The sequence below is a fragment of the Mchenga conophoros genome, linkage group LG14, assembly GCF_057382185.1.
Source record: "Mchenga conophoros isolate Kocher_MC1m ecotype Shallow Benthic linkage group LG14, M_conophoros_male_GT1.1, whole genome shotgun sequence".
In the NCBI taxonomy this organism is placed as follows: Eukaryota; Metazoa; Chordata; class Actinopteri; order Cichliformes; family Cichlidae; genus Mchenga; species Mchenga conophoros.
Genome location: NC_140539.1, coordinates 20523909 through 20640107, shown reverse-complemented (window position 1 = coordinate 20640107; position 116199 = coordinate 20523909). Strand labels below are relative to the sequence as shown.

General features: G+C 41.3%; 1 protein-coding gene across 1 annotated transcript; it reads left to right on the top strand.

Annotated features, from left to right (window-relative positions):
- The first annotated feature begins 43630 nt into the window (after window positions 1-43630).
- Window positions 43631-115956, top strand: LOC146559641 (cGMP-inhibited 3',5'-cyclic phosphodiesterase 3A-like). Its single transcript, XM_085243285.1, has 15 exons — window positions 43631-44642; window positions 90219-90464; window positions 95435-95580; window positions 95654-95769; window positions 95887-96130; window positions 96371-96447; window positions 97134-97330; window positions 99419-99556; window positions 99805-99916; window positions 100796-100903; window positions 101516-101715; window positions 102683-102886; window positions 103584-103745; window positions 107277-107526; window positions 108255-115956. Exons 1-15 carry the CDS (start codon window positions 43737-43739, stop codon window positions 108566-108568), a joined length of 3420 nt encoding a protein of 1139 aa, XP_085099411.1. The 5' UTR covers window positions 43631-43736; the 3' UTR covers window positions 108569-115956.
- Window positions 115957-116199: the final 243 nt, after the last annotated feature.

Here is a 116199-nt window from a genome sequence, read left to right as displayed (position 1 = left end):
CTCCGCAGCAGGTACAGCCTGCTCTGCCCTTTCCTGTAGAGGGCATCTGAGTTATGAGTCCAGTCCAGTCTGTTGTTCAGATGAACACCAAGGTACCTGTAGCTGTCCACAGCCTCAATGTCCATACCCTGGATGTTCAGTGGTTGCAGTGGAGAATGCTTGTGCCTGCGGAAGTCTACCACCAGCTCCTTGGTTTTACTGGCGTTGATCTGGAGGTAGTTCAGCTGGCACCAGTCCACAAAGTCTTGAGTCAGTCCTCTGTACTCCTTGTCGTCCCCATCAGTGATGAGGCCGACTATTGCAGAGTCATCAGAGAACTTCTGCAGGAAGCACTGGGTGGAATTGTGGGAGAAGTCTGCAGTGTAGATGTCTGTAAGAATGAGTGTTTTCCCAGGAGTGCTGACTGAATAAGAAAAGAACTGGGCCAATATGAAGATGTAGCCCAGAGGCTGCATTTTGCACCCTGGATGAAGTCTCCTGGCTGAGATTCTGCTGACATTTACGTACACTGTGTAAGAGGAGACACAATCAGCATAAAGAACTAAATGCAAAAGTTAGAATATCTTGCTGCAACAGCTTAATGAATCAAGAATGGATTTTTACCTAAAAAAACAAAGCACGATCAAACCAAATTCTAGTCTTTAACTTTTTTTAAGGGTAGTTTTAATATGAGAATTGTTCCAATTTGAATATGAAACTAAGGCCGACAAACAAAGTCCATATACAGTGCTGTGAAAGTATTTCCACATTTCTGATCTCATTTCTTTTCCTTTTTTTTCCTTTTTTGCAAATTTGTCACTCTGTTTCAGGTGATCAAACAAATTTGTAATATTAGACAAAGAAAACCTGATTAATCATTTCTAAAATGATTTTATGTATTATTGGTAAAATAGCCATCCAACCCTACCTGACAGCAGTTGTGTCACCCTTGAAGAGTCTTTCACATCCCTGTGGAATAATTTTGGCCGACTCTTCTTTGCAGAATTGTTTTAATTCAACCACATTGGGGGTTTTCCAAGATGAACGGTCTGTTTAAGGTCATGGAAAAGCATTTCAATTGGATTTAAGTCCAAACTTTGAATAGGTCACTCCAAAACCTTCATTCAAACTGATGGCTGGACATTGTGTTTCAGGATTTTCTGGTAGAGATCAGTGTGGAATACACCAGGCACAGACACACGCACACACAGGTAGGTACAGCCAACTTCCACATTTATTCAAGTGTTGTTGTTTTGACAGCTGACTCAGTCACACAGTCTGACAGCTCACGAGCCCAGCTGATCTCTCCCCTGGCCGCTCCTCCTCGTCTCACTATAAACACAGCGGAGGGAGACCATCATCAGTCCATAAACAACATCAGCTGTTCTTACCGGCCTCGCAGCGCCGCCCTGATGAGCCTTCCGCTCCACTCCTCCCCTGCAGCTGCGCCCGGGGCCACGCCTCCGCCACACACCCCCACCGCCCGTTCGAGGCCGGGGAGCCGTCCGGCCGAGCCAACTCCCCCCCCCCCCGCGAGCGAGAGAGGAAATCGGCCACTGCCATCTGCGCCCCCGGCCTATGGATCACCTTGAACTTAAAGGGCTGCAACGCCAGATACCACCGGGTGATCCGGGCGTTGGCATCCTTCATGCGGTGGAGCCACTGCAGCGGGGCGTGTTCCGAACAGAGGATGAATGAGCGTCCCAGGAGGTAATAGCGCAGGGAGCCGACCGCCCACCGGATGGCCAGGCACTCCTTCTCCACGGTGCTGTACCGGCGCTCGCGCTCTGCTAGCTTCCGGCTGATGTATAGGACAGGGCGGTCGGCCCCCCTTACCTGCTGGGACAAAACGGCTCCCAGCCCTCTGTCCGAGGCGTCAGTCTGCAGAACAAAAGGGAGGCAAAAATTAGGAGTGTGAAGCAGCGGCTCCCCACAGAGAGCCTTTTTCACCTGCACAAACGCCGCCTGGCACGGCCCCGTCCACTGGACCAGATCCGGGGCACCCTTTCGAGTGAGATCGGTCAGGGGGCTGGTTAGCTGCGCAAACCCCGGCACAAAGCGACGATAGTAACCCGCCAACCCCAAGAACCGTCTCACCTCCTTTTTCGTCCTGGGGCGCGGGCAGGATGCGATAGCCGCCGTCTTCTCCACCTGTGGATGCACCTGCCCGCCCCCCAGGTGGTACCCCAGATACTGCACCTCCCTCCGTCCAACCGCGCACTTCTTTGGATTGGCCGTGAGCCCCGCCCCCCTCAGGGACTCCAGGACCGCGGCCACCCGCAGCACATGCTCCGCCCAGGTGTCGCTGTGGATGATCACGTCATCCAGGTAGGCGGCAGCATACGCTGCGTGCGGACGCAGTACCCGGTCCATGAGACGCTGGAAAGTGGCCGGGGCCCCGAACAGGCCAAACGGAAGTGTCACGAACTGGTACAAACCGTACGGAGTGGAGAAGGCCGTTTTCTCCCTGGCCTCGGCAGACAAGGGAATCTGCCAATAGCCCTTGGTTAAGTCCAGTGTCGTGAAAAAGCGGGCCGTGCCTAACCGGTCCAGGAGCTCGTCGACCCGAGGCATGGGGTAGGCATCAAAGCGTGACACTTCGTTCACCCTGCGATAGTCGACACAGAACCGTATAGACCCATCCTTCTTCGCCACCAGAACGATGGGGCTACACCAGGCGCTGTGCGACTCTTCTATTACTCCCATCCTCAGCATTTCCGCCAATTCCCTCTGCACGATTTTTCGCTTGTGCTCCGGGAGCCTGTAGGGCCGTGAACGCACCGTCACGCCAGGCTGCGTCACGAAATGGTGCTCGATGAGGGACGTCCGGCCGGGCAGGGGGGAGAACACGTCCGCAAAACGCTGTTGCAACGCGACAACATCCGCTCTCTGGGCCTGTGTGAGATGGTCATCACAAGGGAGGGAGGCGGGAATGATAGAATTTGGCACCTCAGGCCCCAACTCATCTCTCTCCTTCACCAAGCTCACCAGAGAAGCGGTTTCAACCTCTCGCCACAGTTTGAGGAGATTGAGGTGATAAATCTGCGTGGCTCCTCCCCTGTCCGACCGAGCGACCTCATAGTCCACGTCCCCGACTCGCCGTGTGACCACAAAGGGTCCTTGCCACTTGGCGAGCAACTTCGAGCTGGAAGTAGGGAGTAACACAAGCACTTTATCTCCCGGTGAAAATTGCCTGAGCCTAGCCCCTCTGTCATACAGGCATTGCTGACGCTGCTGAGCCTGGAGCAAATTCTCCCGTGACAACCTCCCCAAAGTGTGGAGTTTTGCTCTCAGGTCCAACACGTACTGAATCTCATTTTTGGCGGGGCTCGGACCGTCCTCCCAGCTTTCTTTAATCAGGTCGAGCACCCCACGTGGCCTCCTGCCGAACAGCAGTTCAAAGGGAGAAAATCCCGTGGAGGCCTGGGGCACCTCCCGCACTGCGAATAACAGAGGGTCTAGCCAGTGATCCCAATTGCGTTCATCCTCGTTAATGAACTTCCGAATCATGGACTTTAAAGTCTTATTCAGCCGCTCCACCAGCCCGTCAGTCTGAGGGTGGTAGACGCTGGTCCGAATAGATTTAATGCCCAGTAATTCGTACAGTTCCCGCAGTGTACGAGACATAAACGACGTGCCCTGGTCAGTCAGTATCTCTTTCGGGATTCCGACTCGGGAGATGACCTGAAACAGTGCCTGCGCCACACTCTTTGCAGAGATGGTGCGCAGCGGAACTGCTTCCGGGTACCGCGTTGCGTAATCCACCAGGACTAACACAAAGCGGTAGCCGCGTGCACTCCGGTGAAACGGCCCGATGAGGTCCATGCCGATGCGCTCAAACGGGACCTCAATGAGGGGGAGAGGGCGCAGCGGCGCCTTCGGTATGGCCGGCTGGTTAACAAGTTGGCAGTCCGGGCAGGATGTGCACCAGCGGCGCACATCCGCTCGGATGCCCGGCCAATAAAATCGGGCCGTTATTCGCTCCAGAGTTTTCTCATAGCCCATATGCCCTGCCATGGGGTTATAGTGGGCCGCCTGGAAAAGCGTTTCCCGGCGGCCCTGCGGCACCAACAACTGGGTGTGTGTTTCCTCTGTCTGAGTGTCACGACTCACTCGATATAATCGGTCGTTTAATAAGACGAAACGCGGGTAGGTCTGCGCGGCCTCAGGGCGCACCACGTGACCATCAATAGCCATCACTTGGTCAAAGGCTGAGCGTAGGGTGCCGTCACGAGACTGCTCCAGTGGGAAATCACCCATGGGGGACACTTCCGGGGCCGGCGGGACGTCCCGTGAGGGACCCGCCGGCTCCTCCCCCCCGGAGTCAGTGTCGGACGACCCCGCGTCACCGCTGAACGCCGCGCACACGCTACACCCCGCTTCCGGTCGTGATCGCACCCCCGCGTACTGTCCCAGTAGCTGATGAAACCCCGGCCAATTGGTACCCAGAATCAGGGGGTGCGACAGGCGCGGGCTAACCGCCGCCGTTACTCTATGCGTTTTGCCCTTATACTTTAATAACAGCGGCACTATGGGATACCTGTGAACGTCACCATGCACACACCTCACCTCCACCCATTCTGCCTCCAGCAATGCCCCGGGGCGAACCAAGCTTTGGTGTACGAGGGTCTGCGTGCAGCCCGTGTCCACCAACGCCTGGCGTATACCCCCTCGAGTCCTTACCGGAATACTGTATGTCCCTCCTGGACCGGGGGAGGGTGCTGGGGCGCCAGCAACACGAAACACCTGCCCCACTTCCATAAGCGGACAATCCCTCCTCAGGTGCCCCGGCTGCCCGCACTTCCAACACTCCGGCCCCGGCGTCTGTGCTGCTCTCCGTGGCTCGGGGGCGGCTCCACTTGGCTCGGCTGCCCTGGACGGCACCAACGCCGCGAAAGGGTTAGTGGGGCTCAGCGCCGGCAGCCGCTCTGCCTGCCCTGGTGCCGGCACACGGCGCCTCGGGGCCGGCACCGGGGCCTGTTTGTTCGGCCTCCGTCCGGCGTCCCCGGGTTCCCCTGCTCCAGCGGCAAGGTGGTCCTCCGCCAGCGTCACCGCTACCTCCAAGCTTGCGGGCCGGTGGCACCGGACCCATCTCGCCGTCTCCGCTGGCAATCCCTCCGTGAACTGCTCCAGCACCACCTTGTCCACCAGCTTCGTCTCCCCCTCCGATGTTCCCGGTTGCAGCCAGCGTACCGCCGCGTCGCGCAGCTGCCGGGCCCAGGCGAATGGTCGGTCCGTTGTAGCCAGCCGACAGGCCCGGAACCGCCGGCGGTGGTCTTCGGCGGTAAGCCCTAGCCTGTCCACCACCGCCCGGCTCACGTCCGAGAAGCTGCTCCTCGACGCCGGAGGCAGACTCAGGGCCGCTGTTTGTGCCTCCCCGGACAGCAGGGGGAGCAGCCGCGGAGCCCACTCCTCCCGCGGCCATTGGCAAGCCTCCGCCGTGGCACGGAAGGTCTCCAAAAAAACCTGTGGGTCGTCCCCGTCCCCCATCCGGGGCACCGCCACCGACAGTGGCGAGGGCTTCGGCGTGGCAGCGGCCCCGACCAGCCGCTCCAGAACTTGCGTCTGCCGGTCCGTCTGCTCCCGCAGCGCGGCCAGGTGGGCACGCTGGTCGGCCGCCTGATCCCGGCTCATCGTCGCCATCTCCGCCAGCATCTGCGCCAAGAATTGCAGAGGCTGGGCGGGTGGCGCGGCCTGTGGGTCGGACATTTCCCCACCGGCACTTTCCTGGGTTTCGGCACCACTTGTGGAATACACCAGGCACAGACACACGCACACACAGGTAGGTACAGCCAACTTCCACATTTATTCAAGTGTTGTTGTTTTGACAGCTGACTCAGTCACACAGTCTGACAGCTCACGAGCCCAGCTGATCTCTCCCCTGGCCGCTCCTCCTCGTCTCACTATAAACACAGCGGAGGGAGACCATCATCAGTCCATAAACAACATCAGCTGTTCTTACCGGCCTCGCAGCGCCGCCCTGATGAGCCTTCCGCTCCACTCCTCCCCTGCAGCTGCGCCCGGGGCCACGCCTCCGCCACAATCAGAATTCATGATTTCATCAAATACAGCAAGTCTTCCAGGTCCCGAAGCAGCAAAGCTGTCCCAGACCATCACACTACACCACCATGTTTGACTGTTGGTTTGATGTTTTCTTTTATGAAATGCTGCTCTAGCATCACTGCAGATGTAATGGGGCTCAAACCTTCCAAAAAGTTCCGATTTTGTCTTGTCAGTCCACAGACCTGATCTTGGGGATCATCAAGCAGTTCTTTGGTAAATGTGAGATGAGCCTTTGCGTTCTTTTGGTCAGCAGGGGTTTTCTCCTTGAACTCTCCCATGGATGCCATTTTCCCCCAATCCGTCTTACTGTTGAATCATGAACTCTGACCTTAACGTAGACAAGCGTGGCCTGCAGTTCTTTATATGTTGTTCTGGATGATGCATGCATGGATTAATTTTGTTAGGCAGGCCACTCCTGGGAAGGTTCACCGCTGTTCTCTGTTTTCTCCATTTGTAGATAATAGCTCTCCCTGTGGTTCACTGAGGCCTTAGAAACTGTTTTAACCCTCTCTAGACTGATAGTTGTCAATTATTACTGACATGATGTGTTGATTTTTGAGATCTTTTAACCTACTAAACTTTGTCAAACAGGTTCTTTTTCAGTGATTTTATTGATTTAACAGCTCTGACAGTAATAAATTACTTTTTCAGGGGGGCAGGTAGTTTGGATAGCTTCTGTTCCTGTAATAAAGGACATCATCCTTTAAAAACTGCATTGTGTGCTTGCTCATCTATCTTTGTCCAGTGTTAAAATTAGTTTTATCATCTGAAACAATTAAATGTGCAAAATATGCAAAACAGAAAACAGACTTTGTGACTTTTTGAAGAAGGCAAACTTTTGTTGGAAGCTTCTTTAAAAATACTGAAAGGGAAAAAAGGTTTAAATCACTGAATCCATGGTTTTTATCTAGAAGCCTGAAAGTAATAGAAGCCAAGTTTCAATTAAAGGTTAATGTAAGTTCGAGTTTTGCGTCTCTCATCTTTTATACACATTGCAGTTTCCGTCTCTTAGAAAGGGTGACTCATGTACAGTTTCATTCTCAGAAATTTGACAGATGTCATCACCAGATTTCCAGTTTTGAGATCTGGATTTATTTCTTTAAATTGTGGAAATGTATAAGATCTTATCTTCTATGCTTTACATCCCGCTCAGTCACAGTGGTGATCATCATGCTTTAGCTCACCGCAGTGTTGCCAATATAGCAAGACTAACTGACTTGCTGTTGTTGCTCTTCCACCACAAACACAGGTCTCTGTCTGCGCTCACCACAGTGCAGCAGCACCCAGATGATTGTGTGCACGGTATGAGAGAAAAAAATAAAGTCAGTGTTGTGCTTCTACTTTCTTTCTAAGGGATCCTTCTCTATATAGAAGTCTTTGTGCCTGGCTAGCTGTAATTTGCGAGCTCAAACAACTGTCACATCTGCACATACAGAGGAGACTGCTCTGCTGGTCTCACACCGTCCTCACCCCCTCCTCTCCAGCCTCAACCTGTCATGTGCCACTATGGAAAAGCCAACAACCTTTGACATCAAAACAAACAGTGACTCTGTCATAGTTCCACACGCACATCCATAATGCAGGGAAACGTTTGGCTGAGCCACAGTTTTGTTGATGTTCTCCTGTTTTCTTCTCCAACACACCTCGACGTTTAGGAAAGCAGAAACCTCACAGTCACCTCTCACCCAGCTGCTGTAATGGCAACCATATGCAGAGCTCATGTTTACGCTGGCTTTAACTTCTTCAAACACTGACATGTACTTATGTGGTGATGCAGTAGATGTCCTCGTCCTGAACCCGGACTGTGACGTAAGCCTTTCCCTGACTGAATTATATCCATGATCTAACAAACATATCCTCTTCCTCTGGTGAATATTTTGAAGGGTTGCAGTCTCCGGAGAATGTTGGACACACAGAAACAAATGTCTCCATTTGCTTTGATAACATCATTAAATTTGATATAAAATGTAGAGAACACACATTATTCTCCACATCTACCACAGAGTAAGAGAGATAAAAAATGAGGTAACTGCGAATGTTTTCTAAAGTCACTGCCTGTGACTTTCAGCCACAGTGTAGTTTTACTAACCTCTTGCACATGTCAGTGCATGACCACTTCCTCTCAGACGGCCTTCCTGTCCCACTTAAATTTCCGTTGATATTAAAACGTAAATTTTAAACATGACATGTATAAATCTTGTCATTTTGCAATGACAAGATTTAAGTGTATGGACAAAAGCAACTCACTAAGCTTTACCTGCACACCCTTGCCAAAAAAAAAAAGAATAAACTGTAAGTCTGAGCTTATACATGCCAATACAGGTTAGTATGAATTTCTTCATAACAGCCTTCTGTTTCATTGCTTACAGCTGCCATTTGCCTTTTGGTTTTTGTCATCAGTCATTTGGTGTTGTTTCAAATTCAGCTTGATCCACAATACTGGCAGCAGAACCGAATACCCCGTGAACTGCAATATGCCGACTCCCACAGCCCTGTTCTAATTTTAAAGCCCATCAAGAGGAAAGCTAATCTGAGACTAATTCTCTAAACATACCCATTCTCTCAAATTAAAGGAAAGATGAGGAATAGATTGGAAAAACAAAGTGTTGATGCACCAGTAGTCAAAGAGGGAGGAGTAAGAATTGGGGGTAAAATAAAACAAAAAGAGGAAAAAAAGGACCTGGAGAGTCTCATAGAAGAAGATGCTACAACTTAATATGATTGTAAAATATGCAGAATTATGTAGATCTGCCCTGAATGCTTTCATAGTTTGCTTTTTGACCCTCTTCTCAATAGGGATGCCTAATGGAAAATAGATTAGACGGAGATTAGCAAGTCTTGGCTGTCACCACAACAGTCCTTACTCCTATTCCTGTGCTCTAGTTTTGTCTAAGAAATTGAGACAGGTCTACTGTTACGCATACTGTATAATGTATTAATAGGATAGTATGCCAGTGTTTTCCAGCAATAAACCTACATGCACACTTTTAAAAAGCAAATCTGAAGTGTTACTTTAAATAAGGCTCTGAATACCTAATGGTGGGTGATACGTCAATACACAAATATCTGCCGTATCACTTATATCACCAAATAGATTTCTGCATTTGTTTATGTCTTTGAGTCTTTTCATTAGTTGGAGGCTCACTTTGAAAATGTTAATAACAAGCATTTCTAAGAATGTTATTACACGTTTTCATTGATATTTTATATTATTGAGAAGATTTGAAGTTTTGAATCCAGATTCCACGCGACATGGTCAGAAACAGTCAAAAAATCATTAAGAATATGAAATCCTGTTTCAGCATCACATCAAACTGTATTATGAGTTATCTTCTGTTAAAAAAAAAAGTCTTTCCATTTTGAGGAAATCAAATCATCACAAGGAAAAGCATCAGCAGGAGCTCGCAGCTGGAAACAACATGATCTCGTGAAATGTCAAACGTCTCTTAATGTGGGGTGCTTGGCAGGTTTTTACTAATAAACACTCTTTAGCTTCACTTCCCAGACGTGCGAGGAGTTTGGACAAATAGATCAAGAGCTGACCTGCACATGCACAATATCATTTCATACCTCTCGGTCATTAAAGGAAGTTACGATTAACAGGGGAAAATGTTTTTCATCACATGATTCTAAATTGCAAACATGTGGTCTGACAGCACTCAGTCTGAAGTGTTTACTGATGTTTTTCAAGGATATATTGGCAATTTTATGGGCTGAAAATAGGTCAATACTACTGGAGCCACTGGTGACAGTCAAACATTTGCAAACTATCTGCACTATTAAGAAGTATGTAAAAAAACAAAACAATGTTAACACCTTTCAGTCAGATGCGATGATTCCCATCTCCCTCCTCTGACTTTGAATGATTGTCTGTGAAACATGCCCTCGTTTTCATCCATCAGTCCAGCCATTCTCTTCCACTTATCCTTATCAGGTTTGTGGAGGCACTGGAGCCTATCCCAGCTGTCATAGGGCAAGAAGAGAGGTATAGAAATTTAGGCCATTTGCTGTTGTTTGCTCAGCTTCTACTTTGTATGCTTTAAAAAAAAAAAAAAGTGGTTATTTTTGATCGTTGTAGGAGCACCACCAAGCTGCTTTCTTTCCCTCCAGATCCTCTTTTGAATTGGGCGCAGTCAATTAACTCATTCACTGCCATTGACGTCTATAGCCGTCAATTGCAGTGAATGAGTCAATGGGTTTAACTCATTCACTGCCAATGGCTGGCAGTGAATGAGTTAATTTAATTAATGAATTAATTTTTGCATAAACCCACATCACAACTTTCTCTGAAGTCCCCAGCTCCGAAGAGCCCTCTAAAAGTGTGTTGTGTCACATTTAGCATTTAAAAACTGCAGTGAGTGGAGAAAAAGGGTGCTGCTCCAGAAACCACCTTATGATTGCTTTACTTGCTAGCAGACTGCTGCAGCTGCATGTAGCTTGCAGCTTGTTTGCAGAGACTTGCTAACAAACCAGCTGGTTAGCAAGTGGTTAACCAGTCTTTAAACATGAAACAATGCTTCACAACCAAAAAAAACCCAAAATGGAGAACCTTTACCTACAAAGTAAAAGATAGCACTTTTTGCACTTTCACTTTCACAATTGCAAGGAGATTTTTGTTGCAGCATGCTATACCTCCTTAGTTTCACGTAGTGACAGCCAGCATCCCCCGAAAAACACTTGCATGGCAGCCAGGCAGGCAGACTGGAGTTTACAGTATATTGCCTTGAGGTGATTGTTGTTGTGAATTGGGGCTATAAAAATAAAACTGAATTGAATATAATTGTATAATGAGGGAAGGCAGTTTTACAGATCTATCTATCACTAGAGCAGCAAAGGCTAATTTCCTTTTCAGCTGTAGTGTAAAGGCCAGACACTATAGTGCTCCTCTGAAGGACCAGTGTTCAGGATTTAGTTTGAATGCATTGTAATTGTACTGTGTGTGCGGTGGCCCTGAGAGGCCAAATGGACTGCAACTTAAGAAAACACCAGCAATAAGAAAAATGCTGCAAAAGCACACAAAACAGAATGGAAATAGGAAAAACAACAACGGAAATAGGAAAAAACGACAAGGGAAATAGGAAAAAACAAAACACAAAGAGGGAAAACGAGTACAGAAATAGGAAAAAGAAAACAGAGATAGGAAAAAACAGATTTCCGAAAGCACAAGGGAAGTGTTTCTGGGAAGACAATAACCCGACGGACTAGTTGCCGGAACCCAAAACATGATAGGTGTGTTTTATCATGATTCATATAATAGTGATGATGGATTTTTAGGCTAATGGTTAGTCTAACGACTTACCTCTCATCTTTTCTTTCCTCACAAATCCTCCACTTCTTTTAAGTATCACCCAGCGCAATTCTTAGCATATTTGGTTCCTGCAACTGGTCCGTCGGGTTATTGTCTCCCCAGAAACATTTCCCCTGTGCATTTGGAAATCAGTTTTTTCCTATTTCCGTTGTCGTTTTTCCTATTTCCGTTGTGTTTTGTGTGCTTTTGCAGCATTTTTCTTATTTCTGGTGTTTTTTCTTAAGTTGCAGTCCGTTTGGCCTCTCAGGGTTATGTAGAGAATAACACTACATTTTATTTGAAGTGGGAATTTTCAACCGGGACACCCAGATTTCCAGTTGGAGAAGTCTGACCCAGCCCAACTTCATCACATACTGCAATCCAAGATGGCAACAATGCACGTAAACATTAGCACCACTGTACACATTGTAATCTGTGCTGTGACTGTTGTGTATTTATGATCTGCACAATAAGCCCGGCACTAAGCACTGACCAGGCTATTTCCATGAGCATGCATGTTTTTTTGTTTTTTTTTCATTCCATCCATTCTCTTACGCTTATCTAGTTCAGGGTCAAAGAGGGACTGGAGCTAATCCTAGAAACCATAGGGCTAGGATAAGCTTTTTGTTTGTTTGTTTTTTAAGGAAAGAAACCCCCCAAAACAGAAATCAGAACAAGAATTTCTTTGTGTTGCAAGTGATGGATGAATGAACGTTGTTCTGGTAAGAACCAAAACAACGTCTGTTTTATTTTAACTCCAGAGTGGTATGACACCCAACTCTGTCATCTCACTTCTGAGCTAACTGGAACGCAGCATGCATGTTTAATTGGTTAGCTTTGGTACGTCATTGGCCACCCACCTAACCTCTACTTGGCAGAGATGTATAATAAAACTCAAACATTGACTCAGATCATTCATTCGTTCTTTTGTTTATTTAGTTTGCAAATAAGGATACAGCATCATTTTGTCTATGAGTTCCTCATGAGCTGTAACTCTCCCAGTGAGTCTTATCAGTTAATTACGAATCTTTCAGCCATTGTGCAAATAATTCAAATGCTACCAGAATTACGCAGAGGAATAGAGGAATCATCTGCACTTTAAAACTGAAAGTTCCTGCAGTTTAAGCAACACTATTTCTTGTTGGACATGTGTAGAAAGAAATCAGGTGTCTGTTCTTGACCTTTTACTGATAGTTGTGTTACAGCTCTGACGATATCTGTGTTTGTTCTCGCTGTCATTGTTTATAATCCAGAGGGATCTCCTTAATGACACAAGCTTCAGTAATCAAGGCCATGTGAAATTGGGAATTCATTTTTTTCTTTTTATTTGCAAGTTGGTGAGTCATGAGAGCACATTATGAAATGTGCAGGTTGACATGCTGATGTCATAGCCAAATCTTAAAAAAACAAGCTGTTGACTGATTTCTATTTATTATTTATTACAATAGAGAATGTAAAGGTCAAAATGAAGGCTAATGGCCATCCTTGTGGCTAATAGAACAATATGTAAGGACAACAATGCTCATTCAATCTACAAAGAACTGAATAGTTGAAAGCTTGTCCCAGTTGTTCATGCTATCATTATATCATCCAGTTACACTTGAGCTGCTGCAGTAATTCAGGCTATTTTGTTTATCCTTAGCATGGCCTGACACTCTCTTTGAACCATGCAGACTAAATCCACACTGATAAGACTTTGTTTGCTAAAATTCACAGTTCTGCATTTTAGCATCCAGTAACTGTTGAAAAGTTTGCTGCCCCACAATTTTCAGTTTGAAAGCAATAAAAACAGACTGTTTGGAAAGATGACAGAGACCCTCTTTTGCTCCTTGATTGGGTCTTATCAGTCACGAGAAGTATTCCCCTGATTTGTTATAGCATGATCCATCATGTTTGACTACCAGTTGTTAAGTCAACATGGATAACAAATTACATTCATTGCTGACCTTTTCTTTTTGTGCAAGCAGGTGTTATATTCTGCCTTTAATCATGTTACAGCTGCATACATGTGCAGAAGCCATGCCAAGTGTGCAGTGAGTCACGTTATCTGCACATCATGTCATGCATAGAGAGAAATGATGTGCAGCATGTGTTCTTCCATATGTGATGTTTTTATGCGTATTTATGGCAGCATAATGGTGCACTGGACTCAGATTCACTGGGGTTAGGTTAATTGGCAGTTCCCAATTGGCTATAGGTGTGAATGTGAGCGTGACTAATTGTCTGTCTCTCTGTGTTAGCCCTATGACAGGCTGATGACCTGTCCATGGTGTACCCTGCATTTCACCCTATTAATACGGGGTGAAACAAGGCTCCACGGCCCCTCTGTGACCCTGAAATGTATAAAATAGAAGAGGTTCGGACAGATGGACGGATAAACAAAATGTGACCGCTGCCTGATGGATAAAAGGTTCTTGTGTGTTTCATTTTAATAGAAGCCTATCCAGGAAGTCTATGCTCCAGTTTTGTTTAGTTAAATTCTGGGACGTCTTGGATGTTACTGAGCACTAATTAGCAGTTTTCTGTATTTGTATGCCCTCATCCACTTGTGGCTAAAAAAAGTGCATCAAAACAAGATTTGAAACTAAATTGGTGGCCAAAACTAAACGGTTACAGTAAGAAGAAATCCCTTCATAGGAAATTCAAAAGGCGCTGGCATGATACATACTTCCAGTTAAAATACATGAGCCTTAAAGTAGTCCTATCTGTCAGGAATAACAAAGGACAATGCATCTCCATGCACACGAACAAATGAATCACATTTTGTGACTATTTCACAACTCCCCATGAGACTGGGCCGTGTTATTTCTGCTAGAGGCAGACTCAGAAGGTCATGCTGCTTTCCAAGGGTCAGCCTGTCAACTCTGCTAATGGCCGGGGTGCTTCAGTTACTGTACGGGTGCATATTATTACCCACCTTCTTCTTCCCTATTTCTTTGCCATTCACAGAAAGAGCTTCATCCTAAGAAATACCGCCCTGTTTTTGTTGAATTTATTGCTAAATGCAAGCATAACATTTTCATTCAAGTGCAAGAAAGTTTTCTTTATCTAAGTTTCCTTGAAGTGTACTGCTCATTTCCGTGGCCTCACACACACACACACACACACACACACACACACACACACACACACACACACACACACACACACACACACACACACACACACACTTACTTAGAGCCTTCACATAGCTGATTGTGTGATGAGCTCTTGCTCCACCTCTTGCGGGGTGAAGTCAGTGCACATAACTGTTAATTACAGTCACTGAACTGTTATATTTATACACAAACCCAAGAAAGATAATGGCGAGATTTTCTTCCAGGTTCTTACTTCATTCTTTTCCATAAAAGAATTTCTTAGGATTTAAACTGCAAAGTCCAACATTTACTTTGGTTAAATATTTAAGATTTACAATGACTGGCAAAACTTTATTACGATTGAGACTCTAGTATTACAGCCTTCTGAAATCATACATCACATGACATAATGTTGAAGGTTATAAATCACAAAGAGGATTACTTCATTCTGCCTGTTCCTTGACGGTCAAGGCTGCACATAAACTATATGTCCCAGTACACTGAACCTCCCAGCTTTCTGCATACTGTATTTTACAAGTTGGTTTATTGACATTGTTATTTGTCCTGCCTGAGTGAGAGAAATATATATTTAGGAAGATTAATGTCATGAAAGAAGTTGGAGATGATTTTGCCGGTTTACAACAACAGTTACCTCAAGGTGTTTTACATTGCAAGGTAAGGACCCCATAATGTTAGAGAGCAAGCAGCTCCTAATGGTGGGAACGAAGAGCTCCTATTTAACAAGAATATTCCTACTGGCAGGCTCAGGGAGGGGCAGCCATCTGCTGAGACTGGTTTGGGGGAAAGAGGCTGTAGCAGCATAAATAAGAGGTGATCACTCCAGACTGAGAGGTAGTTGCACAGGAGAGGGGCCAGATAGCTGAAGGTTCTGCACCACTCTTATTCTGCTTTTTAGAAACTCTAAGAAAAACAAGTAAGCCTGCAGTCTGAGAGTGAAGTGCTCTAATAAAATAACAGGACACCACAAGGCTTTTATGATCTGACGGGGCCTGATCTGACTTTGTATGTGAAAAGAAGAATTTAAATTCAATTCTGGATTCAACAGGGAGCCAGCAAAGAGAAGCCAATATAGGAAAAATATATGATCTTTCTAGCTGGTGTTAGTTTTATTATTGGTGTGTTAGATCACACGGAGGCTTTTCAGGCAGCTTTTAGAACAGCCTGATAACAATGAAATACAGTAGTCCAGCAAATGCATGAAGACAGAGACAGTTTGTTTCTAACTTTAGCAGGATTGTGCACACAAAGGAAAGCATTCATAGATATTTGCTTAATGTGTGTGTTGAAGGATGCGTATTGGCTAGAAATTCCTCAAAAATTCCTCAAAGTAGTGCTGGAGGCCAAGGTAATGCTTTTATGATTTTGTTATTGCCAAGTACAATACTCTCTGTTCTGTTTGAATTTAGAAACAAATTTGGGATCTATACAATGTATAAAATAAATATGAATACAGTAAAAGTTCATTTTTATTTCTTCAGCCTTCAACCTTAACTGCAGATCAACAACAACGTGGTAGTCACCAATTCCTGAAACCTGGGAACTTGATTTACCGTCTTTTTATGATTTGTTGACAGCTACTAGTGCAAACACGGTGCTAAGATAAGAGCATGTTGACAGACTCTGAAGGTGAATAAAGTGCAGCATAAAAGCGTGTGCGGCTTTTCTGCAACATGAGACTGGATTTTACTTACTGCAACATTAACCCATTAGTCAGAACATCGAGCCGCGAATAAGAGTGGAAGACTCAGATGCCTTTCACTTCACTGTTGCAGTCGTTCAAACATTTTCATAAGCTATAAAAAAAAGTGTTATTTTTGTTCCTGATTGTTCTCTGTCACTTCAAATTCACACTTAGAGAGTACAGTCTCACGTTATTTAGAGACTTCCAGTCAGTTAAACAGCGATGAGAGTTTGTGATGTTCTCTTGAAATAGCACCAGTGACATCAACAGTGAATGGCAGGAAGGAAGTTCAACATGAAAGGATGAATGCATTCAGAAAATGGCCTTTACCACCGCAGACAACAATAGTCAAATGAGCCCGCCCCACCTCAGCAATGACGTGATAAAAAGAAATAACAATAGACCATGGCCACTTTGCAGCCAACATTCAACCAAAATAAAAAACCTCCAAGACTGACCGGATCCACATTCACGTGAGAGAGATGCGATTTGAAGTATAAATGAAAATAATAACTAAATGTATTTTGCTGGATGGTCTGAGATTCACTACTGACAGATCTAACTAGAGCATTCCTTCTTTAACTGAGATAACCTGAACCAATAAAGGATGCTGCCCTTTAAGAGAGGAAATAGACTAACTGGCTACTTCATTAGGTACACATGCTAGTTAGCCAATCACAAGGCAGCCTACTGAAGTTCAAGCTGAACATCATAATGGGGAGGAAAGATGATTTCAGAAATTGTTGATCTACCGTTTTAGCTCAAATGTGAATGACCTGAAAAAGAGACGATATCCAGTGAGCAGCAGTTCACTGGATCATTACAACCAAGGCATGCAGAAGGCCATCACACCATGAAGCAGATGGGCTGTACTAGCAGCAGAAGGCTACACCAACTATCACAAGTAACTGAGGCTAAAATTTGACCAGGCTCACCTAAATTGGACAATTGAGGACTGGCAACCTTTCCATGGTGTATCCTGTCTCTCGCCCTGCTTAGACAAGCAAAGGAGACCTTAAATTTTCTTCTGCTTAGATAAGCAGAAAAAATGGATGGATGGAGTTCACTGTCCTCCACAGTTAGCAGATCTCAGTCCAACAGAGCATCTTTGCAAACTGGTAGAATTGGAATTTTACATGTGCAGCCGATAAACTGTGTGATGCTATCATGTCAATATGGATCAAAATCGCTGAGGAATGTTTGGGGTCCAGTGTAGTACTAGTAAGGTCTACTAAATAAAGTGCCTGGCTTTCTCCATACATTTTTTTTGCTTGTATATTTTCCAAAAATAAAGCTACCCTCCCCCCCCCCCACAATTACTTTATAACCACGATTTTATTTTTCTGCTTCATAAAAAACAACTGCCAAGAAGCTGCATTTCATTTTAATTCATTTCGTTGTCATTTGATTTTAATAGGTTTTTTATACACAAGGAATAGTGAGGAATAATGAATATACGGGACAAAGGATGTTAAAAATGGAGCTGCGAGGCAGAAAGAAAAGAGGAAGAGCACAGAAGGTTCATGGATGTAGCGGAGAAGGACATGCAAGATAGTTGGTGTGATAGAGGAGAGGAAGCTGGAGATAGGGTGAGATCGAGGCTAAAAACCGAGGAAGTATAAAAATACTTACATATGCATATCATACACACACGGTTGGATTACCAGAGAATTATATTTGACATTTAGAAACATATTCACCATGCACTGAAGTTCTCTGGACCACACAATAAGGCTATCATGCCTAGATAGTGTATTTGTGCATGACTGCATATGGTCTGTTTAAAACTCATGTTGTTGCCTCTCTAGAGTGAAATAAAGCATGTCATATCACAAATTTGTATTCCCATTCTGGCTACACTGATTTGTGTGAAGCAAGACAGAACATACATTGTTTACTAAGGCAGGATGCCAGCGAGGGCAGTAACCCTCATTACTGTTGAACTTTTTTGCATTTTTGTGCTTGAGTGGCCACATCCACTATGACAAAATTATTTTAAAGATTTATTACAGAGATTATAATATACTGATATCAGAAACTGCACTTAAAGTCCATGGAAGTACTCTCTGACAGGTGACAGTCTGAAGAGTATTTTGCCTGCTTTGTACTTTGTCTGCTTCTTACATTTGTGTATTGCAACTTTAATTAAAAGTTAATTTCCCATGCCCTGGCAGAGTCCTGTCAGGGCTGGAAGTCTGACCGAGGCGGGAGGAATTACTGAGGCCCTGCCATCGACTTCCACGCCTCCATAAAAGGTATACCTGCACAAGTAATAGAATATTTTTATAAGTAGCTTTTGTTCATGGCTGTGAGTAAAAGTAAGGCTTCAATGTCCTGGAACAATAACATGTTTTTTTGTTGTTGTTATTGTTTTTTTAGCAATTAATATGAAAAGTGTAATTTCTGAAGAGAATAAAAATGTCAGACACTTCTAAGACATGCTGTCACTTAAAAAAAGAGAAAATATAAGGAAAGGACCACCTGATCACCAGATGATAAATTTACTAAAACTATTGATAAAACGAACAGAGAGATACTTGATGACATCCACGAAGCATGAAAGGTTTTTTAACGACTATAATAATAAATATAATATAATTATTTTCTTCATTAAATACAAAACGTTGGTTTTAAATTCTTTAGTGAAAAGCAAATTTACATTTCAGTTCTCCAAAATACCCAGTCTCAAAACATACGAAATGCTAAAAGTTGTGTTTTATTGTGTTAACTGAGTATTGTGAAAAATCAAAATCAAAGTGTTTTAGAAGTCATTAAAATGTGTTCAGAATTTCCAAAATGGATGATGAGTCCTCGCATAAGTCATTACACACTGATGTTCCCTACATGAGCATCCTTAAATTAATTTCATTATTAGTGAAATCTGTCAGTATTGGTCTTGGTATCGGCACTGGTGGTACTGGTGCTGTATTTACTTAATACCGGACCAAAGTTTTCAGTTTTGCACAGCACTAACCACAGCTATATAATGAAGCCTTGGTGTTCTGTTGGCTGTCACCTCCCAGGTGGAATTGGTCAACTGGTGCTTTCGTTTGTGATAGTGGATTGCCACGTTCACCCATAGTTTGCATGGAAACACTGATTTGTCAGCATCTGCCTGCCAACTAAAGTAGTAATGAAACTGTGAACAAATGAGAAGCATGACATTTGCCTTCAAAGTAAAAGCTGAAACTAACTGTTAGAACCATCGTGTTTCAAAAGCTGTAACTTTTAATTCAAAGCGAAATCTCGTTTCAATGACGGCATGCTGATAATAGAAGGGAAAAAGACTAATTGTTCAAACTCTTGATGCTGCAACAGACTCTTCAGAACTTCCTGATTGGGGTAAAACTTTTAAATTTGGAGTCCAGGGGATCAAAGTCAAACAGAGGTGTGAACGTATGACCTGTTACACTCAGTGTTACAGAACATGTGACACTTTATTGAAAGTGCTTTGTGCACAAAAACTGGCTGGGTGTTGCTTTCCGACTACTCGAGCTTTCGCTCCTGTACACTCTGTCCCTCTTAATATAGCTCTGTCTACTTCCACTCTTCCAAATCCCAGGGCGCTACTGAAATAGAGGAGACATGATGGAAATAATGAGGGTCAGCTCTGGCCTCCAGCCTCTCCTAGCTCCCTGAAACAACTGCTCCACCCATCCCCTGCAGCTGACCCACCAACCACACCCCACCACAGGACGAAACCTCAAGTGTGGACGTCTCAAATCTCCTGCATTTTAGTCGAAGACCATTCTTTAATTTATGGATCTATATTTATTAGCGTAGAAATCTCGGTAGAAGAAAGGAAAATGTTGTATAACTGATCTGCAGTGCATGAAATGAAGTTCTCTACAAGTCGGGACGTTTCAGTGTTTCTTCCTGACATGTTTTCTGCTGAAGGAGTGAAACTAAAACTGTGAAGCATTTGGCAATCGAGGGAAATAAAAGTTTACTTTGCCTGTTTTTCTGTAGTCCTTGCATAAGAAAGCAGTACTGTACAGAACTCTTACAGCTGATGGATAAACTTCTGGCTGAGTTTTGCCACAGAGGAGCCCCCTGGCAGGGAATGAAGAAGGAGGAAGAGGAGGAGAAAAAAAGCAAGAGGAAATTGAATTAGAGACGGGAGACTAAACAGAGTGCTCTGAAAAAAGACACTTCTTGCACTACAGTTTTTTGTCTCTCAGTGTATTGTAGATTTAAATAGATATCATGTTTTGTATAGCTGGCTTTCAAGTCAAAGATCAGCTGTGGGAAATGTCTGAACACAAAAAAGAAAGAAGAAAGGCCTAAAACCTATAAGCTATAAACTGTCATATGCACCCATAGCAGCGGTGAGTCATGCTGTACATAATGTAGTTAAAAATATGTGTTACAAAGAATATGCAGTATCTGGTTGCTAAAATTAGCCAACACAAAAAGAAATTTTACTGGGTAGTTTTTGTGCTTAGGAATATATCTTTTTTTTGTAGCATGATACAAGACTTAGGCATTACATAGGTGTGTCTTGAGGAACTTCTGTTCTTGAACTGTCATTTTTTAAATACCTCTGCTGTCTTAAAGGAAGTCATTAAAGGACTTTTACATCAGACCGATGCACTTTGCAGCATCAAAGGGAGAGAGTGAGCGCTGGCTGACAGGATCTCTATTTCCCAAAATAGAAAGTGAAGTCAGCTGTAGTGTGTGTGACAGAGAGAAAGTGAAGAAAAGAAACACAGAGCTAATGAGAAATGTGGGGGTTCACAGACTCTGGAAACCTCATACACAGTCACACACTCACACTTGCTAAAATGGAAACACATATTCATGTTTCGGTGTTCCAGTTACAAACATGCAATGCAAGAAACAGGTGTTCATTAATATACTGAAGCTTACAGTGTACGGAAATCACAGCAAATTCACATATTGATGAATACAAACGTTCATACACACTGTCACATAAATACACTAACTGCCCTTTTAGCACAGATGATAAAAACAAACTCGGAAAGAATACTTAGGTCCTATTTGAACCTACTCAACTGAAAATAGCATTTTGTTTTTCAGATAAGATGTCTTAGAAATTTCTCATTGATTCTGTATCATGTTACATAAAAGCCTGCATAAATATCATACAGTTTTTGCTCTGCCCCTTTACCCATTTAAAAGGCAGCCATAAATCATAATCAAGAACAAAATGCCATGCGGACTGAACACGAGCTTCGTACTATAGAGACTCGAGCAGGTCTGGCTCCCCTCAAATAAATAACACAATTCCACAGACACACTTTACTGTTTATTTTCATTCATTTAAAAAGGCTCAGCCAAGACAAATCCAAGTGTTGAATCAGATCGATTGCAAAAGCAAACCTATCTGTCTGTGCCGATGTGGCTAAATCAACCCTGTTGTTAGTGCTACACATCTCGTGATAATGCTGGAGGGGGGAGGGTGTGTGTGTGTGTATGTGACTGGAAAGGAGCCACAGTTTACTAAAAGCTCTATGTGCCATGGGCAATAGCCCAAACATCCTCTCTCCTGCAGCATCTCCAAACAGCATGATAAGGGCCAGTAATTTAGAAGAGAGATAGGTGTAGTATGAGCAATAGATTGTAAAAACTAATGGAAATTCTGAACTGGCATCCATTAATTTTTTTATTTTTTTTTTGCATGTCAGGGAGGAGGGTCTGGACCCCTCCCCTCCTGTCTGTTATCCAGGCAATAACAAGTGCAAGAATATGAAAAGCAAACAAGTTTAGGGATGTTTTCATTCTTTTCCCGTTTTGAATATCTCATCTCCAACAATGACGACTCTGTTGCTCTTGTTCTTTTTTAATATTTTAGTCCGCAGCTTACTTTAGAAACTCATTTCCATTGCAAATATATTCAACAAAACCAGGATGCTGGAAGAGTAAAATTTGGTTAACAGCATCTGCAGTGTAATAAGAGCATCCAGGGACTATATTGCAGCTTTCATGCAAAGAATGCTTGAATGATTTTTCAAAGTGCTCTTTCACATCAAAATGTGGTTTAAAGCTGCTATCTTCAGGCAGAAATTGAAACCTCTGAAACATATATCCCAATTAAGCTTTTTATAAGCTTTTAAAAGCAACAACTTTGCTTGATTTATGAAAAAAGTACAATTCAAATATTCCATAGCAGAACTACATAAGAGCAGAAATCTAACACCAAGATTGTGGCTCTAACAAGGTCCAAACACAGAACTATCAAACAGTGTGGAATTCAGATAGCCAAAACAGCAAAAGCCCTCACACTTTGTAGCTGACACAACCATTTATGGTAGACAAATGCATCCCCAGCTCAGATCTCCCAGCAGCGTAGTGCATCAATCACACTGGTGGAGGGTGATTTAAAGAGCAGAACCCTCAAATGTAGTGCAATAGAGTAGAATAGAAGAGCAAACCCTCAGGAAAGAAAGCAGCATTAATTTCAGAAAAAGAGAAAAAGAAACAAGCAAACTGAGCTGTTAGTGCATGAACAGCACAAGGACGGTCGCAGCGACTTTTGGCTGATATGAAATGACAGGCTTTTTACTGAGGTAAGAGAGGGCAAAGGTAAAGCAATGGGGAGCACTTTGCCCTGCCATGAGGCTTTTAAGAGCTTCGATGAGGGTTGGCGTAACTTCATTAGTGTCACAGGGCGGCAGTGAGAGCAGGTGGACTGCACTGAAGGACTCGAGGGAGGAGAAACAATCCCATCTGCAACTAAACAAGCAATTACAATTACAGTTACAAATAGTCTGTGCCACCTGCCTCGGCTATGACAAATAGAAGGCGGATGAAGATTACTGTGCAATTACGATGTCTATCTAAGCCATCTGTCTAGGTGCTCGTGGTATAAATGTGTTCTTCCTGGTTGCTTTTAGTTTGTGCGTGTACGTGTGTATTTGAGTGAGATTTTGCGGAGGTGGAGATCACACTGCTGTCTGCCGAACAACAGGGAACGAGTGAGGGCAATGGGGGCACTCATTGATCTGGACACTGAACATACAAACACACACACAGAGTTAACTGTGTGGAATGGAAAGATTGCCTATTTGTTGCTACGGCAACAGTTTGATTAAGTTCTTACACCCAGAAGGGAGTGCTCAAAAACAGAAATTTCCATTAGTATGCATGTGACAGAAAACACACGCTCTCTGTAGAGAACATGGCAATTTAGATAAGTGGGGGTAAAGTATACTTAGTTAAAAGGGTTTAAAAAAAACAACCACTAATGATGAGCAATAAAGATTTTTTATAGACTTAATATATCCAACAAACCTGGATAGATCTGAATTAAACTGTTTACAGAAGTAAATGAAACTACCTATGAAAAAAAAATCCATAAACCAGTTTTAAATCTGTTATCTGAGAGACTGTGGATGTTCTGGGGGCATTTTATACACCTGCGTATAGAGCCTCTTTTTGTACTTACAACTATCTCAGTTTTTTCGCATTTTGAAAGGTTTTATTTCAAAGCTTTTTAGTAATGAGCCACCATAAAAATGTGTTACAACCCTGTTTTGTTGGGACCCAAACAGGGACAATCCACTTAAACAACAACAACCTCTTGTTATTGCTGTCTGACACTCTGTGAAAGAAGCTTAATACTACACTGGATGTAGTGTTCAGATATGGAGAACCTATATGTTATATATGATCTTAATAACCAAAGGGCTGCAATAATTCTACAATAGAAACTGTCAGTAATTGATGCATACTTTTTTTGGATGACCTGTGAATCTTTTGTCCTCTAGCATCAGCTAGTGGATGGTAGAAGCTATTGTCACAGTGTCAATACTATACATCTACAGGAATATAGCAAAGCATTTGATATTTGCTCTGCTTGCCATTAGGGGGAGGCCTTATTCTTTTCATTTCCAGCTGTGGGTAGCCTTGGGGCAGCTCATTACTTTTACTGTGGCTGAGACAGCGAGAGTCTGAAAGCAAACTGAAACTAGTGCTTTTCCTCCACATTAAGGATATTTAATACACTCGTTTCTTTTTGCCCTCTATATTTATGTGCACATGACACATTGATGTCTTTCTTTCTTAATTTATTTTTACTTATCTACTCTCTCTATAATGATTCAGTTATTTGGCCATGATCCCTTTTTTAAAAAGAAAAATAACTGTTGTTCTTATACAGTTGTACATTCTCAAAAAATCCACCTAGTAGGGTAATCCTGGCACCGAAATATTTTGCAGTGATTCCAACAGTGCCATCATGTGGCTAGTTTAGTAACTCACAGTGTGATGAATGCAGTCCACACCAGTGATTCACACATTTTCCCCTGACCTTTTGATTTTAACCAGCATCAAGGACGCACTAACAGCCTGAGTATCTGGGAAACAGTACCAAGATTTAACTCTGAGTTGATGATTATAACTATGTAAAATATGTGTATGTCTAGGTTCTTCTGTGTACCTTTTTCACTGTGAATAACAAGAGTCAGCCAGAGGGAAGACATCATGAAGCACTAAGTGCATATTTTCAGAAATGTTGTAACGTGAAGGTAACGTCTATTTATGTGTATGTTAGCACACACTAAAAATATCCACAGTGTCTTCCCTGCTGGCAATCAGTCAGAGTATATTAGGAGATTATTTGATCCCTAAGAAAAAAAGCAAAAATACAAACTATTGCCCCTCAATAATGGTGACATGCCCAGAGTTTATTCTGCCTCATGCCTTAGGACAACTGGAATAGCTTCACCGCTATGACCACGAATTGCACAAGTGGTTGCAAAGTGGATGGATAGTGCTCCCTTAATTCTTATGCAGACTACAGTTTGCAGGCTATTGGTCCCTCATTCGCGTTTTTGTCTCATATCATGCATAGTGCAACAAAACAATGCAACTGCAAGATGTGCTTTGGCATTCAAAATATAGATGCTACCTGACACACGGACTGAGTGACATGGTCAGTGTGGTTTTCGCCTATATATTTATATGCCAACACAGTATTGCATAAAAGACTTTTGCCAGACTTTTTTTTAAGTGGTGTTGAGCAATATTTCTCAGGCTTTCTGACAATCTTTCTCTGGACATTAGTTTTCACTCATTTTGAGTCGACTCCTAAATATTCTTATATTCAAAAGAATATTTGTGCATTAAGCCACTTAGCACTGACCTGAATAATTTAACCTTTCAGTTGATTTTCAGTCCATTTACTGTTCACCAAACTGTCATTAGAAATTGTCTCAGTGGGAGAGAAGCTGTTCTTAAGGAACTCAGTAGGGAGAAAATGCTGAGACACAAGAAAATAACTGAAAATCAGTGGCAACAGGTTTTATGGAGGGGCAAATCTACATTTTTCTAATGTTTTTTGGTTCAGACTGTCACAACAGTGAGTGTCTTTAGCCATGTGTAAAATGTAGTAGGGGCTCTGTCATGGATTGGGACTGCATTTCAGCCAGTGGTGTTGGGCATCTTGTTAAAATTGTTGGACTTATAAACACAGAAATATCCAAATCAAATTTTGATTCACCATACAATACCACGTGTAAAACATCTGATTGACAGTGTGGTGCAGTCAAAGCATAAAACAGAACTCATTATTAGCAGTGCGGTATCACCGTGGTGGACAACAGAACAAACACCAGCCAAAGAATTACGTGGATATTACATGGTTATTACTTTGGTAATTGCATAGTAATAACTTAGAAATTACCACATTATTACCCTTTTGTTTCCCCTCGTTACCCTACTATTACCCCTTTATTACCGAGCTGTAATATTAAGTGCTTCCATTGCTTTTTATTCTCTAGTAATTACCATAAACTATGCTTTAAATTTTTTTGCCATTGTAGATCTATCCTTTCTCTTTCACGTACTGAAAATGCTGACTTTATTCTGTCCACCAGAGTCTGGTGGAGCTTTAATCCACTGCATTTGTAGATTCCATCATCATTGGATCAAATGTAATATGTTTCTGTATGATGATTTTTTTTTTTTTTTAAATGGAAGGATGGTGCTTTGAAGAAAGGTGCTGTTTTTTGAAGGTCTATTTGTTCCCTCAAACTGAAAGTTGAGTTATTATAATCATTCAAATCTAAGGACAACAGAAGGATTGAAATATCCACTGAACCTTTTAGTCAGGATCAGGTAGATGCAAACCCTGACACCCACAACCACACCTACACATGCATATACACCACACACAGTGACACAAACAAACAAATGAGTTCAGGTTTACTGAGGTCTGTTTATGTGTCTGGCAGCCACATGCATCACTGGCTGGTTTTGACTAAACCAATCAGCAAATGGCTCACTTGGCATTTCCTTTTACCGCAGCGAGTGACCAAAAAGACTGTAAAGAATAAAGAAAACGATGAAAGGTGCACGCGCGAGTGGGGGAGACATCAGACCACTTACTACAGTGACGTGGATTTCCTAATTGTACGTCAACCAGAAGAGCTGTGTCACGCTGAACGGACCAATAGGAGGCACAGAAATGGGGCCATTTATGGCATCAACGCTGGCATGAGATGAGAGCTGCCTGCATGAGGGAGCTTTCCATTGAGTAGACAGACGGAAGGAGCATACAGCAATTCTCCAGTCACTGTTAATACAAAAACACAACCCACATGCACTACACCTTTCCACCTACAGCAGGTGGATGTGCTTGCTGTATTAGCTTGAAATAAATCCACACAATTCAATTCTTGCAGAATAAATGATATGAATGTAACGTGTCTCCTTCTGTAAATGTGCTGTTGCTAAATTAAAGGTTTAAAACAACCTTTAATAGAAAAATTCATATGCATTTGTCACAGTTCTGGGTCACCCAGCATTTTCTGTTTCTTATGTTTTGGTGTTTTTCTGTATTATGATTTATATCTGATTCTTTAGCTATCCTGTGTTGATGAGTATTATAAATCGATGTTTCAATTGGGTTCTAGTCATGAGTTTAGTTTGATGTTAATTCTTCTTTAAGTCTCTGTCGTCTCTGGGTTCCATGTGTTATATTCTTTCAGTCTGCCTCTCAGTGTCAAGTCTGAGTCTTTGTGATTTGTTTCGTGTTTTCTGTTTTATTTTGATAGTCCCAGTCTGATGTCAGTGTGTTCTGTTTTACTTCTCCCCTGTCTCGTTAGTCTAATTTCTCCCAGCTGTGTCTCCCTCCTGTTTCCCGTTCCCTCATTACTCCCCAGTGTATATAAGCCCTGTGTTTCCCTTTGCTCTCTGTCGCGTCGTTAACATCTGCTCACCCTCAGATTTCGCTGTGTGTTCCGTTACCTGTTTTGCCTGCCTGATAGTTTATTTCCCCCCCAGTATAGTTAATCTTCTGTTCAGTCTGCAACCTGCAATAAAGCTGTTTATTTTGAGTTCAACTTTGCCTCAGTGAGTCCTGCATTTTGGGTCCTTCCTCCCTGCCTGCCTGCACACAGCCATGACAGAACAACCACAACCTGGACCCAACGGATTCATCCCGGGAGTGTGATCTCTCCCGCATCCACAGCCTGGTCAAGCGGATTTCCCACACTAAGGACGCTAAAGTGATGGCAATGGGATTAACGCTATTGAAGCGGTCCTGGAGGGGTATCCTCATCTGCGCCCGCTAAGAGGATTTATGGGCTTGATGGACCAGCTGCACAAAGCCCAGGAGGTGCTACAAGCTCGGGAGCTCGCAGCTTTCGCCCGTAGTCTATCCCAAAGCCCCCGCCGCCGCCGCAGCGGCACACCGGCGACCGCCATTGGAGAGAGGAGTCTCAACACAGCTGCCGTGGAATTCCTCCTCGTGCCATTCTGAGCCTAACTTACCGGCCTTCTTCTTGGCAGCAATGTGGTCAGAGGATGAAGAGCAAGCCTTCATCGCTCCAACATCACCAGTTTCCTCCATCACCTCCATTCCCTCATCGGAGAGGAAACGCCGTCGTTCACGCCGCTGGCACCCCTTAACTCAGCCAGATTCTGGGACTTCTGAGCAGCCGGCTGGGGTGAGTGACAAAAACACCAACTCTGTTCCATCTGAGGGGGGCTGTTTCACCAGGAGACACAAATAACTCTGTTCATGCTCCTTTAGAGCCTAGAACTAAAACAAATAATCTGAAGCTTAACTCATCGACTGAACATTCAAAAACTGTGCATATTGCTGCTAACCTTGCATTTTCAGAAACTATTGAGCTAGTGCAGCCTGCTTTTCCCTCCGCTGGCAGCTCAGCTGAGCCGCCTCTTCCTCCTTTTCCGCTGAGAGCCCAGGCGAGCTCAGCCAGCCTGCAAAAGACTTGTTTTCCTGTTCACTCAGAGCAGAAGAATCTAAGACTGTTTCCTCTGAGCTCTTCCAGCTAGTTAAACCGTGGTTCAGGGACTCAGGAGGACCTCCATCCCTCATTTCACTTAGTAATAGCTCAGTCTCCGGTGTCCCCCGCTACCCGTAGCTCAATCATCTGCTCCACCACCAGTTTCATTCTCACCTCAACCGGCACTTCAGCCTTTAGCAGCCCAGTCTCCTGCTGAGCCGCCCTCTTCACTCACTCATGCTAAACAAAGAGATGCACTCATTAAGACTGTCTTGTTCCCTCAAAAGCTGGTTTCTCTAGAGACTGTAACTCTCCCAAGGCCTTCCCAGAGGCTGAGCTTCAACCCTCAGCTGACTCTGGACCCCTGGAGACCAAGAAGCTAGCACAACCCGTGTTACCTGAGAACTCTGAGCCCTCTCAGCAATCATTCTCCGCTGAGAGCCCGGGAGAGTTAACCCAGTCACCTCCGCCCTCTGTTGGGAGTTTCTGTGAACTATTTCAGTCAGCAGAGGACTGCACCTTGCTGTCAGTGCCTGAGCCAAACCCATGTGCTGCTCAGCTCCAGTCAGCATCAACCTTGCCAGAGGTCCCCGCACCTGCTGGTTCTGTTTTGTCTGCCAGAGGCCTCCGTGCCTGCTGGCCCTGCTGGAGGGTCCAAGGGGCCTGTTCAGCAGCCTGCTTCCGCTGGAGGGTCCGAGCAGCCTCGGCATCTGCCCCGCCTGGTGCAGCCTCGGCATCTGCCCCGCCTGGTGCTGCAGGTCCACGTTTGCCGCCTCAACATCGTCGGCCGTCTGCCAGGCAGCTTGTTCGGCATCATCGCCACCGTGCGCAACCTCCTGACTGCCACCACTGCCTTCCGCGTGGCCGGCCTCTAGACCTTTTTCACCTGTGCCGCCGCCGCTGCTTTTCACACAGTTGGCCTCCTGAACTGTTTTGGCTGCATGCATTGTCGGCCTCTGGGTAGGCCCTCTGAACTGTTTGCTGGTTCTGTTTTTCTTGTGCTCTAGTATTTTTGGTTTTGTGTATTTTGGTTTGTTTTTGGACTTTGTTTTTGTTGTTTTTGTTTCCCGTTCCCTGATTACTCCCCAGTGTATATAAGCCCTGTGTTTCCCTTTGCTCTCTGTCGTGTCGTTAACGTCTGCTCACCCTCAGATTTCGCTGTGTGTTCCGTTACCTGTTTTGCCTGCCTGTTAGTTTATTTTTCCCCCAGTATAGTTAATCTTCTGTTCAGTCTGCAACCTGCAATAAAGCTGTTTATTTTTAGTTCAACTTTGCCTCAGTGAGTCCTGCATTTTGGGTCCTTCCTCCTTGCCTGCATGCACACAGCCATGACAGTATTAAAATATGGCACTATTTTGGACATTTGAGAAGCATAATGATGATATTTATGTGCACACTCCTGACTAACCTTCACGTGAAATCACACAAAACACACACATCACCATATGGAGGGAAGTGAGGACCATGAAGGAATCCAGTTAGGCCTCTCATGTTTCTCACCTCAACAAAGAGCCCACTCTCACACACAAAGCACACACAAGGGTGGTGATGAAGTGGCCACTCCTCCTTACTCATGAAAAACAGTGAAGACCACAGTACAGTATCTGAATTTTCTTCTTCTCAGTATGTACCTATGTGGTGTAGGCAACTAAAATGATATCAGACATTCAAAACCTACTATAATTTGAGAGCTTGGAAATAAAATTTCAACCTTTAACTTTTAATAACCTCTAAAACCTGAGTTTGACAATCCAAAACTGCAACCAGGAACAAGCCGTGTGCGCTGATTAACATCATTCATGGCCGCTATACAGAGTGTGTAATTAGCACTGTTTTCAGTGTGTCAACAGTAACAACACTGTTAATGGTACAATTTATTGATCCCATGCAGGTAGAAATAAGGAGCCATGCTCCCATGTTCATTTAAAAGTGAATTGCGAATGAGCGTTGGTTAATCTAAAACCTTATAAGGACCTTGAAATCCCATCATTTTCTGTGTGCTGATCCTCGAGGCACCGACAGTGACGCTGTAGAGCACAGACACAATACATGCATGCAAAATGCAAACCCACTCACAGACTCAACAGCACTGATTGGTTTCCACAGTCAGGGGCCGGGTTTTAAGAGAAATGTTTTGTGACTGTGCACGACCTTTCAGCATGGCATGAATCACCAATGCTGGATACCCTAAGATGGGACGTGAAGTGTTGCTACGTCTCCACAAACTTAATCAGTGAAATAGCTGAAAGCCACTTGGCAGAGATGTTTTAAGTGGCTGGCTATATGTGGTTATGATTTCTGGTTGTTGATGGATTTCCAGGAAATTTAGCAGCTATTGCAAAGAGTGTGGTCACGAAACGGCCTCATAGTAAGGGGTAATGATTCTGCTATAAGCTCAGAGTAACTCAGGGAACAGCAGCAAGCTCCACAAACTTATAGAAATACCTTTGGGGGCTGTGGGAAATTTATAACCACACAGACTGATGCGAACCAGCCGTTCTTCTCAAGACAGGACACGTGGAGTGCCAGCTTATCCAAACTGTTCTCACATTGTTGACATAATGTGCAGATGTTTGGACTCTTCTTTTCTCATATATTGCTATGAAGAAACAGACCACATCATGTTAGTAATAAAATTTCCCTAATATATAAAGTTTTGGGAACACGCTGTTAAAAATGATGTATAACAGACAGGCCAGCTTCAATCATGTATAATAATACTGGTGTATTTAACATGGGAACTTGTTTTGAAAAAGTTCAGATGAGGACCATAAATTATGCTGTTCCTCTGTAGAGGGTGACTCCCCGGGATTTTACTGTGCATTAATCTGCATTTCCATCGACCCCTTTTCTTGCTTTCTCACCCTCCCCCAGCTCGCTGTTGCTGTGAGTCCATGACTCCTATGGGAAGGTGTTGAGACGATAAGAAACAGACAGTCTGGAAAGCAGGAAGAGGCAGAAAGGGGGCAGGGTGAAGTGATGAGGCCTTTACAGCTGCGTGTAACGGTTCCTTTGCTCGCTATTCATTATTCCCAGATGCATGTAAGACAAATCCCGGTTTTAGTGGAAGCACACATGTGTGCGCAGGCATTCGGACACATGATGCACAGATTAGGATAAACTGCTAAATATATCATGAGTGACTTCAGCATTTTGCGAAAGAGTCAGATCGCCAGGTGGTGCTTTTTTTGTTACATAACACTGACGTGCTGTTCTTTTCATAGACTACTTTACTAAGAAAAATGGCAGAGTGGGACACATTAGAGAGAAACAGGAAGAAGCACACGGGGGAGTGAAATGTTTGACTTTGTAATGTCTTTATTTATGAAAGCTGAAAAGCATACAGTTATGCTTGACCTGAAAGCTGCTCAGCACAGCTCCAGTCCTTTGCCATTTAGTCAGTACCACTGCGATGGTTGCTGTGAGGCAGCAGGGAGTGTTACTCATTTACCGGAGTGTTTTTTTTGTTTTGTTTTTTTTCCTCTAGTCCTGAGGATTTAAAGAAACAAGTGTATGAACACAAACCCAACAAACTAATCTTTTGCTTTCCATGGTGTGCAGATATTCGCCCTTTGTGTGTGAATGTCTCTGTTTATCAGTGTGTGTTACTATGCTCCATATATTTTGTATTATATACAGTCACAAGAAGGAAAATTCACAATTAAGAAATTAGCACTGAAACATGAAAAAGTAAATAAAAACAGCTGCTGTTCTCATTGCTTACATTCCCCTTCTCTTTTACTGTTTGTGCAAGTTGCAATAATTGTCATTTGGCTTTTGGGTGGAATGGAACTTGCCCATAACATCTGTAAGACAAAAATAGGAAGCACTGCCGGGCTTTAACTACACCGAGCCAAAGAATTTCAGTCTAAGTGCACTGGCTGCCGATGGATATGTATGAGGTGATCTGAGATGGTTTGAAGAGGAGAGCGACAGAAATATTAATGCCAGAGCAAATTTGTTTGGCAAGATGTTTGGCTCTTAACTTCTGAACATGTTGTGTATCCTTAATTGGAATCCTTTGAGCCAAACATAATATGTTTGCATTATCTGGTACGGTGCCGTACGGCGAATAGGGAATAATCAAAATCCCAAAAAGAAAACTGTTTTACTCTTCAGAATACTGTGCAGGTGCATCCATTGCATAAAGACGGGGATTCTTGTAATTTTAACAAATGTTGACCTACATCCATGTCATTGCATTAAATAAGCTGCTTCCTGTGTGTTTTGATGTGATTATCATGACTGATCCAAATCATATCTGACTGATAAACTCAAAACTGTTCTTACCTGAGGATTCAAATCAGTTCATAAGATGAGCGGCAAAAGTGTCACTGAATTATTAGTGTTTATGTTGATAAAAAGTAAATAAATGGGGGGAAAAAACAGTAAATCTATACTTTAATGTCTGTTTGATACAAGCAGCCCCACCTCAAACCAGCCATTGTCCAGGTTACCGGCTGCTTTGCATCTCTGCATCTCCCTGTGTAATTTGAATTTAGCAAGTATTTGCATTTCACAAAATTACAAACAGTTTCACTGTATGCAAAGCAAAAATCTGTCTAATACAGTCCTGCATTATAAATGCTCAGCTCTATATTCTTTCACAGATATCCTCTTGAGTTTGCCCAAACAGTCTACATCTGTTTGTGGACTGTAGGTGAAGGCCAGATGCACTGGTGGGGTGTCTGTAGTGATGTGGATGCTGTGTACTAGTCCTGTTGTGAGAGAAGCGAGTATGAACATGAAGACATCAATTTACTCTCCTACCCTCACCTAGTCTCGCTAGCTCTGGGTAGTAACCAAAAGAATGAGATCGCTGATGCAAGCAGTGGAAATGAGCTTCCTCCAAAGTGTGTCTGGGTCACCTTTGAATTGGGAGGGGGGTGGGGGGTCAGAATAGATCTGCTTACTCCTTCACATTGAGAGAAGCCAGCTGAGGTGATTTGGACAACTGATTAGGAAGTCTCCTGGGCACCTCCTAAGGGTGGTGGAACTCCATGGTGGAAGACAGACAGACAGAGTCACAGATATATTGTGTGACTGTAGCTGGAGTCGGTTTTAAAGCAACAGTGACAACTTTAAAGATTATCTAATTCTGCCTTATTGGTATTTTCTGTGACCATATTTTCAATAGTAAAACTGTTAACCCCTCTCCATTCTCTAGGGAGTTTGCATTCTGATCCCTTGAATCCAGTCAATACATAGCAAACAGCTTGATGTAAAGAGAAATAGATTTCTCTTTGAGGCTTACATTTACTGAGAGATTGAGACAAGGTGATGCACAGGTATTTGTCTTTGTGTTCCGCCTTCATTCATAATATGAGTTCTGGGCTTTTCTCACCACATGAGCAGTTGTAATAAAACTTGCAGCAGTAATAATTCGGGAATCTGCCCTCACAGTTTTTGTATTAAAAATAAATGTAAATATGTGTATCTTTCTGTGGTAGGGATAGAGCTTATAATGAACAAAAAAATAGTCCAAGCATTCACAAATTCTGCATTGCAGAGTCTGCAAACCAGGACAAAATAAAGGGAGGTCATGATGTTAAAATGAAACAAGAACTGTGCTAAATTGACTTGTTCCGTCACTTGCAGTAAAATCAGCAGGGACCGGAGGTCTGAGCCCTCTCGGTGGATATGAATGTTGCATGAAAAATGGCCACTGCCAAAACACACACATAAAAGCACAAACAAACAAATCCTCCCTGGAAGCAACATACCACCTCTCTATAAGAGTAGCTGTTATGGAAAGACAGATGACTAGCATCCAGACAGTTTCCTGCTCCTCAACTGACTAAGAGTCGTTTGTATGGATGCTGCATCCCCGTTTTGTTCCTGGTGGGTGTATTTGCCTCTGTGTCCACATCTGTGTGTCTCTGGTTGTATGCGTGTTGTGTGTGTGCGCGCGTGTGCGTGTGTTTTTTTTCTCCCTCTTTTTCTTTCTGTGCTGGTGTTACAGTTCATGCATGTGCAGCCATGCATGCAATTGTACAAGTGTCTTGTCCTGTCTGCCTGAATACATCTTCATTTGAGCATTTGTCTTTGCCGGGAAATGTTTAAGAACTGCAACTGCAAGCCATGAATTTTGGTTTAAGGGGGTTATTTGCACCTAACTAAATCTTTTATGAAGACAATAAGGGCTGTCTGCCTCTCTGTCTAGCTATTGATAGTTAAATGTTTTCAGACACATTATCTTTAGTCTTTATATCAGTTTCCCAAACTACTATGCCAGAAGTCATCACATGTATATACTCACATGTGCATGCATCACATGTACTCCCTTTAGCATTTTTTTATTCCATTAGAGTACATTGCCGTCCCTTCTCCTATTTTTCTCCTCACCGGCCTATATTTTGTGTTTGCTTTGTCTAATATAAGACTTTTGGAAAGAGATAAGCTTTCGGTTTATGTGCTGCTCTGAGTGCACTGAAAACCACATCATTAGCGAGTAAAACCTGATAATTATCTTCCAGCTGCCCACACAGAGCGACATATGCTGCAGCGGAGCAAACAACAACAAACAAAACATTATTTTGAATAGCAAACAGGTATAAATAGACAATTAGCATAATGTTCAAAAGAACAACTCTCACTAGATGGGATACTTAACCCTGAGGACAACAAGAGGCCCCGGGAGTTGTCCGCATAAATACACACAAACGCACAGCCTTTTGATACACCTCTGCACACACCCACACACCTGCCTCTTTTTTCATGTCTTGTGAGCCCAATTGACCAGACAGTTTTTTTTTTTGTTGCACCACAGATGCAAAATACCCATTTGCATATTAATCATTGAGTAGATGCAGCATATTATTTTTGTACTGAATTACTGAATATATGAATTAAACACTAACATCCACGTTATGCAGTTGCTGGCTCACTGCTCTAGGATGGCTGATGGACATCTTGGTGGCATAATGAGCTTTGTGCCCGAAACTGGATTAACCTTTGCTTGGAAAAAAGAAAATCAAAGAGTTGTGTGGTAAATAACACACTGTAACCCAAACCGTAAGCGTTCAAAAGTAATGGGATAATGTTACATGTTTCTCAGGCAGCTGTGTGCCATTTGAACAAAGGTACGGACAAAAAAAAAAGAGCTTTACAATAAGGAGGCATTGTCTAAAGGGCTGCAGAAGTGATTGTGAGAACAATGAAGGAAGATAAAGAGGCTCATTACATTTATTGGAGGGGGCATCAAAGGTTTGCAAAGACCAACATTTGCATTTGCAGCTTTTAAAAAATCAATTCTAATCAATAACCAGCAATAATCACTAGCCAGCTGCAGGGCTGACCCTCAATACATTTGCACTTAATTCTGCAGTTAAAAGCTGGGAAAACTTTGTCATGTTGTTACATGAAAAAAATATGGCATCATAGCTGTAATACAGTCACAGACTATTCTATATATAGGGTTTATTTATTTACCAAGTTTAAGTGGGATTTCTCAAGCGCAGCAGAATGAGTAGCCCTACATCTTGTCTCTCTCTCTCTCTCTGTGTGTGTGTGTGTGTGTGTGTGTGTGTGTGTGTGTGTGTGTGTGTGTGTGTGTGTGTGTGTGTGTGTGTGTGTGTGTGTGTGTTATCCCAGCAGATCACAAAGGTTTGCAGAAAGCTGGACAAACACAGCAGGAGAAGGTCAGGCAGAAGTGGTAAACACACAGCAATGGAGGAACTGTACACAAATAAATTAAACTGAGACCAGTGGTGGAATACAGGTAGAAATCCTGGACACAATGCTATGTACACAACAGCCACTTTTTGAAATAAACCAGAATTGTCCTGTAAGTAACACACATGCATAGATGCACACACCCAGACTTACAGCCCTGATAAGCATTTTTTTTTTTATCCATGGATTCCTGAACGGTTAGCAGGCACAGCTTATCACACTGCTGACGCAATGCCATCCCGCTGCCCAATAAAGACATTCTTTCAAGTTTGACTAACAGGGACTGACTGGTTTGGTTGTGTTTCCTGATCTCGCCTGATGAGCTCAGGGAGCACTTGGAGAGATGAGACTGAGCAAACCTTACTATGGCTCTTCTGCTATTGTGAGAGAATTATAGCGAATTTCTTTTTTTTTTGCTCTTTGTGAAGCACAAAAACATTTAAACTCATATTTCATAAATTTCTCTTCTCTGTTACCACACACACAGAAACTTATAACGACACGGGTATTTGAGCTGCATGTTTCAGGTCATTAGTGGTGAGAACTGGCCACTGTTGCAAGAAGCAAACAGGATATGGCAAATGTTATGCTGCACTAACTCATAAACAAATCTTAATCCATCATATGGTAACAGTAAACAGAGTGGACTGAACAAGGAGCATGTGTATGCGTGGCGCAAGCTTGGATTTTGCATGTGTGCATAGCAGGAAGTTCATATTTTCCTATGTTGAAAAGCAGTTCCAAGAAGTTCCACTGAATGTAGTTAAAAACAGAATAAATTTCATAGTTTTCTAGTGATGATCCCGCCAAGCAATTTGACACTATTTGCCATTTAGGATACGACCACATAATTGTAGATGTCTCAGCTAAATTTAGACACCGCAAGTGTGGAAAGTGAAATGTTTGGTAGATGCTAAAACGACACAAACAAAGGTCAATGTTAACATTTGATGCATTTTTTGGAGCTTTTGTTATTTTAAATTTATTTACATTTACAGTCCATACAGTGACCTAACAGCTGAAAAAAATATCTACTAGATTTTTCATTTTTCATTTAAAAATTCCATTAAAAAAAGGTCTGTATTTGAACTGTGTGCTTATGCAGGTTTTTATGAGCTCTTAATTTCTCAAAAAAGAAGAATGAGCATTAAAATAATTTTGCCCAGAGCAGTGCTTAATATACTGTAGATGTTAACTCTATGTGCATTCTTCCTGCACATCCCCGGCTTTAATGCCTCTGTTCCAGATGCAAAAACAAACACAGAAAATCATTATACCTCACTGTGTTTTTTTCCAATGTAATAAAGGTCTTGTATAAGAGTTGCATGCTTCTGAACCATTTTGTCGATCCAACCCAGCTTTTTCTAAGACATCCTCGGGCCACTGCTGATTTGGTGGGCTTTGTTTAGAGCGAGTAAGTCGTGGGTCTTTGGAAGGCGTGCTGTAATTGAAACGGTGCAGTTTGCCCATCCAAGCTTTACGGTGTCGAAAGAGCACCATCAAAGAATATTTTTTGAGGGGTAGCAAAACATGGAGAGGCAGAGGAAAGACGTGAGAGAGAGCAGTCATCTCACTGCTTTACAGCCTCCAGAAACATAGTCTGTCCTCTCTCCTCACATTTGCACATGTACACAACCCCAGAGGCATGGAGTCACTGACACACACACACACCTACACACACACACACACACACACACACACACACACACACACACACACACAGGTTCTCCACAAGCAGCTGCATTTGGTTTTCATCTACCCCGTGATGTCTTTCTAGCCCGGTGTGTCAGAACATATTCAACAGGTTTGTTTTGTTATGCAAAGAGGTTATGACAGCAGGAACGCACTGTATAATGTCTAAAATGCAGAAGTTTATACAGGAACACAAACAGTAAGACAAGGTTTATGTACAAACCACAGGTCGTGACACTCTTAGTTCTGGTTTATGTTTCAAATCCCCTAAAAAAAATAGCACCTAAAGGTCTTTGTTAATCTATAACCAAGTTAAACAGCTAGCGTCATTGTGACTCATCATATCATTTGCAGTGGCTTTAAATTTCCCTTTGTTTTTCAGTACAATATGTGCTCACAATTCCTACTGATATATAGTTTTTACCACTGCCACAGAAAATTGCAATGAACTGGTATATATTTCTGAATTTAATGTTTAGGATATAAAGTAAGTAAAGTAAGTAAGTAAGTAAAATGTATCTATAATCACATTTAAACAGCTTTAACTGAACAAAGTGCCATACAAAGTACACTTATATCAACATTGTACTTTTTTCATGTAATTACCGGTACATAAAAAGTACAATAGTAGACAAATAGAATAAGGAATTTAACACTAAGGAGACATAATGAAAACAACAACAACCAAAAGACAGCTTAAGGACAGACAAAGGTACAGATATAAAAATAATGAGAGATTAGTGTGGTAATGTAAATGTAAATGAGATGTTAATTAATAGTTTTCGGATCATAGCTGAACTAATTAATGCAACATAGAAGTTTAATTTCAGAAGAAAACACAATGCCTTTCAGAATCTGCTCAAAACACAAACAATGACACTTAACAGTAACTTGAAAACACTTTGTTCATTCACATTGTTTGATACGGAGAAGAATAGGAGCTGAATCAATGAATGATATCTCTGACACACTCTTAATAAATGCAAATGTTTGCAAAAACCCAAACATACATTGGTTGTGATGGGGTTTCTCCTCTGGCTAGCTACTCACGGTCCCCATAATCCACAAAGAGTCATTTGACATACAGGGAGTGCAGAATTATTAGGCAAATGAGTATTTTGTCCACATCATCCTCTTCATGCATGTTGTCTTACTCCAAGCTGTATAGGCTCGAAAGCCTACTACCAATTAAGCATATTAGGTGATGTGCATCTCTGCAATGAGAAGGGGTGTGGTCTAATGACATCAACACCCTATATCAGGTGTGCATAATTATTAGGCAACGTCCTTTCCTTGGGTCAAATGGGTCAAAAGAAGGACTTGACAGGCTCAGAAAAGTCAAAAATAGTGAGATATCTTGCAGAGGGATGCAGCAGTCTCAAAATTGCAAAGCTTCTGAAACTGCAGGATCTAGGACTGAGCAGCTCCCTCTGCAGCTGGATCCTTAGCTTCCTGTCTGACAGACGCCAGGTGGTCAGACTGGGCAGCATCACCTCATCCCCCGTCACACTGAACACTGGTGCTCCACAGGGGTGTGTACTGAGCCCTCTCCTGTACTCACTCTACACCTACGACTGCACAGCCACTAACAACTCCAACATCATTGTGAAGTTTGCGGACGACACTACAGTGGTGGGTCTTATCACCAACAGTGATGAGACAGCTTACAGGGAGGAGGTCAGCGCCCTGACCCACTGGTGTCAAGACAACCATCTCACCCTCAACGTCGCAAAGACAAAGGAGTTGATAGTGGACTTCCGGAGGTGCAGAGAAGTACACACCCCCATCACCATCAACGGCGCTGCTGTGGAGAGAGTGAGCAGCTTCCGGTTCCTTGGAGTACATCTGGCTGAGGATCTTACGTGGTCAGTACACACAAACAAAACAGTGAAGAAGGCACAGCAGCGCCTCTTCTTTCTCAGGAGACTGAAAAGATTTGGCATGAGCCCTCGCATCCTCAGGACCTTCTATCACTGTGCCATTGAGAGCATCCTCACTGGATGCATCACCACCTGGTATGGCAACAGCACCGCCTACAACCGCAAAGCTCTCCAGCGAGTAGTGCGGTGCTCTGAATGGATAATTGGAGGTGAGCTTCCCTCCCTCCAAGACATCTATAGGAAGCGGTGCCTGAGGAAAGCGGGGAGGATCATCAAGGACTCCAGTCACCCCAGCCATAAACTGTTCAGACTACTTCCATCAGGAAGGAGGTTCTGCAGCATCCGGTCCCGTACCAGCAGACTGAGAGACAGCTTCTTCCACCAGGCCATCAGACTGCTGAACACGTCATAGACACCTCAGCTTCACTACTGGAACTTCAACATTATGCACTCCATACTGTACAGTAACGCCACTGTTTTGCACATGTCTCAACTCTGTATATTTTTATATATTTTATTTATTGACTCTATTTAATTTGTAAAATATGTGTACACACACACACACACACACGTAGAAAAACATTTAGTATACACATCCAGAAATTTTTTATTTTTTTTTTGCATATACTATTATATATTGTACATATATTTATTAGTTTCAGATTTAGCCATTCGTATATTTTGCCTGTTTATGTTATTGTATTTTGCACAACTCTGTTGCTTGTGAAGCTCGCACACAAGAATTTCACTCGCATGTGCTGTACCGATGTACCTGCACATGTGATGTGACAATAAAAGTGATTTGATCATCGAACAATCAAGCGTTTCATTCAAAATAGTCAACAGGGTCGCAAGAAGCGTGTGGAAAAACCAAGGCACAAAATAACTGCCCATGAACTGAGAAAAGTCAAGCGTGCAGCTGCCAAGATGCCACTTGCCACCAGTTTGGCCATATTTCAGAGCTGCAACATCACTGGAGTGCCCAAAAGCACAAGGTGTGCAATACTCAGAGACATGGCCAAGGTAAGAAAGGCTGAAAGACGACCACCACTGAACAAGACACACAAGCTGAAACGTCAAGACTGGGCCAAGAAATATCTCAAGACTGATTTTTCTAAGGTTTATGGACTGATGAAATGAGAGTGAGTCTTGATGGGCCAGATGGATGGGCCCGTGGCTGGATCGGTAAAGGGCAGAGAGCTCCAGTCCGACTCAGACGACAGCAAGGTGGAGGTGGAGTACTGGTTTGGGCTGGTATCATCAAAGATGAGCTTGTGGGGCCTTTTCGGGTTGAGGATGGAGTCAAGCTCAACTCCCAGTCCTACTGCCAGTTTCTGGAAGACACCTTCTTCAAGCAGTGGTACAGGAAGAAGTCTGCATCCTTCAAGAAAAACATGATTTTCATGCAGGACAATGCTCCATCACACGCGTCCAAGTACTCCACAGCATGGCTGGCAAGAAAGGGTATAAAAGAAGAAAAACTAATGACATGGCCTCCTTGTTCACCTGATCTGAACCCCATTAAGAACCTGTGGTCCATCATCAAATGTGAGATTTACAAGGAGGGAAAACAGTACACCTCTCTGAACAGTGTCTGGGAGGCTGTGGTTGCTGCTGCAAGCAATGTTGATGGTGAACAGATCAAAACACTGACAGAATCCATGGATGGCAGGCTTTTGAGTGTCCTTGCAAAGAAAGGTGGCTATATTGGTCGCTGATTTGTTTTTGTTTTGTTTTTGAATGTCAGAAATGTATATTTGTGAACGTGGAGATGTTATATTGGTGTCACTGGTAAAAATAAATAATTGAAATGGGTATATATTTGTTTTTTGTTAAGTTGCCTAATAATTATGCACAGTAATAGTCACCTGCACACACAGATATCCCCCTAAAATAGCTAAAACTAAAAACAAACTAAAAACTACTTCCAAAAACATTCAGCTTTGATATTAATGAGTTTTTTGGGTTCATTGAGAACATGGTTGTTGTTCAATAATAAAATTATTCCTCAAAAATACAACTTGCCTAATAATTCTGCACTCCCTGTATTTCCATGTGAACAGGGTGAAAAAACAGTTTTGATACTTAAATTGTGTCAAAATGACTTTTTGAGGCATTTTTAGTGTAAGATGTACTTGGTAAATGTGTGCGGATTTATTTTTTGTATGTTAGTTGAGTTGTGTTACCAAAATCAAGTCTCTTGGACTCTTGGCATTTTGTTTCCACCCAAACAGATCAGACCGCTGGGTGGAATATTTCGGTTACATGAATGACAGTATAAATATATATCAGGATGCATGAGTTTGATTAACCGACCATGCTACAGATAACTCAATAAAACCAAACCATATGCTCACATCCAGTTGTCCTCCAACACTTACCAGTAATAGATGACATCGTTACTACACTTCCTCAGTATACCTGGAGAAGGGTGTCTGGACAATGTTTCCAAGAGGAAAGGACGAGGAATGTTATTATCATGGCTACCTTTGCCAAATGTGATTTATTGTGTGTCCCCTGCAGGGGCCAGCATACTGTACCCTGTACAGGAACACATCTCAGTTTTTATTCGTTTTCTTTGACATGGTTGCGAGTTGGAGACTAGTGCGTGTTAAACAAAATGAGTGTACGTGGTGATTTCCTTTGACCAGTTCAGTTTAGCTGTAATGCTGACGGCCGCTGTGGAACACAATCAACCAGAATAAACAGCCGGAGTCAAACTTAACAATCTAATCTCTTGTTCTGACATACTAACCAGCTTAAATACCGATGAACAATTTGTGCTGGAAAAATTTTCCCAGCACACTGCGATAGGATGACTAAAACCCAAGATTTATACCCTGATTGCACTTGACTGATTGCACCGACCCATGTTGTGTAACACCAGTGTCAGTGGAAATAACGTACCAAAGTTACAGCACAAACTACCAATGTGGGGAAGGATAGGCCTCATATTTACCTGATGCATTTACACACAAAACAAACTGCACCCAGTTTATTAATTGTCTGCTTATGACTTCTTTGTCTTTCGGTAACATCTGTACTGCTTTACATCTTAAAGAACCCCAGTTTGCCAGTGTTGTTGTTGTAGTATTTTTACAGAAAGATATGTGAGAATTACAATAGCATTATGCAGATGCAGTCTCCTTCTAAATCCTCTCACAAAATGTAGGCCAAACAGGTGAAGGCCGCTAACTTGCCCTGTCCCGGTCTGCCACACAGGAGGCACAGGATGATGTGATTTAGGATTTTAATCCGGAAAAAAAAAGAAAGAAAAAAAAAACATGGGTCGCAAGATTACTAACAGAGGAAAGCATTTTCTCTTTTTTTGGACTGTGCTTTTCATTTCACTGCGTGTTTTTAGAGGTACACAGTGCGCACAGCAATGAAAGCGAAGGTAAATAAATAATTAAGTCATGAAAGATTGAAAGCTTGATGAATGATATTGTTTAAAGCTGCATGGTACCAGTGTGCATAGCACGACATCCACGTTTTGGTGTTCTGTCATATTTACAGTGCACAAGACTTCTAAAATGTATAACAGGATTGTTATAGTCAATTCTCGTAATGACCCGCTCCATCTTCCCGAACAAGCCAGGAAATCTTCGTATAAACATGGCATCCATCCACTGCGAACTGAGTCACATCCAGGGCGAGACCGCAGCCTGCAGAATGAACAGCAGAAACACACGGAGGAGGGGAAGAGCCAAAACGTGATGGAGGAATCACCGGAGCGGCAAAAAAAAAAAAAAAGGAAAAAGGGGGGATAATTTCTAGTGGGAGGGGAGAGAGAGAGAGACGAGGAGAGGTTGAGGGAAAGGAGAGAGAAAAAACATGTAGAGGAGTTGGGGTAGTGGCCTAGATGTGTGAAACGCCAGGGGTTGCCTTTTTTTCTTTCTTTTTTTGGTTCACTGCTTGACTAACACAGTCAACCCAATAGTGGAACAAATATAACAGGGACGTCCTGAAGCACCAAACTAAATGAAAAGTTGTGTAGACCTCTCAGTTTTGCGCTTTTTAAATAATATGCAAACTTTAGAGTTGGGGTAGTCCTGAGTTTTGGTGCACAGAAATACAATAAAATAAAGAGTTCTTGGTGGTATGTGCAAACTAAAACACCCACACAGGGACTAAATCTATCTCTTTTATGCCGCTTGACTGATAACGATGGCCTTGGAGGCAGACGGAGGTTCATCAAGGAGCGCTCCTGAAAAATATCCCCGGGCGGCGTTGGAGCGCAACGGCTACGTGAAGACATGTGTCACCCCGCTGTTCCAGGACGCAGGGTGCCAGTCGTCGTGGCTCAGACTCGCCGTGACATGGACTTGCCGAGGAGTGTCGTCTGCGGTCTGCGTTGCCTCCATCTCCGTTACTCTCGCTCTGCTGCTCAGATTGGTCGACTGGGATGCAGGCAGCAGGACCAACGGAAATAGCAGCGGCTCCGACCCTCGTCTTCATTTCGCGGCGGGCTGCGCTATCGAGCTGCTTTTGAGCGTGTGTTACTGCGTCTCCCCCGCTTTTACACTCGTATGTGCCTTCTTCTGGGTAGGGCTGTATCTGATTCGCTGCGGAGTACTCATCCGCACCGCGCTGTTTCTGTTAGCGGTGTGCCACTTGGGCGAAGCCGCGGCGCATTCCCTCCTGTGCGGCGCCGAGGAGCAGCTGCTGTCCTTCTCCGCAACCCTGGTAGTCCTCGGCTGCCTAGGCAGCGGGGCTCTGCTGGTCGTCCGGCTGGGTCAGGGAGTGTCCATCCTCGTCTTCATTAGCGTCATCAGGACCGTCTCACTTGTCTCCCTGAGTCGAGTCCGGGCCAGTTGGAGACCCTACCTGGCCTACCTGCTGGGGCTGCTGGGGGTTTTGCTTGCGAGGTATGCTGACCGGCTCTTGCCGGCCTCAGGGACCAGCGGGACGGGGTGCTGTGGCTCTGTGACCGGGGCGAAGGAGGAGGACATCCCTGTCTTCAAAAGGAGACGGAGGTCCAGCTCCATAGCGGCCTCGGAAATGATGGCTCACAGTCAGAGCAACAGCAAGTCCCACCGCAGGACTTCGCTGCCTTGCATTCCGCGGGACCAGGTAAGATGTAACTTTGGACCGGACCTTACTGGCTGTTTTGTTACTGATTTGCTTAGGAACTTTCAACCACTGGCATGTAATGCTTTCGAGTCCCCCTCTTTCTCTGATGGCATGTGTGAGAGCTTTACATGCATTTTTTTTAAACATTGGGCCAAAACGGAATAGGCCGAAGACACTATAATAACACTTGTTTTGATGACCTGTTTGCTCCATGCAGGGCCACATCTGTGTTTTCCCAAGATGCTTGTTAATGTAGTATTTTGGTGCTTTGGTCTTTTGAATTTCACGATCCTGTACATCCCTTTAAACACCGATGTTTACCTTGAGCCTACTCTGACGTTGTTCATTTGGTCATCATAGTTGTGCTGTGCTCTGTTTGGGGCTGCTGATAAGGAAATGGATGGTGTATTTATCACGCCAAGTTACCGCGTGCCTGTGTGTGTGTGTCTGTATTCGCGTGCATAGGTGTGAAGTCACATGTAAATATTTTTGCAAGCCTCTGCTTCTCCAGCTTGCAGGCCCGTGGTGCCGTGTCAGACTTTTTACACATATTATCTTTATGGCAGCATAAGGGATTGTGAATAATGGCTCACAGCTTGTGATTATATATATATATATATATATATATACTAAAACCGGGAAATTTAAATAAAACATACATACAAAATAATGTGACTTAATGTGATTAAAACTTAATGTGACTTAAAAAATACATGTTAAGTAATGTTAAGTTTTTAATATATCACAGATGGTGCCTTCTTCTTAGAACAGTGCTCCAACCTCCAAACATCCATCCCTTCACACTCATGGATGCTACCTTGTTTGAATGTTCTTCGCCCGTCTTTGCCCCCCTCCTTCTTTTTGGTTCTTATGTCCTACACCGGCAAGCTGAGATAAAATGAATGTTATATGAAGCCACTTATTTTCAACTGAAAGTGTCACCACATGGTGCATAGTAATAGGGAGGCATGCTGGTGTTTTCACAGTGGGGATTCGGTGATCATCCCGAGTGGGTGAGCTTGTGTCACAGTCACCCATGTATGGCTTAGCTACAGAAGCAGCATAATCCTGATTACGCTGCTCTTTTTCTTCAACTTTACCCTGATCTCATTTGTAGATTTTGAGAATAGAGAGAGAAAGGAAACATGGCAGAGAAAGAAAAGCTTAACAGTAGCAGTTAAATGGCTTGGTTTATGGTGTAATCACAGTGGATGATGGTGCTTTCTGTACGTCCACACAAAAACGTTGGTACTTTGTACACACTTTGTAGCTTTCTATTATTTATATTTGTCCTGTGGAAGAGGGAGCGTACCTCATATTGCTTTCTGGAGAAAAATATACAGGTGCTGTTTTCTGTGATTTTACTGAGACTGTTTGATGTTTTTAAGGAGAATCAAAACATTCATTAATGCCCTGTTAAAAAGAACGTTTCCTTCCTGACTTTTGCATTATAAAACATTATTATAATTAGCTATATATCCATGTTAGACTGAATTGCCATAGATACATTTTGTCTCACAGAAGCCTAAAATTTGTGTTTACCTGAGATGAACTCAGTGTGGGTGATGGTGAGCCACCAAGTGCCCCAAAATAGCAAAGGGAATACACCTTTCACAGTTTACTAATCTGGACTCACCCACATTGTCCCAACACACAAGTTTCATTCTCTCACGTCAAGCTGTTCCCACATCAGCTGTCTGACTCGTGATGCTGGGATGTTCACTGCTAATTGGTATCTAGGGAACAGTGAGTTAGTGGACTATCTGTACTATTAGAAGAGCTCCATTACCCATTCTGGTCACCATGTTTGGAACAGGAATAGTGACAAATTGAATTCTGAGAGTTAAAAAAAAAAACAATGAAAATTTTTTTAACTGACCAGATGCTGAGGACAGCGCGTCCTCTTTTAACCTTTTCCCACTGGGTGTAATCTGTAGGACCGACGCACGGACACAGATGTACGCCACAAAAAGAGAAAGAAATTCAAAGCAATTGGATTGCTCTTAAACCTCTTAAACTTCCACCAGGTCACCGGAGGGCCACCTGGGGTTAGCACTGGTTTTTGTTTTAGCCACACACATTACATAGGTAAATTTCCAGAAGCAAAATGAGGTTATATTAAAAATCAAGCACATTTTTGAGGTTGCGGCCTTTATCTCAGAGCCTCTCTTTGACACAGATGCTCACAGTTTATCCATACTGTAGAAAATGAAGCTCTCCAGAGTGCAGTTGTACCTGAGAGAAGCGGGCGTTTTCATCAAGCGTTGGTTGTGCAGTATTTATGAAGCAGGCTGGTGCAGCCTGCCAAGCCAGAGGCAAGACAGGCACTCTGCTGAACAGGAAGCTGGGAAATAGCATTGGCTCAGCTCCATGGCTTTATTTCAGTATTTTTTTTTCTCTAAAGTGAATGGGATTAATTCTCCTGCTGATGCACCACTACGTTAAAGCCTGTTGGTTTCTGCTGTCCATACAAAGGAGTTTATAATATTTGATGATTTTAACATCCATTATGATCCTTCTGGATCAGCTCCACACAGAGGCCTTGTGTTTTGACAGGAGTTGTTTGTCTTTTAGCCAGGGTCTCAGTGGGATGGGGGATTTTGGGGAATAGTATTTTGTTTGTTGGGTTGCATGCAGCTGACAAACACTTGCTGTGTGCAACATGACAACAACCATAAGTATGTCGATAAGCAGCGTAATATTTACATTTATTTTATTTATTTTTTTATGGCGGTGTTTGCTTTTTCAGTTGCATAGCAGCAATATGGGTTTACTGAAATATTTGCACATTGTTTCACCCGAGGCTAATTTCACTACTTTATATCACGATTAAGGTTGCTCTCTTGTTCAAATCATTTTCATAATCTCTTCACCATATAAAGTATCTGTGTCAAACAGGAGGGGAAAGGCGGGAGAGAGACAGATTCTAAAGCAGAAACATGTGCTCTGAAATCTATTTGAGGGAAGGCCCACATTCTCTCACTGACGCACATACATTTCCAGGGAGACACAACCAGCTCCAGTCGCCAGAGCGCTCTTACTCTGAATGGCATCCAGTCTTAACATACAGTATTTTTTCTTTTATAGGATAATGATGGAGAGTTTTTAAAATCATTTAAAATGCATAGATAATACAGCAAGTTTTTATCTTCTCAATAATTGCCAGTAAAAGCACAGATGACTGTACAATATCAGAAACTGTGTTAAAGCTTTGCAGTGCAAATATAATAGGATTATGGTTCAGTGAACCTTGTTATTAGGACAAATAAACCGTATACAAACTGAGACGCTATAAAAAACACGAGTTGTGGGCTTGTTGGTTTGAGTATACCTCATGTTTTGTTATTTATTGTTGTTGCAGATGTCACCTGTAAACAGCAACTGTATTTATAGAAATAGCCACTTCCATAATAATTAGACAATTCCCTGATGTCAGTGTAGCTGTTTAATATGGTTAGCTGAGCTTCCCTGCCATTTTCACGTGTGTTCATTTTCCTATATGTATATTTACTGCAAACTGGAAACAGAGAAGCTTCACCTTCAGTGTAGAATTTGTGCCTTACCACCAAAACCAACATGTTTCAAAAGTTGCAACTTTTACTTTGAAGGGGAACGGATGCTGTTTCCGGGTTGCATCTCACTGGTGCTCTATGATAAGTTAGTGAGTGTTTACAGACGAATTGGAGTCTTCCATGAAAACTGAAGGTGGCCGTGCTAATCTGCTGGTCTCCAAAGAAATCACAAGGAGGTTTTTAGTGCAGCGCCCTCTGTGGGACCAGCAAGCTAAGCCGTCGGGGAATGCATGTATTTCTCTAAGGACTGGCAGTTATCAGGGCAACATTGATCGGTCTTTAGGCCTGCATGACCTGAGAGTTGCAATTCTCCAATCAGCCTGGGCCATTAGATAATAAGGCTGTGCAAGGTTGTGTATGTCATTGATTTATCTCACAGTACACCTGAAAAAATGTTGGACTTACTGTGCTGTGTATAGTAGATGAAAAGATTATGAAAACATATAGCACTGTGGAAAAGTCTTGGGCCACTCTCCATTTCTTTATTCTTTGTTAGGAAAATGGGAAAAAGGTGCGGCAGTTTATTGAACATTGTGCAAAAATACATGGAAATACAGTGTATGAGGTAAAAAGAGTTTAAAATTCTAAAATTTGGTATGACCACCTTTATTCTTCAGGACAGCCTGAAATCTCTTAGGCACGGTTTCTTGTAATTTCTTTAAGTGATCTTCAGGAATAATTCTCCAGGTGTCTTGAAGGACATTTAAAGCTCTTCTTTGGATGGTGACTGCCTTTTTGTTCTGTCTTCTGTCAGTCATCCTACACTGCTTCAGTAATGTTGAGGTCTCTGGGGATGCCAGTGCAGGACTGATAATATTCCACTGTGTCTTTTCTATCCAGGTATGGTTTTACTGCACTGACAGTATGTTTGGAATTATTGTCATGCTGAAAAATTAAGCTATTGCCATTCCAATACTTCCCAGATGGTACTGGAAAATCTGACCATATGTTTCTATCTCCATAATTTGGAGGGATTCTCAGTTCCAATTTCAAATTTATTGAAATTGAGGTTAAGTGGCTTCATGAAATCCTCTCAACATAATCAGGTACTGACCATGTTGGACTGAAAATGAGTGAAAAGGAAGTCAATCTCCTGGAGAACTATTGCTCGAGACCACTTTAAATTTTACAGAAATGTCTGACTCAGTGCATGCAAACTATAAAATAATGAGGGCTGGCTCAAGACTTTCACACATTACTATAACTATACATTAAAAAAAAAAAATTTTTTTTGCTATACCTGAGCAGCTCTACAGTGTTTTCTACTAGATTATAGTAACATTTAAACAGCAGTAATTTAAGTACCTCAAAGAAAAAAACCCCAAAAGGTTATATTTGTGCATAAAGTGAAAAAGTGTGAGCAGGAAACTTAACAGTCTTGATTAGATATTACTGTTTATATATCACTACATTTCAGTTATAAACATATATACTCCTTTACTATTAAAAAGACACACTGAAAAACAGGGAAGGTAGTCATAGTGATAAAACAGTGAAAACAGACTTCCTGAAGAAAAGTGATTGAAAGAGTTGAATCAGGACAGGGTGTATCTATCCATGGGTAGCACCGAGACATGGGTGAATATGTGTGCGTGCGTGCGTGCGTGCGTGCGTGTGTGTGCGTGACAAAGAGCTTTAAAAAGCTGGGGGTGGGGGGTAGCTGGAGTTAATGTGGGGTATAAGAGGAGTGTTGAAAGATTTGCAGTTTACAGCGAGGCAAAACGTGGGAGTGAGAGGAGATTCTCTGCCAAGCTCCGCTTAAGTGTTGATTGTAAAAGGACAACTATCTGATCCTCGTGTTCAACCTCTTTGCTTCTGTTCTAAACACACCTTTGCTCTGAACGCTCACATGGACTCACACACAGCTGAGGCAAGTTCGTACTGACTGCTTATAGTTTGCCTGGCAGTTATTGCGTATGTGTTTTTAATGTGTTTGTGCATATGTAAGGTGAAGATGGCCCAGTGCCACATGCCTCCAGGGAGAGGGAGAGAGAACACAGGGCAGGGGGAAAAGAGCAAGAGCAAAAGAAAGTGTGTGCAATAGAGTGGCCTCCGCAGCTTGCTCTTTAAAAGCAACAGCAAATAATTTTAACCTTTTCTGGTCATTTCTGTATACTGTACACGCGCTTACACACACACGCACATACAGTGGGTTCCCTGCTGGCTGTCCAGATGAGGTTTGGTGGCGCTGGACAAGGATTGCCTTGTTACTCGATTCAATGGTGTGTTTTAGCTCCAAAATATGTTTGGTGAGAGGTGAGGAGGGGTGAGGGGAGGGTGGTTGGCCTGGGCAGGGGGCAACATTGACAAGCAGACTCTAGACCTGTCCATACATCTGTCTGCAGGTATGTCTGCTTCTCTCTTCCCCTACAGTAAACACTCTTACACACTTTACTTTCATGACATTTGTCAGTTTAAGCCTTCACGAAAAACCCAACACGCCACCTCACACATCACACATTTAAGTGTTCTTTGTTGTTCAGCTTTCCCTTTACTCTGTGGACGCAGAGCATGGGCAGTTTGGATCAGCGAGGACATAAGCAGAGGTACATTTTTAAAACTGTATTTATGCAGGAATTGCTGGCATCTGTGCATCTCTTTCATTGCTGTGCCCTGGGTTTACAGACTTAGTTAACACCTACTGACGTACCTGGGAGCTACACAGCAGCACAAGCAGTGTTGGAGTACTGGTGACCCAACTAGCTTAAAGAATGCCCTTCTCCTTAATGTTTTCAGAATTATCTGGAAATACGAGGGATTTACCTTTTCAACAACCGGCATCAGATCATCCTGGCATCTCCAAAACCTGTTAAAAATATACTGTGGGTTCAGGGTGATTCTTGAGCTTGCAAAGTGATGTAAAAAATATTTCTAAAGTTTTGATGAAAAAAAACAACAACGATTTTTCAGTGGCAACATTTCCTGCAAAAAAATGCATTTACATATTAAAACTGGACCATTAACATCTTAACGGCTAAAGTCAGTCTAATTATTGTTGTATGTATTTAAATTGTTAGCTTTTTTATTTTAGCTAAAAAAATTATGGGAAAATATGTTTCATCATTTAAAGTATTTAAATGTTTAAATAGAATATTATTTAAATAGTATTCACAATATCTATATGTTGTTGAGTGCATGTTCAAATACAGGTGTGTGTGTCTGCGTAAGACTGTATGCGTGTCCTTCGTCGTGGTTTATGCTTGGTCAACAGTCTGCCAACACTGTGTTTATCTTGGACGCCTCCAGCCTGTCTGTGGATTACCCAATCAGATAATCAAGGATATAATTGCATCACATGCATCTGGGAGTGTTTTTCCCTTCCATTATCCCTCATAATGCACACATACACGTCTCGCTCACGCACACATACACGCTGCAGACACACGCGGCAGGTTTCATCTAGGCATAAGAATGCAAAGCTGTCTTTACCTGCTGTATTCTGTTTTGACAGAAGAGCATCACTGACTGCTAAAGTGCTTTGAAGAGAGATACTCTGGCATACCTGCTCTTTCAGAAATGGGTCTGAAGTTATTATAATGATGGGGAAGTGGACATGAAACAATGCATGAGAGACTACCATGATATTTTGCTTCTGATGTTTAAAATAACTCACGGGTTTATTTTAGTTTGTAATGAGTCCTTTTTCCCCCTTCTTTTTTAACCCTAACCCTAACCCCACAAATTATCATCACTCACAGATCAGTGCTGTCGCTCTCTATACACAGTTCGCGCGATTGCAAAGTGAAAGCAAAAAAACAAGCGCAAATTCAAACGCGATTGCAATATGTCACATATTGACAGTGGCTCACCGATGCCAATGACATAATTACCCAGCTACATTTCTGAAAGAATGCAAAAGCATTGACATATATTTTTCCGTCCTACGATAGCCCGACGGGCAGGGCAGAGATAGATTTTGGTAGCCCGACTGAAAAAAATCGCTAGCCCCGGGACGTCGGGCTAGCGATATTGCGAGCCCTTTATCTGATCGAGGAATCACTCATCTTTGGAAAAGAGAGTTTATTACAGAGAAATGTCTCTTTCCAAAATAAAAGCTATACTATCCGCTTCTTCTGGGCTATATTCTCAGCAGCATATTAAACATATAAGGAGAATCCTGTGCTAACAGCTGTCTAAATGACTCGGCTAAAGTTAGTAGCATGCTTGTTGTTTTTGTCTTTGCACTAGGATGATGTCGGCGTAAATGTGCAGTCATATTCGTTGTGTTCCCACTAGTGCTTTCAGGTTAATCTCGTTGAAATGACCTTAACGCCACAACACGGCAAATCTCCGTTAACGAGCTACGCTGATCGCCCCGTGCATGGGGCTAGACGGCCAACACGTTAACGAGCTAACTGCTCGTTAACACACTAGTTCCCACCCATGTAATTGAGCATTGCATGGCACATCCAACATACTGTTTTACTTTAGTCCATGACGCGCTTACCTTCAGGGTCATACGTCACATGAAAACCAAAATAATTCCAAACGCCAGATCTGAATGAGGGTGGGGGAGGGCCATGTTGCAAGGGGAGCTTAACTTCTGTCTCGCTAGCTTGCCCTGCGCTCTTCCTTCTGACGATGCTGTCTGTGTTGAACGCTCAGTGAATCTGCATTCGACTACTCCGCCTAGGCTGCACTGTCGAGCCTAGGCGGAGTAGTCGAACGCAGATTCACTGAGCGCTCAACACAGACAGCATCGTCAGAAGGAAAGTTGATAAAATAAATTACAAATTTTGTATTGTTCGATACATATGCGTACCGAACCGAAAGCACTGTATCGAACGGTTCAATATCGATACGAATATCGTTGCACCCCTAATATATGTATATATATGTATATATAATAGCAGCTGGATAGCGTAGTGGTTAGACTACATGCCTTTGGAACAGAGGATCGCAAGTTCGATTCCTGCCTGGGGCGTCTGTATCCAGTAAGGGTCCTAAGGCTAGACCCCCTATGCTAAGCGAGCCTACCGCAGACATGAGCGAGACAAATAAACATGAAGGCATGCCGGCTCGGACGTCGCCCGGATCAACAAGAAGGCATCGGTGGGCAAGAGACGAAAACAGGGCGTTGTTGGAATGCTACTACGCAAGTAACCCCGGCGGAAGGGGCTACATGAATAGGATGAGGGACCTATGGATTCTTCGATACCCAACATCCACAATGACGGCGAAACAACTAGTAGCTCAGTGTTCCAACATTCGAAAGAAGGGACTGCTCTCACAGCTAGAGATTGACGAGGTACAACACAAATGCTACGGCAAGGAGGAGTCAGGACGCCAGGTCAGGGGGGCGATATCATCACCCCCACCCGAGATTGGGTACATAGCCCCAAAGTGCGATAGGAGAAGGATCGTTGAGTGCGAGAGGAACTGACCTGAAAAATAGGATCATGGCCAAGCTTGGAACCTGGATCCCCCGTAGCCGGTTACCAAGATTACGTGAAGTACCCTCAGACGGTCTGCTAGATGATGTTAATGCAGCACTACGGGCAATACCTACAACCACAATTACCGACACTAACAAGCTGATCTACAATACGGCAGTAGTAGCTTGGCCACAAGTTGAACAGCGACAAGGGGCAGTACCCTCCATGGAGAAGGAGGCTAGAGGGCAAGATCAAAGTAGCACGGAGGGAGGTTAGCCAACTAACGGAGTTGCAGAAAGGTGCGACAAATAAGGTGCCTAAGAAATACAGCAAGCTGTCCATACCTGAGGCCTTGGAAACTGCCAAGCAAAGACTCACAGCCTTGGCCAGCCGCTTGAGGAGGTACACCAGAGAAATAGAAGGCAGGAGAATAAACCAGCTGTTCTCCACAGAACCAGCAAAGGTGTACTCTCAGTGGCAAGGGAACAATAAGAGAACAGCACCACCAAGGCTGGAGACGGAGCAATACTGGAAGAGCATATGGGAGAAGGATGCAATGCTCAGTGGCTAGAGGATCTGAGGGCAGACCACAGCGACCTCCCTGAACAGGGTCCAGTAACCATCACAGTGGCAGATATCCAAGAAAGGGTCTCCAGTATGAAGAGTTGGACAGCACCAGGGCCCGACATGGTTCACGCCTACTGGCTGAAGAAGCTGACTGCACTCCACGAGCGTCTGGCAGCACAAATGAACCAGCTGCTAGTTAACGAGAGACACCCGGAATGGCTAACTGAAGGCCGGACGGTCCTGATCCCCAAGGACCCCAAGAAGGGACCGGTCCCCTCCAACTACCGACCAATAACCTGCCTCAGTACTACATGGAAGCTCCTGTCAGGCATCATATCGGCTAAGATGAACAGGCACATGGGTCAATACATGAGCGGGACACAGAAAGGAATTGGCAAGAATACCAGAGGCGCAAAACACCAGCTACTGGTAGACAGAACAATCAGCCGAGACTGCAAGACCAGACTGACCAACCTGTGCACTGCCTGGATTGATTACAAGAAGGCCTATGACTCAATGCCCCACAGCTGGATACTGGAATGCCTAGAATTGTACAAGATCAATGGGACCCTAAGAGCCTTCATCAGGAACTCAATGGGGATGTGGCGTACAACATTAGAGGCCGACTCCAAGCCCATAGCACAAGTCACCATCAAGTGCGGGATCTACCAAGGAGATGCTCTGTCCCCACTGCTGTTCTGCATAGGCCTGAACCCCCTCAGTGAGATCATTAACAAGACTGGCTACGGATACCAACTACGGAACGGAGCAGTTGTCAGCCACCTCCTGTACATGGATGACATCAAGCTGTATGCCAAGAGTGAACGAGACATCGATTCACTGATCCACACTACCAGGCTATACAGCAATGACATTGGAATGTCGTTCGGACTGGAGAAGTGTAGTCGGATGGTATCAAAGAGAGGGAAGGTAGTCAGAACTGAGGGGATTGAACTACCAGAATCAAATCAAATCAAATCACTTTTATTGTCACATCACATGTGCAGGCACACTGGCACAGCACATGCGAGTGAAATTCTTGTGTGCGAGCCCCACAAGCAACAGAGATGTGCAAACACAACAACACAAACGAGCAAAATACAAGAATGGCCAACCTGAAACTAATAAATATATGTACAATATATAATAGTGTATGCATTTCTGGATGTGTATACTAAATATTTTCCTACGTGTGTGTGTGTGTGTGTATACATTTTTACAAATTAAATAGTAAAAAAAAAAAAAAAAAAAAATAATAATAATAATAATAATAATAATAATAATAATAATAATAAAATATATAAAATATACAGAGTTGAATATGTGCAAAACAAGTGGCATTTATATACAGTGTGGAGTGCATAATGTTGAAGTTCCAGTAGTGAAGCTGAGGTGTCTATGACGTGTTCAGCAGTCTGATGGCCTGATGGAAAAAGCTGTCTCTCAGTCTGCTGGTACGGGACCGGATGCTGCAGAACCTCCTTCCTGATGGAAGCAGTCTGAACAGTTTATGGCTGGGGTGACTGGAGTCCTTGATGATCCTCCCCGCTTTCCTCAGGCAGCGCTTCCTGTAGATGTCTTGGAGGGAGGGAAGCTCACCTCCAATTATCCGTTCAGAGCACCGCACTACTCGCTGGAGAGCTTTGCAGTTGTAGGCGGTGCTGTTGCCATACCAGGTGGTGATGCATCATTGCAGAAGGCAACATTGCAGACATAGAGGACAGTTACAAGTACCTGGGGATCCCGCAGGCAAATGGGAACCATGAAGAGGCCGCTAGAAAGGCTGCAACCACCAAGTACCTGCAGAGGGTCAGGCAACAATATATATAACAATGATTCAGTGTCCAAACTTTAGAAACAATTATGAAAAAAATCTTTTCTTTTTATATTTTTAAATATAAATGCAATTTAATTAATACTATATGTTATATTGTTTCAGTCTGGAAAAATGCTATGAAAGCCTTGAAATACATGTGGTCTAGTACACCCCATGCCCCCCTTTAGACTCACCCCTGCTTGCTGCAGGTAAACTTCCATATAAAATAGGACGGCTGCCTTCAACCTTCAGCAAGCTCTATAATTTAACTAGTCTGGTATCAAACAAAGTTATCAGATCATCTGCTTATTTTAATACATCTGGAGACTTACTGCAGATTTTACGCTGTGTAAAACAAACAGCGGTGGATTGTTCGCTTTTCTTCATGTCGGAGTTTGTTGATTAGGTGCTTTGGTGAAGGATTCCCGCTCGCTTTCTACCAGTGAAGGTTTTAATGGTGATTACAGGAACATCGCTGCTGTTTTGGACGTTAGAAACACGTTTTCTTTCCCTCAACCTGAGGCTCCGCCTCTTTGCTTCTTCGTGGTGTGCAAACAGACTGTGCCATCATCGATGAATCGTTGCAGTCCTACACAATAGACAGCTGAACTACATCACATTACTTACATTTTAGTAATTTCTGTGAGAAAAATAGTCATTTATAGTTAGGTAGAAATGACTATTTTGATTAAAAAAAAGTTTACGCACATGGAAATTTAAGCTAAACCAATTATGCTATGACTTGTTTTGACCAAATATATATGACAAGCCTCTTAATGTTTAACCAAAATACACTTTTTGATGATTTCCCCAATTCATGATCATTAAAAAACAAAAAGCAAAACTATAAATAAATAAATAAAATATCCAAGGCAGGAATGTTTGTTTCTGCTTCTCTGCGTCATACATTCATTGTACCTTTGCTATTGAAATTGGGATAAATGCCACGATATCGATGCTGAAAGTTGGGAAACAAAAAAAAAAAAAAAGATTCTGCAACTCCATTTCTCAGATTTGACTGAATTTTTTTTTCTCTTTTTACTATATCATGCTGTCGTCACTCATGCCTCTGATATCAGCACACGATCACAATCATATCATCTTACTAGTTATCCTCAGCACTCAGCCCGAACTCCTAAGTTAGATGAGAATTTAAGGAAACGGTTGCATTGATGGTCCATGATTCCCTAGTTAACAGTCTGGTAGTCTGGTTACATCTGTGTTATAGACCAACGTTTCTTTCAATGACTGTGTTAATATTATTATCAACAGTAGTAGTAGTGTATTTATTTATTTTTTGATCTTATTTTACAAAGAACAGCTACACCCTTAAGCTAACACATGTCATTGGCTCACTAATTATGTTACACATGAAACAGTTTAAAAGGCTAATAAAAAGCTGTTGTTGTTGTTTTTTTTTTTTTAAAAAAACCCAAAAAATTGGAAAAAGAAATTGAGATTCTTTCTCTCTCACCTATTATTCCCACAGAGGCGGCAAGAAGACCCACCTAAACCCAGGGGTTAAAGTGGGATTTGGCAGGTGGAGGAGCTTAAAAATTGGGTGTAGGGCTGCAACATGTGGAAAAGAATCACTTAGAAATAAGTCACATAATAATGTGCATTGTAAGCTCCATTAGAGTTTAATTTCTATACAGGTTGTGATGAGCTGGCCCGTGATGCTGCTGCTCTAAGATGCTCTGCTCTTTGTGGATTTAGCAAACTGAATTCAACATGATATGAGATTTCATGTTAACCTGATTTTCAACCTCTAGACACTATACAGCTGTTATGAAAGGTCGAAATTGGTGAGAGAATCTAATCAGCATACTTACCTTAAATTTAAATTGATGGCTGCTACCCTTGATGTAACCTCACACCACAGCCTGCTCTGTACCAGTCAAGCATAGTGCATTACTGTAAACTTCACCACAGTGTCAAACATAACTCTTTCCCTCCCCGGGAAATAGACGAACTGTATATTTAGCTGCAAAGACACAATAATATGCCAAGTAGCAGAGAAAGCATTTGTATCTGGTGATTTTTGTGGAGCTGTTTGAACAGTTGCATTTGAAATTTACCTGAAGACATTAGTCCATTTATGCTCAGTCCTCCTCAGTAGTGTTAGATTGATGCAAAAGTAACGAGAACACAGTTTTGACATGCGCGCCATGAACGCACCACAGGGACACGCAGTATAATGTATTAACCTGCCTATTAGATAACTCCTAGCCCAGTTTAACCCCTGCTTAAACCTATACACCAATTCTGTTACTGTCACACATTTAACTTCAGCGAGAGTAGATAGCACTACATTATTCAATTGCATTGTTACACTCTCCCACCTTTCAATGCTGCAGTTGCAATTAGCTTTCTTTACATCTCATTGCTACATGACAGTCATTAGCTCTCTCTCCTACTATACAAGTTTAGAGGCATACTCAGCATGATCATTCATTTATTTAATTTTATGTCCAGAAGCTATTCCCAGCATTGGAAAGCTGCTCTCATGTTTACTCTTGTTTTGCTCCTGTTGTTATTATTTCTTTCCCTTGCACCCCATTACAGTTTCTTTCCGGAAGTTGATGCTGGTGGTGATAAGGGTGGCTTTGACTGGGCTGCAATATTAACATAAAGCCACATTTTCCCTTGGGGTATTGTGCCTCTGGCCATGGGCAGTAGTAGCGAAACAAACAAACAAATATTTTCTTGTTTCTTTCTTTTTTTTTTAAATCTTGTCTTTGTTCACCCCTTTTCTGCCCCATCTTCTCTCTTTCTTTCACTTTCAATTGCTTTTTAAAAAATCTGTCCCTCTGTTTTCTCTCCCACTCACCCGATTTCCTCTGTGTCCAACTTTCACAGGACAAATGCCAAAGGCAGTATTATTGTGTCCTCAGCTGCCATCACTCACTGTGTTATGTAAGACATTGCTTATGTGTGTCTGTATGTGTATGTGTGAGCGCACGTGTGAGGTTTTGCTTGTGTCTTACCTCAGATTCTGGCCTTCTGACAGTTCACAATCATCCCCGTGTATCAAAACAGAGGCCAGACACGTTGTAAATCTAGAGCTGTGTGGTCTGGTTCGACTCTGACCTCTTGCTCTTTGTTGTTGTTTTCTATTTTAAATCTGTACAGAATTGGCAGCAGAAGATGATCTGCCAACACAGGGCGTCACAGATTTGGTATATGGTATGTTAACCATATACCCAATCTGGATATATATAAACAAACTGAAGTTAAATTAATATATATTGAGGTTGCCTCCACATACATGCTTGGTTCTGGAATCGAAATTTTAGAGATGCCTTGGAATATCCTTTTCCATACAGTAGTTGCTTATAGCAATAGGCCACTCTGGGAATTCTCAAAAATCCCTCACTGAATTCTGCTGAGTTGGCGTTTTCCCCTGAGAACATAAAGGGGAAATGAGAGGAAGGCTCTAAGTATCGGTGTACCTATGAACAGCAGTTAAGTGTATTTGGAGTTCTTGGAGAATTTAGGTCAGATCCTGGAAAGGAAATTGTCTAAGGACTAGTAGAGATTTTACCATTGGGGTACTTCAGCACTCATGTGGGCAACGTTGAAGACATATATTGATAGGTGATTAGGAGGAATTCCATACTTGGCGGTTTTTGGCCACGATGAACATGATATTCAAGCATTGCCATGTCTTCTGTGGAGTAGTTAAAGTTTGAATTCTCAAGGAAAGCTTTACACATATTTCTACCAGAGGAGTTAGGAGCTCATCGGTGGTTAAGTGACAGGTTTTGGATGAGCTGTGTCTTTAGATGCTAAAGGGTTCTGGCTATTTTTGGCCCTTGTTCAGTAGCATGCCTCTTCAGTATCACAAGAGGTTGGGAACAGTGACTATACACTGTCAGAATAGGGTATAGGGAGTAGTCACGATTTTTAAAGGGGAGGTGGAGACACTGAATCCAGAGCACACTCTCTATGTTGATGTGTCATACATCAAACTACATGCTAAAATCACTGTTTAGAAATGCAGTTTCATGCAACGTAACAGAGCCAGCCAATCTTATACAATATCTACAATTTTGTGTGTGCCTTCAGATGCAGGCAGTCGGCAATCTGATGATCTTATATTTTATGTCACGGGTCGGCAACCCTGGGCACGCGTGCCACAGCTGGCACGCAGAGGGTTAACTGATGGCACGACCATAGCTGGACTGGCCATCGGGCATACCCGGCATTTGTCCGGTGGACCGATGTGATTTTTTGTTTTTATGGGTCGATGATTTTTGTTTGTTTGTTTGTTTGTTTGTTGTTTCGTCTTTTGTAACGATATAAACAATGAGAGGTGGTGGATTGGCCAGATGCTGGCCGATGTGTAAAAATAACTCAGTTGTTTGGTGGTGGCTATGGCGGAGCTTCCACAGAGGCCAGAAGGTGGATGAGGGAAGGCAGGAGGAGGAGAGACCCGAGGCGGCTGCCGGTCCGAGTGTCAGGTGAACTGAACTTCAGGTAAGAAGTTATGACCTGCAGTCTATCTGGGTCATATATAAACCAAGTTTAGGTGCAGTTTATTTTTTGTTGTGCTGATTTTTTACAGTCAGTTACAATAACTCGTACTGCGTGAGCTAGCATGACGGAGTTTCTATACTGCTGGGTGGGTGCTATGATGTTACTGATAGTGAACTTTATTGTATTCATAAGGTTATTTAGTAGAGTTGCCAACCGTCCTGTATAAAACGGAATCATCTCGTATTCAGAGAAAATATTACGCGTTTCGTATTGAGCTGAAAAGGAACAGTTTGTCTCGGACTTCAGCTACAATGAAAAAGACACAAAGCTGGAGTTATTCTGCGTGTTTACGCTGCACAGCTGCCTCTTCTTCTCTCATCCTCTCCCCCTGCCTCTCCTGTTGTTACTTCAATCATGAAACTGATCAATAATCAGCTGATCGTCTCTCTTGTTTGTTTATCTTCCACTTTGCGCCAGAAAGAGGAAACCAGCAGAAAAACAACAGCAGCACGTTTAAGCTTGATCAGCTGTTGTTAGAATTTATTTAATATTGATTTCTAGTATCAGCTGATGTTTGCTGGAGCCACAGATGTAAAAGCTGCTGGTTATGATATCGGTTTGGATATGTGGTGAGAGGGAAACATGAAGATGAAACCAGGAGATGTCCTTACTGAATCATCAGAGCTGAACAGGTGATGGAGAAACAGGTTTACCTTTTAGGTGACATGAATGAGTTGAAGTTATCAACTGTTTCTGAGAGACAAATAACACCAGGATCCTTTTCTAAGCAGCTGACAGCTGGTAACTGTGCAGGTGCGGGTCTAGGAAAGTTTTGCCAGGGGGGCCAGGTAGGGCATTAACAGGGAAAGGGGGCCACAAAGAAATACCTTTCTTTCTTATTCTCATTTAAAATATCTCGCTTTTATTAAATAATTATCTGAATTTTACAACCAAAGTTTTTATCTGATGTAAAATGTATAGAAATCATACATATACCAACAAGACTGTACATCACTGTCGCAACAGTGTTTGTTTTCATTGTTGTGAGGATACCATAAAAAGCATTTGCATTTTCTGTTGTACAGTTCATTTGCTCTTATGGATAAAAAGTGTCTTTCTTTTGTTTCAAGATAGCGGATAATTATTCGCTGACAACTGCCAACATCTGTGAACAAATATAATTCTGTAAAGTTGTTTTATATAGTGTGTAACTGTTCATGTAGAGTGTTATTAAATTTATTGCTAATGCAATCATATGGCACATTGACTTCTGAGGAAATTTTAGACGGCACTCATCATCAAAAAGGTTGCCGACCCCTGTTTTATGTTATTATCTCTGACATAAGCTGCCCTCTTCAGAGTAACGGTAAAGAACTTGTCATCAAAAAGGCACTCTCTGTTTTTTATTCTTAAAGTTCAGTTGCAGCATGCACACTACCCTGTATGACACAGGTGTCGAACTCCAGTACACGAGGGCCGGTGTCCTGCAGGTTTTAGATGTGTCCTTGATCCAAGACAGCTGATTTAAATGGCTAAATTACCTCCTCAACATGTCTTGAAGTTCTCCAGAAGCCTGTTAATGAACTAATCATTTGATTCAGGTGTGTTGACCCTGGGTGAGATCTAAAACCTGCTGTATGAAGTGTAGTTTGCTCTTGTGATGGCCAGTATCTTGTCCAATGAGGCTTTCTTTCCAATAGGAGCTGATGATATGATAAGTCCTGATTCTGCTCTCAAACATTCTAAAATCTTATTGTTTACTTATAAAATCCTAAATAATATGGCACCTGATTATTAGCTGATCTCCTCTGTCTGTATAGCCCTAAGAGAGCACTAAGATCATCCGGTCAACTGCTCTTAGTGCAACCTAGGTCTCGGCTGAAGACCAGAGGAGACTGTGCCTTTGCCATTGCCACACCCAAATTATGGAATAATCTTCCTCTAGACATTTGGGCATCAGATTATATTCAATCTTTTAAATCATGTCTAAAAACGTACTTGCCATTACCTCCCATTCGAGGTTAACTAGTGGGATTTTCATCTGGCTCTGCATTTATATTATGTAACAATTTTATATCTGTAGTTTATATTTTATATTGTGATTTTATCTGTATCATGGTTTTACTGGAAAGCACTTTGGTGTACTTTGGTCTTTAAATGTGCTAAACAAATACATTTGATATGATATGGTCAACTTAAACCAGCGTTCTGCTACCGGCTGTGGTTGGAGTAAACCTGTAACTTGCACAAGCTTTTGTTGAATAGTGCTCTGCTCTAAGGGAAATCTAAAATCAATAAAATAAAAAATAAAATACTTGCAGATAAAAGCACTATCCAAGCATTTCAGTTACACTTGAACTATTAAAAAGTGATTTTGACACGTGTACACAAAAGAATAGTGGTGAGTGGAAAAACAAGATATCCTTAACGAAGTTTCTGAGATACAAATCTTTGCTTCCAATCATATCTTTCAGATTCAAATTAGAGCAAAAACTGGGCACCGAGACTTGTGAAGACAGTTTTTAGACCTGAGCTGATGTGACAGGTGTTTTATCCAGATAACTATATGCCCAGCTAATCATGGGATTGCTTCACATCATGAATTCAATTTAATCTATGGGTGGAGCTGTGCAGATGGTGGATTGGGATGCTACCAAACACAGATTGTATTGACCAGATTGTACATTCCTTTCATCAGTTAGGTTTAAATATTCATAAATACCTGGATACTATTTATAGACATTTTTTTTTCAGAGAGATGTGGTAAACCATCACAAAGTGAGCCCTTGGTTCTCATTGAAGAGCAGATGAATGGGTCGGGCTAGTGATGTGTTCACAGAACAACACTACATATACAGACACACACTGTCTGCTTTGCTGTTTCTCCCTGATTTGATTGCTCAGTCAGACAAACACACATACATGGAGTACATTTATGGCCTGTTTGGTTTCTGTAAGATTAATCTCGTTTTAATGTTAATGTATTTTATTTTTTCTTCTTTTTCTTTTTTCCTTAATACATGTCTCTTGCTTCCTCTCCCTTTATTCTCCACCCACTTTTTTCCTTCTCTACTACTTTCTCACCAGTCTCATTCAAGAAGCAATTCAGTGTCTGAGTCCTGATTGTATGAACTTGCTCTGGTTATCGTCTTTAAAAAGTATCATTGAAGAACAAAACTTCCCAAAGTCGTTATGCATGCAGCATCAAATGTAAGACCAGTGTCTGAATGCTCATGCTATTCCCATGGGACCCAGCCTGAAATGCTCACGCCCGACAATGTCAGTGTCTATCAGCAAGAGCAGAAAGCTGACAGAGAGAAGTGGGTTGCGCGAGCGTGACGCACTCACCTCTCACAGTAATAGGAGGAGAGAATGACAAGCTGGCGTCAGTAGCCTAACATGGGTACAACAACACAGGGGAAAAGCACTTCACTTAGCCATGGAGCCTTGGAGGGAAGTAGGGAAGGAGGAGGAAGACTAGGATGAAATGGTATTTATGCATGCATGGCGACTTATTTGTGCGTGATGCAGTTTTCTCAGTGAAGTAAAGATGACAGTAGACTGTGCAGTTATATGAATGCACAGGACGACTGTTATTGACTTCTTTATACATTAATTTATCATCCATCTTATATTATTTCTCTTTATTCTTGTTTATGTTTGTTTTTCACTAGTTTACTGGATCTCAAAACTGTTGGAGATGGCTGCCCCACCCTGAGCGTCGCTCTGTCTGAATGTTCTTCCTGTTAAAAAAAGATTTTTCTTCCCACTATCGCCAAGTGCTTTACCTTACAATATAAAGCAGCTTTTGTTGTGATTTGGCACTACATATATATAACATTTAACTGAAGAAAATAAAAAATGGAGTTAAATTGACTTTTGCATATAGGACTTTTCTACTCAGTATGAGCACTCAAAGTGCTTTCGTACTACAACCCACGTTCACACATTCATACGTTTTTCTATACCTGAGCACTTTTAACCTAAGTTAAGTTGCCTAAGGATACTTCAACATACAAGCTTAAGGACACATGGATCAAACCAAATCAAATCAAATCACTTTTATTGTCACATCACATGTGGAGGTACACTGGTACAGTACATGCGAGTGAAATTCTTGTGTGCGAGCTTCACAAGCAACAGAGGTGTGCAAAAATACAATAACATAAGAACAAGCAAAATATAGGAATTGCTAAATCTGAAAGTTATATGAATAAATATATGTACAATATAAGAGTGTATGCATATTACTGAATGTGTATACTAAATATTTATATCTACGTGTGTGTATGTGTGTGTGTGTGTGTGTGTGTGTATACATATTTTACAAATTAAATAGAGTTTCTAATGTAGTTTCTTGAAAACAACACTTAAACTGAAACAGGCTTGTGGCAGGGGTGTGGTCTCTGGCCTGCTGCAGCGGAGGGGCGCTACAGTGAGCGCTCAAGGCGATGCCCAGGTGTGGCAGAGAGGGCAGGTGTGACTGCTCGAGGTGATCATCTTCTTCTTCTCTGTATGTTGAAATAGTGACGGGGGGACTGAGAGGAGGAGGAGGAAGCAGCTGTTCCTGTGCGACTGGTGCCGGAACATCAAAATACAGTTGCTTAAACAAAAATAAAAACTAACCTATAGCGCATGAAATCCAGTGTGTGCGTCGGGTCCTTACCACAAGGCTGTTTTACAGCTGATCAAAAGTTTAGATTAAAGGCCAAATCTGTGCAAAAATGTGGATTCATTTTCATTTTCTGTCAGGTAGTCACACTGTCATGACCTTCTGAAGGCAAAGGCAAAAAACCTTTTTGAACTGTAAAACTACAAAACCACAACAGAAGTTCATGTGTCAAAGATGCAAAGGTGACTAGAAATACAAGCAGTACAAATCTGTACTTGTTGACAGATGCATACATGCATTTACTTGACAGTACATGCAAAGGCTTAGTCATGCAACTCCACTGTGAAACACAGAAGCACTCAAAGACTACCATTCGGCTATATTAGTGGCTGTCCTCAGCACAATCCATGCACGGGGACAACAGGATAGACAAGAATGAACTGATAATAAGAACTAATACTTTTGGCTGCGATATAGTTCACAGAAAATTATGGGTCAGAATTTGGCATAAACAGCAAAAAAACCCAAAACAAAACATGGATCCATCTTGCCTTAGATCAGCGGTTTAATTTGTTGTTTGTTGGGGTGTAAGAGTGTGGGAGATATTTTTGGCACACTTTGGGCCCCTTATTACCAAATGAGCTGAAATGTCACAGCCTGCCTGAGCATTGTTGTTGACCGTGTCCATTCCACCACAGTGTACTAATCTTCTGTTGGCTGTTTCTAGCAGGATAACACACTATCTCAAATCATCTCAGTTTCTTGAACATGACAATGAGGTCACTGTATTCAAATGACCTCCACAGTCACCAGATCCCAATCCAACAGAGCACCTTTGAAATGTGATATAAGGGAAAATAAACATGGAGCAGCCGAAAAATCTGCAGTAACTGTGGGATGTTATCAACACGGACGAAAAATCTATCTCAGTGGTCAAATTAGGAGAGAGTGGAGGCATACCCTGGACTGCTTACCAGTACATCAAAGGGCTAAAACCAGTGTTCGTCATAAAAACAAATCATCTTAACAATATCCACAAGTTGTCTTTTGAAATCGTCCCTGTTAGTAATTAGGCTGAACTCCCCAAACGCAATTTCATTGTTCTTGACAATGACAATAAATAAATAAATACTAATACTAATACTAACTCATTCATAAAGTGTTGCATTTTAGCTCATTTCTGGGTTTTGGGTGTATTGTGGGACTTAAACCCAACCAGCAACTAACCAGTGAGGGAAAGTAGAAGTAAACAAGTGTTTTTTGTTTTCTGTGAGTTCTATTTGTTAACACCTGCCACCTTCAACACTGCAATCTCACTACTCAAATTTAAAGTTACACAAGTGTTAAATATTACTATGGGAAGCTGCCTGACAATTTTCCCCATGCCACTACCTTTTTTGCAGCTTTTTTGCAACATGCATTGGGCGGATCGGCATCATAATTTTCTGTTAATAAGTATAGCTTATACCAAGCTGGTCTCCACTCTTAGTGTTGCTTTTTCAAATTTATTAAAGCGTTTTCACAAATTCCTTTTAATCATTTTAATCTTTTTTTTAACACCTTCAGAGTTGAGCTCCATATTAAGTCCATCAAACATCTGCTTGCTGACACACAAACTCTTGCTTGACAGAATGACGTCAGCCTGTAATAAAATCAATAAGCAATCATTGGCGTGGTCTGGTTTCACAGTGCATTGACAGGACCCCTGATGTGCTGATTGGGAACAATTAGCATCAGTGAGCGCCGCTAACAGGGTTTTGAGTGATGACGGTAAAGAGTGCATGTCTGAATTCACGTGTGTGTGTGTGTGTGTGTGTGTGTGTGTGTGTGTGTGTGTGTGTGTGTGTGTGTGTGCGGTGTGGGTGGGTGGGTGGATGGATGAGTCATCGTTATCCAGCCCAGGAGCCCCATCTCTCTCCCTCACTCACACACACTGTCATAAACACACACATGCAAACCATGCATGCACATGCAGCTTTGCCAGTTCCATCTGGCAAGCTAGCTGTGTTCAGGGGGTAAAATGGAATTCTCCGGGTCAAAATGAACCAGTTTTTATAGATAATGTAGACTGCTTTCACTGCATGTTGTGAAATATAACAAAATTATGATACTGAGCAACAATATGACAGAGAACTTACCTTAATGAGAGGCCAGTATCAGAAGCCTAACAAACTCAAGTGCTACAACAGGGAATTAGTGACTTTTAAAAGGGTATTCTGCAACGATTTTTTTTTTAGGTAACCCAAAGGATAAATATAAATCTTACCATGCAGTCTCTACATAAGTTATATTTATTTTCTAACTCAGCTCTATTATGTCCATATTTAGGCTGACAGTATCATTTTTACAAACCAAGGTTTTATGTTTTACACAGATTTGCTTTTGATCACCTGCACACCTGCCTGTTTAATTTAAAAATGTTTCCAGTCTAAGGCGAGGTGCAGAGTCACGTGCTTGTGAAATGCTCACAGGTACAAAACCTTTCACCATTGATATTCCCAGTCCCATAAATATACTAAATAATATACTAAATGTATCAATCTAATAGATACAATCCAAACTTACAAAGAAATCAGACCTCATGTTAAGAAATTATTGTTTTTTGAAAATGGAAAAGCATATCCTAACTAATCATTCTGCTGCATTATGGTCATATTTTACAGCATATGCTCAAACTGCAGCAGCTATTCTTAAGAAACTTTGCTATAGTGCCATTTCATTTATTATCGGAAAGAAAGGCATCAATTACACTGAAAGTTTGTCTTCAATAATATATAGACACAAGACACAAGCATACTTGTGTAACCAATTGAATTGAATTCAGTTTTATTTATATAGCGCCAAATCACAACAAAAGTCGCCTCAAGGCGCTTCATAGATGCAGAGAAAAACCCAACAATCATATGACCCCCTATGAGCAAGCACTTTGGCGACAGTGGGAAGGAAAAACTCCCTTTTAACAGGAAGAAACCTCCAGCAGAACCAGGCTCAGGGAGGGGCGGAGCCATCTGCTGCGACCGGTTGGGGTGAGAGAAGGAAGACAGGATAAAGACATGCTGTGGAAGAGAGACAGAGGTTAATAACAGATATGATTCAATGCAGAGAGGTCTATTAATACATAGTGAGTGAGAAAGGTGACTGGAAAGGAAAAACTCAATGCATCATGGGAATCCCCGGCAGCCTACGTCTATTGCAGCATAACTAAGGGAGGATTCAGGGTGACCTGGTCCAGCCCTAACTATATGCTTTAGCAAAAAGGAAAGTTTTAAGCCTAATCTTAAAAGTAGAGATAGTGTCTGTCTCCCGAATCCAAACTGGAAGCTGGTTCCACAGAAGAGGGGCCTGAAAACTGAAGGCTCTCCCTCCCATTCTGCTTTTAAATACTCGAGGAACAACAAGTAGGCCTGCAGTGCGAGAGCGAAGTACTCTGATAGGGTGATATGGTACTACAAGGTCATTAAGATAAGATGGGGCCTGATTATTTAAGACCTTGTATGTGAGGAGCAGGATTTTGAATTCAATTCTGGATTTAACAGGAAGCCAATGAAACAGGAGACATATGCTCTCTCTTTCTAGTCCCTGTCAGGACTCTTGCTGCAGCATTTTGGAACTCAACTTACTCATGAGTTGAGTTCAGAGACCTAATACACTCAACAAAAATATAAACGCAACACCTTTGTTACTGCTCCCATTCCCCATGGGATGGACGTAGAGACCTAAAATTCATTCCAGATACACAATATAACCATCCCTCCCAAACAGTGGTCACAAATCAGTCCAAATGTGTGGTAGTGGGCACATCTGCTATATTGAGATAATCTATCCCACCTCACAGGTGTGCCACATCAGGATGCTGATCTGACATCATGAGTAGTGCACAGGTGTACCTCAGACTGCCCACAACAAAAGGCCACCCTGGAATGTGCAGTTTTGTCTCACAGCAAAATGCCACAGATGCCACAAGCAATGAGGGAGCGTGCAATTGGCATGCTGACAGCAGGAATGTCAACCAGATCTGTCGCCCGTGCATTGAATGTTCATTTCTCAACCATAAGCCGTCTCCACAGGCGTTTCTGAGAATATGGCAGCACATCCAACCGGCCTCACAACCGCAGACCTCGTGTAACCACACCAGCCCAGGACCTCCACATCCAGCAGGTTCACCTCCAAGATCGTCTGAGACCAGCCACCCAGACAGCTGCTGGAACAATTGGTTTGCACAACCAAACAATTTCTGCACAAACTGTCAGAAACCGTCTCAGGGACGCTCAACTGCATGCCCGTCGTCCTCATCGGGGTCTTGACCTGACTCCAGCTCGTCGCCGTAACAGACTTGTGTGGGCAAATGCTCACATTCGATGGCGTCTGGCACGTTGGAGAGGTGTGCGCTTCACGGATGAATCATGGTTCACATTGTTCAGGGCAGATGGCAGCTGAGAATGTCCCAGTTCTTGCATGGCCAGCATACTCACCGGACATGTCACCCATTGAGCATGTTCGGGATGTGCTTGACCGGCGTATACGACAGCGTGTACCAGTTCCCACGAATATCCAACAACCTCGCACAGCCATTGAAGTGGAGTGGACCAACATTCCACAGGCCACAATTGACAATCTGATAGACTCCATGCGACGATGTGTTGCACTGCATGAGGCAAATGGTGGTCACACCAGATACTGACCGGTTCTGGGTCCAAAGACACCCAATAGCGCAAAAAAATGCACATTCCAGGGTGCCCTTTTGTTGTGGGCAGTCTGAGGTACACCTGTGCACTACTCATGATGTCAGATCAGCATCCTGATGTGGCACACCTGTGAGGTGGGATGGATTATCTCAATATAGCAGATGTGCCCACTACCACACATTTGGACTGATTTGTGACCACTGTTTGGGAGGGATGGTTATATTGTGTATCTGGAATAAATTTTAGGTCTCTACGTCCATCCCATGGGGAATGGGAACAGTAACAAATGTGTTGCGTTTATATTTTTGTTGAGTGTATAAGCACAACAATAGAAAGTTGGTAACCAGTGCACCATGTTACAACTGAAAACTTGAAAAGATTGCTTGCTAGTACTTCGAAACCAGAGTTGACCACATGTACATTTCTAAGAATAGTTGTTTTAGTGAATTTGTATACTCATTTCCATATCTCTCTGTCTATACATACATACATACATACAGATAGATAGATAGATAGATAGATATCCTAGGGTGACCAACAGTCCTCTTTTTTTTGCACTTGTTTACTTGTAAAAGCCTATATGAACTTTTTCATCTTACCATTCATTAACTGCACAAGAGAAGACATCATATATATATACATGTGTGTATATATATATATATATATATATATAAACACCCAGCACGCCCCTGCGGGCGGTTTATCCTTCAAGCTCGGGTCCTCTACCAGAGGCCTGGGAGCTTGAGGGTCCTGCGCAGTATCTTAGCTGTTCCCAGGACTGCGCTCTTCTGGACAGAGATCTCCGATGTTGTTCCCGGGATCTGCTGGAGCCACTCGCCTATTCCAACAACGCCCTGTTTTCGTCTCTTGCTCACCGATGCCTTCTTGTTCCAGTAGCCCACTTTTCGTCAGGGTGCCCTGGTTCCTCAACACCTGACGCGGACCTTGTTGAGCCGGGCGACGTCCGAGCCGGCATGCCTTCATATTTATCTGTCTCGCTCATGTCTGCGGTAGGCTTGCTTAGCATAGGGGGTCTAGCCTTAGGACCCTTACTGGATACAGACGCCCCAGGTTCGATCCTGGGTTCCAAAGGCGTGTAGTTTACCCACTACGCTATCCAGCTGCTTGGCGCCCAACTTGGGGCACGAACCCATGACCCTGAGATTAAGAGTCTCATGCTCTCCCGACTGAGCTAGCTATATATATATATATATATATATATATATATATATATATATATATATATTACATCAGTTATCTCAGAAGCTTACTGAGATAAAATGAAATAGGAATTATTTCTGTCCTTCAATTCCCACTTTCTCTGTCTCTCTCTTCATGTTGGCTATGTGTAGTGCATTTCCCTCCTCTCTTTTTCTGTCTCAGCTGGGCTCTAGTAAGAACAGTTGCTGGTCAGTAGGGGTTTTGGTCTAGCTTGCTGGGTTGCTGAGGAGTGGAGCGTTTGAGTCGTGACACCGGGCATGTGTGTTTATGTGTTTGTCAGTGCACACGTTAACCCGTCAAGATGAAATCCATGCTCCTTTAGCCTTTAATTGTCATTTGTCATTATGTGACATAACATGCACAGGCTCACACAGACTGCTGCTTAGTGTTTTAGAATAAGATTTTTTAACTCTTGTAAACTAACCTAACTGGTTTCACACTGCCAGCGTGAGCACCAGAAAAAACACAGATGTCGTTTCCATGTTTTTCCTGTGGTTGACTAAACTGTGTTTTATGCAAAACAAGAGAGTGTTTTTTCAACCCTGTGCGACTGCTGTTGTTATTTTTAGCTTTCAGATATTTTTTTCAATAAGAAGTAGGTCATCATGTGAACATAGTTTTTCTTGTCATAATAATTGGATCGATAACACAGAACAGAACTTCAGGAGCGGTTAAGATTAACAAAACCCATTTGTAATATAAATATCAAAGTACAATATCTAGTCTAATCTAAGTTTTAGGCAAAGTTTTAATGTGTGAAAAACAGCTGTTCTTTTCTGGTTTTCCACAGCAGACTTTTACATTTTTTTAAGTAAATTCTATACAAGCAAAGGGAGACTAAAGGTACCAAACTATACCAAACAGATAATAACAGATTATGACTGTGTCTTTGCTGTGATGACAGATGAGACCAAGACTGAGCTACCTGCCATAGACAGGCAGTAGATAAAGATAAGATACTATAGTATGCAACATATAAAGATTCCAATTATAGTCTATAGTCCAGTTTTTATTTATTTTTGGCTTGAACAAACATTGCAGTTTTTTTTATTTCTTTCCTACCCTGTTTAGTACAAAATTCACAGCAAATTATCAGTGGAAGCTGCCGTCCAAATCTGTTGTGTTTTCAGAGATTCATGCAGTTATAGAACATTTATGTTCTGTAGGTGAGTATTTATCAGTCTGATGGTGTCAAAGACTAGTGTTGTATAGAAGTGCTGCCTTTGTAAGTTTAACAGTTTTTAAATGTGGCCCAGCTTTAGGTGCAGTGAGGTTTGATATCTGTGGTCCTGAAGTCAACCGCGGACAAGTCTGTGATCCTATTGTCTCTATGGGACCTGGTCTGCTTCTTTCCTTCTCTGTGTATTAATGTTTGTTTTTACAGTCATTAAAGTTACACCACAAAAATTATTATGTTATTATATCTATGTTATCGTTAAATATCAAAATGTTGAAAATGGCCCAAACTGTAGAGATCCTTTTTAAATATCTTCTTTGCATCTTCTTTGAAAATCACCGACTTAAAAAAATATGGAATCAATTTTATGTTCTGCGTATATCAGAAAACCTAAAATAGACTGAAATAGAATAGAATAGAACACCTTTATTGTCTGTCACAAAGCAACAGAAATGTATCTTTGATACAGCTCAAGAGAAGCAAACTGCAAACTGCATTAGACATCAAAGCAAACATTATGCTGATAGTAGTAAGTCAGAAAAAAGAGCTCCCCCTGCAGACCACAGTATGATGATGCATGTGCCAGGCGACCCAGCAAAATTAGACTGGTGTGTGTGTGTGTGTGTGTGTGTGTGTGTGTGTGTGTGTAGATGCACCATCCCTTTGTACATATGATGTTGACTTTTCAGTTTGTGTCAGTGAAATAACTAAAAGTTTAATTAAGACTAAATAATGGAGCTGTCAGAGTTTATGAGGCTCAGGAGTACATTAGACCGCTGTGATTTTCCTGGCCTCTTATAGACTTGACAGCACAAGGGACAGCCGACCACATAGGAAGGTTTAATGGCCTGTGGTAAATATGGATGCTGAAATGCTTTGGATTTCTGCTATAATGCGGCTCTATTTTAATGCCTTATCTGTAAAACAAACATTTTCACTAATAAAGAAAGGAATGTAATGCATTTAAATAGCTATATATGCAGTGTATATATGTATAAAGAGTTACATGTAATTCAGCTTTCCTGCTTTTTCATTTTGTGACGTAACCGCCTTCCCATCCTCAGGGGCTCACATTAAACAAATCCACTGTATTAGGCAGATTATCTCATCTGCCATTCAAGATGCAAAGTCATCTCCAGTGGATGACGGTTGCACTGTCAGGACATCACATTTGATGAAATCAGCGTACAAACAGACGTACACTCACAGACACACAAGCATGCATACTAGGCCTGGGACCAGTTATCAGTTAACAGTTATTGTTAATAATAATTAAATGGACCTAATGTTGCACAAGAAGCATGATGCACATTGCCTTTATGCAGGCAAGTCAAACATTTAAATATTAAAAATGTTGTGTAACCTGGGGGTGTATGGTATAGCCCTGAGTATGTAATGATATGATGTCACATTGTAAAACATAAATTGTAAATAGTGTAAATTACTATTTATTTTTCTTATAGCTCTAATTCACATTTGTCTTATGACTTTTCCCCAGTGTGGGGTTAATAACGTTTATGTCTATCTCTATATATATGATGACAGACAAAAAAATATTGAACATTTTAGTAGTGGATGCAGCTTTCAGGCAGCAGCATTCATTAGTCCACACAAAATTAGTGGCATTTTCCATACTTCTTTTCAAGTAAGCTATGTTATTGATGGCGGAACTCTAGTGCCATGAGTTACCAGCAGCAGCAGCAGATTTATAGTGTAATAGTAGGGACACAGTATATACAGTAATACAGAATAAGTCCAGAAGTAGCCTAGGTATTAGTTTTTATGGAAATATTAAGTAAACAGACTGAATAACTGTTTAAAACTTTAGATCAATATCTAATTGAAAAATATGTATTTTTTACCTGGTGTGTTGTAACTTGGGTCAAGCTTTTGAACCATTTCCTTAAGTGGTTACCACCATTGACCCAGATCAATGAGTTCCATCCACTCTTTGCTCTTCTCCTCATATGGAAAACAGTAGTGAGTGCTACAGCCATGTGATGGGTTGCAAATCACTACTAGCATATCCTCCTTCATAGCCTAGTTAAATATGGTGTATTTTTGCCTAAAGTGTTGAAACAATGTGGTTATGGGTTTAGCAGGAACAGTATTCTTGTATATTTTGTAAGGCAATGTGCTTTGTTGGAGGCCTGAACTCTTGTTCTTTCTGTTAAAAAGGAGTTTTTCCTTCCCACTGTCACCAAAGCACTTGCTCACAAGGAGTCATATGTTTGTTTGGGTTTTCTCTGTTTTGTCTATCTTATTGTAGAAAATGTACATTTAATAAATGTTAACTGGTCATATATAATTTGAAAGGATTCTTTGTGATCTTTAAATGAAAAGTAATTTATAAAGCGTACTGTGTATGCACCTTGTCTCTAGGCGCATAGGTAAAATACAACATGGCACATTCCACAAACCAGCACTCACTCTTATGTATTTTTAATGAATTCATTAGTTCATGAGATCACATTTTGTTGGAAGACATAATTACACACTAATCAAAATATGTTTATAAGTACAGCATTCTTTTTTTTCCTATTAAAAAAAAAACTTTAAAAAAATACCTTTAATTTTAGAGGGAGTATCACTGGTATACACAGTGTCACTAGTTTGAATGATTTGACTGTTATAAATAAAGACATACCTAGAACACAAAGGTACAACCTTTACATACATCTAAAGAACTTTATTCAGATGTATTTTAAATTATTTTCAATTCTACATTGTCCTTTTTCAAACGCATGCATCCATCTGTACTACTAATACTACTACTACTGTCCTGAACTGTTCATGAACAAAAACTGATAATAGCTTTGCCCCAAAGTGTGCAAGCCGTTGCTTGTTTTTACATTTATCATTGGCTTGTTTTGTCCTGGTTTCTATGTGCATGTATTTTTCTACCATTACATGAAGTTAAAATTGCAGTGGTTGCAATTTTAAGTTAAACTATTTAGAGAATCACACAGAATTCTTGTGCTTAATTCTTGATGTTAAATCTAAACGTTAAAAACTTCTTTACCAGTTCACCAGCTTTCAGCATCGTGGAATATAGGTCAGAGAAGTATAATTAAAAATACTCACAATGGACAGTTTCTGTTCTTTGTTAAAGTGCCAAACAGTTACCTCTTGCTTCCATCTGGGGCCACTAGTTCTCTAATGTAATTTCAAACTACCTGTACATTTTGAGAAATCCCCCTACTGGTCATCTTTTGAATCAGCATGTCTAGAATGATGAGTAGGCAGCCGTGCTCTGTTAAAGACGCCATCGTTTTAAGCATTAACCTTTTCAAAAATTGTTATCAGTGTGTTTACCTGAATTACTCTTTTTACCTTATTGAAGGAAGTCTTAAAAAATAACTTCATAGAGGGTACAGATACAGGATGGTGGTGGGAGAGAGCTGAAGAGAAGCAAATGTAGATCAGCCCTCCAGCATTAAGGGTGCACGTGTCTTTTTCTTTTTGTTTATCAGCTGTGCCTGCTCTTGTTTATTTTTAGATGGGAAAAAGGAAGAGAGGAGTGGTAAGCAAAGGAGGGACCGTAGAACAAGAGAGATGATGTTATGCGCCCAGATAGCACTCTATAGTTTAAGTAGAATGATCTTTGAGAGCAGCTTCTGTTCGTTAGCTTTTATCTGCAGATTATGTGCCATCCAGATTGGGACCACAAGACAGCTCTGGACGGATTCTGGGTCAATGCAGCCCAGAGGGAAAGGGCAAAAAAGGATGTGTGTCTTTGGCAAAATTTCCTCTTCTAATCTGAAGATTTGCTGAATATCAAAATAGCTTCAAAGCAGATCTTTATTTTCATAACATTAAACTCTTTTTGTTCCTGCTCAGCTGACTGTGAAAGCTGTCCGGTCTTAAATAATCTGTTTTAACACACTCAATACATTTCGGCACATTCCTATTCATGTTTGACTCACTTCTGTCTCTCCAGCGATATGTTAGTGGGGCACGTTTGCATTGTTGTTATTATTGTCTTAATAATTAATATTTCAGGTTTTGATTGGGAATTGATCTCAGCCAGGTAACAAAACTAATGAAATAAAAGCTAGTTTTTATGCTAGTATGTTTACAAGTTTCAATAAATCATTGCACCAATTTCCCATTTTCCTAGCAAAAGAAAAGAGTGGTGGCTCAAGACTTTTGCACAGCACTGTAACATAGTGGTATTATATCACATTAACTTAGCTCTCAAACATTCCCGTAGGAAGAATTTTGACAGAGCAATGTGCAATTTCATATTTATATACTACTAAATCACAATAACAGTTGCCTCAAGGTGCTTTATATTGTGAGGTAAAGATCCTACGATAATACATAGAAAACCACAAAGTAAAATCTGATGAATGCTAAGAAGCGTCATCCTTGGAAAGGGGCCTCTAACTTTTTAAGATTCCCATATTTTGAAGTCAATATGGTCTTTTCGGGAAGTGTGGCTCTCTCCATACTGTGGTGATTTATTTACATTTTTTTGCTAAATCATCTGTTTTTTTCCCACAGTTGACATGTAATTCCAGTTTTAGCCAACATCCAACCATGTTAACAGACTTTTAATGAATCAATATGTACCTCAGTGTCCTGATGCTGAGAGTGCTTTTCTGATAACACACGTTACCCACTGTTTGGTTGTCATGCATCATCTGCTATCACAGGAAACCCTTGACAAGTAGAAGGCGTAGTATAACTGTGGCCGACTGAACCCCAAACAACTATTTTATGGTCCATAGATGAATCACTTTGATCTTTGCCCCAATGTGTCCTAGCAACCAAGTATTTTCAATATAACTGATTTCTATGTGCTGCAGGTTTTGTCGTCCCTGAACCACCAGTGAACCAGTTTTCAATTGGTAGATGTGTGGAAGCAGGGGCGGGTGAGATGATGAGGCGGGGGGGCTTATGAAGCAGCAGCAGCGGAAAGGAGACGAGAGAGTGCGAGGAAGTGTTTGTGGGCTACATTGTTGAAATGTCAGTTGCTTTGGATTGAGACTCTTATGTGTCACTTACTGTGACATTTGAATTAAGGTTTAAGGAAGTGAGGACAGCATAAAGCTGTTGACTTCTCCAGGAATCTTGTTGCAAATATCACGAGTGAGTGGCTCTCTTCGAGCTGAACGTTAATGATGCAGAGGAGGCACTCAGCTAGTACCATGGGGCGCCACCAGGACAATCTTCTTAAACAGGTCCAGTATTGGTTTGATTCACTCTTGGCATAGGCTGCTTGTTCTCTATGCTTTGTGTGTGTGTGTGTGTGTGTGTGTGTGTGTGTGTGTGTGTGTGTGTGTGTGTGTGTGTGTGTGTGTGAGCGCTCGTGCATACACATGTGTGCAAGCCATTTTATCAGTAATGATGAGATGGTTTAAATAGGACAACTTGAAGCAATGTCTAAATTAAGCTTCTTGATAGAGCCTAGTTTTTAGGTCACAGAGTCTGGCGTTCATAAGAAGGAGAGTGAAGCCTCTACTGAGAGATTCACTGTCACTGTTGTTCTTAGGTGAAGTAGTGCTGGGGAGAAGCAGTTTTATCCGACTCCAGCACAATGGTTTGTGTAGTTTATCCACCTTTAATCCAAACACTCTTTAATCAATATCTGCTGATCTGTGTTTGCATTTCAGTTCTGCCGAGTATGAGCAGGAGCTAAAGGAGCATTCATTGCAGAGATACAATTTTGCAAAGAAATGTAGCCTCTGGAGCATTAACAATCTTCAACTGCTCCCCTTCCAAAATATATACCATCCATTATTAAACAATCAATTGATTTACTTAAGGATTAACTGTTGGTCCAGCGATGAAATCCTGTAACTGTTTGTAAATCTTTAATAGTCCTCTTGGCGATTACAGAATTCAGAATATGAACTTGGCCGCTGGCAAGCCGTGTTAAATATCACTACTCCTGAATTAGTTCATAAATCTGAGAGGAATGAGTTTTTTTTTCATATTTTATTCTTTTATTTACTTCATATACAGGAAAAAAAAAACATTTGTCAGCTCTCCACTGTAGTGCTGTATTTACAGTTGTTGTAGATGAGACTGTGGAGGAGCTCAGCTGGTCTGCTAGGGTGAGCTGTTCTCTTTTTCACTTGATTGGCCATGGCCTGCCTGTGGCCATAGCTTCTCTCTTTCTATGTGCCTATCACTCTCTTTCTCCCGTTCTCTCTTTCCATCCCTCTTTTTTGCTTAACTCTCTCTCTCTCGGCTCTCACCATCTGCCTTTATGCCTGATCTGCCTGCATATTTTCTAACTGTCTCTCAGGAGAGGGCTGGGGGATGGGGGTAGAGAGGAGAGAAAACTGTTATAGTGGGAAGTGGTGGATATGGGAAACCTGAGGAAAAATCCTTTGTGTATCATCTTCATTTGTGTGGAAAGAGTTTGAAACTTGTATTTGACTTGAATGTATATTCCCATGGTTATAAAATCACTTGACATATTATTAGGTACACTTTGGTAGTACCAGTTTGGACTCATTTTGCATTGAGAACTGACCTAATTCTTTATGGCTCAGATTCAACAAGGTGCTGGAAAGAGATTTTGCTCTATATCTGGACACACACGCACACACACACACACACACGCACACACACACACACACACACACACACACACACACCCTGCTTCAAGGTAAGGGTTATGGGTATGCTCTTCTGCACACCTTGGTTGTAGTGAGCGGATGTTTCAGTTACCGTTGCCTTCCTATCAGTCATTTTCCTCTGACCTCTTGGCATTTTCACCCAGAGAAATGCCTCTCACTGGATATTATTTCTTTTTCTGGCCATTTTCTGTAAACTCTAAACTAAACTAAAGATCGCTGAGCGGTAAAAATCCCAGCAGATCAACAGTTTCTGAAAGATTCAGACCAGCCTACCCAGACCAACAATCACGCCACCATCAAAGTCACTTAAACCACCTTTCTTTTCCTTTCTAATGTTTGGTTTGAACTTAATTGGTCTTTAGTTTTAATTGCTGCCATGTGATTGGCTGCTCAGATATTTGCATGAACCAGCAGTTGAACAGTGTCATAAAGCGGTCCCTGAGTGTATATTTACAGTATATACATAAACTATGAACCCTTTGAGGTCAGGACTTCAAATCACACCAAAAATAAAAGGTAAAAAAAAATTTCTTTGGAATTTTTTGAGCACTGTGGTGTTTTTCCTTTTTGACCACATTCTATGTGTGTCAGTTCAAATGCAATGGAGAGTGGTTTAACCTTTAAACACTGATGATGCAGTTTGACAAGTAAACCAAATGAGGATCTCTGTGGTTTCATAGGAGCCTGGCATACACAGATCTCTTTTTATTTCTCTGTGTACATCACCAGAGTCCAGTCGATTTGTATTCTGTTACAGTGAACTCAGTTTGAGAAAGTTTTATGACCCATGTTTCTATGTGCACTACATGCTGTCTCGGTCTGATCCCAAGGCAGGTTCTTGTACATGCATACCTCTGTGTTTGTGTGTGTGTCTTTATGCACATCTTCATGTGTCCACTGTTGATTTACTCATTGACCATTGCTCCCCCAGTTGTAGCCTGTGGCCCTTCATACTGGGAGAAATCCATAAACTCCTTCCTCACCTTTACACCAACATGTTTCAAAACAGATCTCTGTAGCATCCATCAGCTCAAATTCTTTTGCATGATGTACTGAATGTACTAGCAAATGCACAGACATTAAATTTGATTTTCTAATCTAAATTCATTGCAAGACAATAAATTAATCTAGGAAGTTAAATATCAGAGAATATCATTGCCATAAAACAGCTACATCATGTCTCCGTGTCTGGGTGGGTATCTGCAGGTGCACACAAATTGCTGGTTCTACTATGTCACTCCCTCTGTGACATTAGCTCAACAACTCTATTACTGCCAGGTAAGAGGTGAATGTCACAATAGCAGGATGTCATAAAGCTCTGGAGTGGTCTAATGGGTTTTGTTCAGGTTGAGGTAACACATGCACACTACCGCGCACACGCATGTACAGACACATGCTCTTCCAGTAAACTATCACCTACGTCCTTGTTGCATTTACTCATCACAACTCCTGATGTGTTTGAAGAGCTAATAGATTTTGTTTAAAGAAGCAAATTTTGAGAATCAGCTGTCACTTAGTTGGAATATGGAGGGGTGCCTCTCCTGTTGCTGTCTCATCTTGATCTTTTTTTCCTCTGGACCAAAAAAGAATTGAATTAATAAAAATCCTCAAGCGGGTCACTCACGAGCCTGAGATATAAAAATAACACTTTAAAGTCCAACCAAAGTGAAAAAGTTTGGCAGGGATACAAGCAAAGTGGCAAAAGCAGAGGTTGCTGCCAGTTGTCAAGCCTCGCAGCCTCAGGGGGCAGGCAGATGGGAAGGCTTATGGATGGAGTGATCATGTGAGCTAAATTAGCTTCATGTGCTGCCACAGTGAGGAAAGAAAGATACAGAAGGAGAGGGGGTGGGGGTATAGTGGAAAATATTGTTCTTTGATTTGTCTACATTAGTAATGATCTAGTTTTTAATAACCATGAGTCACTGTTTTATTTTCAGTATTCTCCTAATTCTAGTAAATTTATTATTATTATTATTATTAGGGCTGAACGATTATGGAAAATAATCTAATTGCGATTTTTTGCCCCAATATTGCGATTGCGATGCGATATGCGATTATTTTTTAAGGTCTTTGTCTTCTGTATTATTAAACAAAGACAAGCAATACATCATATAGTATGGCCAATACTATATTACATTAATTTTAAACTGTTCTTTCCTGGAAGACAGACCTCTGTTATGATGACATGAGGTGATGCATGAATTGATGACTGACATTTTTATTTAACTTCTTCAATCACAACAGTATATTTGAACATACACAATAGTTTATTTTTAGCTTACAAACATCTGAGCATAAAGTGCTGACAAGGAACCCTGGTGTAAACATTAAAATGAAAGTCAGTACAATGTGCAGATTGCAGAAATATACATAAAAAAAATCAGTGGCTTTACCACACTCAGTTTTTCGACATCTGTGAACTACTAGACAGTCATTCAATTAAAAAATAATATTAAATAAATAAAACTAATAAATAAAAAATACACACATCTTACTGATCTCTGCAGTCAGTAACATTACACATAAAGTGCAAACATAATAGCAATTGTATAAACACACACACAAACACGCCTTTAAAATTTAAAGGCGTGAAATTGGACGGTCTAGTTCTGATTAGGGTCACCGCTGTCTCGGTGGAGTTTAATAAACTCGGCCGTCTGCTTCTTGCTATCTAAAATATAACCAGACACTGGTGTAAATTCTCGACTGTCTCATACTTCTGTTTAATAAGTTTTCTGTTTGACGTTTAGTCAGCTGTGTGAAAACCAAGGAGGAACCCACCCGGGGGATTAATAAAGTTTTATTTTATCTAATCTAATAACTTTAATCTCAGCCAAACCGATTTACTCACGAACAAACAAAACACTGAAAAAAGCCCAACAATAACATTTTTAGGTTGTCTAAGTGACTTATATATTACGTTTAACCCGAGCAGCGAAACTCCGCGGTGATCTGAAAATGATGTGCCGGGAGTTGTGCCGTTCTCGGCCGCATCAGTAACCCTCGAGCTCCCGGCTAGCTGTCGAGCTGGTGGGTAGCAGACGCCTCTGAAAACGTCGAAGCACTTTTGCAAATATGGGATATCTTGATAAACCGAGCAGATATTTGATGTTTACACAACTACTTTCTCGCCTGAAAATATTTTAAAAGTTTATTTTGTGACCCAGAAAGATTAGTATGAGTAATTTTAAAACTTAGTAGCGGCCGCCATTGTTGGAAACTGGAGTTTGGCTGGGCCGCGCTATGAATTCTGGGATATGGTAGTAATTTGGACAGCCTTCGGCGCGTCGCTGTGACGTAATCGGTCTACAAATGCGGCCTCAGGAGGATGCAGCCCATGAATTTGGACATGTCCAGAGTATAATCGCAGCCTTTGCGGTTAGAAAATTGCACTTGATCATGTCGCGATATTATCGCAAATGCGATATATCGTTCAGCCCTAATTATTATTGTTGTTGTTGTTGTTATTATTATTATACTGTGCAAAAGTTTTAGGCAGCTGTGGGAAAAATTCTGTAAACAAAGAATGCTTACAGAAATATAAATGATTGTTTACTGGCCCCAAATGTATTCTGCAGCAAGACAACCACCCCAAACATAAAGCCAAAGTCATTAAGAACTATCTTCAGCATACAGAAGAACAAGAAGTACTGGAAGTGATGGTATGACCCCCACAGAGCCCTGATCTCAACATCATCAAGTGTGTCTGGGATTGCATGAAGAGACAGAAGGATATGAGGAAGCCTACATCCACAGAAGGTCTGTGGTTAGTTCTCCAAGATGTTTGGAACAACTTACCAGCCGAGTTCCTTCAAAAACTGTGTGCAAGTGTCCCTAGAAGAATGGATGCTGTTTTGAAGTCAAAGGGTGGTCACACCAAATATTGATTTGATTTAGATTTCTCTTTTGTTCATTCACAGCATTTTGTTGATTGACTTGATTAACACTTCCATTTTTATGCATTCTTTGTGTACAGCATTTCCTCACCTGCCTAAAACCTTTGCACAGTAATGTATATTTATTGCACCTGCAGACGTTATTGGCCATGGAAACCTGTGCCACACACTTTTTGTGCTGATGTTACAGTTTTTTCTGATAGCTTAAGCACATTTTTTGTAACTATTGGCTAATTTTGCAAAACTCTTCACACAAATAAGAAAACCTGTCACCCAATCATCAAAACATTGTAGTTCTCTTGCAAAAGCAAACACAGCTAGATTAACTCTTCACACCTTCGTAAAAATGGTGTTTCCGTATCAAACAGTACACACAAGCCATCATCTACTAAGCACACAATGTGCCAACTGCACACTGATGGTATGAATACAAAACACATCTGGCTTTTGCTTTCTCTGTGCACAAGGTAGGCTATGTCAGTGTGAGCTCATACTTCTGTCATAGATCCATAAGCATAGAGGGATCCAAACTTCAAGTACTGGTGTTTATTCAAACACATCAAAACAAACACAAGTGTTTATTTCCAAGTATAGGATTATTTGCAATCGCCATAATGACTATATGGGTTACTTGGTCTGCAGTGAACATGCTTCCTCTGCCCCAGCATCTGGTCATCTAGCAATTCTGTAAAGTAACAATTTCAGTATTTCTACATCAATGGTATTGGTGTGTTTCTCATTGGCATATGGCAGTGCTACAAATCTTTGTGCGAAGTGACTGTACTAACCGATTCTCATTTCAAAATGTCCCTATGGTACTTGCTACAGTGTAGCGGCTCGAGTTAGGCTGGACCCGTTGGCCAGCTACCCTCAGGGTCATTCCACGGTTGATTACATGGTCCACTATTGTAGCTCTGATGTCATCAGCAATTCTATTTCTTACTCTTCCTACCCTTCCTCTCCCCCCTCCTCATCTTCCTCTCCCCCTCCTCATCTTCCTCTTGCTCCTCCTTGTCCTTGTCGTCCTCTTCATCCTACTTCTTCACCTCCACGTCCTCTTCCTCGGCCTCCTCTACTTCTCACTCTTTCTGCTCCCTCCATTGTACTCCGCACACACAGCTTACCTGTAATATAGTGCTTAGGCTGATTGCAAAGTGAACTAATTATCTAAAAAAGTTTTGACATGTGAAAGTGTGCCAGACAGTTGGCAAATTAGTGTTAATGATAGCCATACATGTGTATACTTTTGCTAGGAGTGTGTTGGAAATTTGGTAATTGAGTGTTGTGCAGTGAATTGTGCCTACAGTTTTGCAAAGTGTGTGTTACAAAATTGCAAACTGAGTGCAAAGCAGTTTTTGTGCTTTTAGTTTTGCAAACTCAGTGAGTGGTTTTGCTATAAGTCTGAATAGTTTTAGAGATTGTGCTACAGGAATCACAGTTAGGGTTTAAGCATTCAGAAAAAACTGTAATGTCAGATAAAGTTTGGAACTCTATTACAGTTTTTTCTGAATGCTTAAACCCTAACTGTGATTCCTGTAGCACAATCTCTAAAACTATTCAGACTTATAGCAAAACCACTCACTGAGTTTGCAAAACTAAAAGCACAAAAACTGCTTTGCACTCAGTTTGCAATTTTGTAACACACACTTTGCAAAACTGTAGGCACAATTCACTGCACAACACTCAATTACCAAATTTCCAACACACTCCTAGCAAAAGTATACACATGTATGGCTATCATTAACACTAATTTGCCAACTGTCTGGCACACTTTCACATGTCAAAACTTTCTTAGATAATTAGTTCACTTTGCAATCAGCCTAAGCACTATATTACAGGTAAGCTGTGTGTGCGGAGTACAATGGAGGGAGCAGAAAGAGTGAGAAGTAGAGGAGGCCGAGGAAGAGGACGTGGAGGTGAAGAAGTAGGATGAAGAGGACGACAAGGACAAGGAGGAGCAAGAGGAAGACGAGGAGGGGGGAGAGGAAGATGAGGAGGGGGGAGAGGAAGGGTAGGAAGAGTAAGAAATAGAATTGCTGATGACATCAGAGCTACAATAGTGGACCATGTAATCAACCGTGGAATGACCCTGAGGGTAGCTGGCCAACGGGTCCAGCCTAACTCGAGCCGCTACACTGTAGCAAGTACCATAAGGACATCTTGAAATGAGAATCGGTTAGCACAGTCACTTCGCACAAAGATTTGTAGCACTGCCATATGCCAATGAGAAACACACCAATACCATTGATGTAAAAATACTGAAATTGTTACTTTACAGAATTGCTAGATGACCAGATGCTGGGGCAGAGGAAGCATGTTCACTGCAGACCAAGTAACCCATATAGTCATTATGGCGATTGCAAATAATCCTATACTTGGAAATAAACACTTGTGTTTGTTTTGATGTGTTTCAAATACACCAGTACTTGAAGTTTGGATCCCTCTATGCTTATGGATCTATGATAGAAGTATGAGCTCAAACTGACATAGCCTACCTTGTGCACAGAGAAAGCAAAAGCCAGATGTGTTTTGTATTCATACCATCAGTGTGCAGTTGGCGCATTGTGTGCTTAGGAGATGATGGCTTGTGTGTACTGTTTGATACGGGAACACCATTTTTACGAAGGTGTGAAGAGTTAATCTAGCTTAGTTAATCTTGCTTTTGCAAGAGAACTACAATGTTTTGATTATTGGGTGACAGGTTTTCTTATTTGTGTGAAGAGTTTTGCAAAATTAGCCAATGGTTACAAAAAATGTGCTTAAGCAATCAGAAAAAACTGTAATACTACTCTGCTACTCTATTACTGCTTTAGCAAAGCACTAGTGACTTTTACTCTCTCTGAGTCTCAGGACTTGCTAACCCTGCTCTGTTACTTTGTGTGGTCTGCTACTTTTAAATTGCTGTGGTTCCCAAACCCTTGCAATAACACCACTTACAGTTGATAGCTAGGAGGCATGAAATTTAACAAATTGCAGCTCTGGCATCCTATTAAGGACCACAGTTAAATCAGTGAGTTTTTTTGAAATAGCCCATTCCCAGACTGCATGACCAGGTTCTAGTTTATACACGTGTGGCAAACACAATAGCTTAAAAAGTTTGGAATGAATTCTGACAAAACCTTGTAGAGGTTTAACTGGCTAACATCTACAGACATCCACAGATGACAGTATGATGGTAGGTCATTATTATTTGTTTTATATATAATACAAAAACTACCAGGACTGAAATGAATAGCAACAGATTTTGTTCTATAACTTTAACATTATCCTACTGATGTAATTTAATCAACAACAAAAGTTGGGTCCTTGGTATTAAAATATAGCATAAGTGTAAGAAATAAAAGAAAAGGTAGTCTTCCACACTTGACCTGAACTTTCAGGTCTTAGATCAATTTCTAAAAGTGCTCTGGATATCAAAACTCAGTACTACAACACACAGGCTGGTGGTTTAGGGACAAAATATGAGAGAGTTTGAATCAAAAGTAAAAAATATGCAACACTTTGTTACATATTAGTATTTGACAATTTCAAGTATTAAAAGCTGGAAAAGTTTTTCTGTTTTAAATCCTATATAGAGACCCTCTGTTCCCATATCACCAAACCCCAAACCAAAAATCTGCAAAAATAACTTAAGTATTTAAAAAATGACAAAAAAAGAGTAATATACATCCTCAACCGGACCAAAATATAAAACAGTTATTTGTGAATTATGAAACACTACTAGGTCTATGTCTCTCTGTTCTAATTGCCTTTTAGTAAATGATTTAATAATTGATCCACATATTGATTCATTCTGCCTTACAGAGGCCTGGTTACAACAGGATGATTATGTTAGTTAAATGAATCAACACTCCTGAGTTATACCAATGTCAGAATCCTCGAAGTACAGGCCGAGGAGGAGGAGTAGCAGCAGCAATCTTCCACTCCAGCTTATTAATCAACCATAGACACAGAAAGAGTTTATATTCATTTAAAAGCCAAAGACTTGGCCTTGTACACCATATACCATAATTAGAAAATGGCAAAAAATAGTTTGGTCCCACATTCGCTGTTGTGATTGGTGTGGGGGTAGGGATAGGCTTGGGGCGTCGGGGGATTCCCCAGGAGCGTCTTCCTTGGAGGGCTCAATCCGGGGTTGCGGTCATGGCCTGTTAAGGGCTCTTAGGTGATGGTTTCCTCGTGGCTGCGTGCAGCGGGGATAGGGGAGGGTCTGTGCTGACGGACATGGGTTACTGACCTGGTAGCCTGGCTGCCCCTAGGTGGGTCCGGGGTGGGCATGGGGTTCTGGGGGTGCTCCGTCTCCGGGCCGGGACCCTGGCTGGGCCTTGGGAGCTTGTGTCCTGGTTGGTGTGTCACCGGGGTTGTGGGCGGGTGGGCATATGGGAGCTCAGCCCTGGTGCGGGTTGCCACCGGTGCATCAAGCCACCTGAGGGTCTCTTTAACTGATGGGAGAGGCTGTTACATCTTTGCAGGAGGTCTCCTCTCTCCAGGAACTCACTCTGCAGGTGGGGGAGAGATATAAGAGAGGTGGAGGAAGAACTCAGCCTGGGTGTCTATTGTCTTGTTTATTTATTTATTTAGGACAGTGCATGTTAATGAACATAAATGTAAAAAAAAAAAAATTACATGAATGTAAACATACCAGATTATAGCCAAGGGCTAATTTCCATCTGTTGTCCTTAAGCATAAAAATAGACATAATAATTCATAAAAAATTCATCATTCATTCATAATAAAAACTCCATCACCAAACTTACACATACACACCATTGTGTAGTCTGGGAGATGAGTGGATGATGGGGTGGGTGCAGTTTTCTCTGTGGTGGGGTTGGATGGGCTGCCCCTGCTGACCTGGGCCCCAGTCCGGATGGGCCTGGGCCCCCTTGCCCTGGTAGGTTCCAGAGTGTGGGGGTGCCTACTGGGGTCAGCGGGGGAGCTAGCCCCCAGGGAGGGGCCTCTGTCCCCTTCTGGCTGCCTGTGCCACAATTTTATCTCACAACTTAGACATTCACATTACTCACACTCTCATTACACATACATATAGGACCTTGGGGGTGGGCACGCTACACGGCATCCAGAAGACCGTCAGGGTGTACGACCTCACCTCTGGCGCCGTTGCCCACCTCTCAATTTTAAATACACGTAGACATTGAGGGCTATCGGGAGGGGCTATGCGCTTACCTGCTGCTCTCTGGCAGGTAGCTCCATGCCCTCCTGGGTATTAAATGCACCTTAGAACACACATGCATCAACACTACATATGAGCGGGCGGAGGGAGGTTTGGAGTCTTCATACACCCCCATTCTCTGTTGCCTGTTGGGGCGGGGGGCTGGGAGGAGGAGTTGGCCATCCGATTGGGGTCTGGAATGTGGGGCCTCCCTGCTGCTGCGGAGTCCGGGCGGTCTGCTTCTCTCCACCCCAGGGAAGAGGGTAACACTACCTGGGTCTGGGTGCAGTTTCCCCCTCTAGGGGCAAGAGTACCTAGACCTGGGGTATAGAGTACGCTTGGGGAGTGTGATTGTGTGTACAGTGTCTATTTATGTCTGTCTCCACATTGGATGAGTGCTGAGTATTTGCATATGAGAGCATGAGGGTGGGAATGGATGTTCGTATCTGTGTGTGCCTGTTTGTCTGTGTCCATATGTCAGGTCAGGTATCAGACGCCACCTCTCTAGGGACTATCATCCACTGATCCACTAAATCAGTTTCTATCTGACTTCTGGCATTATATAAATAAAATTGAATTGAAGTGATCTTTTTGAAATCACAATAGAATAGCATTTTATTTAGACAGAGACATTAAATAATAATATTTAATATCAAATCTTAGTTTGGGGAACTGATCCCTGCAAGCATCAAAGTTTAACTTTTTCAGCCCAATTATTTAAGATTTTAAATTATAAAAATCTTTAAGATTTTTATCTTTTGCTTTTTTATCGAAAGGAGACATGTCCAAAAAAAAAAAAAAAAAAAAAAGACCAGTAGCTAAACAGAAAAGGTACTGATCCTTCACAGGTTCAAAAGCATTATTTTATGGCACAGATCATGTAAGCTTCAGTGAAGAGACACAATACTCGATCACTTCTACATCATTTAAAAGTAGAATGGGAGGGAGAGCCTTCAGTTTTCAGGCCCCTCTTCTGTGGAACCAGCTTCCAGTTTGGATTCGGGAGACAGACACTATCTCTACTTTTAAGATTAGGCTTAAAACTTTCCTTTTTGCTAAAGCATATAGTTAGGGCTGGACCAGGTCACCCTGAATCCTCCCTTAGTTATGCTGCAATAGACGTTGGCTGCCGGGGGATTCCCATGATGCATTGAGTTTTTCCTTTCCAGTCACCTTTCTCACTCACTATGTATTAATAGACCTCTCTGCATTGAATCATATCTGTTATTAACCTCTGTCTCTCTTCCACAGCATGTCTTTATCCTGTCTTCCTTCTCTCACCCCAACCGGTCGCAGCAGATGGCCGCCCCTCCCTGAGCCTGGTTCTGCCGGAGGTTTCTTCCTGTTAAAAGGGAGTTTTTCCTTCCCACTGTCGCCAAAGTGCTTGCTCATAGGGGGTCATATGATTGTTGGGTTTTTCTCTGTATCTATGAAGCGCCTTGAGGCGACTTTTGTTGTGATTTGGCGCTATATAAATAAAATTGAATTGAATTGAATTGAATCTTTTACACTATACAGTCTATTTCCTTAAGCCATTCACTGACAAAAAATAAGCATCTTCTTTAGGAACTAGTCTTCTTAATCTTTTGATCTTTAATTGTTGCCTTGCATCGTTTAATTATGGCATTAATCAAAAAAGCTATTTATTTTAACTTTTCACTTAATTAAGCACAGCAAGATTGGTGAATTCTCTCAAATGTCAGTTCTTTATCTTTCTCAAGGCTCACTTTATTGCAGACACTGCATTTTGCATGCAGAGAATATGTACATGTAGAAACTGCCTTGTGTGTGTGTGTGTGTGTGTGTGTGTGTGTGTGTGTGTGTGTGTGTGTGTGTGTGTGTGTGTGTGTGTGTGTGTGGGGTGACATGTTTGGTTGTGTGATGGAAACTGGTATAAACTAAAGAGAAGCTGATTAACCGATGTTGACATTAATGGTGGAATCCATGACTGAAACAACACGTGGCCTACCTCTGACACAGATGAGCCTTTGGGGTTTATCAATCAGTATGTTGAATCAATAATAGCTAAATATAGAACAAAAGGTGGAGGGGTAGGAGGAGTGGGGCTTGTTAGTCAGTTTTCAGGATTTTGACCACTCTCATTACTTATTATTAACCTGCTGTAACCATATAGTACAATCGTAGGCTAAAGGCAATTGTTTCATCTTATTTATTTGCTTTATTTTATTTATGCTTTATGCTCAAAACACACACACATATACACACAGACAATGGTTGCGCTGCTGTGCAACCACAGTATACAGACAAACATTTTTCCATTCTCTTTTAGATAAAAAAACTTTAGTATGCATCAGTGTGTAAAGACTTTTTAAATCCACAACATGACTGTATTACACAAGAAAAAATGAACAATGGATTATTAATTATTCACCTTTTCTCTCATTTTGTCTTCTAGTCATCGGGCACCAGTGTGGTGGTGGACATCGCAGTGATGGGTGAGGCTCATGGTTTGATCTCAGACCTGCTGGCAGACCCATCATTGCCCCCTAACACCTGCAGCTCTCTGAAGGCTGTCAGCAATCTCCTCAGCACCCAGATCAACCTCCAGCCACTCCACCGACCTCGCACCCCTGCAGACACCCACACCTGCTCTGACTCTGAAGATGGGCCAGAAAAAACAGAGAGACTCGCTATTCCAAAGGTTATTGCTTGTCTTTCTAGAAAAGTTGAGTTTGTGTAGTTCTGGCTGTTTTGTGGAATTTTACTTACAGCTAAAAACAAAGTTTTGTCTGGTCTTCCAAAAGGAGAAGAAGAATCACTACTATTCAGTGTAAGATTTACAGTTATTGTAGATACATATGTTTAACTGTTTAGTGTGCTAGGCAAAGCAGATAAACGTGAATAGAAAAGTCAGTGCCAGTGCAAATTGTAGACACAGTTCTAAACCATAAATGTTAAAAGTAGGCTCAGTGGCTCACACAGTTTTTAGGTTACTGTTTTGAACACTTGTGTTTGTCCTGTTGCCGTCTTGTTTTTCTGCTTTTTATTTTAACTGGTTGTGACAATGCTTGGATAAAATATAAAAATATGTATTCCCCAAAGGTTGGTAAAAACTTCCTTTTTTACTTTAGTCGCATATTTATATTTTTTACAGATTTGTCTACAAACACTGCTCTCCAAGCTGTGAAACGTGCAAGCTAGAAATGGAGACATGTTTTTGAAACAGGCTGCAGAGCTGAGCTATAACTGTTTACTTTGAAGGCAAAGCTTGTTCATTTCTAATTTGCGTCACATATTTTCAAGTTTTGCATACCACTTGGTTAGTAATTTGCAGGTTTTTGTAGACAAACATGAATAATGACAGGCAACCATGGCAACCTGCTAGCAACAAAACCAATCAGGGAGCAGTTTGTGGTGCAGCACCTTATTGCAACTAGTTTTACCAAGCAACAGCCAGAAAACTTTGGGAAACACATTTTTCCATAGGAACCAGTGCTGAACCAATAGTCAGCTCAATGTGTGAATAATCTCACACGAGAAACCTCAGTTAGCTAATGCTAGCTAAGTAGCATGCATAGATAAAAGTGTGGGGTTTTCTTTCTTTTTTTTCCTTTTTTATCTTTGTTGTGATCGTAGTTTTGGGTAGAACGGGACTAAAACAAAAGTAATGACAGAAAAAATTAACAGCCTCCAGCTTTGGGTGTGTGTTTTAGTACAACCAAATGCTAAACTATGGCGTTATTTTTGTGCCACTATTCTGAGCGCACGTTAAAAAAAAAAAAATAGAGCGCATGTAAAAACATTTTGCAGGTGCATGTGTTGCATTTTGAGGAGAAATTTATTTTGAGCAAAGAAAAGCTAAATTTGAGTGAACAAAATTAATTGCTGCGTGCAAAAAATGTATTTTAGTGTTTGCTATTATCCATACACACACACAATAGCAGCCCCTCTCGCTCAGTTTTTGCATTTGCGCTCGCTCGCAATGTGTTGCTTGCGCTCTCAACATTTCTTCCCGTGCGCGTTCAACTGTTTCTGTACACAGTTATATTTGTGCCACAAAACCAGCCAGTCACAGACTTGGATGCAAAAAAAAAATCGGATTGGTCTCAGACTGAAGAAGTCACTTCAGTCACAAAAGTCACTTGGATAAACTTTTGGAGATTTACTTTCCTGGATGATTAAGAATGCATCAAGACATATATATGTATGATTTGTATCACCTTCATGTTTCCCTCTCACCACATATCCAAACCAATATCATGACCAGCAGCTTTTACAGCTGTGACTCCAGCAAACATCAGCTGATACTAGAAAGTAATTAAATAAATTCTAACAACAGCTGATCAAGCTTGAACGTGCTGATGTTGTTTAGCGCAAAATCCGCTGGTTTCCTCTTTCTGTCGCAAAGTGGGCGATAAACAAACAAGAGAGACAGGACTTGTGGCAGAAAAGCCGATCAGCTGATCATTGATCAGTTTCATGATTGAAGTAGCAACAGGAGAGGGAGGGGAGAGGATGAGAGAAGAACAGGCAGGTGTGCAGCAAAACACAGAATAACTCCAGCTTTGTGTCTTTTTTTCATTCTAGCTGAATTGGTTAATCCAACCTTTCGTTGTTTATACCGTTACAAAAACAAGCAAACATAAAAATGAAAAGTCACCATCGGTCCACCGGGCAAATGTATGCCCAATGGCCAGTCCAGCTATGCGGTCAGCTGGTGGGTAACAGGCATCTCCGAAAACGTTTAGAGCACTTCTGCAAATATGCGATGTCTTGATAATTCGAGCAGATATTTGAAGTTTACACAGCACCATTCTTGCATGAAAATATCTTTAAAGTTTATTTGTGACCCAGAAAGAGTAATATTTCAAACTCCGCCACTCTGTGTTCCTCCGCCACTGCCTCGTTTGAGTTTTGGACGAAATGGATTCTGGGATACTACATTTCGTCATTTTGAACTGATTGGAGACCAAAACAGCCAATCAGGGTTTTTTGCATCCAAGTCTGTGATTGGCTGGTTTTGTGGTACAACTATAACGGTGTACAGAAAGAGCTGAACGCACACGGGAAGAAATGTTGAGAGCGCAAGCAACACATTGCGAGCAAGCGCAAATGCAAAAACTGAGCGAGAGGGGCTGCTGTTTGTGTGTGTGTGTGTGTGCATGGATAATAGCAAACACTGAAATACATTTTTTGCACACAGCGATTACCTTTGTTCACTCAAATTGATCTTTTCTTCGCTCAAAATAAATTTCTCCTCAAAATGCAACACATGCACCTGCAAAATGTTTTTACGTGCGCTCAAATTTTTTTACGTGCGCTCAATTTTTTTTTACGTGTGCTCAGAATAGTGGCACAAAAATAACGCCATACTAAACAAGTAAAGGACGATCTAACAAGGAAAGATACATGCCCAGCATTATATCAATCACAAGACAGCCTCCCCCTATCTAAAAAATGTCTTTATTATCTATATTGTGAATATTCACAAAACTAACACTGAAACATGTGACTGATATCATAAACCTATCCAGAAAATGAGTAGTAAGGGCATGAGGAATAGCTCAAGTTAGAAAGAGAGTATTTTTTTCATATAAATCTTTTTACAAGAGGACTCATCTGCTGTCTGTTAGAAATAATGTAGGTTCAAGGCACTTTGCATTGGCTTTACTGTTCAGATTCGTAGACAGATTCATCCTTTATGTATTCTTTGTTTGTTTTAATTTCAGGGTTTAGAACCCCACTCAAAGTTTATGCAGAAAGATGAAGAAGTAAAAGGTTTTCATTGCTATATACTAGTGATGCTATTGATTGTACCTAAGCAGTGATGATCAGCAGATCACCCTAACCTCAAAGGTTCATGGTTGCCCATGAATAACCAATGAATAGAGGGACATACAAAAAATGAAAACTGGCATTACTATAGTTATGCCAGACTTATTATACTCCCCTCTATTATATTGAGTGAGTAAAGTAAAAAGTATTAATAATGTGCTCATAAAAACACAAAAATATTTAATTATATTTAAGCTATGTTTTTTTAGTTGTATTGTTGTACACACACACACACACACACACACACACACACACACACACACACACATACAGGTATTTACCAGGTATGTCTCTTTTGGCACATATCAGCGATCTTTTCCATTTCCTCCCTCACTGCTAGCCTGGTGGGGGCCTCTAAGATAACTAACAATGACGCAAATTCTTCCAGGGGGCTTTTTAATGTTTTACAAGGCCAGTGCTTCAAAATGTATGAAGGCACTTAACGTGAGCAAGGAAACTAAATAAAGTGTGTGATGCAATGCAGGACGGCCTACCAGGAAAGTGACTAGCAGCTTTAACAATGCCTGAGTGCACTCAAATGCCTGAGCCATGTAGTGGAACTCAATGAGATGCTGCCTCATTTTGGCTCACTGGGGATTTGTGAGACTGCATGTGGCAGTGGGTAATGTAGGTGATTCAACTCACTTGCACTGGCCTGTTGTATGGCTCTGAACTAAGGACAGAAATAGCAGTTACATAAAGGTAATCAGTACTATTGGTGACTGAGCTACAACTAAGCTTTGACCTTGCACAGCGAGACAGCAAAACCCTGTTTTTTTTCTTAATTTGTAGGTTTTGCTTGTAGTTCTTATTGAAAGTGTATCATTTGGCTGTTTATGTTATCAAGCTGCTACTGTTCAGGATATTTTTCTAATATTTAGCAACTTCCAGCTTCTGAACTAGCTTGTGTTAAACAAATTTTCTCTTTATATTACTCCTAGCAAACTTTGAAAATGGTTAAATTTTTACAAAGTTACTATACGATTTTATAAGATTGGCTCATAACTTATTTTTTATGCAGTGAAACCAATTTTCAAGTTTTTTTGTCACTTTTTCAAGCTACATTATTGTTGCATGAAGATGTTTCAGATATGCCCTTTAAAGTGGAATACCCCATAGTAATAATAAAATTTACAATAGAAAAAGCGCCAACAGCCATTCTCTCTCAGCCCACCCTTTTCTCTTTTACTCACCTCCTCAGTCATTCGTTCACACTCTGCTTGAGATCTTTGAATAGATTAAGTGCCACAGAGCAGAGTGAGCATGTGTGTATGTGAGGTTATCTGCTTGAGTGGATGCAAGTTTATTTTAGAAGAACATCAAATGTGATCCTCTGCTGCCCTCTATATTCTGCTGTAAATGTGTTTGTGTGCTCCCTTCAGAAAAATATGAGCTCATTAACTGCGTTCAGCTCATGGATTTACAGAGAAATGTCTAACACTGGGTTGATTAACACCATGGGGACGTGGTGCATGTCTCCCTTCTACTCTCTTTCACAACTGTCAAGTGTGCTCAGTGTGACCCTGCTTTCATCTGTATCTGTGGCCTCCACCTACAAAGCCGTTCCCTTTTTTGGGGTTGCCTCTCCGGTGCACCGTTGTCACTTTCATTTGCACCAAAGTGGGTGAAATTGATTCACAGTGGTTTATGCTTCCTAACTGAACGCAGTGATATCTCTGAAGTTTGACTGATTTTGACCACTGTGACGAAGAAGCATTCTCTTCATCATTTTTAAGCTGCGTTTTATTTAAAAAATCCCTTTACTTTTTAGAATTTCATAATGTTGCCTTAGCTACTTACCATTAGGTAACATCTACATGTTCATCTGTATTTCAGCGTCTCAGGCGGAGTCTTCCCCCAGGATTACTTAGGAGAATTTCATCAACTTGGACCACAACCACATCAGCTACAGGGCTGCCTACCATCGAGCCAGGCCCTGTACGCAGAGACCGCTCAGCCAGCAACAAACACACTACAGAAAGGTAACACGTCTTACTCAGAAGGTTTAACATTACTGTCATTTCTTTATCTGACTTTTCTCCTCCAATAAACCAGTGATTTTTGGAACAACTCAGTGATGATGACCATCTCAAAGAGTCGCTCCATGTCTGCCTCCTGTGCTGCCTCTGTCACATCCAACCACCTGTACAGCAAACCACTGGGAAGACCAGGTGTGTGTCTGTGAATCTATTTTACTGCAGAGTGTAGAACATTTCAGTTATTTTGGGTAAAAACAAAACAAACAAACAAAAAAAGCGAGTATTGATTTACAATGCAATCTTTTTCAGGTTTCCCTCCCTCCAACATATCACCTCTGGGCTCTCCTTGCTCATCTCCTCCTGTCCAGGGCACTCCTGCCTCCAGCCCTACGATAAAAATATGTTCAGTGCAGCTTCCTGAGCCGGCTGGGCCACTAACAGAGCTAGTACCTGGCTCTGTGGCCCCCAAAAGCCACCACAGAACCTTAACTCACAGCCAGAGCGCTCCGAGCTCCACCACCACTCACTGGCGGCCTCCATCACTCTGCGGCAGGTAATTTACACGCTATCACATACTAAATCAGTTATTTACTTACAATATATAGAGCGATTCTGACCGCAGAAAATTTGATTGTACAATTTATGTGTCATCTGCGTGTGAGTGGGGGAAATTAGTCACGTCATTAGTTTGCTCTGAGAATAAAGCAACATCCAAATTACCAGATGAGAGAGATCAATTAGGATGGACCGGTGTGTATACTCTGAATGCTTGTGTCTCTCTGCTCTCCGTTAGCTGTGGCAGGCCGTACAACAATCGACTAAACAACGGGGTAGAGTCTGAAGACAAAGGAGACAGAATACCCCACCCAGGTAATCAAGTAAAAAAATACATATTTTTCTGTTTATTCCAGATACAAATTAGAGCACAACTGATATTTCAGCAGATATCAGTTGTTTGTCAATCTACTGGTGTCGGTATTTACAGCAGCCAATAAATGTAAATTGAAAAAGTAAAGAAGAAACAACAGAAACACCCTTCAGTTATATACAGTTGCATAGTTTACGACATTCAAGCAGAATGTAAACAAGAAATCCACCACTCGTTATGGCAATAAAAGAGTTTGTTTTTGACACAAATTTTAGTAAGGATTCATAAATTTGTTTGTTTCATGTGTCTGAAACAAAAACATATCGGCTTACATATCGAGGTCTTTTAAGGTCTCGACCTTAAAATAATCTTATATAAGGCAGGATCTAAATCAAGGGCGCTTCACCTAGGACAGCTGAAGTTTTGGACATTTGGATTTTGATTATGTTTTCATGGAGTCATTATAAAAAAAAGGTCTTATAGTTAACATTAACATAGGATTAACTCCAGTTTTTAGTTAAACAGAAACATCTTTGTGTTCTAGTGATAATGTATTCTCAACAGAAGAAACACGTCTGTGTTCACTTCTGATGTGTTTAGTCCTTTTTAATGTGTCAAATCCAATGTGGCCATAAGTACTAGTGTGATTATTAAAGCTACCTTTCTAAATCGTGTCATGTTTTTCCAGATGAACGCGCAGTAGCGTCATCAGACTATGATAGCACGTACGACAGCACCTATGAGACCAACCACAGTGACAGCAGCGACTTTGCACAGAATGAAGAGGAAGCAGAGGGAGGCAAGAAGCCTCCTGAAGCAAGGGAAGGTTGCAGGGAGTATCCGAATGACGGCATTGTTCTTCACCCTGTCCTGCTCTCTTCAGAGGTAGACAATCAGACCTCACTTAATGTCCTTCCCCCAAAATAATTTCATTAAGAAGGAATAATTGAATCGACAATAAGAGCAGCACTACATCATTTGCGAATTATGTGAAACCATCTTATGATGTCATGAGCTAGCTATCCTCTATTAAGCAGCAACTATCTTTGAAAGTTACTTTAAAAAAGCTGGTTTTGCTTTAACAATATAAGTCAATGAGGCATAACATTACGGTCACCTGTCTAATATTGTGTTGTTCCACCTTTTGCTAGCAAAACAGGCCTGACCGAAGGTGTGCTGTGGTATCTGGCAACAAGATGTTAGCAGCAGATTCTTTAAGTCCTGTAAGTTGCCAGGTGGGGCCTCGCAACATCCTACAAATGTTCGACTGGATTGAAATCTGGGGAATTTGGAGGCCAAGTCAACACTTCAAACTTGTTGTGCTCCTCAAACCATTAATGAACCATTTTTGTTTTGTGGAATGATCCTGCTGAAATAGGCCAGAGCCATCAGGGAATACCGTTTCCATGAAATGGTGTACATGGTCTGCAGCAGTGCTTAAGTAGGGAACATGGATTTCAGTATCCTGGTGCCAGGTGTTCCAAAGTAAGCAACAGGCATTGATTTACAAAGAAAACATGACTCATCAGACCTTCTTCCATTGCTCTGTGGTCCAGTTTTGATGTTGTTGGAACTTTCAGCAGTGGACACTCTGACTGGTCTACAGCGATGCAGCCCATACGCAACAAATTGCAGTGAAATGTGTATTTCGAAGCCCTGCGACAGACTGGCAACCTGTCCAGGGTGTACCCCGCCTTTCGCCCTATGACAGCTGGGATAGGCTCCAGCGCCCCCCGCGACCCTGAAAAGGATAAGCGGAAGCGAATGGATGGATGGATGTGTATTTCGAAACCAACATCAGCATTTTGAGTTACAGCAGCTCATCTGTTGGATCAGACCACACTGGCCAGCTTTCACTCCCCACATGCATCAATGAACATTGCCCGCCGATGACCCTGTGGCTTGTTCACAGCTGTTGCTTCCTTGTATCACTTTTAATAGATACTGACCACTGCAGACTGGGAGCACCCCACAAGTGTCATAGGTAGGACCCAAACGTGGGCCTCACGGAGCACAACGTGAAAACTCAAAAACAGGTTTATTGCTTTGAAAACTTAACCAAAACATGAGGCAGGAACAAACCATCTAAACTGGGAAAAACATGAGCAGGAAGAAACACACTTATCTGACTGATGTGATGGGGGAAGCAAAACTGAACATCATACACACGAGAATGAAAAGAACTAAATAAAACAGGAAGTAAAAACACTGAGACCACAACTAAGACATGTGAACTTGACACAGCGATTGGAGAATAAACACACAGAGACATGACTGACTGGGGGGATGAAGAAAGGGAACAAAAACATGATAACTAAACACTGACTTACCCAATAAGGAACACAGACTGGAAACAAAGAGAAACTAACATAATCAAACAAGAAACTATGAACCACAAATAGACATAATGAAACTCAGAGGCACTAGGAAAAAATGAATAAATAGAAGACTATGAAGCTCCAAACCAAAACTCATCTTAACCAGAACGAACCAAAAACCCTATAGAACAGTGAGAACTATAATACAAAGATAACGAAAAACAATGAGAAAAAAGACAAAAGTGTGGGTCGACGAACCAAGGATCATGACATCAAGAGCTGCAGTTTTGGAGATGCCCTGACCCGGTCTTGTAGCCAACACAAGTTCGCCTTTGTCCAACTTGCACTAATCCTTATGCTTTCCCATTTTTCCTGCTTCTTATGTAAAAGGCTCACATGGCCCCTAATATATCCCACCCACTAGGAGGTGCCACGACGAAGAGATAATCAGTGTTATTCTCTTCACCTGTCAGTGGTCATAATGTTATGCCCGATTACTGTATGTCTACAGAGTGCATTAAGTAAACCAATATTCCTACTGTTGTGTCACTGTGATGACTGAAATTTTTAAGTCCTAAAGGTTATTTTACCTTACGTCCAAATATTTCTTTCACCACCCTGAACTTCTCTTTGTTCACTTACCTTTGCCTGACAGGACAAGCCAAACTTGGCCCCAGAGACTCTGTTAATGCCAGGGCTGGAGCCTCTAATGAGTCAGCTTAACAACTGGAACTTTCCCATTTTTAGTCTTGTGGAGAAGACTCACGGCAAGACGGGCTGCATCCTCAGCCAGGTAAATACTTTGTTAGTGAGGAAATGTTGCAACTTTAATGAAAACAAATGGTCATTAATTCAATAAACAGGAACTCATATTGTTGAGATTACATTTGCAGTAGACTTATGTAATTAGCAGCTTAACTGGATAAAGATGTTAGCTTGTTAATGCAGGTGGTGGAAAAATGAATTGATTTCTAATATGCATGATTTGATATCCAGGTGATTCACTGTAGTGTGTGTTTTCCTCATGGTGGCATCTCCCAGGTTTCTTATAGGCTGTTTGAGGACACAGGTCTGTTTGAGACCTTCAGGATTCCTGTGCGAGAGTTCATGAACTACTTCCATTCTTTGGAAAATGGATACAGGGACATCCCTTGTAAGTAGAAGGATCACATATTTAAGAAAAAAACAAAAAATGATCCATCATTACCTTTTGCTGCCACAAGGTGGATGTGTTGCTCATGAAATAAACTTTTAATAGCGTGTCTATTTTTCCTGCCTGCTGTTTACTGTGCAAATATATACTGAAAATGTGATGACACGAGCTTGAATTTATAGTGTGACAGATTAGATTATTTGAAGGAATATATTGTAAAATAGCTCCTAATCAAATACAAATAGATTTTAGCCTTTCTCTCAAAGCCTCCACAGGGTACATCAAGAGGGAATATTTTTACATGTTTGGGAATACTATGGATAAAGCCTACTTAGAGGCATCAATATCCATCTCATACATATGTGACGTTAATCAAACTATATCAGTCTTGTTGTCTATTTGTGACCCAGATTTTAAGCCATTGTTTGAATTGGCAGATTTACTCATAGCACTTCATTCATTATGCGAAAGACTGTGACCCAACATGTTTACAAGTTGTGTTCTTATTAAAAAACCTTCCAGTGAAACTTAATTAATCAAATCAATCAATTAATAAGTGTTTATTTTATATGGATTTTTATGTTACATCTCCATGTCTTCCATGGAGATGTAACATTATTTTTCTGTAAAAACGAGAGAAGTCGCTTCATCAGCCATGCACTGATGCAGTAGTAATCCATAGTATACAGTATACTTATATGTATACCAACTTTACATATTATATCGCCAATATATTTTAAAAGGACACTGCTTGCATTGAGGCCCAATGAGGTGACTACCATGATTGAGGGTATTTAAAACTAGTCAAGCTGGGACTTTTCCACTACGCTCTTACCACCCACACTGTTGTGAATCAGCACTTCATTTTACTCTCCTCAGATCACAACCGGATCCATGCTACAGACGTGCTGCATGCTGTCTGGTACCTCACCACTCAGCCTGTGCCAGGACTGCCCACCCTGCTGACTGAGAACGGAGTACACACTGGTGCGCTGTCTCCTACGCATACATTAATCTTCCTGATATTTCATGCAAAAAAAAAAATCATAATTTTAATTCCCGTCTGCCAGACTCTAGCAAGCCTGTTTCCACGTTGGTGTAAATCTTAAAGCTTAAGACACTCATAACTGTACCTAGACTGTACAGGACAGATATTCAGTCAGAGGATCAAAGTGCATAGATTGAAAATTAAGCTGACAATTTTGTTATTTATGCATTAATAACTTCTGTCACGAGGGACCAAGCTGAATAATTAGGACATACATTTAGTCGTTCTCATGGGTCCTGAACCAGAGCTAATGCTCACAACTTAACTAGATGTCGTCCTCAATTTTTATTCATGCTTGTTTACAAGTTTTGGACGGCATCACAAGTGCAGTGTGATAGCAAAATTACCCAGATATTCCCATATTTATTTTTATTGAAAGTAATTTTTTAAAATTATTTTTTCCTCCTGTTTGGTCAATGGCAAGATACTAAAAGTTAGTGATAATGCTGGCATGTCCTGCAGAATGAAGTAGACTTGCAGGCAACATTTGAGAGGAGCGATCAGAGGTCAGAGTCACTGATAGTTTGCCTGTGTTGTCTCTTTGGATGTAGACTCACAGAACGGCATTACACCTGGTGCCACAGGATTCCTGGTGTCCAAAATGAACCCTGTGCTGCAGGAAGGCTATGGCTGCCTGGCTGGTCTTATCCCTGCCCTGGAGCTCATGGCCCTTTATGTAGCTGCTGCCATGCATGACTATGACCACCCTGGAAGAACCAATGCCTTTCTAGTAGCTACCAGTGCACCACAGGTAAATAAATTCAGGAAAATGTTTGTGACCTGGAAGGCTTGAGGGAGGAGCCGTAGTGATGGCTGGATAGTGATCAATAAGACTGACGGATGGGAAAGTTCATTTACTGGGAAGCTAAAACTGGGAATGGAGTAGTGAAATGTCATCAATAAGGTCGCCCTGAGCGTTGTCCACATCAAGTTGTTGTGTGGATATTCATTAACCAAGTCCCTTCAGCAACTATACTGATCTTAGAATACTAACTGACTGAATTATTAGTTATGTGATAGTAATTAATGTTTTAAGGTAGATAAGCTCATAAAACTGAATGTCAGTAAGACGTCTTTTCATTAAGTTTATGTTTATGAAATGCTCCAGAGAGATGATAGGCAGCATATTACCAGTATTTGTTTATTATGAGCAGTGTAAACCTTTATAACGGTTCAGATGTAATTATGATGAGATAAGGAGTAATGTAAGCTGTCACATTAACTGCGCTTTGAGCTAAAATCTGCTTGTTTTGCTTATAATTAATATGAATGAAGCCGCTTATCCTGTTATCAAATGTTGTTACAAGAGCGTAAATGGTGTGAATATAAACGTACATAATGCTCAGACATGAGTACTGTTGTTAAAGAGCTTTAAATGAACCAAATACAAACATCAACATACAGCCAAAAGCAGATTAAGTTGTTAGTCTAAGCAGTTTACAGTTGAGACTGAGGCAATGCAGATGCTGCAGGTTTTAGGCAACATTATGGTAAAAAAGAAAGCCAGAATTAGCATCAACAAAAAAACGGATTCTTGTCAAAGTTTTGATTCATGTATGAGTTATTTTTATTTTTAGATTTTGGTGTACCAAATCCTACCTTAAAACCTAACATGTAATATTAAACATGGTTTAGTAAGCGACTCATTACTAAACTGGGAAGATTCATTCATTGACAGATATGAAATATTAATTTAAGTTTCTCCTTCTCCATTTTAGGCTCTTCTTTACAACGACAGGTCAGTCTTGGAAAACCATCACGCAGCTGCAGCTTGGAACCTCTTTATGTCTCGATCTGAGTATAACTTCCTGGTTAACCTTGAACACGTCGAGTTCAAGCGCTTCCGCTTCCTAGTCATTGAAGCTATCCTGGCCACTGACCTCAAAAAGCACTTTGACTTCCTCGCAGAGTTTAATGCCAAGGTAAATCAAATAAGCTACATAAACAGTATAAAACATGACCATCCATCATTCGTCTGTAATTACAATGCTGTTACTGACTCGACTTGATATTTGAATGCAAACTATGATGTGATATTTAGAATCCCCATTTAACAGTTCAAATTTCTAAATGTTGCCAATACAAACAAGACGCAGAATTTAAAGCACAGTTTTAACGATAAACATTTTAACGAGACTTTTTATGAAACTTTGACCTTATCTGACCTTGAAGAAGAGCTCAGAGGTCAAACGTGACACATTGTAAATCCTTAAATGGTACTTTCTATATATTGACAATACACGTTTTCCACCAACAACTTATTAAATTTTACCTTGAAGACCTTTATAATCCAAATTCTAATGGATTGTTAACGTCACAATAATCTACACGCCTACAAAGTTTTATTAGAAATCATTCAAAAATTTTGAGCTATCATGTATATGGACAGAAAGAGTGATACACACATGCAAACACTACCAAAATCATAACCTCCTTGAAAGAGATAATAAACATTTACTGCAGGCTCTTTTCATTTTTTTTCTGTAAAGGTCTCTTTCTGAAGTAACAGAGAATGTCTTTTTTTCACATTGTCTTAAATGCAAGGTCTATAAACCTTTCTACAACTAATCTATAAGCTCTGTTTTTGTTTTTGACAAAAACATCTTTCTAATTCCTTAGGTAGGGGATGAAGGAGTGTCTTGTATTGATTGGACCAATGAGAATGATCGATTGCTAGTGTGCCAGATGTGCATCAAGCTCGCTGATGTCAACGGGCCACTGAAGTGTAAGGAGCTGCACCTACAATGGACAGAGGGGATCGTCAATGAGTTCTATGAACAGGTATGTTCATGAAAATGTCTCCAATATATTCAGAGCGCAGTTTTGTTAAGTGTTCCCTTAAAAATAACTGCTTTCTAAATGTTCAGCATTTCACATAAAACTAACAAAACACAAAAAAACACAAGAATTATTTCAAAAAGAATTATACCAAAATATTCTTTCTTTAACTCTACACTTGCCCAAATCTTTAAATTTAAACAAAAAAAAACAAACTTAATAAAATCAACCATTTATTACTTATATATCAGTAATGGTTTAACACAATAAAACTCTACCTAAAATCCAGTGTGATCAGACTGGATATTTTGCTAAAGCCTAACTTGTGTGCCAAAGTACAAGCAATTGCCAGATGCCAAAAACCAAATAGTTATACAAAAAACTTTGAAATACAGGAAGTGCTGTGATGCACAGGAGCGCCTCTAGTAGTGTTTTCACTGTCATCATTTGTAAATAAACCAAAGTCCTGTTAGGAGTGGCTGTTGCAGAACGTTTATTAGATCATTAATGAGAGATATGAGGTCATTTTTTTTGTAATAGATTACTAACATAGTTTATGTATGATAAATATCTCAGTATTATTTCCATATTTCAGTCACATGAAAAATTATAAAGCTATGACAAGTTAAAACTATTTTACATTCAGGGATTAGGAGTTATTAATTGTAATTCAAGCTAACTTTCTGTACAAAAACAATACTTATTGTGTTTGATGTCACTGTTTTACTAACGAATCCTGTCAATATCAACCAATATCTTGTGAGAGTTAACCAAAAATGTTCTCATCTACAGCCTTATCAGTGATAAACACAATGTGATTTTCAGTGAAGGAAAATCCAAACACAGAACATTCACAGGAGTCAGTCAACATGACAAATAAATCCAGTGGGCAAAAAAGAGTGTAAAAAAAAAAATCTAAAAACAGAGGTCAGAGTTCACACAGAAGAAAACAAGGCAAGACAGAAAACACAACAAACACTAAGAATTCCCGGAAACCTTCCAGATTCCTAATTTCTTTCTAAGTACATTCTTCATGCCTTTCTTTGAATCCTCTTAACGTCTTAGCCCTTCTGCCAGACATGTGAGTAGAGGAGGCGAGTAAGAGACACGGGGAGTCAGTCAAGGAAACAGGCATTTAACTAAATGAGACATCCTGGCTTTGGAGTCGGATTTTTAAAACAATGTCAAGTAAATATGATGTTTGGCATGGCGGCATCCTAAATTGTTTTGGTGCAGACCAACTACTGCTGTGTTTCATTATTTCAGATGTCATTCAAGCATAACAGTGTGCTTCACAACTTTATTATTGAGGCCATCTTTCAAATAAATTGACATTGTGTCAAGATATCATACCTTTTTCTTTTATCAAACAAATACACAAGTAGTGAACTGAACAGTTCCTAAAATAACTTATTTGTAGATCCCTCCTCCCAATGTGGTTTGTGTATTTCAGCAGTTTAGCACAGAGGTAACAACACTTCCACACAAAGGATACACCTGTTGATCCTTCGTTACATCTGCTCTGGCAAGCTTTCTGTCTCCTCAATCCTCTGTCCTTCAAATTCATTTTAGGAACTGAGACAGTCATGTAATGAGATTGCTGTCCAGGTCACAGGCAGGGGGACGGAAAAGACGAGAAAAGAGGAAAAGTCTCTTGACTACACAAAGTAGCAAGACAATGAGGCAGGGAATAAAGGAAACTGGGAGAGTGACATTACAGAGGTGACAGGAAATTGGAAATTAAAGCTAAGAAACAGACACAATGAACTAAACCTTTAAAAACTTCCAGTATGCATGAAAGGCATTTCATTTCTTGCCCCTAGAACATTTCTCTAAGGTATAAATGTGTAGCCACATGTTCCCTCTGACAATAACTGAATATTGAAAACATTTACTTATTAGCTCATGTATTTATTACAGCCGCTGTAGATGGATGCCTGGCAACAAATCCTGCTATAAACTCACAAGACCATAAAGATAACAAGCAAGGATTTTGTAGACAGCATAGCACTAATTTGAAAACTTTATTTATTTCTCAGCGGTACCCACAATATAAATTCCTCTCAAATCAGGTCTTTATGTTAGACATACAGGCTGGGACAGAAGCTTGTTATCACAAGGTTGCTTTGACAGCCACCAAACTTAGCATCAGAATGTGTATTATCTATTTAATCCTTTTTAATGAAGGGAAAACTCAGAGAAAGGATATCAAACCAGTGTTCAGCAGCGAGAAACCTCTAATCTGAACATTGCTGATTCCCGAGGAAAGCGACATGCCTCTCATGTCTGCTGCTTAGCATTCTGGTGTTCCTCTGGAAGCTTTGGCTCAGTTGTCTTAAAAAACTTTATGGATTATGTAAGTCCTTTGAGTGACAGCATCCCGGGGGGATGGGGGTTGGGGGTGAGAGACAGGGTGGCGAGGGACAGAGCGTATGCGCATGCTTTGCTTTCATAGAGGCGCATGACCTAAATGTGCCATCCTTTGACAGCACTCATTCACAGTCGCACTGAGGAAGATCACAAGTGGAACGAGGCTCTCTGTGACATCAGAGTCAGCGCAGATATAAACGCACACACACACACAAACATGCGTGAATTTTCATCATGCACTGCAATGCACCAATTTAATATTCTACACTTTAAAAATACTCACTTAAAACAAAGTTTCTCTGTTTGATTGTGCCGTGTCTATAAATACACACACACACACACTTTTCACACACAACCACTAGTGCGGTGCACTGACGCCATCCAGGTTTCTGGTTTCCATAGCAATTGGAGCTCTTGGCCCTCTGTCCTCCCGGTGAATAGCTTTGAAAGCTCTAACATCATATAACAAACATAAAAGCACAGTACAGGACTGTCACGATGTATTAAAATACAATACAAGCTGTGTGGTCGTGGGTAATCCAACACAAACCACACGATTTGGGGCAGATATGACTCCGCTTTGGTTTTCTTTATGTGGCCTCCATTTACAGTATACGACTGTTACATAGATAAATACTTAAACAAATCATAATTACAGTTTATCTGATGCGGAGTCGTGCACCCAATCTATACATACACAGCAAAGATAATTAGATTTGTGTCTGCATTTACTGGTGGTGACCATGTGGTTACAAATATAAAGATCACAGTCACCATTACTCTGGAAAATTTCTGCAGGCAGCCTCATTTGGATGAGTGATACATACAGATCAGCCATAGTTTGAACTGATGTTTTTCTATTTGTAGTCTTCTTGACCTACTTTCAAGAGACTGTGCCCAGAGGCAGCATATCTGGAAGTTTCTGTGCTTGCCACTTGAGTTATACAGAAGACTAGATGCATAGCTGTGTTTACCTTTGAGTGATATCGTGTTTAATTCATATATTGATTTATTTTAATACAGAAATTAGTTTATGCTGTGTAAAAGCCCTTATTCTCTGCCATCTTTAAAAATGTACAGCTCTTGAAGGAGAGAGTGCAAGACACATCATTTATATTTAATAATTCCTGTTATTCTTACGTTTTCATATTTGTACTCTGCCAGGGCGATGAAGAATCATCCCTGGGCCTTCCCATCAGCCCATTCATGGACAGGTCTGCTCCACAGTTAGCTAAACTGCAGGAATCATTCATTACTCACATCGTGGGACCACTGTGCTCCTCCTACGACTCAGCTGCTCTTATGCCGGGACACTGGGTTGATGAATCTGAGGGAGACCAGGAAGGACAAGATACAGAAGAGGAGGATGAGGATATGGCAGATGAGGATGCATCAACAAGTTCTGACACCTCGCGTATGTCAGTCTCTTGATTATTCATGTTGTAGGGAATACCTAACGTATGTCGCTGAATCGTTCCTGTGAGTATTCACTGCATGGGAGGACATGTTCCAGGATAGACTTTCTGTCATTATTTTTGACTCATTTATCGACATTTAATGCAGCTAGTTTCTGCTGCTGTGATAGATGCAAAAAAGACACACAGTATTAATAGTTGAGAACACTATTAATTACTACACATATTCCTAATGGGATAAATAGTTATCATTTGCTTTCTTGCAACAACAAGTGCAACAGTTATCATCAGCATCTATAATTTATTATTTGAAATTCCAGTTCTTTTGATTTTCATATATATGATGCTCATTTCATCATCCCCCTGCAAGTGCAATGTTAGTTTCTCTTTTTACAGTAGTTACGTGCATCACGCTCCCTTTATTCCTGTAAGTAAAAATAAAAAAAACAAACAAGGAAACCACAGTACTCTTAAATTTTGCTTTTAGCACAAAAATAATATATGTGTGTGTATATATATATATATATGTTAATTATCTCACTGTAAAGGTGCAGACTCACTGTTTTCCTGTTTCATGCCTTTCTCGTAACGCATGTGTAAAATGAATATGATTCCTATCTTGTAGCTCTCTGCAAGAGAGCAAATGAGCATGTTTCCCGAAAATCTTCTATTTCTACTCTTTTTCAATCCCAGAATCTTCTCTAACTGTTGGTTTTCTGTCTGACAGAGCGGCAAGAAGCCAAAAAGGTGAGCAGGAGGAAAGTGTTTTGCCAGATCACACAGCATCTTTTGGAAAACCATGAAATGTGGAAAAGAGTGCTTGCTGCAGAAGCCCAGGAGGAGGCTCAGGAAGAGAATCCAAACTGCATTGGCAAGCCCACCGATCCAATAACAGCCATTCACGAGGAAGAGGAGGAGCAGGCAAGCAAAGAGGAGTTGACTGATGGCCTTAATGAAAGGGAAGAGGTGCCAGCTATAGAGGAAGAGGAGATCTTTCCACAATTGGACACTTCAGGAGAAAAAGAGGAAGAACCTGAGTGAAATGATGAACTCTGACCTCCTCTTAAACCAGGAATCTGAACGTTGTCCAAAACGTTTTTGGGTTTTTTTGTTTTTCTTTCCTAACTAAACTCTTTATATGGTAGCCAGCACATCACTTTGACACAACACTGTAGAGGATGTTTTGGGTAAAATGTGCCTAACAAAAACAGGGTTGAGGACAGGGATAAACTCGTACCCAGTGCATCTGACGAGGAGAGAGATGTGAGATGAGCAAGAAGATGAAGCGACAAATGAGGGAAAATAGAGAAAAACTCAGACTGAGTAATCAAGATGGAGTGCATTTGTTTGTTTTGCTGTTTGTTTTAGTTTGGATTTGGCACCCAGACTGCTCATCTTGCACTATGGGCCAACCACGCTGATTCACATCTTCACTCCACCAGTGAGTAATACACTGTCACCCCGCTCCCCCCCTCCCACACACACACTCCTGTCTTTAGTTCCCATGCTATCAGCACACTTTGGAGCCACGCAGCTGCTCGAGGATGTGCACCAGGCCCCTTCTCCGTGAACACAATGGGATGAAAGCCAGCGGAAAAGCCGTGTCCACTGAGCCTCTGCCACGTGAATTTCAGGAGGAGATTGAAAAAAAGAGCCAGTGGTCATGCATTGTGTACACACACTTCACACAGACACACACAGTGCTATAGCAGAAACACACTCCATGCTCAGAACAGATAGGAAGTTTAACAAAGAACTCTGTTGCACCAAAAGCTTTATTCTCATTCAAGGAAAAACATACAAAGCAATGTTTTGTTCTTGTCAAACAATGTTAGTCAGCAATCATTTCTCCCTTTCTTTTGTTATAATTGGTTCAGCGCACCTACACGTTTCCAGTCTGCATAACTCAGGAAGGCAGAAACCCTTAGAGATCGAGAAACAAAAAAAGGACCTCTAGTGTTCTTGTCCTTTTAATTGTCACTGCTTCTGCCTTTTTTGTCACTTCAGTGCGTCCCCAGCAGAGTGTGGTTCTCTTTGTACAACACCTAATGCACATTAATATTAATCACACTACAGCTAACTCTCAAGAAAGAAACCAGTCGGTAATATAAGGTGTTTTCGTATTGCAAGCACATATAATCTGTGCCCACATTTATGGGACCTCTCAACTTGGATCAATCTTTAAGGGATTTGTTAAAGAGAAGAGATTCTGTTTCTCTCCAGTGTAACTTCTAGGCTGGTATGTAGGCCAAATGTTTCAGAAAGTGCAGTAATCCGCCATAGTGGACTAGGCCAGAGCTGAGTCACAGCTCCAAATTACCCAAGAAGATTTACGTTAATAAGACATTTCAACACTGTGAGGCTTATTGCCATGCAGGAGGTGCTGTGCGCCCACAAAAAAACTATACATGGAAGCGTATGACCGGGTCCACACGCATAGGGGTATTCTTTCAAACAGGGGTTTTCTTTTGTTGTTCTAAGTAAATAAATCTGATAAAACACCCTTAAAATGTTTCTGTCCACATGAATGCAAAAGCAGTTAACGAGCCAAGAGTCAGTGATGTACATCTACAGTTGCTTAAAATTGCCTCATGTAAACAAAAGATATGATAGCGTGAACTTTGACCTCTCGAGCCAAAAAACCTTTGGAAAGAGTTTAGAAATATCAGCACCATGAAGCCTATCTGTGTTTTGGAGTGACTTTTAATGATACATAGAAAAAGCTGTTAAAATAACTTTAAAGAACTAGTTGTTTCACTTCCATAAAAAGCCAAAGAAAGTTATAGTGGAAACAGTAAGCCCCTTACATTTCTGAATCCAGCTTAATAATTAACCACATGTACACAAATATATGATATTTACTATCTATTTATTGAATGATGTAGTTTACCTACTATTTTTTGAGAGACTATTTCTCTTCACTCTTTTATTAATGTCACTGTTTGCGCTCGTCTTTGATGTCCTTGGACATTCATATTTGCTGTAATGGAAGAAAATGTGTGAAAAAAAAGAACAGCCTCGGTAATGAGGCTTATTAATGGAAGAATCCTTTCAGCTGGACTTGGAGCTGCTCATGAGAGGTCAGAGGGGTCTCAGATCTTTGTCACAGTTTAGCTGATTCTTTCTGGTGTAAGTCTTTGAAGATGAGCCAGTTCAGTTGGATTCAAAATCATGTGATGATCCACTTCTCCAATTCTCCAAACCGTATTACAGGGATATGCAGTGTAGTGTATTTGATCTGACGTCAGAAAAGCAACAGGGGCTCTTTGTGGATTCAGATCTCAAGAATTTAGGTTACTTAGTTTCTTCATGCAGTGAGTTGTAATGGACAGTTGTTTTTCTTTTATCATATTTGCAAAATAAAAAATGGATGCATTCATTTTGACAAGACTTTTTTTGGGAACCTGCCTGACACTTGAGGTAGGATCAAGGTAGAGATATCGAAGAGGCAGTACAGCATTGTTGACCTGTAGCAATGGATTTTCTGCTTCTGTGGTAAATCTCTGTAGCAGTTTGACAGATTTTATTATTTCATAACGCAACAATTTAGGGCTGCTCAATTAATCGAATTTTAATCACGATTACGATCTGGGCTTTCAACGATCATTAAAAATGACGGAGCCGATTATTAGCCCCTCCCTAATTTATCACACCTTAAAGGCCGGTCCGTGAAAATATTGTCGGGCATAAACCGGTCCGTGGCGCAAAAAAGGTTGGAGACCGCTGATTAAGAGGACCCGAGGGAAGCTCGGAAAGCTAAGCAGAAGTTATTTGGAGAGTGACTGCCGTTGGTTGAAAAGAGAGTTTAAAAAACAAACTTCAGTGGTGTTGCACACTATTTTATATTATTTTTTAAAGTCATTGTTAACCCTTTAAAGCCGGTCAGAGCAGCACGCTCCGTTTTGCGTAACTATTTTTAAATCCCTGTAGAACCTGAACCGTGTAAGCTAGCGCAATAATTTGTTTTGCATATGAAACCGGAGGAGTTGTACTTACAACTTATGCCATCAGCTTGTCCTCGGTCACGGTTTCGTTCCACATATAGCTTTGCAAAAATTGCATAAAAAGCGCTTGCAGGAACAAAAACATAATATTCCAGAAACAGGCTTCGCCGTTCCTATCAGCTGTTCGTAACACTTCCCACAGTGAAATGATGCACATGCTGTTTTCTTTGCAAATTTGCATCATAGGATTGTTTTTTGTTTTTCCTGCAGTATATAAAAATTGCTGTATCTCCAAAATAAAACTATGAAGACACTCAAAATAAATTTCCTGTGGTGGGAAACTATTTTTTGCAACTTTATTGTATTTAAAGTTTTGAGGGATAAGCCTCTTAAATTTCTCCAAGTAGAAATATATGTAAACAAAACAAAAGCGATCTTCAATTTTTTTTGTAGTTTATTGCACTTTTTTGCAATTTATGTAATTACTATGGACTTAATGCATACATATTATTAAAATATGGGCTATAACAGTTGTATTGATGTTTAGCAACTTGAAATGCTCCCACAAATGGCACTACAGCATGTAAAAAAATAAAAAAAAAAAGCTCTGGCGGACTTGGTTCTATAGTAGGTCTTAAAGGGTTAAATAAATATCGTCAAATAATCGTGATCTCAATTTCAGTGAAAATAATCGTGATTATCATTTTTGCCATAATCGAGCAGCCCTGCAACAATTTCAAATCCCTCAAAGAGTGTAAACAATTTGAAGCCACAGACGTCACGCGTGACAGGCTAGCTTTGGCTTGGCAATTCTACTTGTACCTGAAGTGATTAGACAGGGATTAGAGGAGAGCATTAACAGGGCGGAAACATTTACAATGAAAACAGCAGCGCTGAAATTAAACCTAAAAAGAAAACTGTGACAGAAATATAAAAAGCAGCATTACACTTTTCAGTAAGTGTACACTTTATGCAGTTAGATGTTAAACACTGGATCTCAGTCACTAAGAAATCCATCAAACAGGTTTGTTTGCTTATTTTTACTGGCTACCTTTACTTGTTCTATTGTAACCCAATTTCTTAACTCAATTAGAGTTTTGCTAATACTCTGGTAATACTGTGTAAATCTGCAGCTGTATCCATTGCACTGTTATCAAAATGTCCATTGTGCAAAGGAGGGCTAAACAGTGCAGCATAATTCCCTTTACTGCTTATACCCTGTACTTACAAAGGAGTGCAGTACCACAGCTTCTTTTTTAATACTATGAAAAAAAAGGCCTGCACTAACTAAATCCTGGGCTTTTTGTTCATGTTTCAGTTCAAGTTGAAAGCCCCTTGGTGTTTGAAGTCTTTTTTATTTACAGTTGCTATCACTCAAACTCAAAGAGGGAAAAACTTAATTAGGTTTTCATTAATAAATTATATTTAGCAAAAACACAAATCAAAGCAGAATTACCTTCAGCATTGATGTCAATCACACAAAAGTCCCTGACTAAAATTCTTTTTTAAAAAAAATTTGACAATTAAAAGAAAAAGGAAGAAAAAGTAAAAGCAAATCGATATGTGATTTGTTTGGTAGCAAAAACTGCAGCACTAGTCATATTTGCATATTTGTAGCATGTGCGGCAATCCGCTCTTGGCTTTACGTGTCACTTCCTGGACCAGTCGTCTTCCACTAGCCTTTCTTTGCATTGGCTTGTTCTGATAGGTTCGTTTATAGCAGGTAAAAATGACCTGTACACACCAGCTGATACACAACAGAGCAACACAACTGTAGATCAAGACATTATTTAGGTTTGCAAGCTTTTAAACTTGAGTTTTAAAAAAACATCGACCCACCTCACTGCAAGAAGCTGCAATCCTCCTGTCGTACACGTGAATGAGCATGAGCGCCATGCGCTGTAAATACCTGATGCACTATAGAGTATATCAGTACCTCACGTATAATCTAATGTGAACTCTACTACATTGGATATTTCATGTTTCACACCTGTATGGTCCCATTCTCCACCTGTGTTTGGGGGTTTTGTAGACTGTTTCAGATCTCTTTACTTTGTTTTCATTTATCAGAAATTTGAAACTTAACAGATCAGTCAAAAGAGAAATTTACCCTTTGGACACTTCAAAGAGACTTAAGTCAAAGCTGTGATATCGTTTCAAGTTGTTATTTAGTTTATTATCATATTCATTTCAATAATCCAAGAACGCTGCAGCGTGTTGCTGTGTAACATTTTAGGGTTTTAACTAGAGATGAATGATGAACCGGTCAAGGTTTCAAGGGTCACGTGTTTTAGCTTCTCACTACAAATCATATTCTTTAATCGTTGCTAACCATATTTCAATAAGGACAGATCACTCGGAAGAACTGAACATAATTTATTGAGAAAGAGGAGTTAATGTGTTTGACTCCGATGAGCCATCATGGCAGAATGGAATCCTAGCAGTGCAAGGATTTAGGACAGGACCCACCGGCGTCTAGATGCTGGTGGTGGCAGTGAAGACTGAGGCTTGAATAGAGCTCTGACTGAAGTGGCTGAGGTGGAGATGGGAAGGAGGTGGTACGCAGGACAGACAGTCTGAAAGGTAGAATGACGGAGAGCACAGATTTAAACCATTCTAAGTGCAGGCTGATTGGCTCAAAGAAGGCAGGCGAGAAGATGATTGGACTAGTGTAATGATGTCAGGATTGAGAATGACAGCGTGCGAAAGGGGTAGACGTGTGAAGAGAAAAGCAGCCGAACACCCAGGAAAAGCAGGCAGATGGGTGAATACAGATCTTCCTTATTGAACTAACTTAAGCTTCATTTAAATGTACGCTTTACAGTTTTAGATTTGAGTCTTTCCTGCATTTCAAGGCAGCCGTTGGTTTTGTTTCATATATGCACAATAATTAAAGAAGAAAAATCTGTTAGCACATGCTAGAAATTTACTCGAGGTTGACAACGCATTCAAGTGAGAAAAACAGTTATTTTTGCTAATGTTTTAATATTGTTGAATCCATCATGTAATTTAAATCGAGCTTTGCATTATGTCAAGAAAACTTCATGAAGACCTAATGTTAACTGAGACGTAATAGATAACTTTTAAAACGTTTTGCATAACTAACAGGAAACCAAAGAAAGCCTGTTTTGTGAAACACGGCTGCATTGTGTAATTTAAAGTATACACTATAGCTGATTTGGAGTAAATAGGCCGATACATGGAAAGCTAGCGACATGGTTAGCTGAAGAATCTGAGTAAAAAATTCTTTACTAACACAAAAAATGTCACATCTGTCAGCTTTTTGTTCTTTGTCATCACAGCAGCACTGGTCAGTGATTTGTACCAGGCAATCACATGGCAGTCATAACTCTTATTTTCTCTTAATTGAAAAAAAAAAAAAAACAATATTAGAAATATTAGTTATAAAAAAAGAGAGAAACAAACAAGAAAACTGCAGGGTCATAAACTACCCAGTTATTTCACTTTATAAGAGCCAGCATGAGCCAGTTTCCTTTAAATGTTGAGGGGGAGATTGCCAAACACTGGATGAGCTTGTGCAAACCAAAGAAACTTTTTGAACGATGCGTTTTTTTGTGATTTGCACAGAAACAAGCCCTAAAAGGAGCATGTTTTTGGTCAGTGTTATTCCAATACTGGTGAGGGTATCTGAATATGCATATATATTTTGTTCTGTGAAGATAAAAATGAATTCAAGAATTATTGGTATCCATCTGGCATCACCACCGCTCACGGTGACGTGCACGTTAACTGCCTGTTATTCTTTCACTGCCATGTCAACAGGCACCAGTAGCAATGTAACCGGCCTACTGTTCTGTTCGTAGACTGAAGCTCTTGTACTTGTTTTTTTCTTTTCTTATTTGAACCAAAAAAAAAAACTTTTCTTTTTGTATTGTTTGTTGTTTTGGCCAATTTCAAAGGGGAACATGCTCCTGTGCCATTTTCACATATATGTATGTAGACATTGTTTGAATGCTATATTCGTTAGTTTTCCTCTTTCGTCAGAAAGGAAACCAAAAGTCTTTTTTTCACAACTTTAAGCACGATAAAGGAGACTGGTATGTTTTTATCTACTATAGCAGGCACTTCACAGATTCAATTCTTTCCTTCTCTTTAGTATCTTGCACTTAAACACATGTAGCAATACCAACAGGATGAAGAAAATGTGTGATTCACCAATATTTAAGTGAAATTTGACATTTTATTTCAAGATATTGTTTGACTTTGTATAAAAAATATATACTGTACAGATTCAAAAGTATATTATGACAAAAAAAAACTTTTAGAAAAATATTTATTTTTACTGTTTTGGAATTTAGACACAATACTGTAGCTCCTCTATTGCCAGACTTACTGGAAGTGCCTCTTGATAATGTATTACAAAATAACTATACAATATATTGGGATTATTAAAACCTGTCACTAGCAGAGCAGTGTTGTTGTTGTAATGTGAATATTGTTGAATAATAACATTTATAAATGCTTCACGTGTGTGTCTTTCTTTGGTCATTTCTCCAAAAACTCACAGGACTCGCTCTTTAAAGAAATACACAGATATGTTTTATTATGGTAATGTGTTTTCTGCATGACAGAAATTTGAATTTATAATTACACTTTAGAATGTACAGTCACCGGCCACTTTATTAAGAATACATGTTCAACTGCTTGTGAGCGCAAAGATCGATTATATGACAGAAACTCAGTGCATTAAGGCATGCAGACATTGTC

Coding starts and splice junctions, on each gene's coding strand:
- LOC146559641 (XM_085243285.1), top strand. CDS start 43,737: ATGGCCTTGGAGGCAGACGGAGGTTCATCAAGGAGCGCTCCTGAAAAA. Junction 95,581..95,653: donor AACAAACACACTACAGAAAG/GTAACACGTCTT, acceptor CCAATAAACCAG/TGATTTTTGGAACAACTCAG. Junction 97,331..99,418: donor CTGTCCTGCTCTCTTCAGAG/GTAGACAATCAG, acceptor TTTGCCTGACAG/GACAAGCCAAACTTGGCCCC.